This window comes from Glycine max, chromosome 14, assembly GCF_000004515.6.
Source record: "Glycine max cultivar Williams 82 chromosome 14, Glycine_max_v4.0, whole genome shotgun sequence".
NCBI lineage: Eukaryota > Viridiplantae > Streptophyta > Magnoliopsida > Fabales > Fabaceae > Glycine > Glycine max.
In genome coordinates, this window is record NC_038250.2 from 242461 (window position 1) to 343540 (window position 101080).

General features: G+C 33.5%; 15 protein-coding genes and 1 long non-coding RNA gene across 26 annotated transcripts; 11 read left to right on the forward strand and 5 right to left on the reverse strand.

Annotated features, from left to right (window-relative positions):
- The first annotated feature begins 10999 nt into the window (after positions 1-10999).
- On the forward strand, positions 11000-16645 carry LOC100797677 (putative bZIP family protein). The gene is made up of 4 exons (XM_041009147.1): positions 11000-12378; positions 12453-12649; positions 13564-13787; positions 15330-16645. Exons 1-4 carry the CDS (start codon positions 11262-11264, stop codon positions 16069-16071), a joined length of 2280 nt encoding a protein of 759 aa, XP_040865081.1. The 5' UTR covers positions 11000-11261; the 3' UTR covers positions 16072-16645.
- A 3328-nt stretch (positions 16646-19973) lies between these two features.
- On the forward strand, positions 19974-27207 carry LOC100781583 (serine/threonine-protein kinase BSK1). 2 transcript variants are annotated; one of them, XM_003544816.5, is made up of 7 exons: positions 19974-20739; positions 20837-21076; positions 21160-21245; positions 21777-21965; positions 26247-26411; positions 26494-26607; positions 26704-27207. In XM_003544816.5, exons 1-7 carry the CDS (start codon positions 20295-20297, stop codon positions 26956-26958), a joined length of 1494 nt encoding a protein of 497 aa, XP_003544864.1. In that variant the 5' UTR covers positions 19974-20294; the 3' UTR covers positions 26959-27207. The 2 variants fall into 2 exon arrangements, with proteins under 2 accessions (XP_003544864.1, XP_003544865.1); XM_003544817.5 differs by having other exon boundaries at positions 20020-20739; positions 20837-21022.
- A 6941-nt stretch (positions 27208-34148) lies between these two features.
- On the forward strand, positions 34149-37071 carry LOC100810103 (UDP-glycosyltransferase 82A1). The gene is made up of 2 exons (XM_003544870.5): positions 34149-34724; positions 35865-37071. The coding sequence occupies exons 1-2, from the start codon at positions 34241-34243 to the stop codon at positions 36761-36763; spliced, it is 1383 nt and encodes a 460-aa protein (XP_003544918.1). The 5' UTR covers positions 34149-34240; the 3' UTR covers positions 36764-37071.
- Positions 37072-41886: 4815 nt separating this feature from the next.
- LOC100798208 (uncharacterized) lies at positions 41887-48992 on the reverse strand. Of its 9 annotated transcripts, none has more exons than XM_041009154.1 (8): positions 48537-48992; positions 47746-48216; positions 47447-47618; positions 46612-46909; positions 45558-45630; positions 44531-44621; positions 42481-42560; positions 41887-42376 (listed from the first exon to the last, which is right to left on the reverse strand). In XM_041009154.1, the coding sequence occupies exons 1-8, from the start codon at positions 48606-48608 to the stop codon at positions 42122-42124; spliced, it is 1512 nt and encodes a 503-aa protein (XP_040865088.1). In that variant the 5' UTR covers positions 48609-48992; the 3' UTR covers positions 41887-42121. The 9 variants fall into 9 exon arrangements, with proteins under 9 accessions (XP_040865088.1, XP_040865090.1, XP_040865086.1 ...); XM_041009156.1 differs by having other exon boundaries at positions 46612-46975; positions 48852-48986; XM_041009152.1 differs by having other exon boundaries at positions 46612-46975; positions 48596-48840.
- Positions 48993-50924: 1932 nt separating this feature from the next.
- On the forward strand, positions 50925-52011 carry LOC102665271 (VQ motif-containing protein 22). Its single transcript, XM_006595583.4, has one exon. It carries the CDS (start codon positions 51160-51162, stop codon positions 51643-51645), a length of 486 nt encoding a protein of 161 aa, XP_006595646.1. The 5' UTR covers positions 50925-51159; the 3' UTR covers positions 51646-52011.
- Positions 52012-54046: 2035 nt separating this feature from the next.
- Positions 54047-57817, reverse strand: LOC100803699 (choline-phosphate cytidylyltransferase 2). Its single transcript, XM_003545158.5, has 8 exons — positions 57463-57817; positions 57212-57325; positions 57038-57133; positions 56901-56943; positions 56653-56808; positions 56416-56496; positions 54813-54923; positions 54047-54704 (listed from the first exon to the last, which is right to left on the reverse strand). The coding sequence occupies exons 1-8, from the start codon at positions 57597-57599 to the stop codon at positions 54486-54488; spliced, it is 957 nt and encodes a 318-aa protein (XP_003545206.1). The 5' UTR covers positions 57600-57817; the 3' UTR covers positions 54047-54485.
- Positions 57818-58400: 583 nt separating this feature from the next.
- On the reverse strand, positions 58401-61199 carry LOC100798734 (pentatricopeptide repeat-containing protein At3g22150, chloroplastic). Its single transcript, XM_014766901.3, has one exon. It carries the CDS (start codon positions 61132-61134, stop codon positions 58732-58734), a length of 2403 nt encoding a protein of 800 aa, XP_014622387.2. The 5' UTR covers positions 61135-61199; the 3' UTR covers positions 58401-58731.
- Positions 61200-61935: 736 nt separating this feature from the next.
- LOC100799257 (ATPase WRNIP1) lies at positions 61936-63959 on the forward strand. Its single transcript, XM_003545015.5, has one exon. The coding sequence runs from the start codon at positions 62123-62125 to the stop codon at positions 63728-63730; it is 1608 nt and encodes a 535-aa protein (XP_003545063.2). The 5' UTR covers positions 61936-62122; the 3' UTR covers positions 63731-63959.
- A 119-nt stretch (positions 63960-64078) lies between these two features.
- On the reverse strand, positions 64079-67904 carry CPX (coproporphyrinogen oxidase). Its single transcript, NM_001360354.1, has 8 exons — positions 67302-67904; positions 67134-67209; positions 66544-66638; positions 66103-66186; positions 65040-65127; positions 64823-64947; positions 64630-64728; positions 64079-64523 (listed from the first exon to the last, which is right to left on the reverse strand). The coding sequence occupies exons 1-8, from the start codon at positions 67821-67823 to the stop codon at positions 64455-64457; spliced, it is 1158 nt and encodes a 385-aa protein (NP_001347283.1). The 5' UTR covers positions 67824-67904; the 3' UTR covers positions 64079-64454.
- Positions 67905-69938: 2034 nt separating this feature from the next.
- Positions 69939-73206, forward strand: LOC100527165 (N-acetyltransferase family protein). Its single transcript, NM_001248910.2, has 4 exons — positions 69939-70058; positions 70189-70343; positions 72417-72542; positions 72797-73206. The coding sequence occupies exons 2-4, from the start codon at positions 70190-70192 to the stop codon at positions 73009-73011; spliced, it is 495 nt and encodes a 164-aa protein (NP_001235839.2). The 5' UTR covers positions 69939-70058; position 70189; the 3' UTR covers positions 73012-73206.
- A 155-nt stretch (positions 73207-73361) lies between these two features.
- Positions 73362-74240, reverse strand: LOC102666017 (uncharacterized). Its single transcript, XR_417821.4, has 2 exons — positions 73888-74240; positions 73362-73793 (listed from the first exon to the last, which is right to left on the reverse strand). It is a non-coding gene; the product is annotated as an uncharacterized lncRNA (long non-coding RNA).
- Positions 74241-75302: 1062 nt separating this feature from the next.
- On the forward strand, positions 75303-77032 carry LOC100784090 (PSI type III chlorophyll a/b-binding protein). The gene is made up of 3 exons (NM_001360253.1): positions 75303-75618; positions 75717-75778; positions 76102-77032. Exons 1-3 carry the CDS (start codon positions 75466-75468, stop codon positions 76715-76717), a joined length of 831 nt encoding a protein of 276 aa, NP_001347182.1. The 5' UTR covers positions 75303-75465; the 3' UTR covers positions 76718-77032.
- Positions 77029-81462, forward strand: LOC100804414 (transmembrane 9 superfamily member 12). Its single transcript, XM_003545300.4, has 2 exons — positions 77029-78697; positions 79066-81462. Exon 2 carries the CDS (start codon positions 79122-79124, stop codon positions 81105-81107), a length of 1986 nt encoding a protein of 661 aa, XP_003545348.1. The 5' UTR covers positions 77029-78697; positions 79066-79121; the 3' UTR covers positions 81108-81462.
- A 3143-nt stretch (positions 81463-84605) lies between these two features.
- LOC100799788 (uncharacterized) lies at positions 84606-92202 on the forward strand. Of its 2 annotated transcripts, none has more exons than XM_003545016.5 (21): positions 84606-84761; positions 84900-85660; positions 85756-85821; positions 86017-86157; positions 86243-86364; positions 86550-86714; positions 86930-87035; positions 87385-87490; positions 87580-87690; positions 88123-88286; positions 88418-88535; positions 89040-89264; positions 89381-89589; positions 89937-90104; positions 90216-90321; positions 90405-90542; positions 90714-90872; positions 91007-91213; positions 91343-91537; positions 91625-91696; positions 91790-92202. In XM_003545016.5, the coding sequence occupies exons 1-21, from the start codon at positions 84714-84716 to the stop codon at positions 91946-91948; spliced, it is 3546 nt and encodes a 1181-aa protein (XP_003545064.3). In that variant the 5' UTR covers positions 84606-84713; the 3' UTR covers positions 91949-92202. The 2 variants fall into 2 exon arrangements, with proteins under 2 accessions (XP_003545064.3, XP_006595648.2); XM_006595585.4 differs by having other exon boundaries at positions 84608-84761; positions 86014-86157.
- An 857-nt stretch (positions 92203-93059) lies between these two features.
- Positions 93060-96515, forward strand: LOC100781044 (E3 ubiquitin-protein ligase ORTHRUS 2). Its single transcript, XM_003545059.5, has 8 exons — positions 93060-93652; positions 93739-94397; positions 94508-94607; positions 94724-94785; positions 94860-94962; positions 95150-95288; positions 95439-95656; positions 96026-96515. The coding sequence occupies exons 1-8, from the start codon at positions 93257-93259 to the stop codon at positions 96221-96223; spliced, it is 1875 nt and encodes a 624-aa protein (XP_003545107.1). The 5' UTR covers positions 93060-93256; the 3' UTR covers positions 96224-96515.
- Positions 96516-98213: 1698 nt separating this feature from the next.
- Positions 98214-99230, forward strand: LOC100800323 (cilia- and flagella-associated protein 251). The gene has a single exon (XM_006595586.4). The coding sequence runs from the start codon at positions 98275-98277 to the stop codon at positions 98950-98952; it is 678 nt and encodes a 225-aa protein (XP_006595649.1). The 5' UTR covers positions 98214-98274; the 3' UTR covers positions 98953-99230.
- The last annotated feature ends 1850 nt before the right edge of the window (positions 99231-101080 follow it).

The following is a 101080-nucleotide window of genomic DNA, read 5'->3' on the forward strand; positions in this document are numbered from 1 at the left end:
GAAAAAATTTATCCTTTACGAGGTAGAGAATCTCAAACAAATAAAGCATTAATGCCACATATTATGATATTGATCCCATTTATTTAAACTTATTTTTTACCAGAGTGTTTTTAAGAAAAATAGTTTTGTTGCTTTTTTTTTATAAATTATATATACTTCTTAAAAAATTATTTTTTAAAAATTTAAACAATTGACTTATTATTAAGTAATTATTGCTATTTTTTGTTCCTTTTGGTAATAAGAAAAATGTTATGCATAATCATCCGTTGTTAGTGGTATACATTTTTTTATTAACAAAAATTATTAGTTAATTTTGTTAAAATATTATTGAAAACTATTCAAACTCAAAATCTTTTTTTCTTTTTTTTTCTTCAATCATTAAATTAATTTTAAAACTCTTCTTAATAATGTATGGGAATACTTGAATTACATATGTCTATCATGGCGTGGCATTTCATAGCTGAAAGAATTTGTCCAAAGGCCTTTTTACAGTTTAATCTGTGAACTGAAAAAATATATTTCTTGTTCTTTCACCATTTTGTATAATTAAACCAACAAATAGTTTCCTACTTTTCTCCCACTAATTATTTTTCCTAGGAGACTTTGTATGAGTTTCGGCTCTACTTAATAACCACTACCAAAAACTGACACCAATCATGAAGCCCATCAATGCACAATGACAATGATTTGAAAGGTGATGACAAGTCCTTTTAAGTTGGGACCATTAGCGTAACTATGAAGCCCTTTGCCATCCAATCTTATTGGCCCCCAACACGGCGAAATTATTAAAAGGGGTAATTATTTTTAAAATTTATCAAATAAGAGTAAATTTTAAATGAATACATACAAAAGAGTAAGTCTTAGGGTATTTTACTTTTGAAACTAAAGTCGTAAATTAATCCAAATTTTTTGTTTTTTTCCCTTTATTGAAATCATAAAAAAATAACGATTTCTGATTTTTTTTAATTATAACTTTTAAATCATAAATATTTTAATTTTTTTAAAAATAATATTTAGAAGTCGTAAACGACTTCAAAGTCGTACTTTTTTAAAAACAATAATTATTAATGAATTTAAACTAGTTTTAATTTTTTATTTATAGTTCAATGTTTTTAATCAATGTTTTTTTATATTTTTTTTACTAATATTAACTTAAAATTTATTAAATAATATTTATTTTTTAAAAAAGTTTTTAATTAATTTTTACAGTTATCATTAAGTAAATTAATAATTTCATGCAGTATTATTAATTAACTTTATTTGATAAAATTATTTTAATATTAATAACAGAAATAATTTAATAATAAAACTGGTCGTTAAAATAAAAGAACATGGTATATTAATATAAAATAAATAATATAAATAAAAGTAGTTAAAATAAAAGAACATGGTATATTAATATAAAATAAATAATATAAATAAAAGTAGTTAAAATAAAAGCAACATAATATATTAATATAAAATGAATAATACAAATTAAACACAAACATAAAAATAAAAAAAATTTAAATAACATTAACGATCAACTTGTTTGTTTAAATAATTATTATAATTATATCTTTCATATTTACATAATGAGTTCTTTTTATACTTATTTGAAATTTGTTTGCTTATACAAGTAGTGGTTGATATCTTTTATATGTCTTGTTAATTCGAAAAATCAAACATAAAATATCAACACAAATCTTAAAAATCATTTATCTTCATTTTTATTTAAATTTAAGTCTTTTATTTACATTATTTTTCTAATTTACAAAATAAATAATCATCATTAACATTAGTAAAAAATATATATAAAATATTAAATAAAATAATATAAAAATATTAAATAAAATTAATTTAAAAAGTACGACTTCAAGTCATAAATATGTGTATGACTTTTAAATATTATTTTTTTAAAAAGATAAAATATTTATGATTTTAAAGTCGTGATTAAAAAAAATTAGTGATTATATCACTAAAAAAAATCATGAATTAATTTACATCTCGACCTTAGAAGTTGTAGGATACCCTACCACTTACCGGTATTAATTTGAAATTTATGTTATTTGTTGAATTCCAAAAATAATTGTCCCCTATTGTTAGTTTCAACCCCCACTCCCTTACAATCAAATTGTACTCAGTAGTTGCATTAAATTATGAATTTAACACATATTTTAATAAATAAAGTGCAGTTATGATTAATAGTTGGCTTTTTTATATTATCAAAACAAATTATATTACTTTGTTTAACAAAAAATGGTTAAGTTTTTTAAGTTACAAAAGTTGAAAATTACTATATCCGTCTGTGTTTAACAAAATTATTTATTGTAACTAATTAAATATAAAATAACATGAATACTATATATGATATTTTAAGTTTATGAAACAAAGATATAGTAGTAAATTTTTAAAGATTAAATACTTTTATTAAAAAATAAAAATAAAGGACGTAAATAATTTAATTGCTTCCATTTGCACCTGCATGCATGGTGGGGACTGAGTGGGTCTGCATTGCATCACATGTGCTCTGCACGTGAGTGTCTGAACCCGTACCCTTCTTTTTCCTCTCTGCCCTCGGCTATATAGTATCAGTGAACTAACTCTCTTTAGGGTTTGGTTTGGTCTTTGGGCAATCACTTATAAAAGACAATGTAGTGGCCTACCATTAAATATTAATTCGCTGTTGCCAACAAATTAAGCCATTCCTCTCTGTATTGTATTTGTAGGGTGTGGACAATCTCAATACAATTGCATTGATACAGACCTCATTATAAACTATTCTATTTAGTACTTTAGCTCATTCGAAGAAAGAAATCTATAGTTACTTTCTAGACAGTTTTTTTTTTTTGAAGTTGTTCTTCTAACCGTAATCGTTATCAGCATCCTTTAAGCCTAACTCGTTATACAAAAACATCTGAAGTGCTTTTATAATTTATAATAAAAGAAACACATGAATTAAAAAATTGAACAGTGTAACTAAAACTTTTATAGTAATAGAAAAGACAGGGGGGATTCGTATAAACTGACATATCCCGCAACAATCAATCACATGCACACATATAATATACTTGTACCAAACAAGGCCAAACATAAAAAACATGAAAATTAAATAGCTTTACAAGAGGTCAAAACGCAAATAGCAAAGCCTTTGTGGGGGCCATTGCAATTGACCTGACCCACTCTCTTCATCAGAGCAAGAGCAATACCACACGAATGATCCTTCACATTTGAAATTTGGGGACGCTCCAAGCCTCTCATAACTTTCCCACATTCCTATGGCAACATTATGATTAAAATCCTTGCCCCATCAGGTGAGTGGAAAGAAAAGAAGATCCTCTCTCTCTGTGATTTCATGATCTGCACAAAGTCCTCATTACTTTAAAGCCTAAAAGATTGGTAGGCCTATCTGCATATTCTCCACCTGATCCCTTTGACTTCTATTTTTTCTTTTTATCTTTTAAAAAAAAAGTGTCCACCTTTGTTTTCACCTCCTTAATTAACTTTTACGCAAAATAATTTAATAACATTAATTCCATTTGGCTTGCTAGTTTTCTTCTTGACCTATAATATATGGACATCCTTTATATAAATACCTATATAACATCTTTTGTCTTTTTATTTTTATTTTTTTTGCTGTATTGCATTTCTTATCATATTTATATTTTTCTCTCAAAATATCACATAACATGTGTTCATGCATCATTATTCATTCTCTCTTTTTTTTCACGTGACTCTTCTTCCTTCAATTCCTTTGTTTTTGAGAACAACACTTCATGGTGGTATTCTCATAAGTAGGAGTGAAGAAATACAAACTATTCTCATCACTTATGTGAGTTGGTTTTACTAATTTCTAAATTTGTCCTTCTCATGAAACACACAACTCCTTTATACAAATATATAATAGAATCATATTTTCATTACATATATACAAGATGAAAAAACATAAATAACAGAAACACATTCGGATTGTATATTTGTAATGGAATCATGTTTTCTATTGTATATGTTTTGGGTGGAAAAAATATATGTAACAAAAACATAATTTTGTTATAAAAGTATAAAACCAGTGACGAATCTAGGATGCGTGGTCAGTTGGGACAATCTATTTAAACAAAATAAATCTAACACATAAAAATAAGTAGTAAGTTCAACACATAAAAATAAGAGGTGTGAGTTATATAATTTAAAGATAAATACTTATGATTTTATTAAAATAAAAGGGTATATTTGTTTACCCTCACATGAGAATAAGTGAAGGGGTTCAAACACATAAAATTAGGTGCTGCAAAATATAATATTTTAAGCTAAATACATGTGGCTTTATTAAAATAAGGGGGTATATTTATCCACCTTCATATAAGAGTAGGTTTGCCATTGTTTACAAAAAAATAATTTTTCTATTGTATTTTTTCACCTCAAATATATATAATGAAAATACAATTTCATTATATACTCTTAAAACTGAATTATATTTTTATTATTGTTTAACAGAGCATAACTTTTGACTTATGTCCAATTTTAGCGTATAATATGTCTATTTCATGTAACTTTTTGAGATGAATGTGTGACAAGTATCCAAATTCTAATACTTTTTTCAAGAAATCCTTCCTTCAATGAAAAAATGGACTTGGAAGATTTAAGGTTTGGAGTTTGGAGTGTAATGAAAAAAGAAGGGAGAAGGGAGTGGGGGTGTTGTGGAGAGGGTGGTGAGGGAATTAAGGGAAAGGGTTTGGGTGTAGGAAAGGAAGGAGGGTAACAAAGACAATTTACATTTTCTTGGGTGAGAATAGCAACCGACTAAAGAGACTAAATTTGAGAGACAGCAACTTCTTTTCTTGAGTCTTGACCTATAAATTACATTAATCAACATCGTCTTACTTACCATAAATTACATTTGTCTTGCTAGTTTTTTTCTTGACTTATAAATTACAATATCCCTCCCCCATACCTTCGCATAGCGAAGAGTCTCTGGACAATGGAGTACGAAGTTTTTATAATATATATGTGGACACCTTTAATTATTTATACGTATTAAATCTCACTTTAAATAAAAATGAATATATTAAATCTCGTGTAAGTGATTGACCCATGTACATCTTATCCTAGATTAATATATACAATGTCGAATAATTAACTCATAATCGTATTATATTCTCTTTTAAAAAATTAACTTATAATATGTTAATAAAGATGTTTCCAAATATTTTACCTCCATCGTATTGCCTGCATAATGATGAAGTATTTTCAGCAGGACTTTCCCTTTTATACTCAGAAGGAGACACTGAGAGGCGGAACCAGAAGATCTAATACCAATAATAGTCTATCTGAGTCCGAGTCATATGTTGATTGAGTTTGGCAGCAAAATCTACGTACGCTTTGCATTTGCATCCAGCTACATCGATTTTTGGTCTGCGGAGTGTAGAGATTGAGGCATTCCACTGTCTCAAAAGACTATACTATATATTAATATTTCCATACAACAAACTGATGTAGTACTAATTTAATCTTACATTATTATATTGTTAGATAAAGTGACACGGTAATCAAGTCAAACAAAAGGGAAAAGAATAAAATTATTCTTTTAGTTACAAACTTCATTGACATATAGTAAATAATTATCTAAATTTCTCGAAAAGTGCATTGATCACCAAAAATTGTTATAAGAATAAAGATTTAAGATTAAAGGAAGGATGAAAGAATTCTAAATCTCTTTAATAACTTTTTAACAAAAATTAATGATTAACATTGACCACTAAAAAAATTAATATTGATCCACTATGCCGATATTGAAATTCTATATATCTTGCATATATTCCATAAAAGGTGACTGAATACTTGTTTTGCCAGTCTGAGGATCGAGGAGAATAAGATCAAACTACATAATGCACTTTTTTTTTTCGAAGTAAAGAATATTTTACATAACCAATATGAAATTTTGAGTCCCGATTATGGACTAACAAGGTAAAAAATTCTATTGGGTTTTCATGATTCTATGTTTAATCCTTTAAGAATTTTGAGATTTTTTTATGAGCAAATGATGTATTATTATTTGAACCAAACATGGCACAAGTAGTGTTGGTGTAAGGAGGTACAAAGAACATAAGATGCAAGAAAAGAATTTTGAGAAGTACGTCAAGAACATAGAATTCATTTCATTTCAGATTTGTAACAATTTCATCCACAATATTGCTTGAAATTTTTGTCAGTAAACATGATTTTCTTTTTCGTTGCGGCTAGACTGGACAAAACAACCAAAGTGTACAGTACCTAAATCATCTATAAAGAGCAAGTGTTGCAATCCAGCACGGCTACATGACCATTATAAGTAATTAAAAAAACAACTAGTTATTCTACGGCACGGGTACATGACCCTTTAGCACATGTTTTAAGATTTGTTCCCCAAATTCACGTATATGAAAAAAATATTAAATAACTTCTTAATCTCTATAAAATAAGATTTTTTTTTATTATTTTAGTCCTGTAAAATTTTAATTCCTTTTATTCTAGTCTCTGCTGTTTTAAAATTTAAAATTTACAAGAACTAAAAAAATCTTTAAAAGATTAAAATAAAATAAAAATCTCCTATTTATAGGAACTGAATTGAAGCATATTTAAGTTCGGAAAAAAAATATTATTTTTAGTAGTTTTCTGTTGGCATTTAATCGTACTACAAAGATTATTCTCTTACCCATTAGATGAGAGGTTACTTTGGGAAATAGAAAAATGGTTAATTTTGCTTTTATTCTCTCTATTATAGTTAATGTATAATTTTCTTCTATAACTATCTTTTAGCAAAATTAATTTCTCAGATTTTTAATTGAGTTTAACTGATATGTATTGTTACTGTAAAATTTTTTACTCTGTTAACGAATTAAAAACAGAAATTTATATGACTTTAGATCATTATTATAAAGATGTCAACAAATTTAACAAATAATAATTTATAATTAAATGATAGTGTAAAAAAATATTTACATTAACTAATACATATATTATTATTTTTAATTATTAAAAATAATATTATGTCTCTTTATAATTTATTTTTACATAAAATTCTTAAATTCTCACTTTATTCTCGCAAGAGTGATCAAGTGCAACACATTCAACGATACAAGAATAAATCCATAAATCTATTAAAGTGGGGTTGAAATATTTTTCCTCCTTTACAATTATTTAAATGTCTAACTTCTATAGATAAATTATTTAACAAATAATGATTTTCACAAAAGGTTTATTATAAACTGACCGAGTAATGATATTTACATAAAAAACATGAGCAGTGATATTTATAATTGAAGTGCAATTTTTAGTATTACAAAATCATGAATATTTTCTCTTAAATATTTCTTAATATATATTACAAATTAAAATCATATTCTTTAATTATTACTAGTTCAATCATAATTAAACCATTAAACCTTAAATTATTGTCTTCACCAGCTTAATATATGGCCCGATTTAAAAAACCCTGAGCAAAATCAATTCTTTACGTTTAATCAAACAAAAATTATATTATATAAGCAAAAAAAAAATATAATTATTCAAATTTTTGGTTTACGTTATTTTGAAATTACTCATACCCGGTAAAATTTATTTAAAATAAGAATTCATATAAAATATATTGTCGGTGTAAAAAAAATTATATATCTTTCGGTCACAAACTGTAATATATGAAAAGTTTGTTAATTTTTAAGTATCGCATTCATTTTATTGGTGATCGAATAATGGAAAATTGAAGAAAACAAAACCGGAGTGCTGCAATAATTGTCTCGACAGGGATTTGAGAGTGGTAAACGCAAGCAAAAGGCATCCAATCAACATTTCAATAATGATAAAATAAATTATTGGATTGGGAGATATTGATTATTACTGTATGACTCTGGTAGCAGTAATTTGATTTCACATTGCATAGATGATCGATTTTCGATCGTATTTATATTCTCCTTGCCAAAATACAATACTGTATGTCAAACAAAAGTTACAGAACCGACTCAATTCAAATACGGCGGCTAGCCCGCAAGGATTTGCAATATTGTATACTGGATACATGACATATACGTACGACAGAATAATTATAGAATATTAACTACGGATTACGGAAATTCCCTAAGAAGATGATGGTTATGTTCTCTTTGCATGTAGAATTTAGAAACGTAAAACAGACCAACATTGTGAAAAAAGAAGTGACTGATGTGGTATTATGTGCATGCAACACATTACCAATCATGAAAAAGAATTTCTTGTGGGTTCATATATAGAGATCAAAAGTTTTTCTATTAACATAGAGGTCAAATATGTGTTTCTTTGTCGTGAAATGGTGGAAAACATGTTGGTAGTAATGGATAAACTCTTAAGGCCTAAAATTGACAAAATGCCACCATATATGCAGATCCATTTCTGACTGACTAAACGTTAAGGTAAACTCATTTGTCAATGATTTTTTTTTTTATATATATAATGGGAAACAAGACTTGTTTTTTTATTTCATTAATTAATTCTAACGGTTTTAAAACCGTTGAAAATTGTAATTTAAATTTCAAAATAGTGAGGATTTTTGAGCTATAATTTAAATTGTAATTTAAAATTCTTAACTAACACGTCGTACGTTAGTTAACTAACACAGGATGTTTTAAACAAAATTTCTAATATATTAGATATCTAACTTTAAAAAAAATATTAGAAACTTAAAATAAAATCTATTAATTTATTAGGACCTAAAATATATTTTAGTGATATATATATATATATATATATATATATATATATATATATATATATTAATAACATGATATACTGTATTCACACATAATTTTATTTATAAAAAACTAATATAAATTATGAATAAAATATCAGGATAATATATTGTATATATTATTAATATAATATATATATATATATATTAATAATTAAATTTAAATTAAATAAATATATTAAAAGAGATGCTCCTAATAACATTTTCCATATTTACTTAGTGTTTGGAAAGATGCATGGATTCGGTCTAATGATAGTTCAAATGCTCCATTAGTTCCTCCCATGGGTCTCGAAAATATGAAAGTAGTTAGGTGACTTATTGGATCCCAATTTGAACTCTTGGAATGTTGCACTTATTCATAATATTTTTTCCCTAAATGACGCTGAAAATATCTTGTCTATGCCTTTATGTTTTATAAACACTCCTGATAAGATTATGTGGAAGCTTAGTCAAGATGGGGCTTTTTCTCTCAGATCTTCAAATTTTTGTATCATGGAAAATTTTCTGGATAACAATCATCTCTGTGAAAGTGGTAATTGGGTGGCTATTTGGAATTTGAATATCCTTGCAAAATTGAAAGATTTTATTTGGAGAATAACGATTATCTACAAGGGGTGTTCAATGTCCAATTACACGCCCTCACTGTGACAATGGTATTGAAAATGATTGGCATTCTTTCCTAGGCTGCACTCATATTCAACAAGTGTGGATGGAAGCTTCTTTGTGGCATATTCTTCAACATGCTTTTGATACTCCGGAAGATATGCGTAATTTCATTTTTTTCATCCCGGAAAAATTCAATAACAGCCAAGTGGAGCATATTGTTACTGTACTTTGGTGCTTATGGCGGAGAAGAAATGAGAAGCTTTAGGATGGAGCTACTAAACCTGCCGGATTGTCTCTGCAGCAAGCTTTTCAGCAGCTTCGATCAAGAATGGAACACACACCACAAACGGCCAAATATACTTCCACCGCAATTCAACATGGTCGAAGCCTCCAACCAAATTCATGAAGTGTAATATGGATGTTTTTTGTTTTTTCATGAAGACAACAAGTTTGGTGTTGCTGCTTGTATCCGTGATGATGAAGGAATATTTGCTGCTGGCTGCTGCTGCTGCAACTTCTTGGTTCCAAGGTCAGCCAACTCCACAAGAGGCTGAATCTATGGCTCTCCTATTTACTAGAGCCCTTTAAATAATTTTTAACCTTTCAAAGGATTAATTCTTTAAAAAAGAATATTCTACATATCTGACTTTAACAACAACAAATAGCAGCAATTCATTCCATGATAGGTTTGCCGTAAACACATCCATATGTGGACAATTCTTTGGTATTTTATTAGAAACAGATGTCTGAGCGGGATAGTTTCTGCGTCTCGGGCAACAAAATAAAAGGAGTTTGTGGATCTTATATAATAAATGAGTAAAACAAATAAAAACGTCTATTACATGACATTTATATTGTTTTAAATACTTTTTTTATTACTTTGAAAAGGCATTGAATATTTTTATGTTTTTAAAATGTTAAAGTTCCTTGTTCATTTAATATTTGGAGGGCAAATATGAAAATATAATATAAATTAAAATACATGACTGAAACTTTTGATTGTACATTCTTAGTATTTTTTTCCTTTTTATAAGTGTATTTTAAAATTATTTAAAATATTTTTTCAACAATATTATACTATCATTCTTTTATTTTTATTTATATATCATAATTTAAATGGTTTATTATAAATTTAAAATATAAATTATATATTAAGTAATATTTATATACTAGTATAAATATTGTAATGTAGTATTTTTCAATTGAAATTACGTGTAATGTAGTATTTTTCAATATTGTAATGTAGTACTCTTTTATATTAAGTAATATTGTAGAGGATAAGATGGTGTAGTATTTTTCAATTGAAATTACGTGTTTTAGTAGAAAAAGGAAACAAAATTGTAATGTAGTAGTTCCGATAAAGCTGAAAGAAATGAAGGAGGCAATGGAATTCCTAGTAGGAGGAATTTTAATATAATAAGAAAGGAGGAAGGGGCATAACCGGAAAAGGAAATAAATTAGAGCGGAGGCAGGCGTCAAAGGTCAAATTTTGAAGCTTCAAAAGTGGAATATGTATGTTAGGTGTTTGTGGCTGAAGATATCTTCCAACTTAAATAACCACAAGGAAATTGTGATGAGTTGAAATGGGAAAAAAGAGAGTGGTCAATGGAGTAAAATATATATTAGAGAGGTAGGCAACCTCAAATATATGAAAATTTGATAAAAAAAATATGTTGAATAAGAAAGAAGGGTGTGAAACCTAATGAAAGAAAAAGATATAATTTAGTAGAAGAAAGATAAAAGGGAGAGAGAGGAGTAGTGCGGTCTTTTAATAAAAAAAGAAAAGGACGAAGAAGTCCGTGCTGGCAAAAGATTCCCTCATTCAATCACTAAGGAGTAGTGGGTGGCGGGGTGGTTGTTCCCGGTGGCTGGCTGTGGTGTTAAATAGCAATTTTGGTTACAATTAGAAACCCTAAGAGGCATGGGGTGTGGCAGCTCCAAGCTGGAGGATCTACCAGCAGTGGCCCTTTGCAGGGAGCGGTGTGGTTTCCTTGACGAAGCAATTCACCAGCGCTACGCACTGGCCGCAGCTCACATGGCCTACATCAACTCCCTCAAGGCAATTGGTCACTCCTTACACCTTTTCATTCAGCAAGACATGGATGCTCCTCCCTCTCCCTCTCCCTCCCCCTCCCCTTCTCCCCCTCACAAACCCTCCAAACACGCCTCTTCTTCTCACTCCGACTCCGCCGGCTCCCACCTCCACTTCCACTCCGACTCCGACTCCGACCACCTCCCCTCCCTCCACCATTCCCCTGATCCATCCTCTCCTCTGCCTCACCATCTTCATATGAATTACATGAAGAATAAAGCCGCTCCTTCAATTGTCTACGAGCAGAGGCCTCTGAGTCCCCAAACCATGTACTTGGGAGAGTCCTCCTCTTCCTCCTCCTTTTACCCTTACCAGTATCCCCCTTACCCCTACCCCTACGATCCCTATTCGGCCGTAGGTTCTTCCTCGCCGCAGCTCCATGCCGTTTCCAAGCCTCCCCCGCCTCCTCCCTCTCCTCCTCGCTCCTCCACCTGGGACTTTCTCAACTTCTTCGATAACAGCGACGACAAGTACTATCCCCAAACTCATTACCCTGCCACGGCCACCCCCAGCCGCGATTCCAGGGAGGTTCGAGAGGAGGAGGGGATCCCCGATTTGGAAGATGAGGATTACCACCACGAAGTTGTCAAGCAGGTCCATGGGGATCAGAAGCTCGTCCAGCCAACTATGCACGAACCCCCAGCCTCCTCCCGCCACCACGACGAAGATGACGATGATGACGATGATGATGATGATGATGATGATGAGGTAGAATATGAGGTGCACGTGGTAGATAAGAAAGTGGTTGATGGAGATAATAATGATGGGAACAAGGCCAAGGAGCACGCCGCATTCCGTACCCGGAGACCTGGTTCCCGGAATCCACTTGAGGTTGCTAAAGAGATTCAGATTCTATTTCAGAGGGCTTCCGATTCTGGTGCCCAAATCGCCAAGATTCTTGAGGTCGGCAAGCTTCCCCACAATCGAAAGCACGCAGCTTATCAAGGTAACATCAACAACATTTCTCTCTATTCATTTCGCTCCTCACTTACCTTTACCTTTTCACTTCCTGTCAACCAGCTTCTTCCAAGATGTTACAAGTTGTTGCTCCCTCTTTGTCCCTTGTCTCCTCCCAACCTTCTACTTCCAAAGATGCTGAATCCGCCTCCGCTGCTAACATGGATTTTAATGTTGATCTAACAACCGGGGCACGCAATCTTTCCTCTACGCTTCAGAAGCTCCTTCTTTGGGAGAAGAAACTCTTTAATGAAGTTAAGGTATGGATCTTAAATCACCAATCTCATTTCATTGCTTTGAGTTTTTTCCACTTTTCATCTCCGTGAGGCTATTTAATCCTGCTGCATTCGCATCAATTCTTGTATGTTCTAATGTAACCAACCTGTGCTGATAATTTGAGAGATATCAACTGGTCATAAGTCTTTTATGCCATAAGTGAAACATTGTTAACCAGTGTTTACAGGTTTCCAAATAGCTTTCTTGTTAGACAAATAATTAGGAAGACATAAACAATAAGTATAGCAGTAGAATAAGTTCAAATAGAATCATAACACATACAAAGTTTATAATAATCAATTATACAAAGCATAAAATTTAATAGTTAAAGAGTCTGGGTTAAAGTGCACTATGTGCTATCCTTAGAGAAAAAAACTCCTCCACTGCACTGGTAGAATAAATTAATATGCATGTGCTCACGTCTCTAGATATGTCAATCCGTTAATCCAATCGAGTGCAACGAAAGGATCCCGAACCAAAGAACATCATGGTCCAAAACATATAGTTGTAGTAATATAATGTAATTTTATAAAAAGGAGAAATAGACAAATGGTATTTTGCTGTAGGTGTGTGCCTCTACGTTCTCCTTGTTTTTTGGTAAGAGGAAGTTTTATATAAGCAAAATAAATAACCACCAAATGTGCAGCCCAAGTATCACAACTAACAAACTAGTAATAAACATAACAACAAGTCTTCATAACGTGCAAAAGGCCTCCAACGGATAAAAAGACTAAAGACTTAGTCAAACACAATTTCTAAAAGATAGGAATAAATAGATAGGGAATAGTTTTTATCTTTGGAAAAAACTGATTGAGAAAAAGAAAATATATTTACTTTAAATTTTAAATTATAGGAAAATATTTTCCAACATTTTTTTCCAACGTTCATTTGTTTGCAGGCGGAGGAAAAGATGCGGGTCATGCACGATAGGAAGTGTCACAGGTTGAAGCGTTTGGATGATAGGGGTTCTGATTTTCATAAAGTCGATTCGACTCGAACTTTGATTAGGAATCTGTCCACAAAAATTAGAATGGCAATTCAGGTGGTTGATAAGATTTCTATGACTATAAATAAGATAAGGGATGAAGAACTGTGGCCACAGCTGAAGGAATTAATCCAGGGGTATGTGATGTTAAAAACTAACCATTTTTGTTATTTGTTCAAGTCCTAAATGTCTCTCTATTCATGATGGGCAACACTGTATGTAGGGATGGCAAAATAATCCCATATCTATGCCCCAATCCTTCCATTCCACACCCCCCCCCCCCCCCCCCCCCAATCCTTTGGATTATTAAACTATTGAAAATGGAACAAGTGGTGTTTCTTCCTATTAGTATTGAAAGCCAATTTCTTCTTCCTTCTGCCTTTCCATCACCATGTGATCCATAAAATATAACGTACTTTTAAATGGATGGGTTGGATATACGTCCCTAATTTTTTTTTTATTAATCGATGGGTTGTATGGTTTTAATTAAATGGATCAGGAATGGATTGGATTTTTTCATTATATATTCCTAATGTCATAGTCATAGAGATTCGACAAAGTTTAACGTTGGCTGTCGAAAGCCTAACACAACCCTCTCCTTTTATCCGGGCTTGGGACCGGCTAAGAATAGCAAAGCTACCCTAGGCAGGATGTCCCCACCTAGTGGGATAAGGCGTTGTTGTTGTTGTTGTATATTCCTAATGTATCATAAATATGTGAAAAAGGTTTAGGGTCAAGTTATGTGTTTTCTGTACAAAATTTGATTTGATGTGCTTCTGTTTTGGGTGCTTGTCTATTATCATTGAGGTGATATAAAATGACCTCATGCAAAATGTGTAGATCATATTATAACGAGTCAGTCAAGCATTTTCTGCCTGTTCAGTGGCACTTTCCACTTTTAGCTGTTTGTATTGGCTTCTAGTAACTGAACTAATTATGTGCTCTACAACATTAGACAGATTGAATGGAAGGGGTTATTGTGTTATTGAGATTCCATTCCATAGGAATCATCTCCCCTATATTTCAACCCTATGAAATGAATTGAAATATTGGTGCACAATTTCCCAGAATTCTTTGATAACCATGGTGAAATGTATATATCTTGATGAAATCCAACAAATCCACCTGCAATCTACACATAGTGCTGATAGAAAGAAGCAAATAGTTGGCCATCTTCTAAGACTATTTCTGATAATTTTGATAAATCCTGCTATTTACTCTGATGTATGTTTACAATTTCCAACCATATAATCTAAGATAATTTGGTGGTTTATCTGTCCAATTTCTGGATAATGTTGTGCTTGAGCTGTCAGCCAGAGGAATAATCATCCTTTACAGGGGAGATGATGCAACCCTGCAAGTGGATTGAGCACTTGAATTCAGTATTCTCCTTCCAGTTTTCCGTTCCACACATGCTGTGATGTTATCACCCATGCGCTTTTTTATTCTTCTTAAGTTTGTATGGTTGAATTAATGTTCTCATTTTCTTTTGAAGTTGCTAAATTTTTTCTATGTCCTTTGGGTTAAGACATGCATGTGAGATATCCATTCATACATAGTATAGGATAAATGTTTTGCCTTTTCTCATAGTAATGTAATTATCACCTGAGAATTTTTTGGGTGCCTGTGCATAACATTCAATGTATATATGGTATAATATGAGATAAGCTTATTTTCAGGTTGACCAGAATGTGGAAATCCATGCTTGAATGTCATCATGATCAGTGTGAAGCAATTAGAGAAGCCAGAATACTGGGTTCCATTGGATCCAGGAAGAAGAGCGGTGATAGTCATCTCCAGGCAACCAAGCAGCTCGAACAAGAGCTTATCAATTGGACATTCCAATTCTCTGGCTGGATAAGTGCTCAAAAAGGTTATGTTAGAGCATTGAATAATTGGCTGTTGAAATGTCTCCTGTATGAACCTGAAGAAACACCAGATGGCATAGTCCCCTTTTCCCCTGGTAGGATTGGGGCCCCGCAAATATTTGTAATATGTAATCAGTGGTCCCAAGCTTTGGATAGAATATCTGAAAAGGAAGTTGTTGATTCCATGCATGTATTTACCATGAGTGTGCTTCAGATATGGGAACAAGATAAGCTAGAAATGCATAGGCAGGTGATGAAGAACAAGGATCTTGAGAGAAAAGTGAGAAATATGGATAGAGATGACCAGAAGCTGCAGAAGCAAATTCAAGCATTAGAGCGAAAGGTGGTTCTGGTATCTGGAGAAGGCAAAGGTCTCTCAGTTTCTGAGAATATCATATATCAGAGTGACAAAAGCAGTAGTCTACAGGCTAGCTTGCAGCGCATTTTTGAGGCCATGGAGAGATTTACTGATGAATCTGTGAGAGCTTATGAGGAGTTGCTACAACGGAGCGAAGAAGAAAGTGCTGCCCGAAATCATGAGAGAGTTTCATAGGGGTGGTGTAGCTGATGGAAGTTGGAATGATATTATCTTTGCCATTTGCCGAGAATAGAAACTAGCTGATCTCCCTCTACTAACTATTCTTTACAACAGAGTCTTGGGAGGAGGGGTTGGGTTTGATTTCTCACTACGCTAAGCTAACTGCATTGGAGCTGAAGATACTACTGAGATGGGACAGTGGAGTTTATTGTCAAACGAAAAGAGAAGTGTGAGGTATTAGGCGCACAGTTGCTTTTTGGGTATGCAGCGCTATAAGGCTACAAGTGAAGTTGTGCTGCTAAAAGACAGGGGAAGGGGAGCCCACAAATTGTAACATCTAAATGGTTCTTCTTTCTGCATTTGAAAATAGAAATGAAGGAGAAGGACGGACTTTCGGGTATAGAACCCCTGCAACTGGCAAGTCATGTGATAGAAGGCTCAAATTGAATCAGTAAAATTGGAGTAACGCACGCCACTGAATGCATGGGTGTTATTGGTTCCTGTATAAAAACATTCGTTTTTAAGTTAAATTATTGTACAGATTACCTATTAACACTGAGCAGGCTTGATGAAAAAGCATTTAGAATAATTTTTTTTTTTATAGCCATTTGTTCCTCAACTGAAATAAATTGCTGAGAACTGTTCAAAGAATGAAAACAGAACCCCGTTATTAAATGCAAAGCAACTTACATCTGACATCAGTGGTGGTGGGCTCTTCCGTGACCAAATTTTGTTTAAGATAAGATAGACAACGGACATTGGAACGGGCTGGCCGAAGCAGAGTCCAAGAGCTCTCAAAGTGAACAAGCCTCTTCACCAAGGCAGCTCAAAATAACCAGTTCAAAAAAATTATATAAGTAGTTATAAAATTATAACTAATTTTATAGTTATGGTTATTTTTGTTGAAAAAATAGTTATAGTTATAAATCTATAAAACTACAACTTATTTTATAGAAATTTAACTTATTTTTATTCATTCAACCGGTTATGTGATTGATTTTCAATACAAGTTGTTAAATAGCTGATTATGTATTTAGTTTATTCATAATCGATTATATATTCATATTTTAAAAACAATAACAGGTTATATCAAATTATAACTAGTTATGGTCAAAGTTATAATATTCAGTTATAATCTAGTTATTTATCAGAACATGTTTGAAAATCAGCTAAAAAATTAAGTCATGTTGAACTAATTTATTTAGAGCATGGTGGAAATCAGCTAAAAATTACTTTTGAAGCAAAAATACTTTTACAAAAGGATTAAGATATTTACTTTTCCTTTCATTTTATTTTTATCCTTTGGACCTACATTGAAATGTATGTCACAACAATTTCAACTACAAACTAAATATGCATTTAGGGTATATTAGAATTTTTGGTGGGAGGGTGCAAAAATATGTTTAAAAGTAAGCTAAAATATATTTGTGATTTCTAATAAATATTTAAATTTTGTATTTGTTTTCTAATAATTTTTTTTATTTTTATTTTTGGATAAAACAATAATCTTATTTTTGGTCTTTGACACTACTTTTAGTCCTCAATATTTGTTAATTTATCATGACTAAAAAAAAATACCAAAGATCAAAAATAAAATTATTATTTTATTAAAGATTCAATAAAAAAAAATATCCAAAAATAAATACAAAATTTAAGTATTTATTAAGGATCATAAATATATTCCACCCTTAAAAGTAAAATCATTTTGAAATTATGTTTAATTAGTATCTCTAAAATCAATTTAGAAACTTAAGTTTGACCCCTAGGATTAATCTGCAAATAAAAAGAAAAAAATTTATTAGACAACTTGAGATTCTTTGCACATTAACCCTATTAAGATTTATATTTTTTTCTTTTATTTTTCATTGTATCATATTATATCATCTATCGTACTTATATATTTTTTAATCTTTTGTTGTCTCTCTCAAGTATCATATGGTGTACTCATCATTTTCCATTTATAATCCAACTTTTTCGCGCTTGCTATTGTGAGGTGTTAATGAATGAACTCTGCATTTTGTACGCCTATAATAAGAAGGTGCAGAGGTGTTTTTGAGGGATTGGATTGTCAGTGCTAATCTTTGTGCCACCCTACGGAACTGAATTATTCCCATATGATGTTTTTTACTTCAATTATTGACATACGGTAATAATATTTTGTCTGTAAATTTCTATTACTTATTTGCCCGGTCACACTCGCTTTTTTTTTATTCATATATCCGTACAAGGCCCCGGCTTATTGCTTACGCGCAAGAATTATTATTTTTTTGTCCTTTTCAACCCTTGTTACGAAATTTAAATGTGATTCTTGCGTTGCGTGGTAGATTGTCATTTAACAAAAGGAGCACAAAAATGTTGTTGGTTACTATTGAATTTGAATAGGGAAATTTTGGCTAGCAGACATTGTTAAATGCCAATCATATGTAATAATTGATCATAACATCCATAAGATACATTATTTATGAAATATTTTATTATTTTCTTTTTCTTTTTCTATTATATGATATAAATGTATTGCATAAATATAATTTTGGCTAATGCTAATGGAAATTGTTGTATTAACCACACTTCAAGTGAACTTATGAAAGTTGGTGTAAAATGTACGAAAATTTGTCATCCATTCGTAGGATTCCATGTTGTATAATAAACGTTAGAAATGAGTAGGATAAATAAAATTATAGGTTAAATTAGTTTGTTGATATTTTAATTGATTTTTTAAGTTTAATCTGGTTATCTAATTTTTTAGAATTTAATTTGATTGTTTAATTTTTAAAATTGATTTATTTTTATCTTATTATGTCTAAATTGAATCGATGGTATTAAAAAATTATACTTTTCTGACCATTTAAAATTATTTAATGATAATTTTAAATTATCACAAAACATACATTTAGACAATAGGATAAATTTAAATGACAAGGTTACTTAAATTAATTTAGATAGCATGATTAAATTAAATTGATTTTAAGAAGTAGAGAATTAAATTAAATAAAAAAATTAAAGAATTAAATTAAACTAATTTAAAAAAACAAAGGATGAAATCGAACTATATATTAGAGGAAAAAAAATTAAATTAAGCAAAATTATATAAATAATTATGTTTAGCGGTGACGTTATGCAGCAGCAAGTTTGTGGCACCTTAAAAAGGAAAAGGAAAAACTTAGACTTGATTAGAATATGCATCCCGGCACGTGATGAATGGTAATGGAGATAACATTTCACGAAAGGGAGAGACAAGTCTTAAAATGCACCATTGAGCAACTTAATTAAACGGATCTGCGCAGAAGCTTCCCTCCAATCACATTATTCTTTCTTGCTTTCAGATTCTCAACTTTAAGCAAGTGTAAAGGTAAGGAATCACATTTATACTTAATTTTAATATATAAAATTTATTAGATAAAAATTAAGATTAAATGTCATTTTGATTCTTTTATTCTGTTCTATCTGTCATTTTCATCATTTCTTTTAAAATAGAAACATTTTATTTCTTTATTTTTAAAAAAATACGTGATTGCATTTCAAAATAAAAATATTTGATTATTATATTTTAAAAAATTTATAATTTTATTCTCATATTAAAAAAATGTAATTTTGATCTCATCTTTAATTTTATTTATATTTTATTTTTTACATTACAATTAATGAAATTATTTTTTTATGATAACTTAAATAAATATGTTAGGTTTAAGATTCAACTGGATTAAAATAAAAGAAATAAACTATAGATAAAATAAAAAATTTAACTGAAATTAAAAAAAATTGTAAAATATAAAAATAAAATGTTTGTATTTTAAAAGGAAAAATTAAAATCATAAAATTTTTAAAATAAAAATAAAAGGAGTAAAATTGAAAAGAAAAAGAAAAGTAAAATTAGTGGAGTGACATAAATTGAAGACATATGATGTGTATGCTGACTTGACGTGTCTGGGTTGAGATATATTAGTCGGCAAGGTATTATTGGTGGAGCTAGCTAGCTTTGGAAGATATTTGTAATGTGTCGAAAAACCAGGTAACAAAAAAAATAGAAGGTAAAATAGTAACAAGAATGGGAAGCATTGATTTGGGTTGGTGAAGAAGGGAAGCAGATAGGGTTCTAGTATGGATAAAAAGGTAATATTGAGGATGATGAAGTTGGAAATTCATTTAATGTAATAAGTAAAGAGTGATTAGTAGTAATTAGGGGTCAAGAAACAAAGTGGAGATCGGAGAGAGAGAGAGAGAGAGAGAGGAGGGAAAGGATGGGTTGTTGCCAATCATCGACGTTGCTGAGAGTGGGAGAGAGGGAGACTCACCCTGAAAAGGAAAAGGAAAAAGACCACCAGAGGCTCTCTGAGGCCGAGAAAGAGGGCTTTGATTTCTCCTTCTCTGAGTTCTCGCTGGCTGAGCTGAAGGCGGCCACCAACAATTTCAGCTCTGACTATATCGTGTCTGAGAGTGGGGAGAAGGCACCCAACCTTGTTTACAAGGGTCGCCTCCAGAACCATAGCCGCTGGATTGCCGTCAAGAAGTTCAGCAAGTCTGCTTGGCCTGATCCCAAGCAATTCGTCGAAGAGGCTTCCGGCGTCGGCAAGTTGCGCCATCCAAGGCTCGCTATTTTGATCGGTTTCTGCTGCGACGGCGATGAGAGGCTTCTCGTTGCCGAGTACATGCCTAATGATACTCTTGCCAAGCATCTTTTCCACTGTATGTTTAACTTCTCTCTCTTTTTTTTTTTTTAATCTTTACTCTTGTTTATCTCATCTTTTCATTCATTCATTCATTCATTGTTTCATTTATTCAGGGGAAACTCAGACTATTGAGTGGGCTATGCGGTTGCGAGTCGCTCTTTACATCGCCCAGGCTTTGCATTATTGCAGCTCTGAGGGTCGTCCCTTGTACCATGACTTGAATGCTTACCGTGTTCTCTTCGACCAGGAAGGCGATCCCCGTCTCTCTTGCTTTGGTTTTATGAAGAACAGCAGGGATGGTAAGAGTTATAGCACCAATCTTGCTTACACACCTCCTGAATATTTAAGAAATGGTAACCAACTCCCTTCTCGACATTTTCTTTTACTTTTTTATGTATAACGATAATTCTCTCAATCAGATTTCTTTTTTTTCCAGGAAGGGTCACGCCTGAAAGTGTCATTTACAGCTTTGGAACCGTTCTTCTAGACCTCCTCAGTGGCAAGCACATCCCTCCCAGTCAAGTAACTGCCTTCTATCCTTTATCTGCACCTTTCTTCACCTAAACACAGGACAAATAATTCATTAAAATTTTCAAATGAAACCCCCCTACCCTCAATCAACTTGCCTTTGTTGTCACATATTTATTTATCTTTTGATTCCACATATCACTAAAAGCTGTAAATTCCTCTATGTTTTTAATCGAGCCATTTTAATCTTAACTTGCAATTCTTACTTTCAGTGTTTTTCCATCTTGACTATTATTGTGTTTATAAGTGCTTGTTATGAATGTATTTATTTTGTTGCATTGAAGTTGTGAAATGATATTACATTATTGTTCAATAAATGAAACATGAACTTGTACGAATGACAACTTAAGTTATGGAAATCTTTCTCTTTGATTAAATACTTAAATACTTAATAATGGAAGTTGCAGATGCTATGATATAGTTATTTATTTGAATTTAACGTCAATTCATTTTTCATATGCTCACGTGTTCAATTAGCTTTCTTCTTGGTTGGTGCCATATGGAGTTATCTGATTCTGTTTGCAGGCACTTGATATGATACAGGGGAAAAACAATATGCTCTTAATGGATTCACATTTAGAGGGGAAGTTTTCAACAGAAGAGGCAACGGTAGTTGTTAATCTTGCCTCTAAATGTTTGCAATATGAACCAAGGGAGCGGCCTGATACAAAGGATTTGGTCACAACACTTGCCCCGTTGCATACAAAACCCGATGTACAGACCCCTTCTCTAACTTAATAATGGAACATATTATTTACTGGAACTTTGTTGTTTCAACAGCCCTATCAAATATTCCATTATCACCTAAACAAATTTTTTTGTTGGATGTTAATGTCTAATATTCAAATTCTATGACTTTTTATTTCATATTTGTTTCTTTGGTCACTCATTTCAAAATGGAATCTACATGGTTGGGGTCGCTTAGCTCACCATCCTCAACTTACGTAAAACATGGTAATTCAAATATTAGGCTGGAACATTTTAAATTGTCTTTGGAGAAAATTTAGTTGAACCTGGGTTATTTGTAAAAGTTCATTTTGACTCTAGGGTTTTTTTAGTCCATAAACTTTTCCACTTGCTTGAGATGATATAATATTATAAGGGTTTTCTGCATAAGTAAGGTTAAAAGATGTTTGATATGTCAAGTTCTCAAACAGCCAAAGTAATTAGTTTATGGTTCTAGCTGACTTGTGAATTCTAGTTAGCAAAGAATTAGTCATCTTTGCTGGTTTGGTCCTTGTTTCAGAGTTACATTAATAGAATTCATTCACCCCAAAATAAATCTTGTATGTACTACTGTTAGTTTATTACTTTTAAAGGATAGAAGAAATTTTAGTAATTTTCGTGATGTAATATTGTCTAGAAATATAGGCATATGAACTTCAAGGAACCTGTTCTTTGTGTACATCTATCTCAAAGAGCTTAGTCAAGACTTATTTTATTTTATTTTTAAAATCTATAGCCAGTTCTTAGAATTTGAGCTTAGGGCATAATTCAGCCCCCACAAAATTGGTATTAAAGTGGCTTCTAAGTTGAGGATTGCCAAAGCCTTAGAAAGACTACATTGGTCATATATTTAGTTGATGCGAGATCTTAACACACACCTTCATGCCTAGGAATAGACATCTAGAGCATAGACAAATACGGGTGACCCAATAACGGATGTAGGATTGACCTTGATTCCATATTAGAATTTAGATTTATGGCCTAACTCAACCCCACAAAATCAGCTTGTAAAGTTAGGATTGCTTTTTGAAGTTCTAGTTAAGTCGCATCTCTAAGCGATGTGTGACTAAACACGCCTCCTTGAGGCTGCAATTAAGGCAGGCCAAAAAGGCCACATTAATAGGAGTGACAACAATACTGAAGTTTTATATACTATCAGATTTTTGCAGTGCAAAAAAAAATAAAATAGGAGTGACAACAATGTTGCAATTGGGTGGCCCAACAATGAATTTTGGATAGGCTTTGCTACCATCTTGGAATTTGGGCTTAGAGCCCAACTCTACCCTATAAGATTAGCTTTAAAAAATCAAATTGATGTTAGATTTTAACACACCTTTTGCCGTACAACCCAATAACAATACCCTCTCATGCCTAGGAATAACCTTCTAGAGCATAGACAAATACGGGTGGCTCAATAACGGATCTAGGATAAGTTTTGATATCACATTAAAATTTGGGTTGGACTGAGTCTAACTCAACCCCGCAAATTGACTTGTAAGGTGAGAATTGCTCAAGCTTTATATGCTCTATTTAAGTCGTATCTCTAGGTGATGTTGGGCTAAACACACTCCCTTGAGGCTATAGTTTAGCCAACTCCCCAAGAGTTACCCCCCCCCCCCCCCCCAAGGCTATATAGGCTTGGAACATGGTAAGAGGCCCAACCACGAATCTAGGATAGATTTTGGGATCATTGAATTTGGGCTTAGGGTCTATCTCAATTCCACAAAGCTGACTTTAAAAATTCAGTTTGTAAGGTGACGATTATCCATGCCTTATAAGAACTACATTGGTTATATCTCAAGTTGATGAGGGATCTTAATGCGCCCATGACCCAGTAACAGCCCTTCATGTCTAGGAATAAGCATCTAGGATGTAGACAAACACGGATGACCCAATATGGATTTAGGTTTAGCTCTAACACCATCTTAAAATTTAGGCTTAGGGCCTAACTCAACCCCACAAAAGCGGCCTGTAAAGTGAGACTGCTCAAGCTTTATAAGCTTTATTTAAGTCATATCTCTAAGCAATATGAGACTAAACACACCTCCTTGAGGCTACAATTAAGGCAATCTCCAATGTGGCTGAAATTAAGGTGGGCTAAGGATGACCACAATTAAGGTGACTTTCCAACACCCCTTTCACGCCTAGAGCTTTGGACCTAGAGTGTGGTGTTAAGAACCTTGGGACCACAAAAGCTACTTATTGTAGTTAGAGTTTGTTCTTTTCATACATCTACTTAATAAAGAGCTTAGTCAAGACTTTTTATCTATAGTTAGTTCTTGGGATTTAGGGCCTAACTTAACCCCACAAAACCGACATTAAAAAAACCAGCTTGTAAGTTGAGGATTGTCCAAGCCTTATAAGGATAACATTGGCCATATTTCTAGTTGATGTGAGATCTTAACACACCTCATGCCTAGGATTGGGTGACCTAATAGCAACCCCCTCTGCATAGGAATAGACATCTAGAGCATAGACAAATACAGGTGACCTAATAATGATCTAGGATAGACTTTGATACCATATTAGAATTTGGGCTTATGGCTTAATTTAACTTCACAAAATTGACTTGTAAAGTGAGGATTGCTCAAGATTTATATGCTCTATTTAAGCCACATCTCTAGCGGATAAGGTGAAACAACCCCCTCCTTGAGGCTTCAATTAAGGTGGGCTAGGGTTGACCACAAGGTAGATTTCCAGCACACTTGATAGGGCTATGGCCTGGATTGTGGTAATGCAAGTGGCTCAACAATGAATCTAGGATAGACTCTACTACCATTTTAGAATTTAGGCTTAGAGATTAACTCAACCCTACAAAATTGACTTATAAAAAAATCATCTTGTAAGTTGAGGACTGTTCAGGCTTTGTAAGGACTACATTGACCTTATCTCCAATCGATGTGAGATCTTAACTCCTTGCGCCCATGATCCAATGACCACACCCCCTCACCCCTGGGAATGGGAATAGAAATCTAGAGCATAGACAAACAAAAATGGCCTAATAACGGATCTAGGACATGTTTTAATACCATCTTAAAATTTAGATAAATTATTAACATCTTAGAATAAGAACACTCCCTCACGACTAGGGATAACATCTAGAGCAGAGAAATATGGGTGACCCAATAACAAATCTAGGTTAGACTTTGATATCTGATTAGAATTTGGGTCTAATTCCACCCCACAAAATCACCTTGTAAGGTGAGTATTGCTCAAACTTTATATCCTCTATTTAGAAGCTATATTTCTAGGTGATGTGGGACTAAACACACCCATCACATCTACAATTAAGGAAACTCCAAAGAGGCTGCAATTAAGGCAAGTTAAGGGTAATTGCAATTAAGGCGGTTTTCCAACAATAAACAAATTTTAATTAATTAAGGCTGTTTTCCAACAATAAACAAATTTTAATTCATATTTTTCAAGCATTTTAAATATAGGACAATCTAGTACACAAGGCTCCAACCTAATGGAGTTTAGGGAGGGTAGATGTGTCAGGCAGCCTTACCCGTTCGTGGAGAGAGGTTGTTTCTTGGACTTGAATGTGACTTCAAAGGAAGACAACAATGTTACAGTTTTTCAAGGCTTGCTCTCCATGAAGCATTGTAATTTGTGAATATAAAACTATTTATGTAGAGACTTTTTATTTTATTGCATTTATGTATTATATAAAGACATTCAGTTGGATAAGGATGACCCAATTGTTAGACTCGCATGATTTCAAATTTTGAGCTTTTGGTCATACACCTGGTTGAATGACTTTAGGGCTGAGCCCGGTGTTACTTTTAAGTTTGCATTTACTTGCAGTTTGAAAAATCTTAAGCTATATGATATGATTTTCATGCATGTACGTTGAAGGTTTTGAACTTCATATAGCCATCGGATAAAATTTAGTTATCTATCTATAAATTTTAACTACGCATTCATGCATATCTTAGAAGAATCTTTTAAGCAGTATGATAAAAATAGTGCACAAGACAAACTAGTTCTATGCAAGGCTGAACGTGACTAAAGAAAGTTCTTCCATGCTTTTTGTATACTTTTTTCAATTCGTCATGCATGCAAGTATTTTTATTGTCTTCCTTGTCTTATCATGTATTTCTCAGTGTAGAAAACTAGAGAAGGGATTAAAGGTATATATTGAGCTATAGCAATGCCAACATCTTCTGTCACTTGATATGGAAATATATCCTTGTTAAATGGCAATTTAGACATATAAATGGGATTAAAGCAGCAACAATTCTAGTTGACTATTATTATGTGCTTCAGGTTCGTTCTCATATCATGCTTGGAATTCCAAAGCATGAGGAAGCTCCATCAACCCCACAACGTCCTCTTTCAGCAATGGGTGAGGCTTGTTCAAGAATGGACCTAACTGCAATACATCAGATCTTGGTTGCGACACACTACAGAGACGATGAAGGAACTAATGAGGTAACTGATGGGTGCATTGGTTTTAAATTTACTATTTTTAATTGGATGATGTGCCATAAGGTTTGAATTTGGATTGGTTCAGTTGTCTTTTCAAGAGTGGACTCAACAGATGAGAGATATGCTGGAAGCAAGGAAGCGCGGAGACCATGCATTCCGTGACAAGGACTTTAGGACAGCCATTGATAACTATTCCCAGGTGCAATTCTGCACTTGTTTGACATTGTAAACTATTGTAGCTTTGCTATGTGCACGCCAATTATTTTGAGATGCTTCTGCATTGTTATTCATGCAGTTTATTGATGTTGGAACAATGGTCTCCCCAACTGTGTTTGCAAGGCGCAGTCTATGCTATCTGTTATGTGATCAACCAGATCCTGCGCTACGAGATGCAATGCAAGCACAGTGCGTTTATCCAGACTGGCCCACGGCTTTCTACATGCAATCAGTTGCTCTTGCAAAACTGGACATGCACAAGGATGCGGCTGATATGTTAAATGAGGCAGCTGCATTGGAAGAGAAGAGGCAAAGAGGAGCGAGAGGATCATAGTTTTATGCAGTGGGCTAATTTGAGGGTGTCAAGTTCTGTATAAAGGTTGAGCTGGGAAGCAAAACTAACGTTTGAATGAGTATAAAATGTGTCAGAGAAATACAAAAGTGGTGGAGTAGATGGCACATGCATTTTATTTCACCATCTTATAGGAATCGGTTAACTTGAAAACTGTGCTTATGCACTCTAAATTGGGAAGGAATACCGGTAATTTTTCCATTGTTAATGAAATTGATTGGTTGATGCCTACTGGGTTACTTACTGTCAACCAGGTGTTTATTGAGGTTATTCTAACTCTTCACTGGTCAAGGCCATGGTGTTCATGATATTATGTGATGCCTGCATAAATTCATAATCTACATAATTCTGTTTATTTTTCCATGATTGGTAAAATCCTGAATAAAAAGTACCGGCCCGTGCTCATTGGCCATAGCAGTAGGCAGCATGCACGATTTTTAAACCAGCGCTTTATTTTGATCTTGAACCAGACAATGTGAGCGACAACATTCCTTCCTTTTTCTAATATTTAAATACCAGAAACTTTGTTCTTATTATCACATATCACCTATCATTCATATATATATATATATATCTCACTAGGTCGTAGATGTATTTTGGGTGTTAAAATCACTTATAATGTTTTTATGGGAAACACTAGAACTAAGTACACAAGACAGCTAGTTCACGTTCACGTAGATTTGCAAACAAATAGGTTGAGTCAAGCTGACTCGTGATACATGAGTCAACATAACGGTTAGTTTGTACCAACTTGCTATTGGTTTGTGGGTTGGTGGGAACCGTGGGCTAACGTATGGACCTAAATAAAAACGTGAAAACTTTTTTAAAAAAGAAGCTAAATAATAACCTATTAGCCACTTTTGTCCCTTAATGTGTAATTCGTTGAAAATTGCATCCCTGAAAGATAAAAATATAAAATTTAGTCTCTGAAAGTGTAAAAAGTGTGAAAAATATATCCTGCTGTTTACTTCTGTCCGTTACCGATAATAAAATAGTCTACGTGGCACGGAGGGACAAATTCGTCATTGAAAAAATTGTTAACGTGAATTGTTAGCATAGGGACATATTTGTCATAATATTTTTTTTTTACTTTTCGTCTTCCCACTCCGCTGACAAATCCGTCCCTGAAAGATGAAAATGCAAAATTCAGTCCCCGAAAGTATAAGAAGTGCAACAAATATATCCTTAATAATGAATTATATAGGAAAGAAGCTATAGAAAAAGGGATTAAAAAACACTAAAATACACCTTAAGACTTGAACTCTTATACTTTGATTATCTATCTATTTATCCGTCTATCAAATTGTTAATTAGTTTTTTAATTAATCAATACAACTACTTATTTTCCAAAATAAAATTCTTTAGTTTTATGATATAAAAAAATTGAGTTACCATTTAAAAAAATGAAAGTCTTTTATTTCTTGAAATTTTTTGTTTCTTCAATTAATTATTAATGTTTATTACATACTCTGCAGAGTATGTTAAATGGAATGCAAGGTCAGTGCTGTTCCTAAATCAGTGAGAGATACAATTATACGTCTCAAAGGTAAAGAATAAACTTCTGTATTAATTTTTTTTGTTTTGTTTTAAAGTTAACCTCTGTATTAGTTTGAACATTATTGTATTTTTTTATTTAAATTTATTTGGGTTTTTTATTTGTTAATAATTGTTTTCAATTCATTCATATTATGTATAATAAATGTTGTCTTGAATGGAAGCACATAAGGTTTATCCAAGTGATTCTTTCATCTAGTTTAAATTTTGTAAGATTTTTTTTTGCAAAAAATAGTTGATTAAATTCTTTTTTTAAAATAAAAAATAAATAAATTTGATCATGCGGCCGGCTGTGTTTTTTATACTCAAAACTCTCGAGATATTATATTGAATCTAAATATGAGGACACTAAAGTTGAAATTGTGATATGGAATAATTTTAAAGATTAAAAGTGGAAAATTTAGTAGAAATTTGATAAAATTATAAGATATAAGATAAGGTTTTTTTAACAGTAAAAATTAAGGTTTGACAAGGAAATCAAAATAATAAATATATATATATTAAAAAGAAATTTAAAAAATATATTGCATAAGTACTAAACGAATAAGAGTAGTAAATTATAAACACATAATAATAATAATAATAAGTCACAATCTATTATTAACGTCCGGATATATCTTTTTATATTTTCAAGGACTAAATTTTAAATTTTCATCTTTGAGGGATGTATTTGCCAAAGGAATGAGAAGACAAAAAGTAAAAAAATAAAATATTATGATAAATATGTCTCTATGCTGACAATTCAATTGACAATCATTTAGGTGACAAATTTGTCCCTTCGTGCTACGTAAGCTATTTTATTAATGTAACGGTGACAGACAAAAGTTAACGGCAGAACATATCTATCGTACTTTTTACACTTTCATGAAACAAATTTTATATTTTCATCTTTCAGGGACACATCTGTCAGCGAATTACACATTGAAGGATAAAAGTGACTATTTACTCTGTGATTTTTTTAAAAGAAGCTAAATAATAACCTATTTAAGAAACAAACAAATAAAATATAATTACAATTAACAAACATTAAATGGTCTCAAATTTGAACTAAAGAACAATCAAATATAAAATATAAATCTTACAATTAATTAGTCTATTTTTTTAATAGGAATATATGTTATGTGAGTTAAATAAGTTTTTTATTTTTTTGGTGAAGGTGTTAAATAAGTTGGCACGCAAACCTACAATGGAATAAACAAGTACTAAATCTGTATAGACGACTTGTATTAATTATATGGGTTACTCTTAACAGCACCAAGACCTACGCATGCCGTGGGTTAAACCTATATATCCAATTTTAGGAAACACCTTAGTGTTCAATGGAGCAGAAACTTTAACAAAGTAATAGTAATAGCAATGGAGAGAAATATTAATGTATATCTACATACGGGGTCAACTCCTATTATTTATAGGCATCAGTAGATACTTATCAGTAGTATCAATTTTTAGGTATGATAGAAGTTCATTGCAATGACGTTATTGTTAAATTTTAAGTTTTGACTATTGCTTGTAATCATTTATAATTACTCTGTAATTAATACGAAAGATCATGGATAGATTCCTGAAACGATGGAGATATTGAATCAACACGTCTCAGCAATAATTCTGTCCCAGTACGGATGAGATAGTTTTGAACGAGGAGAGTCTTCAGCTAGAAATGTGGGTGGTATCATTTTTGCATGTTATTGTAACAGTGGGTGGCAACCATGTTAGTTGAGGATAGTAAACCAAGATGCCTAGCTAGTCTTCACAGTTCAGACTGACTTGAATCAAAATGGAATTGGTACAAAAACTGAAAATGATCTGTTTTAAAATTTTAAAATTAACAATAAAGACACGATAGTTTTGTGATTTTTCTTCTTTGCTTCAATTCCATGTACCCAAAAAAGTTCACCACGTCAATTGTTTTTTTATGATTAATGCCAAAAATAAACAAAGGAGCTTAGATTAATTAATTTAGGAAGCATATATATATATATATATATATACAAGTACATATTTTTGGAACGCGGACGCAAAAGGAACAGGGGGAGGGTGATTGCATAATAAAGACGTGCACGGGTGATTTGGCAATTCTAAAATGGGAGAGTGGCATTGGGTCTTAATTTCTTTCTCAAGATACCAACCAGCAAATTTCCACTATGATGTCGCTATTGCCTTTATTTGAAGGCGCACATGGGCGCATACGCACTATCTTTACGTTACGTGGTATATTTGTTGCCAAACTAGTGACTGGACTTGATCCAATCTGGACTATGTTGAGGGATGGGTTACCAATAAAAGAGAGAAAAATAGTGCTGTCGAGCTTGATGTTACACAAAGTTAGCTTAAGACTAAATTCAACGGGGAAATATTCGACCTGGTTACGATAATGTGATAAGAGCTAAATTCTATTTCCACTCAACGATGGAATATCTGATCTTTTCATTTAAAAGTTGGATTCTTGAAATAAGGTCAATCCACATTTAATCAAATGCCAGACCCAGGTCCAACTGTGCTTGAACCTAGTGGTGAATTCGGGTCCAGGAGAACTCCAGAGAAATATATACACATGGATCTCTCGAACCCTCCAGTAGTACATGCAAGTATGTAACCATTCAAAAACTATTTATTTAGACTTATACTTTTAAACCCTTTAATTTGAATTATGTATTTCCTCAATTTTTTGAACTAATTAAGTCTTTATATTTTAAAATTAATTAAATTTGGCTCTTACTTTAATTTATTTTTAACTTCAAACTCTCAATTAAAAGTTGTTAGTCCGAATAATACTGAATTCTCGATTTTCTTAAGAAAAATTTTTGAATTCAAGTTTTGTGGATGTAAAAAATATGGTTAGTAGAGAAGAATCCCGTTAAAGGTAATTAGTCAATTTTCCAACAGAAATCCATTATCAACAAAACTAGTAAATAATTTGTACTAATAATATAGTTAAAAAAACTTCAAACTCTCAAATTATTATTCTATATCTGAATATTTAGAGATTTACTACAAATTGGAATATAAAATAATTTTAAAAGATTATATAAAAAAAATTAGTAAAAGCTTGAATTACTTTTTTTTTTAAATATTAGATGTGAGATCAAGATTTAATGAAAGAAAACTTTAATTTTTAACTTTAATTTTTTTTTTCATTTTAGGTGAAAATGATATATTGGATGATAAGTTTTGAGAAGAAAACAATTGTATCAATCCAATTTATAAATTTTTTATTAAAAAACTAATATTTTGAGTGTTTTAAATAAAAATTAACAAGAAACTAAAATTTTGAAAATTTAAAATAAAAATATATAGTTCATTAACTAAAAATATTTGTTAAAACCAAAATTATACATAATTTAATAGTTAAAGAAAAAATGCAACTAAGATATATATATATATATATATATATATATATATATATATATTGTTACTTACATTACTTGATTACCCTCAACCACATGGATAAACTAATATAAATTATTTCAAATTAATGATCTCGATTTTGAATATTAACATACAGTTATGTTAAATATTTTCTATGATATTCATATTCGAAGTAAAAAATTTATAAAGATTAGATGTGATCTCATGTATATGTACACACACTCACCATACCCATTTCTTTGAAAATAATTTTTTAAGCTGAAAAGTTTTAAATAGGAAAATAATCTATAGACAACTAATACTAGATGTAGATGATATTTAGAGAAAGAAAAAGGAAATAAATGTAAATATGATAGGTAATATTATCTACTATAAAATAGTTTTGCATAGTGAACTAATAAAAAAAATTATTGTTTGTATATTTTTTATGTTAATTATTTTAAATGTAATAAAATCATTCATATATAATAATTTGTGATTGAATAATTAATAATATAAAATTATCTTACATTAGTACTATATAATTTATTTTCTCATATATAATATATTTTTTAGGAGTGTTAAGAATATATTTTTTATTATATTCTTTTAAACATGTTGTTTAATTAATTAAAATTTATTGAAAATTATAAATCAGAAGAGAGACTATCAATGTGAACCCACAAAATTTTGTTATTTCAATAAAATGTTTCAAGTAAAAAAAGAGGTGTACAAATAATAATGATAGAGAGTGTATTTGTAACATTTATTTATATTTATTTTTATTGATAATACTAGTGTATAATATCATCAGTCTTTTAAATATCCTGGAAAAAATAAAAGAAGCCAACTGTTACTCGGACGTGTATAGACTATAAATTGAAGAGTAGAGATTTCTAATGGTTGCAAATTGGATTGATGCCTAACAGATGTTATCTAGTTGTTTCCTCGTTATAGACGCCACCAATCAGCGCGATGCATACTAATTGGAGGCAAATGTTTGCTAATTGTTTAATTTACGCACACAATCCATCGTGATATTATTTAATAGTTGTAAAAATATTTTTAACACCAATTCTTCAGTTTAAGAATTCCTCTTAATTATATCTACTATTAGACACATTTTCAAGTTATTCATAAAAGTTGGATTATAAGAGAAGAATTCTTAAGAATTATGTGTTTGAAAAAATATAACTTTTTAATATCTCTCTTTATGGCCCGTCCATAAAATATATTTAAGTAAAGTTTGAGATCCACAAAATATATATGTCTCAAGAATTCAAAATAAAATCGATCACTTGAGAAAAAAAGAAAAACGAATTATATTTTGTGACACATGAGACTTAAAAAAAGTTTAAAAAAAATTAATAAATTTTAGCATTAAAGATGCTCTAAGAATCTATGATTAATTACGTGAGAAATTTAAAGCTTGAATAATTCACGTTAAGGAGTATTTTGTAAAAATAAAGAAAAAGGACGAAGCTAATTCTTTGTGCACATGAATTACATTGGTATCTAAGAGAACAAATATCAGCGCATTACTTCCACGAATTTAATTATTTTTTGGAGAGTGGATTTAATGTTTGAGAATATTTTTGCCCGTGACTAAACATGGCGTACTAAAATGTTCGTGTTTAAAATAACGGAAGATATGACAAACGAAGCCCTCCTCCCTCTCCCCCAATTAAAAAGTATGACACTTGCTTTGATACTTTTAATTTTTAAATTCGAGCCCACCACATATTGCATCAATGTTACATCCTAGTGCATAAATTTTATTTAATATATATGATACGTATTTATGTGGCGGGAAAGGATATCTTATGGAGTGGACACATGGTCTAATTTACACAACTGAGTCATCTCACTTTAGAATATTTCACCCTAAAATTTTAGATGCGTGTGTTTAAGATAAAATTCGTAAATATATATTAGATTACACTTCAATACAAAAAAAAAAAAAAAGTTATTTCAAGATTCTTACCTTTAAGAGGCTTTGAATTTCTAATCCGAGAGAGAATCCAACCCAAGTTAACTTGTACAAATACTAGCAATGTTAATGTATCAGGAAAAGTGGTAAATACATTTAATATATATAATTAGTTTGGTAAAATTCATACTAACTTGAGTATCATCGCGTCAACTCCATAACCACCAGCTTACGCGTTACTTACGTATATACAGATGGAGACAGTGAGGGAATAAGTATAATTTTAATCTTAGTCATTTATTTGAATTATTAAAGTTAGCTATTATATGGTTGCATGTAAAAGAAATATTATTGAGGCACATGCGAATTTGGTGCAGAGTATATATTTGGTGTTGCTTAGAAGGAAGGGGCAGAGAGTGGTTGTAAGAAAAGGAAATGAAGAAGAAGGAAATAATGGTGATGGTTCCGTATCCGGCACAGGGACACGTTAGTCCCATGCAAAAGCTAGGCTGGGAATTTGTGAGGCAGGGGTTCGAGGCTGTGATTGTGATCCCCAAATTTATTCACAGGCAGATAGCAGAGCTTCAGAAAAATGATGAGAATGAGATGATAAAGTGGGTGGCTCTGCCAGATCATGAAGAAGAAGAAGGAAGCAACCCACCAGAAGATTTCTTCGCCATAGAATCGGCCATGGAGAACAGCAGCATCACAACTCACTTGGAAGCACTGCTCCATAGCCTGGCCGCAGAGGGAGGTCACGTGGCCTGCTTGGTGGTTGACTTATTGGCATCTTGGGCCATACAAGTATCCGATAGGCTTGCCATCCCTTGTGCTGGCTTTTGGCCCGCCATGTTCGCCACATACCTCTTCATTTCTGCCATACCTCACTTTCTCCAAACTCGCCTCATTTCAAACTCTGGTTCCACTTTCTCTCTTTTTCTCCTCCCCATGCTTGTCTATAAATAAATATATTCTTTTTTTTTAACACTCTTGTCTTCTTATTCATCAAATCTCACTTTTATTTTTTACTAATAATTTCGTCCTGTATTACTGGCTTTCTTTTGAAGGATCTTTATAACCAGAATTATTGACAATTTTTAGTGTGTAAAAAATCTAATTTTATGCCTCTCAATAACTAAATTTTTACTTTTAATTTGTTAACTAGTTTATTAGAATACTTGTCAGCATTTTTCTTTCAAATACATACTACTCGTGCACTAATGATGATTATTCTTTGGGAAAAACAAACAAATATTTGTCTTCAGCACTTTAGCCTATGTCAGCCGTACATTTATTGCCATAATAATTTCACCGATTTGACTGTTAGTACTTTAGTTTAGTGTAGTAATAACCCATCTGACATACTATATGAATGCCTTTATGGAGATGGGCAACCCATAATCAATGCTGATAGCTATCTTCTTTGGTTACAGTGAAACTGCAAACTTTAAAGTATTTTATAACTACTACTATGCTAACCTCTTTTTTTTTTTTTTTTTCTTCATTTTCTTTTCTCCGTCATTTTTTGTTAGGATAAAATTCACATGCAATGTCTTATAGATGTTAAAACTAGTTTTGATCTGTAATCTGAATTACAGTTTTACTACACTTTAGTAATCTGCAGTGATGTTTAATATAAATCTTTATTATATAATGAAACCTTAATTATAATAAATGAACCAACACCATGAGCAGTTATTATTATATATATAATTTTTGTACTTCTTTTTATCTCTTTTATCCACCACTTCCTTTCCGTCCAAAACGTGATTTACACTCGACATTTTTTCCAATTATTTATGATAAGAAGTTCCTAAAGTTCAACTGACGCGCGCGTGTTGATATTAATGACATCAACAGCATACGAAATAATGTCAGATACTAGAGAATTTGTATGTAGTCAAATCTAATGTTAATTTAAAGTGCCTATTTGTTTAGCTAATTAATTAATAAGGACTACAGTACATAGAGTAATGTAAAGAATTTATGATTTATGAAATTAGATTATCTATGTTTATACACAGCAATAGCTGATGATGTTGTTGCCCTGTGTTGGCAGGACTTCCACAACACGAGGGAAAATTTAGCCTTGAACCTGAGCTGCCGGTGATTTCAACTGAGGATCTGCCATGGCTTGTGGGAACAGACGCTGCAAGGAAAGCAAGATTTAAATTTTGGAAAAGAACTTTGGAGAGATCAAGTGCTCTGAAATGGCTCCTGGTGAATTCCTTTCCCGATGAAAGCAAACTGGAATTGGCAAACAACAAGAAGTTTACAGCTTGTCGACGAGTGTTGCCAATAGGCCCTATTTGTAATTGTAGGAATGATGAGTTGAGAAAAAGTGTGAGCTTTTGGGAAGAAGATATGAGCTGCTTGAAGTGGCTAGAAAAGCAGAAGGCCAAGTCAGTTGTATACATCTCATTCGGAAGTTGGGTGAGTCCCATTGGGGAAGCAAAGTTGAAAAATTTAGCACTGGCACTCGAGGCTTCAGGGAGGCCTTTCATTTGGGTATTGAGGTCCACTTGGCGTCATGGCTTACCACTTGGGTTTATGGAAAGGGTTGTGAAGCAAGGCAGAGGCATGATGGTTTCTTGGGCACCACAGAATCAGATTTTGCAGCATAACTCTGTGGCTTGTTATATCACACACTGCGGCTGGAATTCCATATTGGAGGCTTTACAGTTCCAAAAGAAATTGCTTTGCTACCCGGTGGCAGGGGACCAGTCTGTCAACTGTGCCTATGTTGTTCAGGTTTGGAGGGTAGGTTTAAAACTCAATGGCCTTGAACCAAAGGATGTTGAAGAAGGACTTGTAAGGGTCATACAAGATAAGGAAATGGATACCCGGTTAAGGATATTGAATCAAAGAATCATGGGTACCAATAATAAGACGGGGGCTCTCATGTTGAAAACCTTCCTCCAAGATCTCAAGAAGGCAAGCTCTACAGCAACTACATGAATTATTACTCCATGCAGGTCTTTCTGAAGACCCTCACCCAAAAAATTATTTCTCTATGTTAAGGCATTGTAAAAATCAGAAGAATAATCGACACTCCACCTTGTCTTTAGGCTCTGTGATCGCCATGTCTAGTTAACTCACTAGAATCTACGCATATTTTTATGAGTTATTATAATAATTTTCTCTTTTCAAGTGTATTTTTATCAGTGATCATTCTTAAATCTCTTTGCCTGTCGGATCCCGTAAGAAATTGCAGTTTGTGCTAGTATGTTTCTTTGGTAATTTATTACAAAATTTTAAATTTGCTATACTTGGTTGCTCTTGTGTACATGGTTTTGTTCTTGCGCTCTGTCTCATGCTTATTTCTTCAGTCATCTTAAGTAATTGTTTATATTTCATTATACATTTAAAATAGAGGGATATATTTAAGTAGTAGTAGTATTTAAGTTTTAATTACATACGTTCTTGGACATCTTAGACATAATTAATTCTGAAATTGTGGTTGCAGACCTTTTTTAAAACCTTGGATTCATGTATTAAAAAATACTACAGATTGAGAGAGAGATGCAAAAAGTGAGGAGAGTCTGCGGTGTGGTTATGTATACAATTTATTTTATTTTAAATATTCATTTACAGTTATAACTTATAACCTCATTTTTTATATATTTATTTATTATTTGTTTATCAAGCATACAAATTGAAACATGATTTCTATGGAACTTTTGAGGCAAAAGTGAGGATGGTAAATGTTTAAAATGAGAGAAAATTTCTTCCACTTTCATCACAACTCAATTCAAATTTAATATGTAAATTCAGATATAAATGAAACGGAACTAAAATAATTAATTTTTTTGACTCCTCAAGTCAACAGAATTATATATGTTACATTAATTTTCATATATATATATATATATCATCTATCATCTATCATGTGCGTACATATATACACTCATTACATTCATGTCATAACTCATAACAAATACATATATTATAACCGATTCATTAAAGTCTTCAGCATTTGCAAATCCATATTATGCCACTAAAAGAAATATAACAACTACTAATCCACTCATTCCTGTGTATTGGGCTGGAGTTTACTTTTGCAGTGGAATGAATTAGAAATACACAATAACCAACAAATGAGACACTAAAATGCACATCATGAATTAACAAAGCACTCAAATGTGAATTATTATATATGTTTCAGTAACAATTAACAAAGCTGTGGTGATGGTGGGTTGGCGATCAGCCCTTCTTCATTCAAGAAATGTAGCAGACCACTCTGACCAGCAGATCTAGACTTTTCCTGCCCCCAGAAGGGAACGAGGATTTAATTAATTCATATTTTTGTCATGTCATTTTGGGTTACAAGAGACCTTTTCTTTCTTCTCCTCTGGAGGAAATTCTCAAGTGATTTCTTTATGGAAAGGCCTCGCGAGACATGTATCAATAGGGCTTCAGAATGCAAGCCTGTAGTGTTTTCCTCCATTTCTTTACTTGCTAACCATATTATCATTCTTGCCTGCATATATATTTTTATAGTATTCAATCCTGAGTTTAAAGGTGATGTATGATCATCCAATCACAAAAAATCATCACCATTGATATGATTTTTTAGCTATAGATAATTTTATAAAAGTCAATAAATTTATCTTGCATCATAAATTATAATTAAATGATTGTATTTTATATTAGCATAGTCTATTTTCTATTAGTCATTCCGTTCTACAAACGTTCATCTAATTTGATTCCATCCAATTTTAATAATTATTTCCTTCCATCAAAATCAAAATTCTGTAATTATTTTATCTTATTAATTTCTTTTAAACTCACAAGCTTGCTTCTCCCATTTTGTGAGCTAAATGCTGATTTCCAGTTTTGGAGAAAAAGATAAGGCATAATCCCTTCTTTTATTTCATCTATTTAATGTTTCAAGAAATTCTTTCATACCTTCAAAATTGACGTATTATTTTTTTTCTAAATTTACCGGTATCAATAAGGGGAAATAAAAGTATTTCAAGAAAGGACAACTCAGTTAAATAAACTTATTGTTTAATTAGGACAATTTAATAAAAAATAATAAATTATTTTTAATTCTTAACTAATGTTCAAGGGATACAAGATTACAATTAAAAAATTTATATTTTTTTACCGAGAAAAAGGCATTATATTTATTAATCCTTCTTTCAGTTTTATGAATTGCTTAAAAAAATTCCATTCATTAACTAATTCATCCGTTGCTTAATTATAAATTATTTATTTTTAAAAAATTACTTTTTTAGTAATAAATGATAGAAGATATATTATTTTAATTATTTCAATAAAACAATATAGTGAAATAAACATTTTTTTTACTTATAATCAAATTTATTTAATAATTTTATTAGATCTTATAAAATAACCTTTTAAAAGATAAATAAAATTGCATGAAGAGAATAATGCAAAGTTTTATTATGCTATCAAGTACAGTCTTGTTTGGTAACGCTTAAAATTGAATAAATAATTACTCAGTTTTTAATAAGAATAAGAATAAGCAAATTATTCATTTAAAATAAGTTAAAGGAAACATTCACCGAGTCTGCACTTCTTGGAATGCAATAAAAAAAAATGGTTTAAAAAGGAGTTAAAATGGAAAGATAGAAGATTGGAAGATACTATAACGTATATACCTGAAGTTCTGTTGTGTCAAAAATGCATTGGCGTCCATTATGAAGAATAGCTACAAGGTTATTGTGTATGTTCAACGTTCCATTCCTGCAAAAAATCTTGCAGAAAAGGAGGGAGAATTAGCAAATAACGTAAGAAGAATTCCACTTGCTTAATTCCTGAGATATACAAATGAAGGGAGTCATAAGGCAAATATTGAAAAGAAAGAGTCCAGATTGCTTGCATTGAACGATGGGAAGGTGACGAAGACTGAAGACGAAGATCCAGATAGCAGTTTCTCTTCATGCATTAATTTGAAAAATGAAAAATGGAACTATTTTGTAATGGGTAACAAAGATATGGCAATTTTCAAATCCTGCAAATTAATTTGAAAATATTGGAGAACTCAGTTAAAAAACACAGGGAGTTGATTACGGGAAGAGACACAGATTTGAAGGGTGTTATATACAAACATAGCTAGGAAGTTAAACTTGAAAAATCTCTTTGGGAATGTGGGAAATGAGTTACACATGCCCAAAACTATTCATTATGGTTATAGCAAGCTATAGCTCTTATCAGTTGCGTACCCGCGGCATTCAGCATCAATCAATGCAATTACTAACTCAATCTGTATTTTCATGTGCCTGCTATAAGTTGACAGCTACGATTGTTTGCTCTTCTAAAGTACAAAATTACCCAAATTGGAAATTTGGTCACTTGGTCGACTTGAGTTGGTTTTACTTTCTCTGTGTAACCACTCTTATTGCATTATGCATCTCTTATACTACGTGCTCCCTCTAATTTCTTTCATTCACGTGATACAATTCATTTGAAAAAGACATGCATTTGTTGCATGAATTTATATATATAATACCCTTTCAATCAGCTGCCTATTTTCCTTTCTTCAACCAAATCCTTTTATCTATCTCTCTGTTGGTCATTTTCCTCTAGTAACTTCTATGCACTCTGCTAACTCATCACTATCTCATATCAGCACGGATTATTATAAGCTATTCGCTGAGGACCTTAGTTAAATATGTTAAATATTATTTCAATTACTTCGGGCATATATTTAATAATTCAATCAACACTAATAGGGTCCTTAATTAGTTTTTCCGCACAAAACTTCCAATTATTCTTTGAAAATTGACTATTGCATCAGCAAGATGAAAATGACCAGCAAATTGACTGTGATTAGTTTTCAACTAACTTCTTAACTATTTTTTTGAAAGATAGCCTTTAAATTGAAATTTAAAAAAAAGAAGGCAATTTGAGAGTTATAATATTTGTATTTCTTTTTTCTACAATATCTTTTACAACTCTTTTCCTCCAAAAATTTTTTATCACATTATTTATCTCACATTTCTCGTATAATAAGAAAAGTTGAAAGTCTATTTTCGGTTGTATAAATTTGAACTAGAAACCTAATTTCTTAAAATCTAACCGGATCTAAGAGTACTACACACTTAGATTGTTCTCATGTGTCACATGCCACGTGTGAGATGTTTTTATTTATTTTATTTTATGAAAACGTGTGCGGTTGTTCTACCCAGAAAGAGCAAGATATATCTAAGAAATCATGTGCTTCAGTTCATAGACCTAATATGCCAAGATTTTTTTGAGCCAATGGGACATAAGAATATGTAGCAAAGTGAATTTTAACCAATTGACGACTGTACAGTGATTTATTTTGAAAAGAATGTTGGCATTTTTCATGTAATTATGTAAAAAACAAGTAGAAAAGGGTAAATAGTAATTAAAAAAATGAATGGTAAAAAATAAGATGAGATAAAAATGAAGAAGGAAGAGTAAAGAGTAAAAGATAAGGACTAAACACCCAATCCCTCTGAGATGGACGTGGATACTACATTATCCAGTGCAATTTTATTTTTTTCACAAGTTCCATACGTGATTAAAAAGAGCATCAATCACGTATGCACAGGCACATGCATAATGCATTCACCCCAAGTGTAATCCTTTATCGATGATAAATTTCCTAACTAACACTGCAGTGGTGGAAATGGTGTTCACACCTTTCATACTTACCTCCAATTCCAAACCTGATTTGCCTACTTCATATTCTTCAAAGCAAGCACATGGTGTAAGCATTGTCTTTTCAGTTAAAACCATTTCCTAGAGGCCGACCCCTAATTCTGAACTAATCTTTTTTGACAGAGATTCTGAACTAATCTTAAGCGGCCAACATCACAACTTATTGATCAAAAGAGGCAACATATGTTTATACCTCTGATGAGCTCACCCTGCTATGCTGAACTGTTTTCCCTCCCTCTTGCTTAATAAGAGGACCAGTACATTCAAAAACGGGATTTTTTTTTTCTAATGTCATCAAGCACTAGATCATAGTCTGTGCTTTAATTTGGACTTCACTCGTGTTTTCTTGAATTGCAATTTAAAAGAGTATTATTCCTTAAACTGTAACAACTTTTCCTTTTTAATCATGCACTCTGACAAATCGCTGGTAGTAACTTGAGGATGTTTTCATTGATGGGGTTGAATTAGTCGATGGGATTGCTTGTCAGTGAAAGGAAAGAGTATAACATACAAAAGTAACGTTTAACTATGTTAACAAATATCATGATTCACACTTTCAAGTGGAAATCCTCATGTTTTTAGTGTAAAAAGTTAGTAAAAAAAGAAAGAAAAAGAACAAAAGTCTTCATAACTGAGGAAGACTGCCCTGAATCAGTTGTATCAACTGTTGCCATGCTGCGGCAGATGATGCTCTTGTTGTCTTTGTCGCTGATGTTGTCCTCCATCTTCCTGTCCCTGTTCTTGTACATGCTCACGATGCTGCTGCTCTGTCCAGTTAACATTTACAAAGGAGGATTGAACCTGCCTGCTAGTTCTCCATCCGATGAATTCCATAACGAGAGAATTCATACTGATGGCAATCCCAAATCCAGTGAACGTAGAAAGGAGAATGGAGAGAATTGCATTAAAATTGAGCTACAAAAGTGAAACAAAGGTAAATGTCAAAAATATATATATTTTCGCTCTCACCGAGTGCCAAGTATCTTCATGAAGTCAGGATAGGAACTATATCATCTTACAATAGTATAAAATACATGAGCTAACAGGATAAGAGTTGCAAACTGGAAGCAAGCATAAGCCCATACGAAACTCCTGCTCACTGCCACCACAACAACATCACTCATGTTAATCAGAAATTAATAACCCGGTATCATGTAGTCTACAGCATAAGATTATAGCAACTCCAGAGGATCTAATGAACAGGAAAATTACAGAGTATGGGCCTTGTTCTAATCAATTCTCGTGTCAGAATCATTAGGATAATCTCAACTTCTTTTACCATTTATTTGTTTTAAATCAGACATTACATACCAAATCAGATGTTGCGGCTGATAGAAATTGTTTCTTTGAACTCACTAAACTTAAAATGAACAGGAAAATTACAGAGTATGGGTCTTGTTCTAATGAATTCTCATGTCAGAAACAATAGGACAATGTCAACTTGTTTTACCACTTTATGCGTTTTAAATCAGATATTACACACCAAATCAGATGTTGCAGCTGATAAAAATTGTTCCTTTGAACTCACCAGACTTAACCGTATACTCCATTTGCCAAAACCCAAACAGACTTTGTTTCTTTTCACTCACCTGACTTAACTGTATCCCCCAATTTGCCAAAACCCACACATAATCTGGTTCAAAATCAAAGTCCAAGATTTACATTTAAATACACATATCAAGATCCAGTACAGGGGTAACAACCATGCATTAACTAAAGAGAACTTTGAACTGTAGCCATCCACTCACAGTAGGACAACAACATCAATGCTTTTTTTCACAGGACTTAACAGAAGAAAACTCAGGGAGGAGGGAGGAGGAAGAGGAGGATATGGATCAGCACCATTTAGAGCTAGAACCTTTATAAAGTTTTCTCCTTAAGTTTTCTTAGGTCTTCATCCACTCCTTTTAATTGGACTATCTTCCATTTGATATTTTTGTCACTGAAGCTCCTACTGCTCTTTAAATTAAAATTATTTTAACAATGTTGGCTTCTCCTTTAGCTTAAAAACTATTATTATAGAACCCTGGCCGGTTATAAAAGCAAATGGAAGTCAAAACGTCAGATGTTAAAGGGAAAGCTTCTGTGTTCTGGATCCTCCCAGTTTGTCAAAGCTTACAAAAATGATTCTGCAGTATAAATTTTTTGGGGGGCATTTTTCATAAGCGGCTATTTTCAACCTATGAAAAAAAGCAGTAAAACAGTTTTTTAAAAACAAAGCATACATAATTATTATATAAACATCTTTTACTTAAAATATAGTTTATATTCAAAAAAAGAAAATGAAAAACTCAAATAAATAAGCAAGAAATACTTGAAAAATGCTTATTCTTCCTTTTTCTTGGGGTACAGGAATGCTTATTCTTCCTTGATAAACTAGAGTTAGACACTTAGTAATTACAGTCATAATGAGAGTAATTCTAAATAGAGAAATGAGGTGTACAGACCTTGTAACTTATCTCAATTCTTTTGGTGGTAGGAAAAATGTACATACGGAATGACGTTTACAGGTCTAGCGAGGAGAGACATATTAAAAAATAATTCCATGCCAATGGAGGCCAAAACATTTGATTTAGATTTTATAAGAGCCTACTTATTAGTCCAATATTTGTCAATTACAATGTATTGTTACTTGTTAGTCCAATGTTTGTCAATTTCCATTGTATGTATTCCATTTTAATACTTCATGATTATTTTTACCGCTATCCTTATCTGTAACCATAGCTTGCAAGTGCATAATAACCTACTTGATGAATTCTAGCAACACACTTCCCCATAATTCTTTCCAACACACTTTGTACCACGGATTAAAATTCACCTGAGTCTTAGTAAATAATAAATGGGACTCATTAAATAGGAGATGAAGCCTACATGAATATCATCCAATAGAAGGAAGTGTCTTCAAAGGAGTATAAAGAGCATATTGCTAACATCTCTCTAACTTACTATAAATTTGACAATTATACATGAATACAGTTCACTTTTATACCTTGTAATAAAAATAAAAACTAGAACAAAAATGAAACCAAAAGTGCAAATGTTAAGGAAGAGAGAAGAAAACAGCTTTACCCATGGTTGATGCAATCATAGATGAAAGGAGACCTAAAACACAGGAGAATGGTAATGAAATGGCAAGAGCACGAGGTCCCAAATCTGAAACCTGGTAAACTAGAAACCATTGTGTCAGACACACTTATATTTCACACAAAACAGTAGTTATAAAGTTGGCTTGGTGGTTAAAGGGAGAAGGGCGGAGGGAGAGGTTGTGGGTTCAAATCCCTCCCACCAACAAAAACTAAAAAACTAACAACTAACATTGATCAATAAAAAAAAATGTTTTACACAAAACAGTTAATTGTTAACAAAGGAAAACAAAACTAGAAAAAATAAATGAAGCATATACAGCATTATCCAAGGGCTCTCATATAAACAGTATTAGTAAACATGGCCTTCTAGTACTAAATAGGCAAAGAAATAGTATCTCCCTTTATTCCCTAGAACACAGGTACAAAAATGTATTCCATGAAACAATTAATGAGTAAATTGAACAAAATAATAAAATACAAAGAAAGCCATTTGTTTAAATTTGGACCTACAAGCTGCCTAAATTATAAAGCACTTTTCCCACTCCTTCAGCACTAATTAAACTTAAAACAAGTGATTTTTAGCCTTTTTAGGATACAGATAGGATTTGCTTCTTAAAAAAAACAGAAAACTATTACTTTTTTTTTTAAGAAAAAGCAATTTAGACAAACACACGCAAAAAAAAAAAAGCATAAGACTGCTTATTTTATTAAAAAAATAAGTTTAAACAAATGGGTCCTAAGTATGTGTTCCCTGTTCTTATGCCCTAAATAAAGAAAACTTTCCTTCATCTGTAAACTGAGAAAATTGCTAAACTCCCAGTAGATGAGGTTATACTTTCAGAATTACCTACTAACAACTACAGATTGGTCAAAATAATCTTTCAGAGGCAAGTTTCTCATGTAGATGGCACTGTGACAATTGGATGCAATAAGCCCAAAATCATAACTTGATGCAAGCAGCAGTTAGCCAGTTACCATAAACTTCAGCACAGATACAAAGAAAAGCATACCAGTAGTTGCTCTAGAAAACAAAAGTACGCAAGCATGCTGACCAAGATAAGTACTGGTACATCCTGCCAGATCCTGTTATGCATGAAATAGCTAGAATACATTACAATTAGAAAAGTAGTGATTGGCTGATGATTTATCATAGGTTTTGTAGACATAAGAAGGGTGATGTTTATGTCTTTTTAGGAGGGGTATCTTTGGTAGATCTACAAAGAGATTGTGATGTGTTACATTACATGTATCATGTTCTTAGTTTTTCTCTTTATTCCCTTTCATTTTTAGTTTAGTTTTTCAGGATTTATTTATTATCCTCTAGGTTTTTACATGTCTTTTTTTCTTAAATGATACTTTGTTTATCCAAAAAAAAAAAAAAAGCAGATGTATATGTTGTTCAAAATCAGAATCAATTGCATATGTTTATTAGACAGCCCATCAGCCAATAGCATATGGAGTAGGCTTTTCAGTGTGTTTGATGGGCCTTGGATTTTTCCCAATAGCCAGGAGCAGTTTCTTGAGATTAATTAAAAAAATTTGGCAGAAGCAGAGGGTATAGTTTTACGGGTGTCTTGTACACTGTCATTTGGGTCTTAGGATGGAGAAGAGATGCTTGGTTATTCAAGGTAAATATCCTTCAACTTGATATAGAACATTATTGTTCTGATGGCATCTTATTGGAGCTCAGCACATGGATTCTTCCAAGGGGGTTTCTTGGACAGATATAAAAAGGGATTGGACAGCTCTGTTATTTTCTTTGGTAAAGTGAAAGAAGGAAATCTATTCTTTGTAATCCTTTCCTTATATTCTTTCTTTTCCTTAAAAGGAACAAAAAGGATGCCAAACAATACCAAGAGCACATCTTACTGCCACATTGTCACCTATCCATATGTGCAAATAAACTGAAGCTGAAGCTTTTTAAACTTAACAACCCAAAATAGTTAAGATCTACTACTTTATATAGTTTTATAACCACCCTAGTTTCCCTAATATCATATCATAGATAACACTTTAGGTCTAATTGAACACAGATGACTAACACGGTGAAGTAATTAAACATACCTGTAATAAACTATTTCTGACTGTTGTGGCACATTTGATGCCTGCCTAGCAGGAGTTAGAGGATTATAAATTTTCAACAGTGTTACTGGGAGGTTCTGGACATCCAGCTTGCAGACATCACAGGTCCTGTTTCCCTTAATACTAAACCACTTTACTGCACATTCTTGGTGAGCAAGTGCAAGATCACCTTTACAACTGCATTCCATCTTAAGTGTATTCCCTCCTTCCCCAAGCTCCACCAAACAAATCCTGCAAACTGCTTGTTCCTCTGGAATATCCTCAGTAGCATCTTCAATGGCTGGAAAGGAAAGAACGGAGTGAAAAGACACAAAGGAGGGGGAGGAGGAGGGATTTAAGCATACAGTTAACAAGACAATACAAACCAATGAGAATAGTATACTGATTAAAAAATTAATGTATTCTATGAAAAATTCTAGTCCCTATTTAACCTGTTTCTATTTAAATACCAAGTAATCCTAACTCAGAAAAAGACAAACCATAAACTAAAACCCTAAGATCAAAATTAGAAGTTAACATCAATATAAACTTCATTCAGTATTATCATTTCTTTATTTAATTTGGAGAGTCCAGTGCAATGAAATGAAAGGGTTTTCCTTAGATTATATCTCTAGGAAACCTCTATTCTCTTTCTTCTATATTATTGTTGCTAATTTCATTTAATTTATGGTTTAGTGCTCAACTCAATATCAAATACATGTTGCTTGTCAAAATGACAGAACACTTCAAATTATGCACATTGTTGATCAAGTTCAAGAAGTTTAAAAGGGACATTTAGAAGAAAATTTTGTAAATTCCATATATTTTGAGGAATTACCAATCTCTGGAACGAAAGCACCATCAGTTGACTTTCCACCAACAGTTTCAAGATGTCGTTTTGCTGAAATTACACGAATCAAGCCCCTAGAATCTGTAACCCTTAAATTAGTGGCTTTGCCATCAACTGGGACTGAAAATGATCGTGTCATATGCTGATGAACTTCCATTGTCTGTTCAAAAAGAAAAGGCATATATTAAGCAACATGTGCCATTTTTCACTTACAAAATGTGAATAATAAGTACAGTGTAAAAGTAGTTGTTTTGGTCTTGAAATTAGAATGAATACTGGAAACATACACTTAAATCAGAATCACGCCCTAGATGTCTTCCATGTTCATTCTCTGCACTTGAAGTTGCAAATGGAGTAACTGGTAATGAATGTGAAACTTTTGTTGATGGGGAGATAACCCTATTATTAAGAGACAGAGAAGTTGAAGTGGAAGGTTTGTCCAAAGGAGCATCTGATGGGGGAGTGTTGGGAACTATGAGACCTGTCCTTTCAATATCCTGGGAACAGGCATTTATCTTGAAGCTCCTCTGAGGAAGTAAACCTCTCATTGAAGACCTGACTTTGGCTGAATTTGGCCTTGGGGGAAGTCCTCTTGTGGAACCAGGACTTGATCGTGAAACCGAAGGACCATCAGTCTTTGCAAAAGTAGATAATGCAATATCTAGTGACCATGCTGGTATTTGCAGTGAGGATAAATTAGGTCGTCTAGACTGAGGAATCCGGGAGGCCTTGTTACTCTTTTCATTTCCAGTACATGTCTACAATGCCATGCCATCAAAGTAAAAATTCAGAGCTGGACATGTTTGTATTCCTTTTATGATGGCATGGTGTGATAATTAATAATTACTTTAGTCTATCCAGTTAATCTAAATACTAAAACATTAGTAATCTAATTCTAATCAATTGGTTAAAAAATACAGATTATTGGCACCGCCACACCCAGACCCACACAAAGAAAAAAAAAAAAAAAAGATCTTGAATGAAAAGAAAGCACAGAATTAATTTAGTAGTCACATTACGATTATTCAGATAAAAACAAACCCAGGGTTTCATTTCTGAAGAAAATATTTAGAGTAACCTGGGCAGGAACCGGCACAAAATCAGCGTCAAGTTGAAGCTCAGCATCGGCACTCTCACCTCTATTTTCCATCCAAGGAAACGCTTTGGCAAAACAGTTACACTCACGGCATCAAATGCCCAAACGCCATAATGTATTATATTATATTTTGATTTTGATTTAATTATGATTAGCATTATAATAATAGAAGGAAAAGTGGGGTGACAATGATGATACTGATCCGAACGAAGGTTAGGGTTCCTTTGATTCAGATAATTAATTATTTAATTAACCAAAATCGAAAGATTATTCGCTTTTTTGGAATAGTTATCTCACGATTAATGCCCGCCAACTGCAACTCGTGACATGCCAACTTTATGATCCTTCCACCTCTCCCACGATTCTCCATTCTACGTTTTTCCTCTTTCCTTCCTCTGCACTTCGCTCACACACACTTTTCTTGGAGTCCTCAGCCTCTCAATTATTTGCAATTTTTTCCCTCTTTTTTATATTGTTTCAATCATAAATTTAAAAAAAAAAATATAAATATATAAAAAATGTGAGAAACTGGATTTGACCTACTAAATGTGAAAACTCTTTTTTAAAATAAAATATTTATATATCTTTATATTTTAATGTAATAAATATTTTTAATAAAAAAATATTACTTTTAATTTTTAAATACTTAAAATTAAACGGATATTAACAAAATTGTATTTTATGTAATTTCAAAATATTATAAAGTTATGCCATATGAAAACACCTTCAATGTAGGTCAATTGTTATTTCCATATCAAACTTATAAAAGAGGTGATGAGCCAGCATAGTGGTGTGACTTTTTTATTTAAGATTATAATTAAGATTAATTTAAAATTATAAGAGTGATTTGATGGTTGAGAAAAGAAAAAGAGAAAAAGAATGTGTGTTCAAATTCATATACTAACAAAAAAAAAGGATTGAGATTGTAATTTAGTAATTTTTTTTATAATAATAAAGGTTAACTTATATTTTTTATCTTCTATAATTGTTATTTCTTAAAACTAAACTCTTGTTTTCTTTCAAATTGTACAGAAATGGGTTAATTTAGATAAGTTCACATAAGCATGGGGCTAATTAGGTGAATTTTCAGGTACTTTAAAATAATTAAACTTATTTTTAATTTAATAGATTAACAAAGTTATTTTTACAAGTTATAGAACATTGGTCTACAAGCTCATAAATTATGTGGCTAATTAGGTTGTTATACACCTTCAATTATTGTTTCATGTCTCATTGCATTTTAAAAAGCACAATCTGAAATGTAAAATTATATTCCAAAATGGAATGGGGGAACAAGAAGAAATAATTAGTGGAACGTAAAGTTTTAGCCTTAGATATAGACTATAGTTAAATGGATAACTTGTGTTTAAGCTAAAATGCAGAATTGTAGGCATTTTAACCCCGATTTGGCGAGCAAGGTTTTGAACAAAATGATTGAGGAATATAATAATAAACGCAATTAAAGGAAGGTGGTAAGCAGGTGGTAGAATAAAGTTATATATTTTGGTATTTAGCGTGGAAGGGAAGTTGAGGAAGGTAGTGGGGAGTTTCATGTTTGTAGAATTTGAAGTCCAGTCAATTGAAGGAAGAGTCCAAGTCAGCCACAACCCACATAATAAGTCGCAGACATCATCCATACAACAAATTTAAACTCATTCAATATTTCATCCCAAAGTCGGCGTCTTGGTGTTATATTTGCTGCTTCCTCGATGCAACCTCTAAGACTCACCACACATTCCTCATACATCCCCCCTTCCCTCAACCCTCTACTCCAACATTCTAAATCAATTACCATTCATCAAAATTACTATTGTCTTCAACTATATTTAATATCTCTATTCTTTCTTAACTTACATGGCCTTTCTCTAATTTATTAACATAATTCTCTTCTAATTTCTTATGCTATTTTACCATATCAATATTTTTCATTTATTAGTATCTCCCGTAAATATTTAAATGATACACACCTATATTATATCTCATCTCATATATAATAGCACTATCTTAGTAAAAACAAGTCATTTAATCATAATAATTTCTGTAATTAATTATTTTCTTAAAATATATGCGGTGCCAAAATTTATTTTTCTATTAAATAGATAAAGTCTATATGTAAAACATATAAAGTTAAAGTTTAGAATAATTATTAATTTACAGAGAAGATAAAATTTACAAAAATAAAATTAAAGTTCAGAATACAAATATACAATAACAACATTTTTTTTCTCATTTAAGTAAAATTCACTAGATGAATCACATGATATTATTGATTTCCATTAAAAACCAAATTATGAAGAATATTATTTATGATGACTTTTGTGAATGATTTCTATCTCCATGAAGTCCTTTTGATATACTACTAAAACCATCCGATCTTGTTTCCTGTAAACTCACCAAACCATCTTGAAAAATTGAAAAAAGTTTAGGAGGTTAATTAAGGGTTTTTTTCTTCTAGTAATTTATATATTATTATTGTCTGACACATGAAGACGTGGTCCCTTGTAACTATGACTTAATATTGACAAGGACCAAGGCGAGCACAGTGAAGAAGGAAGAAAATTGGAAGCAGCATAAATAGGCCACCAATGCACATTTTTCTTCCTCCATGACTGCTACCATGTCTGGCCCTATTCCTAATGATCACTGGCTCCATTTCTATCAACAAAACCAATTCCCCTCTTCCGTTTCCGACGCCACAACCGTGACAACCACCGCCGCGCCGGCCAAGCTAAGCCCAGAAGGCGGAGTCTCAAAGCCCATTAGACGGCGTTCACGGGCCTCAAGGAGAACTCCCACCACTCTGCTGAACACGGACACCAGCAATTTCCGGGCCATGGTGCAACAGTTCACTGGAGCTCCTTCTGCGCCTGATATGTTTGGGAGCCCAGTCCCTGTCAACCCAAATGGCCTCATGTTGGCCCCTTCTCAGTCCCTTTATCACCAACAAAACCACTTAGCATACAGAGATGGTGGAGACAAGGGTTTTTTTCAGAGACTGAGCAACCCAACAGCAACAGCTCCAAATAATGATCGAGCTGATGAGGTTTTGGTGGACCATGGCGGGCGTTTCTTCCCAACAACTTCTTCTTGAATCTTGTTTGTCTCTCCAATAGGAAGGAGCTTTTAAGTTTCTTCCATACATAAATTCAGCAGATAATTAGGTGCTAACTTGTTGACCAACCCTATGTGAAATGGAACTATATATATTTCCACCTGCACCTGCACCACACTTTCAGCTCTATCTTATTTTTTGCCCTTCCTTGCTTCAAATCGAATCCAGCTATGTTCTTTTTTTCATTATGCTGTGTCGTCGTTGGCTTTCCTTTTCTATTTAAATTTGTGTATTTGTTTTTTATCTTAATCTTGATTGGGACCCTTCTCTTTAGAGAGTCCTAGCCCGATTATAGTTTAATTATTTTGGATATGGTCACTCGGTTAGGCTATGCCAATACTTTTACGTGTGTTGACTTGCTTCCTTCTTTGTATATCTCTCTCTGTAACAACGGTTATTCACACAATAAATTTTATAATAATTTCATTTTTTTTTATCAAATTACTTATTTTATTCAGAAAATGTAAAATAAATTTGATGTTTTATCTTATTTTTTTAATTTAATTTGACTGTTTATTCTTTATTAAGTTAAATTTGATTATTTATTTATTTTCTTAGTTTACTTTAATTTCGTATCTTTTAAAAAGTGTAGTTGATCGTTTATCTTATTTTTTAGTTCAATTTAAATGAACTTTTTTGTTAAAAATGATGTGAAGAAAAAAAGGAAGAAAATTGAAAAAAAAAATTATTTTTAAATGATTAACGAAATCAATCTTAAATAGATTAAAGGATTGAATTGGAAAAAAAAAAGATAAAAGATAAATTAAATCAAAAAAAAGATAAAGGACCAAATAATTTTTTAAAAAAGATAGAGGATCAAATTGAACTTTTTAAAAGATAAATTATCAAATTGAAAAAGGAAATAAGATTGGTCATTTAGCCTTAAAAAAATGATTATTCAACACCAAAGAAACTATTAGATAAGAAAGTGATAAAAAAAAATAAAAATATAGATATGATACGATAAAAAGAGAAATAATGAGTGTTAATAAGATATATTAAATGAATTCTTTGATAAAAATTGTTCAAATTGATTTTGATGAAATTGATTTATGTTTAAATGTTTTTATTATGAAATCAAATTAAAAGTAAAACTTAATATAAATTTTTTTATTCAATGTAAAAATTATTCAAACTTAATTAAACTCAATACCTGTTTGCTTCAACATGTCGTTGAACTTGATCTGCATAAACTTATATTATGAAATCAAATTAAAAGTAAAACTTAATATAAATTTTTTTATTCAATGTAAAAATTATTCAAACTTAATTAAACTCAATACCTGTTTGCTTCAACATGTCGTTGAACTTGATCCGCATAAACTTATGGACATGGATCAAACATATACTCAATCAAGTTTGGATCCAAAATCAATTATAAATTTTTTTTTTCAACGCTAAATTAAATATATGAAAAATTATCTGAAATTAATTATGGACTCAAAATCAATTTTTAAAGTAAAATTAAACACACACCGAATGAAATAGTGTCCAAATACCGTTTTTCAATTTTATTATATACTTTTTTATTATCTCTTTTGCATGAAAGTTAATATAAATTTGTATTATATATAAATAAAATTCCTTATCTCTGTGACCTTTGGTAACGAAAAAATGTGGAAGCAGGAAGCAGCTCTCTCTTTATATTAGTAAAATCTCCGTAGTGTAGAAAAAATAAGAGTCTATTTGAAACTAAGTAGTTGTTAACAAGTGTGTTTGGACCTATATTTTGATATTTTTTAGTTGACAACTATGTTCAGTATAAGAGAAGTACTAATGACACTCTTGACATTTTCCTTTTAAATACTAGGTCCAAACACACTTGTTAACAACTACTTAGTTTCAAATAGACTCTTATTTTTTCTACACTACGGAGATTTTACTAATATAAAGAGAGAGCTGCTTCCTGCTTCCACATTTTTTCGTTACCAAAGGTCACAGAGATAAGGAATTTTATTTATATATAATACAAATTTATATTAACTTTCATGCAAAAGAGATAATAAAAAAGTATATAATAAAATTGAAAAACGGTATTTGGACACTATTTCATTCGGTGTGTGTTAATTTATTAAAAATTATTAATTTTAGTAAATTTTACTTCTCAATTAATGTTTATTTTTCTTGAATTTATTGAAAATTAATAATTTTTAATAAATTATAACCAATCACATAAAGTATCCCAAAAAAATGTCGCTAGCACTCCTCATGGTGATTTTCAATAATGTTGGAAACATAATTCCAATTTTCAAATTCAAGTTTCAGGAAAACAATTAAAAGTAATTTTTTGTATGAACACCATCTTGAGCTGTGTTATTTTAAACATTACATGTCAAAATCAATTTTCTAATATATGCAAACAAAAATTATACGACTGAACTTACATTAACTTAAAATCAATTTTATAAAATCACATGATCCAAACTTAAGTCTACAGACATATCCAATTCATGTATGATGCCTACAAGATGCAAAAGATAGAGTTGATGACTTCAATGGGACGTGAAAATTCACGTTAGATTGTACGAGGAATTTGTGATTTTCCTTCCCTGAGCTAGCAACGCTGAAATAGAATGTAGAACCCAAAATTAAGTGAATAAAAAGGATATGGTACTTTTCCCATCTAAAATTAACCATATGCACAAACACTCGTATACCAGCATTCAACACGTAAAATTTTGACCACACTAGCAAAATGAAAGTTCCCTTGTGCAACTTCAAATCCACTATCCAACATAATGCATATAATATTGCAGATATCGCATGGACAGTTGCTATTGACATTCTGCCGAGAACCCAACAATTCCACCGAAGTATACCTATTCTTTTTTCTCATCTTTTCCATTATTTTGAGGATTAAGCTCATCATCATCATAATATTCTTCAAAATATTCTTCATCACTATCATCCTCCTCATCATAATAATACTCCTCATCATCGTCATCCTTATCATCCTTGCCATTTTGTAGACGAAGTGTGCCATCTCTTGACTGCTGACCTCTTAACCTCTCTTGAATTCGATCCCTAATTGCTGTTCCCTGTTGGTAGATCCAAGTGGTAACAATAAAAAAAACAAAATGAGAAGTTAACAAGAAGTTTACATACATTAGAAGAGTTGCATAGCTTTTTCACATAAATTAGCTCACCATCTTGTGGCAACCTTCTTCAAACATTTCCAGAAAACCAGCTACCCAACGATCAGCATTTTCCACCCACTCATTCCGATGCATGCCAGCAGTCTTTGCAACAATTTGGATCTGGATAAACCACACAAAGATATGTATCTTTACCATAATTGATAATTCAATTAAAAACAACCGAGATAATTTTTAATGTATGATACTGTTAAGTATTAAGCGTACATAAAAGTTGAAAAGAGAACACTTATGTCCACAGGACTACAAGTATTGCCTTATTATGTAAAAAGCATAGGTTTTAAACCATAGCCTCATCTATACAGCTATATACAAAGCAAAAACCGTAGATTAGTTTCAACACTTTCAATTTAATACAACATCTCCCTCACACCCGGATATACATTAGCAAAATCAATAATTTAAGAAAGCTGCTTCCTAATACTGCTTTTAAAAACTATTCTTAGAGACAGACTCAGAGAAAGAGAAAGAGAGAGATGCAAAAATAGTATCAATTCTCTATTTTTCTTTTACAAGACAACTACAGTAAAGCCAGTCCATAGTTTTTTTCACTCTCTAGTATCTTTTCCTTGTAGGCAAAGAATTTTAATGTTGGCCAAATATTAATATGAGCCTAATAAAGTCAAGGAAAAAAACTGAAACAAGCAATATTTGCAATCAGATGTATAGCTGACAATAGAGAATTATGCCAAAGCAAACTAGTAACTGACTGATATCAGTTTCACGGCAATAAATCATACAACCACTAATTACCAGTGAAACCGTGATCTGTGATGCCCGACAGTGAAGGTTTGACAAAAAAAACAGGGAGAAATTAAAAGCAATATTTTTTCATTCATCCAGGTTTGTTGCACTAAAATTACAATGATAAGTTAAAACTATATTGAAAAAAATATATAGATATGTAAATTTAAGATAAATTATAAATTCAATCTGCAAAGTTCTCCCCCCCCCCCCCCCAATCCTTCTTCTGTAATTACAGTAGTAATCAGACAGCAAGAAGATCCACGAAGTCACGACATTTAATTAAATAATTAAATATAAAAACATACAGAGGATATGAAACACAAAGACCTATATAATGAAATTTATCACAATATGAGGAATGCAATTTTTGAGAAGGTATATTCAATTGATTTGATAATGTTAGGACTCCATGATTCTGAATTAAAACAGACTGCATGGTTCAAAATAACAATTAAAACAACATAGCCGTATGTCAATTCAGATTGGGTTGGTTTTTTTGTTGATTTTACTCCTTAATCACGTTTTTGTCCTTGAAAAAGACTCCGAGATCCACAAATGCAATACTTAGACAAAATTGTGACAATAAACCGTTGAATCCAAAAACCAGTAGCAGATGTCCAACATCCCATAACAGATTGAATGACAATTGTACTTAACTATGAATTTTTCAAAGCACTTTACCTGACATTCTTAGCTCCTACTTCAACAGTCATTACATTACAAAGTTATAATCTACATGTGATTTTCATCCTACAGCCCTTCCATCCCATTTAATTCACATGATGTTGCCTAACAAAAGTATTAATTCGACTTGATAACCTAAATTATATGTTATAGCAATACATACCTTTTCGCCAACTTTTTCTTGATGTTCCTTCACTTTCTCTTGTAATGTTTTCAACCTTCTATTCACCCTCAGTCGCTTTTCCTATTTATGACAAAGTAATGACAACCACAAGGGACAAGAGCATTCACCAAAGGAACAAAGAGTGACGTCAATATAAGAACAAACAATTTGCTGAAAGAGGTATCATGTTAAATTTTAAAGTAGAATACATCAAAGAGATCTATGCCAAATCCATGCCTTCACATAGCTCACGCCAAGCTCGTTTCTTGAGTACCCACGATCCAAGTTCCGCAGCACATATTGGTTATAATCTTTGACAATCCTCATTATAACATCGGACGTGGATATTCCTTCGGTCCGTTTTGTTTCCTTAAACCTCCCAACAGATTTAACCTACATAAAAAATTCACAGCACATAGTATAAGTGAAAGGAGAAAGTAACAACGAAATTAAAAAAATAAAAAAGAAAGTTTTGTCATACATACAAATTCATAAACATCATTGGCAGCACCACTGGCATCAGCATAACTGTGGACAATGGGTTGACAAGTGCAAAAAAGATTATTATATTATGCAATGAAGTTACTAGATTCAGATGTTGATGTTGAGAGATTAATCTTACGGAAGAGAGTCATGAGCCACATAGTCAATGTAGTGCTTGTCAAGAAACTCTTGATTGATAACCCAAGGGGCATCAGGAATAACTTCATCCACCCATCTGATCTCAAAATGAAATCAAACTCAAACTCAAATTCAAATTCAAATGGTTGAAGCAACAAAAAAAAAAATACCATACTTGCAGTGGCGCAGGGATTCGTATCGTTCGGCCTCTGTCATAACAGTTTTGCCTTTGTATTTGTGGGTGACTTCATCGTTGCAACACCCAACAAGCAAGTATGTATTCGGAAACCTAAAATACCAAAGTAAGAGTGTATGTGAATGGAACCTTGAAGAAATGCCTTCTATTAATAAATGGATTGATATAAATGAAATCTATTATCAGATCTCGGAGGCAAAGCAAAGGATTGGGAAATGATTGATGAATACGATTTCTTGGCTTGCTCGAGGGAGCGAGCGTGGCCAAAGTGGAAGAGATCGTAGATGCCATCCGCGTACACTCGAACGGGACGGTCCTGGTCCTCCGGAGGCGACGCCGTTTTCGAATGCTCGCTCTGATCTGCCATTCGCCTCTTCTTTTCTCTTTTTTTCTTCTCTTTGGTAATAAATAAATCGCAATTTCGCTCGCAAACGTCGTATGCGCTTTTCCTCCAAAATGTTCTTTTTCTTAAAACGAAGACGAAGAGTACTACATGATTGTTTCAGAGTATACTATGTTTTTCTCTTAAAAAAATGGTTTTTAGTCTTCAATGCCTTTTCATTTTCATGATTTTGTTCCTTCAACTGTTTAAAGACTTCGTTCTTCAAGTTTTTTTTTTTATGAATCAATATGGGCCGAATCTGGTGAGTCAACCGGATGGAAAATTAAAAAATTGTTGGGATGCCCATGAAATTGTAATCCGGCTCACTTAACCCGTAATTCAGTGGGTTGCAATTGGATTGATTCACTTAACTCATTTTAACTAAAATTTAATATTTTTTAATTTTATTCTTAAGATTTTAATGTTGTTAAATTATGACTATTGTTTGAACAATTGAATTTTATTTTAACTCTTTTGAATGATATTTATGAATTTGAGATATTTGAATGATAATATTATATGTTTAAATGGTTATTTGAAACATTTCTCATTTATTTATATTCATATTTGAACCATTTGAATTAATAAATATATTTGTTCGAAAATTCCTTTTTTTAAAAAAGAAAAAAGTTTTAATTTTTTCATTTGGATTTCATAGACTTCTTAATGAGATAACATCTCCACTATCACACAAAACACTTTTGCTCTTAATTGTTCGGTTTCAGTTTTATCAAACAAGCCCCAAGAGTTCAAGACTACAGCCAAATTATGTAAAAAAGGCTGAGCTGGAGAATTATACCTCAATATAACAGTAATCATCACACCATTTCTTGTAGCAGGAGTAAAAGGTAGGATGAAACGTGTGTCACTATTCAACTGTACATGAATTGAATGAGTTGTTCATCACTGAAATAAGTGTTTCAAATGAATTGCCAATAGCAGTTCTAGTCATGTATGTGTACACTGGATGAACTTATGCTGGTCGTGAAACTATCATTGGTTATAATCAATCCTGTGACTGCTGTGTATCAAAGAACCAAACTCAATTTTTTGAAAGCTGCCCACTGCAGAGCAACCAACATCTGACTTTGATAATATTTGTCATAACGCATTCATTTCAGTCACTAGATTCCAAAATCCTATTTAAATTGGAATTGTTGCGTGGCTTATAACCAGCATCCTTCATGCCCATAGTCAATTTGTCCAAGATATAATATATCTCACCACTTTGGGGGTGCTTCTCATCTCTGGATACAAAGAAGTTCACATGCCCAGCAATCTCAACCCAACTACATCCCATTTCCTTTTGCAAACCTTTTTCCTTCATCTGATTTCTCACTCTATCAACTTTTTCCCACTCTCCTTCCTCTGCATAGATATTTGAGATCAAAACATGATATCCAGCAATCCTTTTTTCTGTTTCCATATTAAGCAACTTTTCAGCAATAAATTTTCCCAATTCAAAGTACCCATGATTTCTGCAGGCCCCAAGAATAGATCCCCAGATTTCTATTGCATTACCATCCTCACCCAATCTCTGGACAAACTCATAGGCTTCGACCACCCTCCCAACCCTCCCTAACATGTCTGCAACACAACAATAATGTTCAATTGAGGGCTTAATTTTATGTAATTCGTCCATATACTCAAATATGTGAAGACCTTCTTCAACCAAACCACTATAACTGCAAGCAGACAAGATGGCAACAAAAGTAACTGCATCAGGCTTAATCCCACATCTCAGCATGGAATCATACAAGGCAAGAGCTTCCTTACCCATTCCATGCTGACCATAGCTCATTATCATTGTGGTGTATGTAACAGAATTCCTCTCTGGTGTTCTGATAAAAACATTTTCGGCATAACTGATTGCGCCCGATTTGGAATACGTGTCCACTAAAGCAGTTCCCACAAAAACATTTTCATCCAAGAAATGACGTATGGCAAATCCGTGAAGTTGCCTAGCAAAGGTCGTACTTCCCATTGAACTACAGGCTGGGAGAATGGACGCTAAGGTCACTGCATTTGGAATTACCTTGTGAACTAATGCCTCTCTAAGAATGAGAATGGCTTTGTCACTGAGCTCGTTCTGTGTATAACCAGCAATCATAGCATTCCATGTGGCCAGATCTCTATCACTTGGGCAATTCTGCTGAAATAACAACTCAGAAGTCCTAATCAACCTGGATTTCGCATACATATCAATCAGATAACTCTCCATACCCTCAAACTGTATCCCGTGGCGAATTAGGTATGCATGGGTTTGCCGTCCAATGTAAGAGCTCCTCATGTTAGAAGCCGCAGAAAGAAGGGCCGTCATGGTGACGGAATCGATCGGAAACTTCTGCTTCTGCATCTCGCACACAAGCATGAGTGCTTCCTCATCCAAACCATTCTGTACGAAGGAAGAAATTATAGTATTCCACGAAACAGCATCCCTTTGAGACATGTTATCAAAAACCTTAAAGGAAGTATCAACAAAATTGCATCTGGAGTACATAACCATGATAGCATTGACAACAATAACTGGAGTAGCTGCCAAATTTTTTAGAACAAATGCATGTAGCTGATGAGCCAATTTAATTTGCTGCAGCTGGGAAACAGCAGAGATAACGGACAGAAAAGTGACCTCATCGCACACGGCCTCCTCTGACTCCAGGGCACGAACGAAAACATCAACCCCTTGAAGAGGACAGTTATTTTGAACATAACCACCAATCATGGTGTTCCAAACCTCTGTATTTTTGTTGGAACAACGGTCAAAAACCATCCTAGCATGGTCTAAGCAACCAAGATCAGAAAACAAAACGATTGCGGAGCTAACAGCAAAGACGTCATTGACATAGTCGGCACCAAATTTAAGAAGCAAGGCATAAAACATAAGAGCGGTTTTAGGATCAGGGACAGCGGGGAAGACATTGACGAAAGTAACGGGAGATGGAGTAATGGAAGTTTTAATGAGGGTTGCGAAGGCGCGAAGGGCGTGAAGGTGTCGGTGGGTTTTGACGAACCATGAAATCAAGGTGTTCCAAGCGACGACGTTACGTTTGCGCATAACGGCGAAAACTTTGAGGACGTAGTCGTGTTGGGATTGAGGGGGCAAGCAGGAGGAGTACATGTTCAAGAGGGAGTTGTAGACGATTCGAGAGTTGGATTGGGAGCGAAGAAGATGGGAATGAAGGGCCTTACCGGTCATGAGGTTTTGGGTTAGGGAGCAGGCCTTGAGGGTGGAAGAGAAGGTGTAGCAATCGGAAGGGGTGCAGGGGGTGGACTTCATTTCAGCGTAGAGCTGGAGGGCTTCCAAAGGCATGTGGTTGCAGATGAAGCCGATGATGACGGTGTTCCACACCGCGGTGGAGGCGCGTGGAAGAGTGTCCAGAAGATGGCGTGCCAAGTGAGGTTGCCCCTCTTGGCACAGTTTGCTTAGGCGAGACCGAATGCTAATGCCGCGGCTTGGCTTTCCGCCCTCAACTGGAACAGGAGGAACGGGAACAACCGTAGAAGAAGCCATCACCCTCATCCCAAACACACACTAACACTATCCTATTCTTCTCACACTCACATTACTACTTCATCAATTCTAATTATAGGATCAAAATACAATGTTTACAACCACTCAAACAGGAATAAACTGGATAATTAAATCTAAATAAATAAGTTCTCAATGTAAAACATTGTCCAATTAAAAATCATTACCATGATAGTTGTTACCACATATCTTTTAATATTATTTTTTATTCTTAATATCAAATTAAAAGAATACTTAAAAAATAATTTGTAAATATAATTAATAAAATTACTTGATGCTAATTTCAATCCTTTACATGAAAACAAATCAAAATATTTTTTATCCTAATAAGTATAGAATGAAACGTATGATTGTTTTCAAATGTATTAATAATTAATATCTTAGTCTTGATTTATTGTGAAATATAATATTGAGATATTATTATTTTTGTATGAAACTAAATGCATTTATCAAACTATTAACATTATTTCTTAAATTATTAGTAATGTTGAATAATTAGTTCTATAAGCACATTTAAAATAAAATTTAAATTTATGATATTATTAATTAAAATTAATTTATCTATTTTCATTGATTTTGATAAATTAAATATTTATTTTATATATATAGAATTGAATGTATTATTAATTAACTAAAAATCCATTAATTTTGTTTATATTTGAGTTTGACGAAAGTATAAGTAAAAAAAAAAAGAATAAAAAACTTAGTCTAAACACTTAAAAAGGTAAAAATAATAATTAAAACCATACCTAAACATGTAAAAAAAATACCTAAACTAAAATATTAAAATTGAAAGAACAATTAAACTTAAAATTTTAATTATTTCCATTCTCCTTTGATTGATTTGTAACACAAAAAAAATCCTCCCCCCGAGAAAATATATACAATTCCTCAGTATGGGCTTCCGGAGAAAAGGGTGTGCGAGTGTGAGAATAAAAAAATAAAAAAAGAAAGAAGAGAAGATTGCATTTGCATCAAGATGGAGATGCAACAACTCCTCAGTATGGGCTTCCCGGACGAGTTAGCCGCCCAAGCCTTGGCTGCCACCGGCGGCAAATCCACCGTGAAAGCCACCGAATGGATTCTCTCTCACAAGCCCAACTCTTCCACATTCCAGCCCAAGCTCGATCGCTTCTTCCATTCCCAATCACAAGAACATGACGAACCCTCCAAACGCCCCAAACCTTCTCCTTCTCCTTCTCCTTCTCCAGCACAACCACAACACTGGCCCTCTTTCTTCTTTAAGATCGCAGACAAGAAACACGCCAACACCCACATTCACGAACCCTTGTACGAGCGGTTGCGTCCCAGAACCCTTGACGACGTCGTCGGTCAGGAGCATCTCCTCGCCCCCAACTCCCTTCTTCGCTCCGCAATCCAACGCAACCGCCTCCCCTCCATCCTCCTGTGGGGCCCACCCGGCACCGGCAAGACCACTATCGCCAAAGCCATCGTCAACTCCACCCCTTCTACTAACTCTTACCGCTTCGTCTCCTTATCTGCCGTCACCAGCGGCGTCAAAGACGTCAGGGACGCCGTCGACGAGGCCAGAAAACTCAGACTCAAATCCAACCAAACCACCGTTCTCTTCGTGGACGAGGTTCACAGGTTCAACAAGTCCCAACAGGACTCTTTCTTACCCGTCATTGAAGATGGCAGCATTGTCTTCCTTGGGGCCACCACCGAAAACCCTTCTTTCCATTTGATCACCCCTCTCTTGTCTCGTTGCCGCGTACTCACTCTTAACCCTCTCCAACCCCATCACCTTGCCTTGCTTCTGAACCGCGCTGTCACTCACACTGACAAAGGGTTGATGCAGAGCGTGGGGGTTCATGTTGATGTGAGCGAGGAAGTTGTTGATTTTATAAGCAACAACTGTGATGGGGATGCTCGGGTGGCCTTGAATGCCTTGGAGATTGCAGCTGTTACCGCAGCTGCAAGGCTACAACAAGGGATGGAATTGGATCTTCACACGAACGAGGAATGCAAGGATGATGTTGCTGCTGCTGCTGCTGTTGTTGTTAGTGTTGCTGATGCAAAGGAGGCACTTCAGTGCAAGCATGTTGCTTATGATAAAGCTGGGGAAGAGCACTATAATGTAATCAGTGCGTTGCACAAGTCTATGAGGGGAAGTGATGCAAATGCAGCTATTTATTGGTTGGCAAGAATGTTAGAGGGGGGTGAAGAGCCTCTTTACATTGCACGCAGACTCATACGGTTTGCAAGTGAGGATGTTGGTTTGGCTGATCCGTTGGCTCTGAATCAGGCCGTCTCATGCTACCAAGCATGCCACTTCATAGGAATGCCAGAATGCAATGTCATTCTTGCTCAGTGTGTTGCTTACTTGGCCTTGGCACCTAAGTCTGTTGCTGTTTATCGAGCCATAGGAGCCGCTCAGAAGGCAGTGAGGGAATCGGCTGGACACAATGAGGGTGTGCCTCTCCATTTGAGGAATGCTCCAACCAAATTAATGAAGGACATTGGATATGGGAAGGGATACATCTACACTCCCGACAATCCCACCGCAACACAAACTTACTTACCACCATCACTTCTGGGTCACAAGTTCCTCGATTGGCCTGAGTGACAGAGACGGAGTTATTATGTGCTTTTTTTTTTTTTTTTTTGCCTTTTGGTTTTGGGGGTAGTAAGGAGAAGGGTGCATACTGCAAACGATGTGTGCTTCTTTGTATATTTTTCCACCATTGCTAATAAATATATTGGCAATGGTGGGGGTGGGGGAATGCTAAATGCTAGTGCAATGCATGATGTAAATTTTACCTGATTAAATCTCATTTTCACTAATTTACTTTGAATTCTATTTTATTCTTCACCATAGGCCATACCTATCACTTTATGTTTAATTTAATAATTGTTCGATGAGTTCATTAAAAGTGGATATATGTGGCAAATTATAGGATCTTACATATAGCAATTGCTCAAAGATTTTTCAGTCAAAAGTATTATATCACCTTCAACAGAATTACCAATTTACTAGTCTGAGGTGTTGTGCAATACTGGCATTAAAGAAGCTGCCTTTTGTTTTCTTACATGGGATTGAGGAGTTACTTGTAGAAAGAACAATGGTTGGCAGTAGGTATACTACAGACGCAGCCTAGACATTTGTAATTTTCTGCATTTTCACGCTTTACGCGGATGACTCTAGCAAAATACGTGATTTACAATCCACCTAGTACAACAAGCTAACATTCTGACTCATCATAACAAGCACTTGATATACACCGAAAAAAGAAACAAGCTCCCTTATTATTAAATTAAAAAGCTGACAAATTGGGGGGTCAACTGATGAATTAGATCCATTCCTTGGGGTTGATGCATGCGTCCAAGAGTTTCCATTCTTCGCTTCCTTCTTCCGGTTTCTGCATACAAAAGGTCACCACCGTTTCAGTAGCAATTTCATAAATGGAAAATTTAAGTCATCTAACATCTAACTTGTTTAAAATAAAGAAGATTCCAAAATCGTACATGATCGTATTCCCACCGAGCAGTCAGTGGGAGAGAAACAAGTATACTCTCTATTCTCCCTCCAGTTTTCAGTCCAAATGTTGTACCCCTATCATATACCTGTGGCCAAAAATGTTATATAGTACAAATACAAATCTGATTTGAAAGAGTAGAGCAATACATTTTAAGTCTAGAGTTGGGTTAAAAGGTGTACCAAATTGAATTCAACATATCGTCCCCTTCGCAATTGTTGCCATGCTTTCTGATGATCATTGAAGGGCAAATCCTTCCTTTTCTCTATGATAGGTAAATAAGCAGGAATAACAGAATTTGCACATTCTGCAAGCAACCATTGTTTGGGCAGCATGAGATAGAGAGAATTATATGTCTTTCCAGTTAGAACCATCAGATTTATAAATGCAAGTAATTACCAGTAGCAAAGGAAAGGAGCATCTCCTGATCATAGTCATTAAGATCATCAAAAAATATTCCTCCAAGCCCTCTCCTTTCACCTCGATGCTGAATGTAGAAATAAGAGGAAGATAAGGAAAAACAACCAACAACAGCATATTCCCATGCACTCAACTTCAATTTAAAAAATATGTATAATGAATCCACTCTAACCCCTTAAACATAAAAGATGGCCTCCATGGCCCATCAAGTTACATGTTATATTGACTCAACTCCAGTATACTCAAATGGGAGCACTGTCTATGACAATTGACAAACAAGAGACTGAAAACAGATAAACAATTTTAAACCTTCCGACAACATCTTCCTAGTAATCCTCCTATTTATAAGATGAAGAAAGTATCAAATGTTTCTTATGTGTTAAGGACACTAAGTAGTTGGCATAAAGACGATAAGATAGGGTAAGCTATCATATCCTATTTTAATCTATTGTTTGGTGAGTCAATTAGATATGATAAACTTCTTGTATTCCTATTTGTTCATCATATCTTATTCATTAATTCAAAAATTATCCGAAGGGAAGAGTAAGATTCTGAACAAATAAGATTACATAGATAAAATTTCCCTTTTCACCTTCATCTCACAGTGTGCAACTCCTTTGTTCCACCACCACAACACTGTCCAATGTCACTGTCGCCAGCATCATCGCCATGATTACCACTACTACCACCATGATCATAACTGCATAGTCATCATCTTGCTTCCCCTGCATCACATATCTTCTTCCCATTCCCATCATTTCATTATTACCGACAGTCATTGCTGTTATCCATTTACCACCATTTGTTTCTTGCTTATTAATTATGAGAGCCTCCAATTCATCATATATTAAATTCATCAAAATTAAATATAACAGAAAGCCAAATTCATGAGTAAACTTCTATTAAAGGTACATGAACTGGACATGGAATGCTTAATACTCACTCATCACTGTTAACCTTTACTTTTATCAAACAGATCCTAAGACTGCTCAAAAATACAGTATTAAAGCTTTATTGTGTGAAAAAGGATTAAGAATTATACCTTGATATAAAAGTAATCATCACACCATTTCTTGAATCGGGGGTAAAAAGTAGGTTCAAACTTGTCACAGGCTTGTTTTTGAATCTACATAAGCAGCAAGATTTAAAGTTAGAGAGATTTTAAGTGACCTTGATTGCAGAATCCTTAAGCATTTGCCAAAACCGTTCCTAGAAATATAAAGAGAAACAAATTCTGTGCTTAACATTCCAATGCCTCCAATTTTAAGTGAACCAAGCTACATAAATTCAACTCAAGAAAACCCACCTAAAACTACAAAAATATATTAAAGGCACTCTCAAAAAGGACCAATATCATCAAGGTGTGATGACATTTTAGAACAAAGGAAATTATTTTTTCTTTCATCTTTTACCAAGTAAAAAAACCATTATTGATTCTAAACCATAAAAATGTCAGAAACCAATATTTGTGCTAAGGACATACTGAATGGAAGTGCTTAACATCCTCCTCAAAAATGTAAGCTGGTGTCAAGTCAGTTCCCCCACCAAACCACCATTGTCTAGGTGCTCCAGGAGCATCTGCAGAAAGCAACAGCTTGACTATCAATAGCAGCACATTTAAAAAAGGGTTCAACAACTTTATGCTCTTATGTTAACATCTCTTTGGTTTAATATTTGTTTTAAGATTTTGAGACGAACATGTACATATAGTTTTGTGTTTTTTTTTGTTTTTATTTATATATATAGTTGTGATTTATACATAAGCAACTGATAACAAATAGTAATTTGAAAAAAAAAAACAAAAACCTACAAAGTTGAACCTGAGGTAACCAAGCTTGAAAAAGACGGAGCAGATATCAGATCATATTAGCTTCTATACAGTAATTAAAGATTAAACAGTCCCAAGCACACACACAAAGCCCAAACAACAGGAAGCAAAAAGACAGGCATGAAAGAAGCAGTATAAAAAGAAATTGTTAATCACATCACATGTGTTGAAGTAATATGACAAAAAATACTGCTAAAATGATATAAAGAGGAGCTTGGAAATGAGCAAATCAGAATGCAATTTACCTTTAGGAGCATCGGTTTCAAAATAGCGATAGTTGAAATGTAGGGTAGGGGCAAACGGGTTCTTTGGGTGTAAAACCTGAACAGAAAGACAATGGGGGCAAATTAACTAGTCCAAAAAAAAAAAGGAAATAAAAAAAAATTGAGTAGAGGTGGTAGAGAGATACTAACGGAGCTGATTCCAGCAGCGAAGAAAGGCACAGGACCAGGTTTTTGATCGGTAGGAACACCCTTGGCAGCACGATATGCGTCAGGTGGCATGACACCGTAAACAACAGAGACATTAACCCCAGCCTTCTCCCAAACGGCACCGTCTTGAAGGACCCTGCTAATGCCACCGCCGCCACCGGGCCTGGACCAAACGTCCTCCTTGAACTGGGCCCCACCATCAGCGGCCTCGAGGGCACTGCACACGGTGTCCTGGGCCTCCCTTATCATCTTCTCGAAGCGGGCCCGAACCGAAGTGGAAGACTGGGCCTCGTCCACTCCTCTGAGAAACGTTTCGGGACGATTGGCCTCCGGGGTCTCTTTCTCTATAGAAACGGTGGCTCTGACTGGGCCTTTTGCCATGCTCGGAGGTGGCTTCCAACTGCGCTTAGTGAGCGAGATCGCAGTTGGAGTAGTGGAAGCGGAGCCAGAGAGAAAAGGGAACGCGTAGGACGGAGCCGAGACAATGCTCGCACAATGCATCATGCTTCGGATTTGATTCCCAAAGAGGCTTCTGAAAATGAAATTCGGAGATGATAAGGTCTTCCTTCCTTTCTCCCAACGCTTGCAGTTTAAAATTAATTAATTCACTATTTAATTTACTGATAAAAAAATATATATATATTATTTTAATTTAATTTTTGCCACTTGGTATTTATCTGGGACAAAAGGGAGAGGAAACTGGTGGCACCAGTACAAATTCTAGCAGCGCCATCCAATGGCAAATGGTTACGCCCACAGATAACATGGAAATCCAATCAACGTCTTCTCCATTTATGCAGAATACACGAGTTCACTGTTCAATACTACTTCCTAATACTAAAATTAAATACACTACATTTTATTTACCACCAAAGGACGCGGATATTAGTTTTGGGTCCAATATAGTAGAAGATGCCTGTGGTCAGACCAATAAATAGTAAAATCCAAATATGATTATTTTATTTTAGATGTTTGTGTGCAGTTACACGATTATAAAAGTGTCTCATGGTAATGGTTAGGAGAGATCGTAATGGGATAGCTGATACCTTAGCTGGCCTAACTTTCTCCATTTTGGAAAATGTTTAGAATCTAATAACTTTTCATGTTTTGAATCTTTCTCCTCTGATTGAATAAATTTGCCTCGTTTTTCTTAAAAAAATGCTATTATCATTAATGATATGAGATTATCCTCTTGCAGTAAAAAAGATAACAATAATTTTATTATGAGTTACCTTAAATACTGAAACATTTATTATTCACGCTGATCACACTAGCTCGTATCTTTAAAAATTTTCTATCAAAATCATGTATGCAAATCCTTTTTTTCCTTATCAAACCTGAATAATTTTTTTAATCAATCAAACATATTTTAATCATTTCTAACAATTATCATTTTCAGAATTTATAATTTTTTAACAATAAAATTCATAATTTTCAAGAACCATGGTTTTTTTGGCATAAAAAGAAACTAGCAAATGTCCTCTAAAAGTGTAGTGTCATTCTCTCAATAGATTTAAGTCTCTTTTGTTTGTTTCTATAGAAATTGAATCCACACAAATATGAAAAGGGAACAAAATATAAATATCAAATTAATATTGTTTGAGAAGAAAAATAAAAGATATTTTATTTTTCTTGTACTAAAAAAAAACCCCTAAACTGAAATGAAATAAGATAAACATTATTTCATGTTTTTAATTTAAAAATAATCAATAATTTAATTTTAAAAATATTTTTTATTTTCACTATTCTTATCGCTCAAACTAAGTGATGGTTGCAAACTTGACTTAGCCAAATATTTGGGTTGGATTTTCTTGATTGTTTAGGTCAAACTTAACCTAATTTGTTCATGCATAAAATACATCATCAATTTTTAGTTTTAAAAAATGTAAACTTCATTTGTTGGCTCGTTGATTAATATAAAATAATAATTATATATTTAAATTAAAGAATATTATTACTAGTGATAACAACTATGAACATTATTTAAGTATGTATTGTGTAATATTAAACAAATTTTTGAGGATTAGATGAAAGTTCATGTCACACATAATGTTACAAATCGATTCAATAATTTAACAATAATGTTGGAATTATCTTGTGTTTGGTTGAATTTTCAAGTGTTGAGATGTAATAGAATAGGTACCTAAAATTGTATAATATGCATGATTGTTTATTTTTATATTTTTTTAAATTACATTAAAATTTAAAATAAATTTAAACTTTCATGCCATTAATCCAATTTAAATTAATTTTTTTGATGTCTTAATTTGAATTGGGTTAAAGAAAGGTATACAAATTTAATATCTAAAATTTAGTTTGGATTGAGTCATGAATTTAGTGAAACTTGACCCAGTTAATAAACACTCCCGCAGATAAGAGGAGAAAAAACTTTTGACTTGTTTTTTTATTCCTAATAATACATGTTTTTCACTTAATTTCACTTTTATTTTTCTTTATTTCACTTCTGTAATGTACTTATTTATCAAGGGTAGGTAAATGTAAGGACTTTGACTTCAGAAGCTTTTTATAATATATATATATATATATTCTTTTGCTAATAAAAGATTTTTAATGTTAAAACAGTACTCTAAAAAAGGTCGGAAAAGGAAAAATGAAATTGTAAAATGTCAAAAGAACCCCGGGTCTAGGTTTTTCGCTCTCGTCCACCGCCACGCACTCTTCACTCGCAGATTCAAACGTTTCCGAGGTGAGGCTGAGGCATCTCTCTCTGCTTTCTAGGTATGTGTAGTTCGTCAATTTGAATTTACTTTGGGGATTTTGAGATTGGGCGAAGATTCATTTCCATATCCATTACTCTCCCATGCCATGCCACCTTCTCTGCTTTTGCTAACATTTTTGTTTTTTGTAGAATGGGAGCTGGGCGTGGAGTCTCCATCTCACTTGATGGGGTGAGGGACAAGAACCTTATGCAGCTCAAAAAGCTCAATCTCGCTCTTTTCCCCGTTCGTTACAATGACAAATACTATGTCGATGCACTCGCTTCCGGTGAATTTACCAAACTAGGTTCTACTCTATGTTTCTTTCTCACTTCCTTTTTTTCACATTAATTTCATTCACAATCTTTATTCTTCCTAGTTGTTACATATTTCTTTCTCCTTGCTTAACGAGCTACTCTACTGGGTTTATGCCTGATGTCAGGGTTTTGCTGGGGAGTCAAATCACTTGGGATCCATTTGAAATAAATAAATAAAACAATGAACGAACTAATTTTTGTTCCAATACTAGTTACTTATTTGCCTCCAAAAAGCTTCCCATGATTGGGGAATGATCACATGAACAAAAAGTTGGTTGCCAAAAGATATATTTGGTAGATTTTTCCTTTTATTCGATGCTGAAGCAGAAGCATATGTGTGACAATGTCTATGTCTTGGCTTCTATTTTCCCTTAGAGGTTTTCTTAAGCTTACTGCACTTCAGTTCCTGCACAAGTTGCCTTTAGCAGTTTAGCTTCCTTCACATATTAAAGCTCAAGATTCTAATTCCACTGAAGGATATTAGGTCTTATAATCCATTATTAGTATTTTTTTTATCTGATGTTTTGAATTTGGGTGTTGCAATTAGTCATTGCTTACATTACTAATCTTTGGACAATGATTTTTTTTTAATCTTAAAAAATAATATATCTATTGGCTAAAAACTAATCTACGGATTCACTCCAGTCATTCATAGCAAAACCCTTTAAATTTTGGTTCTTACTTTTTTTTTTATTTGTTTAATTCAATTTGCACTTGGTTTATTTTTTTAATTGACCCGAATTTCTTGTTCAATTCAGAATTCATATTTCCTACCTTTTGCAATATCCTTCGTGCATTTTGTTTTATCAAACATACCCTTTGATAAAACAAAATGCATATAAAGGATATGAAAGCCTTTCTAACTTTTTGGATTCAAACATACCCACTCCCTTCCCTTAAAAATGGGGAAATAAAACTCCTTTTCAGAGTTTTGACAAACATGTGAACATATAGCATAGTCCTATTGGTTTTTCTTTTTGATAGATGTACTCAGTGTTGTTGTTGAGGGCGAGCCATGATGCAACTGTAAAGCCGTGCCTTAGTGACGGGTTAGTCATGGGAAATGGCCTCTTTGCATATGCAAGGGTAAGGTTGCATATAAATACAATAACCCTCCCCCATACTTTCGCATTGCGAGGAGCCTTTGGCACCAGGGTACATTAGTTTTTTTTATACTCTGTTGTCAAAATTGCGAGTAAGATCAGAGGATCGCCTTCTGATTCCCTTGCATGCTCTCACTCTATAAAGCCTAATCACATTCTCTAATATATCTCTGGTCTCTCTGCTTTCTGTGTTCTGCCTCCCATTAACAATAATCTGTGTTCTACTTCCAGCACTAACACCCCTGTTTATGCCTTCAAAGATTTTGCCTTCAGGGGGTTCAAGCTTTGTGCCTCACTGCCTTCAAGCTTCTATTTTTCTGCCTGTGCTTTATGTTTAAGATTGCTATTGAGGATCACATATGTTATGTCACTTTTTATGATTTGTACGTAACCTTATGATTGTGAATTTTCAATTTTAGTTTATCTAAATATTGTGATTTAGGTGTTATTTTTGCTATCTATGTTATTTTTTGTGTACGCACGTGTAAGTATAATTTTGCATTTTTAGTAGGATCTTATGATTCATGTTACATTCCTAGGTTATATAACCTTCTACTCCCTTCCCGGTCTTAGCTAGGATCTTGATTTTGACAACATTGGATATGCTGATGGTTTCGAGAGCTCTTGAATTGATTTCCCCCCTTCTTTTTCTGCTTTATTTAAGGAGAATATGCACTCCCTCTTTGATTTTGATAAATTTATCCATGCCTAGAAAAATGTACAGAGTTATCTTTATTGGAATACAACACAAGATGCCTTCAATACTTAATCACGTGCTTTTTGAAAGCATTTGGACTTAGAGTTAGCATGCAAGCATATAACATTTCTTTAGTTGAACCAGCTTGTTTGATATCTCTGTGCTTTCAGTTTGCTTGATATATGGATGATACAGAAAGAAGGGATGGGTATACAAGGGACCTATAGAATGTGTCTGACACCGTTGAGTACTTTGCCTTTCAGCTTACTATAGTGATATTTGTGTTGGAGCAATTGCATGCCGGCTGGAGAAGAAGGAAGGTGGGGGGCAAGTTCGGGTTTACATCATGACGTTAGGTGTTTTGGCACCTTACCGTGGACTTGGTATTGGTAAGAAAGAAACTGAATATCTTTCCCTGGTGATTGAAAGTTTAATTGATCATTTTTTTAATGACCTTGGTGTGGATACCTGTCTCAGTACCACAAATGCATATTAATGGTTTGTCATAAGGTGCAAGCTTCATATTGGGAACATGTTAATTTACATCTGGCAACAATCAGTTTCAAAATTTATCACTTCCTTTTAAGCTTGTTATTTTATAAACTATGCAAGTGTTGTGATGTGAATCTTGTGGTTTATGCAGGAACAAAGTTATTGAATCATGTTCTTGATCTTTGCTCCAAGCAAAACATTTCTGAGGTTTACTTGCATGTGCAGACAAACAATGAAGATGCCATAAACTTCTACAAGAAATTTGGGTTTGAAATTACAGAAACAATCCAGAACTATTATACGAACATTACACCGCCAGACTGCTATGTTCTCACGAGGTATACGGCAAGCACAACGAAGAAATAACATTTCAGCCAGTTATTTTGAGGGGAAGTGATCAGAGATTGTTGCATTGTTTTATGGTTTTTGCCATGGATGTATTACACTAAAGTTTTTTATGTCCAATGCTAGACTTTACCATAAAGTTAGCTAAAAAAAAAAGCAGCACTTGGAGATCTCTTGCTAAGGTACTATTATGCTATTTTACCCGTTTGCTCTCATCTACCCCCAGTCTTATCATTTCCATCAAAGTAGTATTAAACTACGAAATCGGTACAAGAATCTCTAGAAACGATTATCTAAAATGGAGGCACATAGAGTAAATAAAAAAAACCACATCAAGATATTGTAAACCCAATTTACTTTAAGTTGCATCCTGTATTTTAAAACTAAAGCTAGCTTGTGCGTTCTGAATAAGACTTGCATGATTTTTGTGGCCAGCAAATGGCTAGTTAACAAAATATTAATTATAATATAGGATACGAGAGGGCCCTTTCTAGGCTTTGCATTGTACCGACTGCTGAGGCATGTGCCCTCTTCGCACAATTTGGGTTGCATAAAAGACGAAGGCTAAGCTTCTTACGCATAGTGGGAAAGGATTTCTTAGCCGTTAGATTTTCTTCTTTCTTTTTTTGTTTGTCTTTTCTTCCATCCCTCTTCTCGCTGGTAACTTCCCTTCCCGTTCGCTTTGAACATCAGTTATGCGAAGGATCAGATCATCAGATTTGAAGAATCGCATCCTAGGAGACCTGTGAAGGACTTTGTGGTCGCCGCCGCACTCTAAGCGCGAAGGGAACCTCGCCACCGGCCTGCCGCGAAAAGAGAAAAAAGAAAAGGATAAACTTTCAACAAAGGGAAACAGAAGAAAAATAAATCTTTTTTTAACCATCCATTAAATCTAACCATCAGAAGGAGTTTAACTAGCCTTCGTCTAAATATGAAACTTTGTGAGCAACTTATCCCCCAAGTTATAAATATTAGCAAACCAAACATGACATGAGGTTTAACTTTCGACTTAACTGAATCTTTTGTCTTCTTTTTTGTATACCAAGCATACTTTTCTCATTTTTTTTTTTTAGTATTTATCACTCTACTTCTTTTGTTTCATGCCCCTCTATTTGACGTTAAAATAATAATAATATTAAGAAATTATATTTACCGGGGTGTTTGCGATACATCTTTGTTTGATTTTTAAATGAAAACTTATTCAAACTAAACATAAAATTTTTGGGATTCTTAAAAAAATCAATCCAATATTTTTTTATCATGTGAATGTAACTAATAATAAATTTGAATCATATCAATCCAATATTTTTTTATTTTTAAAATTTATTTTCACAAGACTTTCAAAATTATTTTAATTTGATAATTAACAAAATAAATTGTTCCAATGAGTGTAATAATTGAGTCATGATCAACCCTTAAAAATGACATTTACATAATTATAGTAAATGAAGCAAAAAAAGTCACAGGTGATTATAATTACATTACAAACCTATTCTTAAAAAAATGCATTATAAACCATTCATAGTTAATTATTCATAGAGTGTCTCTTTTTTCTACCATTATTTTTAGTCACAAAAATACATAACTAAAAAAATACTCAACACATGAAATTACATATTTTATTATCAAAATTGAGCCATGACTTAGGTTACGATAATGAAATTTTATTTGGAGGTATAAAAAAAATAACTAAAGTATAATGCGTGATTTACAATAGGTATAAAAAATAAACCTAATTGCAATAAAATATGCGGTTTCTTTGTTTGATTGATTTTTAGTTTTTTTTTAATCGGTTTGCTAGTTTAAAATGATTTGATTCAATTTTAAACATCTCTGCCACAACAAACATAGACAACAATTCATAATTTCATATAAATAAGAGTGAAGAGAAGAGAAATGTAAGATAAAATGAATGATGAGGTGCAAAGAGATAGAAAAAGAAAAAAAGAGTATCGTATAACTTATTATATAATTTATTACATGAACACAATATCTTAAAATAATTTTTCAATGGAAATAATTATTTTGACATTTTAACGTTACACAGGGATCCAAGGTCTTTTATTTATTTTCTGAATTGTTGGCTATGCACAAATAATTTGATGGAAGAAAGACTTATGTTTAAAAAATTCCACGTGGATATAGAGTTGAGAGTAAAGAAAATTACACAAGGGAAGATATTATCCACAGGAGGCGGGGTGAGATTGCATGATGATAACGTAATGGAAGTGGGAAGGAAAGAATATCCCAACCCTTATCGGATTCATGATATTACGTGTATAAAGCTGGTTGGAGAACTAGATCATAATCTCATCCTCACTCTTCAATATCCACCAGGAGTTGGATACTGGTCGTGCTAGCTAGCGGGCCAAAGTAGTGCCTAAGTCTTCCTCATATCTTCCACCCTTTGGCTTATTAGTGGGAGCAATACATATCATTCATTCAGAGGCAACAAAGGAGTTGTAAATTAAGAGCATGGCTGCACAAGCTCTTGTATCATCATCATCTCTTACCTTCTCAGCCGAGGCTACAAGACAAAGTCTTGGACCAAGATCACTCCAATCTCCATTTGGCTTCTCAAGAAAAGCCTCCTTTCTTGTTAAGGCAGCTGCTACTCCCCCTGTCAAGGTCTGTAATTCCTCTCTCACTTGATGTGTTTTTATGTTTTCATCTACACTTTCACTTTTTTTTATAAAAAAAAAAACTTTCTTTCTTTTGGTGTTCAGCAAGGATCAGACAGACCTTTGTGGTTTGCATCAAAGCAAAGTCTTTCCTACTTGGATGGCAGGTAAATTTCATCCTAGTTCATCAATAGCTTAACATAACGATATGATCATGTCTGGATATATAAACTTCTCATGAGCACTTGAAGAATAAAAAGGTAAAATGAAGTTTATTTCATGAGTTAAAACATAATTAAGTTAATTTATAGTAGCTCTTTCGCTTAATTTCTCCAATAAACTTATGAAAGAAACTTAATTCATTTTATTCCGTTCCTGGGAACCTTGTTCGAATAACACTAGTGTATCTATGCAATTTAGAAGAGAAGTAAATAATTAGTTACTATGCTGGTGCTGAAATTGACTTTATCTGGCATCATGTGCATTGCAGCCTTCCGGGTGACTATGGATTTGACCCTCTGGGACTTTCGGACCCTGAAGGAACAGGAGGGTTCATTGAGCCGAAATGGCTAGCATATGGTGAGATAATCAATGGTCGTTATGCAATGTTGGGTGCAGTTGGTGCAATAGCACCTGAAATTCTAGGCAAGGCTGGTCTGATCCCTCAGGAGACAGCACTCCCATGGTTCAGAACCGGTGTGTTCCCACCTGCAGGAACCTACAACTACTGGGCAGACTCCTACACACTGTTCGTGTTTGAGATGGCACTGATGGGATTTGCAGAGCACAGAAGATTCCAAGACTGGGCCAAACCAGGCTCTATGGGCAAACAATACTTCCTAGGACTAGAGAAGGGTCTTGGAGGTTCTGGTGAGCCAGCTTACCCAGGAGGACCTTTCTTCAACCCACTTGGCTTTGGTAAGGATGAGAAGTCCTTGAAGGATTTGAAGCTCAAGGAAGTGAAGAATGGAAGGTTGGCTATGTTGGCAATCTTGGGTTACTTTGTTCAAGCTCTTGTCACAGGTGTTGGCCCATACCAAAACCTCCTAGATCATTTGGCTGACCCCGTGCACAACAACATCTTGACCAGTCTCAAGTTCCACTAAATGTATTATATCATATTCTTTACCCTCTTGGTCTTGGTTCTTGTTCGCTTCGCAGTTACCAAAGCTCAACCACCTTTCTATATCCTCTCTTTGCTCTTTGGGACTCTACCATCATCTGGACATTTTGTTCCTTGGTGTGCCGCTGTAAGAATTGACATGTAAAACAACTAGAAACATTCGACATCTTTATCTTTTTGCTCGTTAGATTAACCGTACCCAAGTTTTTATTTATTTGAATTGCACAAGTCTGAATAATGTTACAATTTTATAAACTGTATATGTTGTGAGAGAATTTTAAAAAAAAAAAATCATCTTTAAATAATTAATCCAGTTAAGATTGGATCTTGAGAGAATGTAGTTAAACTGGAATGAATCCTATACACAAATGTGCAGCTTTTAAGGCAATAGCTTAACTCCCAACATTTGTTTGACGGCAACCTGAAATTTAAACAGCAATCAAGTCACAATATTTTAATTTTGCTCCACAATTAGGCATTTGAAAATCGTTTTCATTCTTTACTATTTTGAGTCTGAATTAAATAAATTTATTTTAGTAGACAAAACTCATTGACCACGAGGAAGAAAAAAAAGGCTAAACGGTCTTCTAGTGTTGTTTTTTTATTCCATGCATAAAATTTAAACATGTAACTTAATTTGTTTAAGAGAAATTAAGTTTTTTTGTCACTCGAACCAAATCACGATACAAAAATATATTATTTTCTTCTATAACTTCGAAAATATTCTTAATCTCATTTTGATGCGTATTTTGCGTGGTCAGAGTTTTTCGGGAGAGATTATATGCATAAGAAGACAAAAACTGCTGGAAGAACAAGGACCAACCAATTGGTTTAATTTCAAAAAGAATTAAATGAAAGTTGATATTTGGTATAATTTTACTAAGGTTTAATGTATTTTTTTTTTACTATACCAATCAGTTAAAAATTATCTTAAGGGATGTTTATTTCACGTCATGTTCTTCTCAGGTAAATCAATGTTTGTTAAAAGGTTATCAGAATTTATAACATGTATATTATATGTTCGAATTTTCTATTTCAAATGTGGACTAATATTATAAGACAATTATATTAGCTATTTATTATTAGTGAATTTTATTTTATATGATCAAATTAAGTGAGTCCGTTAGACAATCAAATCAAATGATATGGACTTAAACAAGCAGAGATGTCAGTGTTGTGTTGGTCCATTAGGGGGTAATGAGAACCCTAGTAGGTTAATACACTATAAAAAGACTATGGTCCCCAAGCCGTCAGATATAGTTTCTCTTCTTCCCATAGGTCCTATTAACCAATAAAGAGGTTCTGGCTGAGGAAGAATCATGAAGTCACTGGTTACCTATGGATTCAGATTCCGCTTGCATTTGTTGATCAATGATCCAAGTATTCCTAAAACTCTTCCATCTAATGTAATGTGTTCTTGGTGGTTATTGATATTTTATAAGGATCCCCTAAAATTCCAACATTGTGTTCTTAGGGAATGTTATATCTTCATTTCAAGCAAATTCTATTCCCAAGACCAAGAGGAGGATGGATATATAATATTCTCAAGGGAATAAAAGTTATTTTCTACAATAACTATCTATTTTCATTACATTCTAATATTGTTGTTTTACTTTTACATTCTAATATTGTTCTACAATTACTAAATGCCAAGCAAACATGTCTTTGAGAATAATATGATTATGTGAGGTTCAGGAAGCAAAAGCCCGGATTTGCCTAAGAGCCAAAAAATGAAATGCAGGCCGGGAGATTCACTAGAGGGCCCAACAAATAACTAAAAACAGAGTATTGAGGCGAAGGTGGGCTTGAGTGGGCCATACCGTACAGAAAACAAGTATCATTTTCATTTTGGCGAACGAGTGCGAATCTTTTTCTCTTACGTTGTTATTTTATTTCCTTACTATCTCCATCTGCATCTGCTACGTTGTGTTGAGCTTTGAGATCTGTCTCGCCAAAATTCATGGTAACCTCTCCCTTTCTTTTCTTTTCTTTCCTTTCCTCTCTAACCAGTTCTCTTCCTTTTCCCTTTGCAATATTTTGCTCCTTCATCGATTAATTTTGCATTCCTCGTGTTTTTGCTTCTCGTTTTGTTACTTGTTAGCTTTCTCACTGGACTTGTTTGCTGCTTTACTTTACTCTTGTGATCTGATTCTCGGTTTTAAAGCGGACCTGCATTGCCTTTTTTTTTTCCTCTTCTGCTTCAAAACTATTGGATCTGATTTCAATATGTTGATATGATTATTATTATTTATAATTATGTGCTTGCATTTTGCTGTTTTTTTTCTTTGAAAATCTCTGGCCTCTCATGTTGAAATGTTTATTCCATTGTAGATTTCGTGTTGAATGCATCATCAGAGTTAGGTTTATTTTTTGACATTTGGTGTAAAATGGGGGTGCCAACTTGGAGAAAACCAGTGATCTACTGGGTTTGCCTTTTCGTCATTATCAATGCGTTTGTACAAATTAGCAATGCATTTTATCTTCCGGGAAGCTACATGCATACTTACTCAAATGGAGATCCGATATATGCCAAGGTTAATTCATTAACTTCTATTGAGACCGAGCTTCCCTACAGCTACTACAGTCTCCCTTACTGCAAGCCCCTTGGTAAAATAAAGAAAAGCGCTGAGAATCTTGGAGAGCTCCTCAGGGGAGATCAGATTCATAACTCTCCCTACCTTTTCCACATGAATGTTAATCAGTCAATCTACCTCTGTATTACGACCGCCTTGAATGAGAATGAGGTAAAGCTACTGAAACAAAGAACTCGTGATCTGTATCAAGTAAATATGATCCTTGACAATTTGCCTGTTATGAGGTTTGCCAATCAAAATGGGATTAAGATCCAGTGGACGGGGTTCCCTGTTGGCTACACACCACCTGATGGTAGTGCAGATTACATCATTAACCATCTCAAATTCACGGTCTTGGTTCATGAATATGAAGGAAATGGTGTTGAAATCATTGGGACTGGGGAGGAAGGTATGGGTGTTATTTCTGAAGCTGACAAGAAGAAGGTATCCGGATATGAAATTGTTGGCTTTCAGGTTACCCCTTGCAGTGTTAAGCGCGACCCTGAAGTCATGACAAAACTCCACATGTATGACAATATCTACTCGACAAACTGTCCATCTGAGCTAGACAAGTACCAACCGATTAAAGAGCAAGAGAGGATATCATTTACATATGAAGTTGAGTTCGTGAAAAGTGATATAAGATGGCCATCGCGTTGGGATGCTTACTTAAAGATGGAGGGCTCCCGGGTGCATTGGTTCTCCATCCTAAATTCATTGATGGTGATCTTTTTCCTAGCCGGTATTGTCTTTGTCATTTTCTTGAGAACTGTAAGAAGGGACTTGACTCGGTATGAGGAGTTGGACAAAGAGGCACAAGCTCAGATGAATGAGGAGCTTTCTGGATGGAAGCTTGTTGTGGGTGATGTATTTAGAGAGCCTGATGGTTCGAAGCTTCTCTGTGTGATGGTTGGGGATGGGGTTCAGATTCTTGGAATGGCTGCTGTGACTATTGTTTTTGCAGCCCTGGGTTTCATGTCACCAGCTTCCAGGGGTATGCTGCTTACCGGGATGATAATTTTATATCTTTTCCTGGGAATTGCTGCTGGATATGTCAGTGTACGTCTATGGAGGACCATTAAGGGAACCTCGGAAGGGTGGAGATCCATTTCCTGGTTATCTGCATGCTTTTTTCCTGGAATTGCTTTTATTATTCTAACAGGACTGAATTTTCTTCTCTGGGGCAGCAAAAGTACTGGTGCTATTCCCATTTCCCTGTATTTTGAGTTGCTCTTCCTCTGGTTCTGCATATCAGTTCCACTTACCCTCATCGGAGGATTTATGGGGACAAAAGCTCAGCAAATTGAATATCCTGTGCGAACTAACCAGATTCCTAGGGAGATTCCTGCACGTAAATATCCGTCATGGCTTCTTGTTCTTGGTGCAGGAACTCTTCCATTTGGAACCCTTTTCATTGAGCTTTTCTTTATCCTTTCCAGTATCTGGCTTGGGAGGTTCTATTATGTATTTGGTTTCTTGTTGGTTGTTCTTCTATTGCTGGTTATTGTTTGTGCTGAAGTGTCAGTGGTCCTCACATATATGCATCTTTGTGTGGAAGATTGGCAGTGGTGGTGGAAGTCATTCTTTGCTTCAGGCTCTGTTGCTCTTTATGTCTTCCTGTACTCCATTAACTACTTGGTTTTCGACCTGCAGAGTTTGAGTGGACCTGTCTCAGCTATACTTTATCTCGGCTATTCCCTGCTCATGGCAATTGCAATCATGTTGTCAACTGGAACCGTTGGCTTCCTTATGTCATTTTACTTTGTGCACTACTTGTTCTCATCAGTAAAGATAGATTGAAGTTTGCTTTGCTATCTCTCACCAGCTAAAGCAAAAGGCATGCTGGAAGAGGAATTTTTCTTAAATAGTGTAACTTTTGCTTAATTCTTTTTGTAGCTTGATTTGCAGCATGTTGAGTGGTGAAATAGATGCCTTGCTGATTGCAGTAAATAGTTGCCACTCAATTTTATGTTGCTATGCGAACTACAGTTTGTTCCCCTTTCTACCTGTCTCTCCCGTAAGTTTACTCATTCAACTAGTGTTTGGTATCATTCTGTTTCATGTGATTTAGTTTGGTCAAGTTGCTTGAGGAAGTTGTAATTGCACAAACTGTCTTATTCCTTATTCATTCAAATATCAAGAAAAATTAAATGGATACTTCTAGGTTTCGTCAAGGTATCCATCCACTGTGCTTGGTAATATATATTATTATTAGTACCACTAGGGGAAACACAGGCGTTGTCACACCTGTGTGTCCGTATTTCTATTACTTTATCGCATTTTTTTATTTAAATTGATTTTGTCATACAATATAAAAAAATATAAATTATAATATTTGTACAGCGGTACCTCTATTATGAGAAGGTACAACATTTTTTTAACTAGTGGAGAAGGTTTAGCTATATAAATGCAATCAATCTCTGATTTCAACATTCTTTCTTAGAAAAAAGAAAACTCATTGTTATTTTCTCGCCGTGCTATTTTCACTCACATTGTGTGTGTTGTGACTAGAATTAAGTGACATCCTTATTTTTTATTTTTTATTTTCATTTTCTCTCTTTAAAATCATTGTTTCTTTATTGGTACCACTTACTCACATTTATCTTATTCCTTTCCATTTTCTCTCTTCCCTTGTTAAAAACTTATCACTCAAATTATTTTTTCTATCTGTCTAAGTAGAAAAATGAACTCATAATCTAGATGAAAAGAATAAAAAATTCCTTAAAATATAAGATAAGAAGATGTTGTTTTCTGTTATAACTAACCTTTGACATCAAAATTTTAAGTAATATTTGTAAAGTGCCGATAGAGATGGGTGTGCGGCATAGTAAATCTTAGTTTTACATTTAAAAGTAATTATTAAAATTAAATTTAATTAAAACAATTTAAATTTTTACATATGTTTTTAACTAAAATTACTTCTTCTGAATTTAATTTATTATTTTTACTAAAGTTCAACACTTATGCTTTTAAAAAAATTATATCATTTAGCAATTTAATAAGTTAAAATTATAATTTCTTTTACTGAAGAATTTAGTAAGTTATATTGATATGAAATGATATAAATGCAAATTTATTGCTTTATATATCATTTGAAACACAAAATTAGATATCCTAAAAATTAACGTGTATACAATCTAAAAAGTAAAATAACAATTTAGATAAAGTAAAAATAACTGATATGTATCAAAGAAGAAAAAAGATACAACTATTATTGTTCTGGTATATCAACAAAAGCTATTTGATAATACACCATTAAGAATTGAAAGGAAAAGTAGAATGCATTATTTCTTCTCTTTCTCTCCCATTTATTAACCTTGAAAAGGAGGAGAAAGAAATAGGTGAATGAAATGGTTTTGTCACACTTATGTGTCTGTATTTTTTTTTTTCATTATTGCATTTTTTGCTAATAAAGAAAATGATAAATTTTAAAATTTAATTTAAAACGTCTCAGTTGTATTAAAAAAGTCCTTGTCATCATTTGAAAATTATTTTAAACATAAATCAATTGAGTCAATAAATTAATCAGTGAAGCCTCCTCCGAAATAGCATCCAAAATAAAACTAAAATGAGCATGGCAATAGAAAGTAAAAACATGAAAAAGCATGAAAAGGAAAAGACAAATGCAAATAAACCAAAGTGAAAAAGCATACTCATTTATGCGTACATGACCTATTTTAAAAAGCACTGTTTATTTCAGTGAATGGAAGAGAAAAATGAAATTCTGCCTGAAAAAGAGATACAGGGATCATTGTAAATGGGAAAGAGATAATTGTGAATGTGAAAGAGTCAATTTGAAGTTATGTTATGCACGTTCATGAAGTAGAAATCATTTTTGAATAAATAAATCGGCGATAACTGCCGTGAGCGAGTTTCAATAGAAAGGAGGGGGAAAAAAATTCTAAAACATAGGATAAAATAATGCAGTGGGTGTGTGAACATAGTAGCTGAAGGGTGGATGATTTGTGCAACGATAACAGTTGAGGGAGATAGTACGCAAGTATAGGATAAGGTGAGTCTTGTTGTAATGTTTGTGTCTTTATCTTAAGTCTGAGAGAGATATGTGCATGTTTTTTTCACGTCTGATTAACAATGGACGTCAAGATAAACGCGCATGATGAAACCAAACACATGCTAAATTTGTTTTCAGTAGATAGTTATTGTGGAGAGGACAATTGGCTCATTTTGTCTGTCCATCTAACTCTCTTGATACTGTCAATCTCATCACAAAAGGATCTATCCTCTCCTGCTGCTGATACTAGTATCACCTTTGTTAGAATGTGTTCCATAATAGGTGCCCATTTACGAGGGCAAGACCTTCCTTGGGCTTCAACTCAAAGAATCCCTTTGCATTAAGGGACTCTCCAGAGGGTCCAACAGCAACAGCAGCCACTCCCCCACCCAGAGAGACTCATCAAAGTGGCTGCCAGAATCCAGTTAAGGGGGTCATTTTGTGGAATAATGCCAGAGATCATAACTTGTAGAGTATTTCATACATAATTCGTAAGCGTTGTTGGTTTTTAAATTGGTTGTTAACAAAATTTTATAAATATAAAAATATGTATTTAAACGTTTTAGCTTGAACTCATATTTTTGAATGATTTAAGACACATTATTCTTAAACCATTTAAAGATAAGAATAACTTCTTTAATTTTATCAATATGATGTATTAAATATAACCGTATAAATTAAGAGATATATAGAACGCAAGTTATTGTCTCGAAGTAATACTACTATATAAAAAAATACTTTTATATTTTTATAATCTTTGACCGACTTAATTATTTGTATAACACGCATATTTCATTATTTTAATTTTAATAAGCAAGACATAATAAACCTTCCCCCCCCACCCCAACGTGTTGTGATAAATTCCTGAAAGTATACATTTTTTATTTGTATGGGTAAAACAATGTATTATTGATAGAAAAGAAAAGAAAAAAAAGACATGGAATAGTACTACTAATGACAGGTTTCATGTTCCCGTAAATAAAAAATAAAAAAGAAAAAAGAAACATGATTGTTTCCTTTGTTATTATTACATGTAGTTATCAATAATGAAAACTTAAAATCAGTACACATAAATGTATAGAAATCTGTGAAAGGTAAGGAATCATACACGGGATGCGGAAATTATAATTAATATGAATTTCTAAAATCATATCTGTTATGTGGAAAATCACATTCCAGATGTATATTGTATTATATTTGTGTGTGATATAAAAAGAGGAAGAAAGAATTGTTTGTGACGCATGCAAGAGAAGGTTTGAAAAATCAAAACTAGCCGTTGGCAAGGGTACTTCATCATGTATTAGTTGTACACTGTGAGTCAGTGCTGTAGGCTCCTCTGCTTTCCTTTCCTTTGCTTTTGCTTCTCTCTCTCTCTCTCTCTGACTCTCTCGAAGATGTTCACCGAAGGACTCGACGAGAGCGCAATCCAATGGATCAAGCAGGTTTCCTTTCTTCTTTCTTCTTTTTGTCTAATCTAATGCTAACTGTTTGTTTCTTTTTCCATCTTTCTTTCTTTCTTTTGTTTGATTCTTTATTAGGGATTCCATTCCTTCAGTGACCAATTTCTATGTACAATACAGGGATCAAAAGCACCACCTGATGTTGATGTCCAAGAGCCTCCTCTTCCTCAGGTACGCTCTCCTCTGGCCGAGAAAATCAGCTGCAGCAGCAATCGATTCCCACGATCTCCTCTCTTGAGCAGTGCCAACACTCTCAATTCTCCCGTTCTCCCTCCGTTGAAGTTCCATTCGGCTTTATTACAACCGCGCAACCTCGCCTTTGCCGATCACGATGACAGTTACGAAAGCACGGAGGATGCCAATTTCTCCGATGACGAAATCTCTGCTCCCAACAACCTTGATTTCTCGGACTCGCCAATACCACACAATTATGACGAGGAACAATTGTTTGGATGCAAAGGCCGCAGAGGAATTCTCAAGACTGGTTTGGCCAATCAAAACCTAACCATTCAGGTTCCCAACACTGTCAGAAGGTTCACAGATGGAGAAATGGGTTTCAATAAATGTCTTCAAAGGAACCTCACTCCAGCTGCCGCTGCTCCTGTTCAGCTTCAAAAGCAAGTTCACCTTCGCAATGTGAATTGCCCTGATGATGACACCGTTGGATTGGGTACTCCAAGTGCCCCTCCCATCATTGATTCTGATTTTCCACTGGAGAGGGATTCAGAATGCTCCCTAAGGAACGAACCAACTGACCCTCCTGGATCTTGGCCTTCAAGGGAATCTCTGGATTATGATGGCACAAAAAGTGAGACTTCCATTGAACAAAAACCCAAGCCCGAGACGGTTGCTAAACCCACTGTCGCTGAGCTTGCTCAAAGGTGCTGTATTTTTTAGTTTGTCTGTTTGCAATTCTCCTTCCAATTCCTAACCAGCTCTAGTGTCCTTCCTTTTAATATTAAATTCAACTCTGCAGACTGGACAAGACTTTTACAGAAGACAGAGAAAGACAGACCCCTCATTTACAATATTACAACACTAGGTGCTGTCTATCTTCAACTTTTTCTTTCTATTTAGCAATTATCAAATTAGCTGTCAACCTTAACGAAATATTTAGTATAGTTTGAATCAACATTAATACTGTGCTAATTATAGCAAAATTTAATTAATATAGTTCTCTTGAAATTCACATTTATATGCTCACTTCCTTTTATGGCATGTTATGTTATTTCAGCAGTTGCAATAGTCAATACGCCTGGCAAACCCTTATCACTTATGATGCCTGCATACGTTTATGCCTACAAGCATGGGCAAAAGGCTGCACTGAGGCCCCAGAGTTTTTAAAAGATGAGTGCCTAGCTCTCCGAAGTGCTTTTGGGTGGGTTCCATTTTGTTTTACCAACACATTTCTTTTGGCTTCATTTATTGTTCTCCTCATTTCTCTTATTTCTCTATTTCCACAGATTGCATGAGTTCTTGTTGCAACCTCGAGGTGTCAAGCCAACTGAAGGCAGAAATACCAGGAATTTGGAACAAACAGTTCCCCTGAAGATTAAGAAAGTTGTAGGGAAAATAAGAGTGGAAGGTAATCTTACAATCTCAATAGATTTTTATCCTTTAAATGTAATATGATTATAATTGTACATGGATGTATGGAATGACATTTTCTTATGGACATATTTTAGAACTTCCTAATGTAACTATGCTTATAACGTTGGATCTCCTTCAAACAACTTTGTATAATCTGACATTCCTATATGAAAATTGTAGTGAAGAAACTTCGCATTATACCAAGACAAAAACTTAACATCACAAAGTCACAGCGAGGATCAATCTACATGCAAACTGGGGTGGAGTACGTCCGGCATGTTTCATCTCTCGTGAAAAATGGCATTAATTCTATGAAGGCGGCCTCCTTCTCATTGGCATCTGAAGGTTTCAGCAACTCTTTCATTTTATAGTTTAGAAATCTTTTTGATCTTGATAATGAGACTTGTATTAGACTGAAACAGTTACATATTATCAGGATTTAGTAGTCATACTTTATCCCTCCACCTAATGAAATAGGCTTTTTGAATATAGATTTTTTTCCTTTCATAAACACCAATCGTTTTAATGAATGAATTAAGGTATCTGTTTTATTCTTGTAGAGCCACTACATTGTTCGATCCAACTTAAGAGTACGATGGAAGAAAATGAATCAGAGCCATGTTCTGCAATTCTTTTGCGCCCTGGAAGTGGAGATTACCATGATTTGTAAGTTTCATTTTTTTACTTTTATGTTTTAATTGGGGAAAGTGTTTCTAATTGACCAGCTGTTAGGCTCTTAGAAAATAGCGAAACATGATAGTCAGTGAAGGTTTTCCAAATGCATTTTAGCAGGATATTTATAGTAGTAGACAATTGATAAAAAACCAATCTTAACAGTTGATATCATACACTGCTTTGCGTTCTAAGTTTCTTCCAGTACACAGCCTAGTGCATAAGATGGCGATTTACATTGTACATGCTTTAAGACAACTACAATCACATGTTGTCTTGATTTCTTCAATTGTTGAAATACGCATAATAATCATAAAGATTTTGAACTCTCACCTACTTTCAGTTTCCCATTGAGCCAAGGGGACGCTTTAATTGTAGAAGTCCAAGATTCAAAAAAGGTAGTCCATGGTGAAACCAGGATTCCAATTTCATCCCTCGGTGATAATCCTGTATGAGCTCTACCCTTTCATTGTCCATGGATATTATTCTCTCTCTTGCACCTTCCACATTCACATAATGAATTATCTTGAATGTGCAGAGTGACAGAATTCGGTGGTGGCCAGTATATCATGATGAACGTGAATGTGTTGGCAAGATCCAGCTCTCTATTGGCAGTACAATGACAAGCGATGAGAACAATCACATAAAGGTTCTGTCTCTAGCAAAATATAGTTCAATAAATCTTGTTTTATCAAATAGAAATATTCAAGTTAGTTGATGTAAGATCATCTTCCTAGTTGACATCTCAGGATTAATCCAAAGAAGTAACAGTGTAGGATACATCTTAGATGGAATATATCGAAAATTGTTCTCAAGAACTAGATTCTTTCTGAGATTAACCATGGAGAGGATCATACTTATCACTGTGTTTAATCATTTGTTGGTATTAAAAAGAAAACTATTCTAATTTGATCGGACGAAGGATCTTTAATTTATTTATTGAAAAGGCTCATCATGATTTAATATTGTTTTATCTTAGTTCAAAACTTTTGGCCATTAAACACCAATATCATCATTTCTGGCTATGCTGTTCTGAGCATAGATTCACGTTTTCATTTGCCCGGTTTGTACATTTCTGCAGAGTGCGGCTGTTGTGGAAACTCAAGCTTATGATTTATTATTGGAGGGTGCCATGCGTGCACAACATTTCCACTCCCGAAACTTGCGGTTAAATGGGCCTTGGAAATGGTTGTTAGATGCATTTGCGGACTACTATGGAGTTTCTAATTCATATGCCAAGCTGAGGTATTTGAATGTCATTTGGGTGCCCCCAAAAATATGGAAAAAAGAAACAGTTTTCTGATATTCTTTATGTTACATGATTTTTTTTTAATTTCTTCATTTTTCTTCATTTACCTGTGGTGGTTTTCTTGTAGATATCTATTACATGTGATGAATGTGGCAACTCCAACCAAGGACTGCCTAGAGCTTGGGAGAGAGTTGCTAGAACCCCTCATAAAGGCCAGAAGTGAGAGGAGTCTGACCAGGCAGGAGGTAAGTCATATATTGCTCTCTTTCCATTGCAGTAACTTACCATATCTTGTACTTTGGATTGCTTAATCTTATGTTGTTCCAGCTTCTCATTATTTTAATATGCTATGTCAATGACATTAGTTTAGAGTTCAGACCACCTTAATACTTGTCATACATATCTAGAGTAAAAGTTCTCCGAGTATGAGCAATTGCTTGTATTTCTGTTGTCCAAGTACCTTGAGAAATCTGTTATTTCTTCATATCTAATGCTGTCTCTATCTAACCAAACTTTGTAATTCATGCTTATGGAAATGGATGTTGGTGTAACAGTTTTTTCTGTTTGCTTGTTCTCACAGAGAAGTATACTTTCAGACTGTGAAACTCAAATTGAAAGTCTTTTTTGAGAATTACAAATCTGTTATTCCTTCATATCTAATGCTGTCTCTATCTAACCAAACTTTGTAATTCATGATTTTGGAAATGGATGGTGGTGTAACAGTTTTCTCTGTTTGTTTGTCCTGACAGAGAAGTATACTTTCAGACTGTGAAACTCAAATTGAAAGTCTTCTAGCGACAGTTTTCGAGAATTACAAATCGCTAGATGAAAACTCACCAACAGGTTTAACAGATCATTTTGGTCCAGCATTTGATGCTGCTGCACCAGCTTTGGATCCTGCTGTTCGAGTCTTCACAAGTCTTCATGATATTCTATCTCTAGATGCTCAAACTATTCTAAGAAACTATCTTCAGGTAATTCCAAATTTGCACGGTTACTGATAACTAATGCTCTTGTTCAACATAGTGTCAACCATGGATGTTTGAAGTGTATTTATTTGGAGTCTAAATGATAAGGCTACTGTCAACAGACTGCAGCAAGAAAAAGGTGTAGAAAACACATGATGGAGACTGATGAATTTGTGTCAAGCACCTCTGAAGGTTACCTAATGGATACCATTACCATCTCAACAGCATACCTGAAGATGAAGAATCTTTGTGTTTCAATAAGAAATGAAATTCAAGCAGACATAAAGATCCACAACCAGCATACGATCCATGGTCAGCATATATTTCCAAGGTAGTTGGCTATAACAGCTCTCTTTAGCAAGTTGACAATACAGTTAACAGTGCATACAATTTGCAATTCAATTCTCACACATAATTATAATGAGGGGATTATATTTATCTTTTTTACATCCCCTACATGGGAGATGCAATTGGTCTTTATTTAATTTAAACATTCTGCAACTTTCAATTGGCTTAACAGAATGTTATTTTCTCTTGTTTGAGTCAGAGTTTTTCATTATCAACATCTGTGCCCATACATCCAATGATATCATTACTCAAATTCTCTTGTTATTTTTCTCTGTACATTTTAATTCTGGTTCATCATAGATTTTCTGAGTTCTATTTTCCAATTTTCAGTTCAATTGACCTGACAAACATCACAGCAGCAGTTTACAGCACAGAGCTGTGTAAGAGACTGAGAGCTTTCCTTTCTGCATTGCCACCATCGAGTCCACAGGCACATGTAAATGAGCTTCTAGTTGCAGCGGCAGATTTTGAACGGGATTTGGAATCATGGAATATAAGGTTTGTGAAAGAAACTTCTCCCATGCTAATGCAAAATGCAATATAAAAAAGACATAAGATTCCTCAACAATAAAATGTCATTTCTGACTCTCAATACTCTTCATGTTCCAGTCTTGTGCAGGGAGGCGTAGACTCCAGAAATTTGTTCCACAATTATATCATGGTGTGGATACAGGATATGCAACTTAGTTTGCTTGATTTATGTAAAGCAGAAAAGGTAGTAGTTATTTTATTTAAGCTGCTTTATATACAACAAAGCACTTCAGTCTATAAATGACTTGACCTCCCTAATAATGACAGGTGCCATGGGCTGGAGTAACCACAAACCACTCCACCTCCCCATTTGCTGAGGAAATGTACGAGAAAATCAAAGACAACCTTACCCAGTATGAAGTTGTAATCAACAGATGGCCTCAATACTCACTTTATTTGGAAAATGTAAGTTCTAAACTAGAGATATTTCTGTTAAACCATCAGCATTCAAGATATCTTTTTCTGTAGTGTCTCTCTCCTCTCATATATATAAACAGTTCCATCTCCACTGTATAAAACATATGGTAAATACCTTGATTTGACTTTGCATTTTTCTTACCCTTTCCTTTCTGTAAGGCTGTTGCAAACATTGAAAGGGCAATTGTGAAATCCCTCGAAAAACAATACAGCGACATACTAACTCCTTTGAAAGATAGCATACAAAAGAGACTTCACTTGCAAGTTCAAAAGATAGCAAGAAGACAATCAGCTACTGTTCATTTGGTTCCTAATCAAGTAAGTTCTTTGTATGCTTTTGCATTAGGTCCAGATTCTAAAATCCAGCTTAATTTAAGTACTCAAAATTTTGAGGCATAATAGAAAACATGCAGGATTTTGGTTTCTTACTAACATTTTTGTTTTATCCACAGTTGGGAATATTCTTGAATACCCTCAAGAGGATTCTTGATGTCCTTCATTGTAGAGTGGAAGACATCCTAAATTCATGGGCATCCTGCCTACCTGTCATTGGAGATAAGAAGACACTGTTTGGGGAGCAAATGAATGGAATCACTGTTCTCTTGAGAACCAAATACAAAACTTATTTGCAAGCAATAATAGGGAATCTTGTCAACAGTGTAAGATCATTCAAACTCCAGTTTTCTACGTTCTATGTTATCGTAAAATGGATAACAATAGTGACCATAAAGTTTTTGGTTTAGAAGCCTCAAATATTTATTTACATTTGATACAATTGAATTGTTCAGACAAAAGCTAATCGGAACACAAGGCTGAAAAAGATCCTTGAGGAAACAACAGAAACAGATGGAGAAGCAGAAGTGCGTGAAAGAATGCAGTTGCTGAATTCACAACTTACTGACTTCATCTCCAATCTGCATGAGGTCTTTACCAGCCAGATTTTTATAGCAATATGTCGTGGATTATGGGATAGGATGGGACAGGTAACCAACTATTCTAAAAACTCCTATATTATTGGTTCATATATTTTTTTTCTCTGATCTCATTTATTTTCATTGATTTTGTGATAGATTATTTTGAAATTTCTCGAAGGGAGGAAAGAAAACAGGATATGGTACAACGGCTCTTCATATGCTCTGGGGGTAAGTCAATATTACTAGATTACGTATGCAGCCTTTTTCTGATGATGTTGATTGTAATATTGTACCGTTGACGTTGATTGTTTCACTTTGTAGATATTGGATGATACCTTTGCTTCCCAAATGCAACGATTACGAGGAAATGCGTTGCAAGAGAAGGATATTGAGCCTCCTCGCTCAGTGATTGAAGCTCGATCTATTCTTTGTAAAGACACGGCAAATGCAACCGATACATCTAATTACTTCTATATATGATTTAGCTTTATATATATATATATATATGCCAAATTTCCTTGCTGTGCTTGAAATGTCCATTCCACTGTACATGATCGTCAAGTCAAATATAAACGTGGTAACGTTTTTCTTTTGGGGGGAGGGGGATTCATTTTATTCTTTTGCATGTAAATGTAATAATGTGACTCTTGTTCAGACTTCAGAGGTTGAATAACGTGATAGAGGGGCTCTATTATTCTTCTTGTTTATTTCCTATCAATCTAAAGAGTGTTTTTTGCCCAATGTTAGAAAATAATTTTATTAAATTTTTTAAGGTGTTTAAGATGATTTTTCTTCTTAAATTTATAAAATAAATTTATGTAAATCATTAAAACATGAATGTTGTGTTAAAAAAACTGAATTTTAATACATATAAGTTAAGGTGTTCTTATAATGAATTTAACATAATATTGTTCTTAATTTTTTTCTTCCAAAAATGTAAATAATTTTGTTTTAATTGTCCTAGAAATTTTTTATATATCAAATGCTAGCAAAAAGACAAACACCATTGTATATTTATTAATTTTGGATATAAATATTTAAAAAATGATAAACTCATAAACACTATCAAATGAAACATGATTTGAATTATTATTTTTTTACAATTACAAAATAATTTTCACTTTCTACACATATTTTTTATATTTATTTCATATATTTATCCATTTTTTTTATTTTTCTCTTCACCACACATCTTACTTTAAAATATATAAAAAATCCTTAAAATTAAAGTATATATATATATATCCTAATAAGAAGAAAAAAATTCAAGAAGTGACATAATAATATTACCATTTCAATATTTCATAAATACATTTATTAAATATAATAATATTTAAGTATGTACTATAAATAGTTTGATCAATTATACATAAATAACATGTATTTACCAATATAATATATTAATTGATTATGTTATCCCAACAAACACACTAAAAATGGAGATACAACAATCCTTTTATTTTGACTGATTATTATAATGAGAACCACTATTAATGAATTAATGATTAATTTATTATAAAAAAGTAATGATACTTTTTTAATAGTACAAACGTATCTTGTTATTTTAATGAATCAATGATTAGTTTTTTGAGAGGTAACGTATATTTATTATCCATGGGAAAGTATGGGCTGGAACTGAGAAGCGAAAGGGCGCGAGGGGGAAATGGCGAAATGGAGGGAGGGAAAGGAAAATATTCAAAAGGCTGATTCCCTCGCTCCGGAAAATCAGAAATTTGGATACTTTTCCCTATAAAGGAAAAAAGCACCCGAAATTGTTGGCAGTGGAAAATGGCGCAGCTTCCGTGCGACTCCGATGGCGTCTGCATGCTCTGCAAACTCAAACCCAGTCCCTCCCAAACCCTCTCCTGTGGAACGTGTGCCACTCCCTGGCACCTTCCGTGTCTCCCTTCGCCCCCTCTCTCCCTCTCTGACTCCCATTGGGACTGCCCCGACTGTTCTGACACCTTCTGCCATCACCCCGTCGCTCCCACCGCTCACCTTGTCTCCGCCATTCACGCCATTCAGGCCGACACCTCTCTCACTGACCAACAGAAGGCCATAAAACGCCAACAACTCCTCGCTGGCTCTGCCCACCCCTCAAAGGACAAAACCAAAGCCAAAGACATTTTTGATGGAAGCTTAAACTGCTCCATATGCATGCAACTACCCGATAGACCCGTCACGGTTTGTTTCTTGTTTCTTTGTTCTTTTTTCATCTATTATTAATTTTTGAGTAGCGAGTCAGTTAGTTTCCTCAATTTATCTTTCAGACGCCTTGTGGGCACAACTTCTGTTTGAGATGTTTCGAGAAGTGGATCGGACAGGGAAAGCGCACTTGCGCCAATTGCCGTGCTCAAATCCCGACCAAGATGGCGAGCCAGCCGAGAATCAATTCTCAGTTGGCCATGGCCATCCGATTGGCGAAGGCAGCCAAGTCGGAAGGTTCTTCGGGCCCACCCAAGGTCTATCATTTTGTACGCAATCAGGACCGTCCTGATACCGCATTCACCACAGAGCGAGCCAAGAAGACTGGAAAGGCAAATGCTTGCAGTGGTAAGATTTTCGTGACTGTTCCTCCCGACCATTTTGGGCCTATCCCGGCTGAAAACGACCCCACCCGGAACCGTGGTGTTCTGGTCGGGGACACGTGGGAGGACCGGATGGAGTGTCGGCAGTGGGGTGCCCATTTGCCTCATGTCGCCGGCATTGCTGGACAGAGTGCTTATGGTTCCCAGTCTGTTGCCCTTTCTGGTGGCTACGAGGATGACGAGGACCATGGTGAGTGGTTCCTCTACACTGGCAGTGGTGGCAGAGATCTCAGTGGCAACAAACGCACCAACAAGCTACAATCCTTTGACCAAAAGTTTGAAAACATGAATGAGGCCTTGAGAGTAAGCTGTAGGAAGGGTTATCCCGTTCGCGTTGTAAGGTCACCTCATCTCTCTCTTTCCTAATATTTTCATTCGATTACCAACTAAATGCATTTGTCTGAGTATCAAAAAGTTTATTTTGTGCCGAAATACCTTTTGTTTTGTTCAGGTCGCACAAGGAAAAACGTTCTTCTTATGCACCGGAATCTGGAGTGCGTTATGATGGAGTTTACAGAATAGAGAAATGCTGGCGTAAAAATGGAATACAAGTAAGATACTTCTAATGATAGGCATTGTGTTTATTGAATGAGGCTTGTAAATGTATTTTTGCTTGATAGTTTTCTCCAAGTTTTTTGATTCACGGAGAAGCTTTGTTCTGTGATAGGGTTGCAAGGTTTGCAGGTATTTGTTTGTGAGATGTGACAATGAGCCAGCACCGTGGACAAGGTTGGTTGGTTCTTTCTTTGCAGCTGTTTGTTTGTGTGCTTATGTGTTATTGACTTTATTTTGTTGATGTGCAGTGATGAAATTGGAGATCGCCCACGCCCACTACCTAAAATTGATGAGTTGAAGGGTGCAGTTGATGTAACTGAAAGAAAGGGTGATCCATCATGGGATTATGATGTAGGTGTTGTTCTAGTTCTTTTGCTGTTGATAGGTTAATTTGTGTCTGGTAGGATTAAATAGTGAGACAATCATAATTATTGTACTAAAGAGTTTTGGAAATCCTTTTCGTGGTACATGTTCCACTATTGATGGTCTATAGTCTATACTTTGATGTGTCTCACTCAGTACTTTTGGTGAAATATAGCCGGAGAAGGGGTGCTGGTTGTGGAAGAAGCCTCCACCCGAAAGCAAGAAACCAGTGGACATTAAATCTGAAAATGGAACAACAATCAGAGTTAAACGGAAAGCAGAAAATGTGTCCGTGAAAGAAAGGCTTTTGAAAGGTATGGTGTGTATACATGTTCCCATAATTTACCCTGTACAGACAACTAATAAATTTTGTTACTTTGCCTTATTGTTTTTTAAAATCCCATTGTAGTTAATTGAAATTGTAAAATCTATTCAATTTTGCCGCTGACTTCCTATTTGTTCAGAGTTTGGTTGTCAAATTTGTCGCAAGGTTATGGCTTCCCCTCTCACTACACCTTGTGCTCACAACTTCTGCAAAGCCTGTTTGGAGGGTGCCTTTTCTGGCCAAAGTTTCATCAGAAATAGGGCATGTGGAGGTGGACGCACTTTACGAGCACAGAAAAATGTTATGAAATGCCCATCTTGTTCAAATGACATTGCTGACTTTCTCCAGAATCCACAGGTACTACAGAATGCCATTATTAGGTTTTATATTTGCTCCAAGTATGCTTCCAACCCTTATTTGGATTTGTTTTAATTATATTCCTACTTTACAATGAAATGCTTATGCCTATTTTTTGAAAATATGGAATTCAATGAGTAAAAGGGTTCATCTTGTATAAAGTAGAATGGTAGAAATATATTAATGCTTTGACGGCTTCAGTTCACTTTATAATGAGCTTGAGTGTCTATGCTTTTTATAAGGCTTAAATATTTGTTGCAAATATTATGGTACTAATGAAATACATTCCGTGATTTTTCATTCATTGTATTCAAATTGGCATTTTTTTTGTAAGTTTTGTTCTACAATTTTCTGGCCTTTTTTGTACAGGTTAATAGAGAAATGCTGGCTGTTATAGAATCATTACAACGCCAGGCTGAAGAAAATTCTGAAGAGTTAAGTGATAAAAATGATGAAAATCTGCATGATCCAACAGAGGTTTCTAAACCCAGTGATTCTACTGATAAGGTCTTGGAGGAAATTAAGGACAATGAGCTGAATCAGCCACACAAGCGAAGGAAGGAGTGAAGGATGACTGCGAAGTTATTTTGGTCGTTTGGATTATGGATTTTCATTGAATAGCAAGGGACGGACTGCTGATGCAATTTTTTTAAGTGCTAGCATAGACTGCTGGATATTGACTTGTATGGATTTAAATATATTTTTTAGAGGTTCATGTGATAGAGAATTGGTATCTCCTTTATTTGTGGGTTTCATGTCTCTAGAAGGAGAGAATGAGTGCATTTTACACTGGAATGGATATCTTAATGCATTATGTGCTTTTATTGAAGATGTTATTCTAACTACTACTATTAAACAAGTTTAAATTTAATGTTGACTTCTGGTGTAAAATTAAATAAAAAGTCAAGTGATAAAAATGATATAATGATAGGATTAAAAAACTTCATACTACAACGCATTGTAGGTACACAAAAGTATGCATGAGGTAAATTCTGAGGTGAAGTTTCCATCCTTTGTGGGACATCAACTCGTGAATTTAGCTTTTGATTCAACTTAAATATGCTATAATTGGCTCACAAGTATGTTTGTCTAAATATCTTGCATCAACTTGTAAATGTAGCTCGAGGAAATTTTGAAGATTTGAGCAAGGTGAGGTTTAAGGAATTAGGTAACTAAATCTGGAGGTAAGCTTTGTTATCCTCTAACTCACCTTTTTATCCAATATTATAGGATTTTTTTTTTCACAACATTTTACCCATTAGATTATTAGAATACATAACTTTTTTTTTTTTCGATTTAGCATGTGTATTGTTATGATATAATTTAAATTATTGATAGATTGAAAGAGATAGGAAGTTGCATTGTTAGGAATATTAAGTTGCATATATATATATATATATATATATGTTTGAATTTGATTTATGATATTCAGTTATAAAAGCTTAAGAGCATATTATGATGAGAATCTTTAAATGAAATGAAGTGAATGTGAGAGAATGAAAATCTAAAGTAGATGAACTTATGTGTTTTGTAAACTAAAAGATCATTATCTTTCAACTTTAGAGAATCAAGAATCTCGTAGGTCAGCAAGTTACAAAGAGAGTCGAAAAGGTAAATCTAGAAGACTGAAAATGAAAATTCGAGGAAAGTAGACCTTTAAGTTTAATTATTATTACAATACATTAGTAGTTACAAAGAATTTTCTCACCAATTTTATATGCTCATCAGCGCGGAAATTTCAACTTCCAAATTTTAAAACAGTAGTATATGCGAACCCACACCACTATCGAACAAGTAAATTAAATAAATGAAATAGTTACGTAGATATGTTATGGGTTAGGATCATTTGTCAAATTTTGCAAAATGATATATTTAATTATTCGCTCGAATTAGTAGGGAATTGCAACAGTTTAATTGCCGCCCTTCTCATGTGGTCTGATACTCGGACACGTTTTGTACTTTATTTGTAGTTACATATGATTAAAACTATTAGTTGACTGACTTCAGGTCGTCTCTCAAAAGTCTTCGTTATTTATTATAATGCAAAAATGATTTTTTTTAATAAATAACAAATCAAGAATGAGATAATTTTGTTTTCTTTTCATTTTAGGATTTTTTTTACGGCACCTGTCAGTAACTACAGATTGATTTCTCTGTTTGATAGGTAAAAATTATTTATTAGAAAAGTTTAACTCAGTTTATTAAACAATAAGTATGAATATTATAAATCTTTTTATATTGTCTTCAATTTTTTCAAATAAAAATATTAAATAACATGAATTGAGAAAAATGATAACTTAGTATTTATTGTTAATATATAAGATTGAACTGTTAAGATCCTTTTTTGCTCTCTTAGTTAATACTGTTCCACTTCCATGGATAATTTGAAAAAACAAAATAACACTCTTTTGAGATGTCTATTGACGAAGTAAAAAAAAGAAAGATGTTAACAGTAATTGAGTAATAAGATGTAAATTGTAAAGAAGATTCTGGCATAAGCTTTTTCTGTGTAACTTCTAACACACGCTGAGGAGGACATCCCCTATTTATATCTCCTTTCACCATACTGTCCATACGTAAATAGAGAGCACTTGTCATCAAAGTTAAATTCCAAGAGAATGAAGAAGATACTAGTATCAATCAAGTTTCTGCTTTGTTTATCTCTGCTCTGTGTTTTGTTCTTATCATTTCCTTTACTCCTTCAATCCTTGAAGCCATCCCTCATGCAATTCTTCAGCTACATGGTTGAAAAAAGCTACATGTTCCTTCTCTGCAATGGCCTCCTTCTTGTTTTAATAGCCATCAACTCTGCTCCAATCAATGCCTCTTCACCACCAACAACTGAACGTGCTGCTGTAGCTGTTCACATAGAAGAGAAAAGTAGCCAGTTAGAATCCAAGGAACCAGACATTGCAGTTGCAGCACCAATTGCTGGTGAGGAAACTGAATCCCCACATAAAGAAGAAAAGATTTTGGTGAGAGTAGAACAAGACAATGTGCTATCAGATACCCAAGAAGAAGAAGAAGAAAAAGAAGAAGAAGAAGAAGAAGAAGAAGAAGAAGAAGAAGAAGAAGAAGAAGAAGAAGAAGAAGAAGAAAAAGAAGAAGAAGAAGAAGAAGAGGGAAATGTCCTTGTGATCATTGATGAAGATAAGCATGACACTGAAGAGTTAAATAAGAAATGTGAAGATTTTATTAAAAGGATGAAAGCAACGTTCTCTTCCAATAACTTGGAGCTAAGAGCTGTCGACAGTTTTTATTTTGATAATCAGAAATTGCCGGTGGCTGTTAATTAAGTAGTCGTGGATCTTAGAACATCATGTATCTCCCTTTCTTTTGAACTTATTTTAACTAACAGGGTGTCTTAGTTTCCGAGTTTTTTTGCCACCCAGATTTTTGCTTGTAGGAATTAAATCCTGCCCTAAATGGTTCTGTCAGACTATGTTCCATGTTCTGTTCTCTGTTCCAATGGAAACATCAAGCTCAATATTTTATTAAACGCACATCTTGTTTACTACAGTAATTAACTTTAGCATCTCTTTCAATTATAAACATTTTAGGTTTACACATTCAACTTGTATCCAATATAATATGATTCTGTTAAATCTAATTTTCATTTAACCCGAAAATAAGCAACGTCTAACATAACGTCGTAAAGAAGGATGCTGCTAAAATGGCTATTTGAGTTTAAAAATATGATACTTCAACTCTACTTGTTTTGTTTAGCTTCTTGTGAGAGAATTCCGTCCATCTCACACCCTTATAATAAAATTCAACCAATGTCACTACAGTAGATAAACTTTATTATATATCATCGTTACTGATTTGAGCATCAAGACTATGTTTTTTTACAGGTATCCACCCTATCCATGATATCTCAATCGTTTCATAGATTAAAGAGTGCACTTTAGTGAGCGTTACCCCAGTCAAAATCATCAGCTCTATCTTGAATGCGCTTTTTTATAAAAATAAAGTGTTTTGTATTCGGTCTGTGAAACATTTGCTTTTGGGCTTTCATAAGCTCCTGAGTGGAAATTTGAGCAATGTAAAAATAATTTTGAATTTGTGGAAAAGTTCCCTTTCTAAAGGCGGGTCAGGATCAGGAAAAAGAAAACACGGATAGTATATAAACCAATACATACACAAAATGACTTAATATATTTTTTATTTTTAATAAATATTCAATTTTTTGCTTATTTTTTAATAAGTTTTTATTTTACGTTGAATCCTTAATAAATTAATAATTTTATTTTTAGTCATTAATATTTATTTTTAATCCATGATAAAGTACAAAATAAGAATTATGTTTTTTTTATATATTTTTTTTCATTTGTTATTAGATGAAACTAAAATAAAATTTATTAATTTATTAATTTATTAAGAATGAAAACAAAATATGAAGGATGAAAAATAAAAATATTATTTTATTAAAGACTCAACCCAAAATAAATTTTATTAGGAAACAAAAAAAATCAAATATTTATTAAACATAAAAATACATTTAAATCTAAAAAAAATTGTCAAATATCTTTTAACCTTTCATTATCTCTTGCAATTCAAACATACAATCAAGCTAATCCTTATTACTTTTGTTTACCTTTTTTTATATTATATCTAGAAAGAAAAATAATAGAGTGCACGGCGTATTATTGCTGACACGTTATTCGGATTAGGATCATCTACAGTTTTGTTAAGAAAGTGTATTGGATCTCATCCCTTCATTTAGCAAATTATCTTTAATATTTGAAAACCTCGCATACAGGAGAGAAAATAGTACATGAATGATGACATTAGTAACTGCATTGGGTGCAACTTTTCAAACCGCAGAGATCTAATTCTCAGTCATGCTTATTTAAAGTGGCAGATTTTAATGTGTGATAGATAGAAAGAAGAATGCTTACAATATACGTATTCTAATAAATTTTTTATGAGTTAAAATTGATTGCAACTTGGCTTGGAGAGGATATTTACAGCATTTATGTGCAAGGAAATAATGTATTTACAAAAGGATGTTTGAAATTGAGTACGGTGGCACATAGCTTCCTTTGTTGAATTGAAATTATCAAGTTGTCACACTAATTTGACAACGGCTGTTGTGAAACTAAGGAAATAGACATCCAATGTACCATGCAATTGTTTACTTGACCTGAGTCAAGTCTTAATTTCTGAGAAAGCCAACCAAATCATCATAATAAACGGAAACAGACAGCTAATTTTCCACAAACTTTAAGAATGTGGGCCTACATAAACATTTGTCTTCGTTGATAACAACACACGGAGTAACATCCAACAACTAAGCACACCATCACTCTCAACCTCAACTTATTCAACACACGGAGTAACATCCAACAACTATCCTCTTCTCATCATTTTTTTTATTAAATATACATCTTATTAATAATTATGATGGTTCTTCATGAAAAA

Bases quoted from the DNA above. Each gene is read 5' to 3' on its own strand.
- LOC100799788 (XM_006595585.4), top strand. From the start codon at position 84,714: ATGTTCACCGAAGGACTCGACGAGAGCGCAATCCAATGGATCAAGCAG. The intron at 87,491-87,579 runs GTATGAGCTCTA...TTGAATGTGCAG, and splicing joins CATCCCTCGGTGATAATCCT to AGTGACAGAATTCGGTGGTG. The intron at 90,543-90,713 runs GTAAGTTCTAAA...CCTTTCTGTAAG, and splicing joins ACTCACTTTATTTGGAAAAT to GCTGTTGCAAACATTGAAAG.
- LOC102665271 (XM_006595583.4), top strand. From the start codon at position 51,160: ATGACTGCTACCATGTCTGGCCCTATTCCTAATGATCACTGGCTCCAT.
- LOC100781583 (XM_003544816.5), top strand. From the start codon at position 20,295: ATGGGTTGTTGCCAATCATCGACGTTGCTGAGAGTGGGAGAGAGGGAG. The intron at 20,740-20,836 runs GTATGTTTAACT...TCATTTATTCAG, and splicing joins TGCCAAGCATCTTTTCCACT to GGGAAACTCAGACTATTGAG. The intron at 26,608-26,703 runs GTGCAATTCTGC...TTATTCATGCAG, and splicing joins CCATTGATAACTATTCCCAG to TTTATTGATGTTGGAACAAT.
- LOC100799257 (XM_003545015.5), top strand. From the start codon at position 62,123: ATGGAGATGCAACAACTCCTCAGTATGGGCTTCCCGGACGAGTTAGCC.
- LOC100803699 (XM_003545158.5), bottom strand. From the start codon at position 57,599: ATGGCAGATCAGAGCGAGCATTCGAAAACGGCGTCGCCTCCGGAGGAC. The intron at 57,326-57,462 runs GTATTCATCAAT...TTGGTATTTTAG, and splicing joins CTCGAGCAAGCCAAGAAATC to GTTTCCGAATACATACTTGC. The intron at 57,134-57,211 runs GTATGGTATTTT...TTTTGAGATCAG, and splicing joins GAATCCCTGCGCCACTGCAA to ATGGGTGGATGAAGTTATTC.
- LOC100798208 (XM_041009152.1), bottom strand. From the start codon at position 48,712: ATGCTAATCATAATTAAATCAAAATCAAAATATAATATAATACATTAT. The intron at 46,976-47,446 runs GTAATTCCTCAA...TTGTCTTGTTAA, and splicing joins TGCTTTCGTTCCAGAGATTG to CTGTATGCTTAAATCCCTCC. The intron at 45,631-46,611 runs GTATGTTTAATT...CATGCATAACAG, and splicing joins TCAGAAATAGTTTATTACAG to GATCTGGCAGGATGTACCAG.
- CPX (NM_001360354.1), bottom strand. From the start codon at position 67,823: ATGATGCATTGTGCGAGCATTGTCTCGGCTCCGTCCTACGCGTTCCCT. The intron at 65,128-66,102 runs GTATAATTCTTA...TTCTACATTCAG, and splicing joins ATGATTACTTTTATATCAAG to CATCGAGGTGAAAGGAGAGG. The intron at 64,948-65,039 runs GTAATTACTTGC...GGTTGCTTGCAG, and splicing joins GCTCCTTTCCTTTGCTACTG to AATGTGCAAATTCTGTTATT.
- LOC100804414 (XM_003545300.4), top strand. From the start codon at position 79,122: ATGGGGGTGCCAACTTGGAGAAAACCAGTGATCTACTGGGTTTGCCTT.
- LOC100810103 (XM_003544870.5), top strand. From the start codon at position 34,241: ATGAAGAAGAAGGAAATAATGGTGATGGTTCCGTATCCGGCACAGGGA. The intron at 34,725-35,864 runs GTTCCACTTTCT...CTGTGTTGGCAG, and splicing joins TCGCCTCATTTCAAACTCTG to GACTTCCACAACACGAGGGA.
- LOC100797677 (XM_041009147.1), top strand. From the start codon at position 11,262: ATGGGGTGTGGCAGCTCCAAGCTGGAGGATCTACCAGCAGTGGCCCTT. The intron at 12,379-12,452 runs GTAACATCAACA...CCTGTCAACCAG, and splicing joins AAAGCACGCAGCTTATCAAG to CTTCTTCCAAGATGTTACAA. The intron at 12,650-13,563 runs GTATGGATCTTA...ATTTGTTTGCAG, and splicing joins AACTCTTTAATGAAGTTAAG to GCGGAGGAAAAGATGCGGGT.
- LOC100798734 (XM_014766901.3), bottom strand. From the start codon at position 61,134: ATGAGGGTGATGGCTTCTTCTACGGTTGTTCCCGTTCCTCCTGTTCCA.
- LOC100800323 (XM_006595586.4), top strand. From the start codon at position 98,275: ATGAAGAAGATACTAGTATCAATCAAGTTTCTGCTTTGTTTATCTCTG.
- LOC100781044 (XM_003545059.5), top strand. From the start codon at position 93,257: ATGGCGCAGCTTCCGTGCGACTCCGATGGCGTCTGCATGCTCTGCAAA. The intron at 93,653-93,738 runs GTTTGTTTCTTG...TTTATCTTTCAG, and splicing joins TACCCGATAGACCCGTCACG to ACGCCTTGTGGGCACAACTT. The intron at 95,657-96,025 runs GTACTACAGAAT...TTTTTTGTACAG, and splicing joins ACTTTCTCCAGAATCCACAG to GTTAATAGAGAAATGCTGGC.
- LOC100784090 (NM_001360253.1), top strand. From the start codon at position 75,466: ATGGCTGCACAAGCTCTTGTATCATCATCATCTCTTACCTTCTCAGCC. The intron at 75,619-75,716 runs GTCTGTAATTCC...TTTGGTGTTCAG, and splicing joins CTGCTACTCCCCCTGTCAAG to CAAGGATCAGACAGACCTTT. The intron at 75,779-76,101 runs GTAAATTTCATC...TGTGCATTGCAG, and splicing joins CTTTCCTACTTGGATGGCAG to CCTTCCGGGTGACTATGGAT.
- LOC100527165 (NM_001248910.2), top strand. From the start codon at position 70,190: ATGGGAGCTGGGCGTGGAGTCTCCATCTCACTTGATGGGGTGAGGGAC. The intron at 70,344-72,416 runs GTTCTACTCTAT...TTTGCCTTTCAG, and splicing joins CGGTGAATTTACCAAACTAG to CTTACTATAGTGATATTTGT. The intron at 72,543-72,796 runs GTAAGAAAGAAA...TGGTTTATGCAG, and splicing joins TTACCGTGGACTTGGTATTG to GAACAAAGTTATTGAATCAT.